The following is a 137,571-nucleotide window of genomic DNA, read 5'->3' on the forward strand; positions in this document are numbered from 1 at the left end:
CTGCACATTTTGCTCCATAATTCCACTTCTATAAGGGCTAGAGATTTGCTTTAAAAATAAATAAATAAATAAATAATGAGCGCTCGGAATCCGGGCAAGCTAATGTACTAACCGAGCACCAGGGGACTTGCTTAAAATTGGGTCATTACCTGGAAATCCAGGGGAGATGGCAACCTTAGTATGTCTATTCCTAGGCAGTTTACATAAAAGCGGGGGGGGGGGGGGGCTAGTAGAATTCAAACAATTACAACGGTTGGAACAGCAGAGCAGTAAACATTTCACAAGAGACTGAAACAGAACAAGAACATTATAAAGCTGAGGAAACCAAAAGGTTCCTGGCCTGACGCCAAAAAGGGAAGTGTGAACAAAAGTTGACAATGACTTATTGAAAAACATGTTGCTCTCTTTGTTGTGGTAGATCCTCTGTAGATTGCATGGAAAATAGATGAGACATATTGTTGTACATAGCTGTGCATATATGTCCTACTAAAATTTCCACTACATTTGTGTATACTAATACTTGGGATGACAACTTATACAAGATTGTTTAACTTTTGAGAATTATGCATACATGCTGCAGTATTTGGAGGCTGTGATAGAGTTATCCATAGGCTGGGTTCACACATAACAGCTAACCAGAGTTAATCTTGGCCTAGATTTCAATTTGTAACTCCAAATCGCGCCACAGGCATTTATCAAACCGTGGCCCTCCGAACTCTAGTTGCAGGAGAGGACAGCACCTCCCTGCTGCTTGGCCGCCAAGGCAGCTCCCAGCAAGTTCCACAGCCTGGCTCTGGGTGAAGCATCACCACATCTGCTGATCAGATGTGATTGGCCATGATCTCTGGGTATATGTGTCCTTCACGCTTGGTTAACTCTGGCTTGACCACCCAGCCTCCTTGCACTGATGACAGCTTAACCCTTTCCTTCTCCTTGTGCCAATGACAGCTTAACCATTTCCGAGTACAGGGATCTGTACTGTAAAATGAGGTACATTGGTACAAAAAGCCCAACTTCAAGTATACACGGATGGGATCTGAGCTGTTGGTGACTGACCGGAAGATGGATCTTGGGGTCGTGGTGGACAGCTCATTGAAAGTGACTCAATGTGTGGCAGCTGTGAAAAAGGCCAATTCCATGCTAGGGATCATTACGAAGGGGATTAGAAATAAATCTGCTATGATTATAATGCCCTTATACAAAACGATGATGTGGCCACACCTGGAGTACTGCGTACAATTCTGGTCACCACATCTAACGAAGGACATTGTAGAACTGGAAAAGGTGCAGAAGAGGTCAGCCAAGATGATCAGGGGCCTAGAACACCTTCCTTATGAGGCAAGACTAGAACACCTGGGGCTGTTTAGTTTAGAAAAATGTCGACTGCGGGGAGACATAATAGAGGTCTATAAAATCATGCATGGTGTGGAGAAAGTGAATAGAGAGAAATTTTTCTCCCTCTTACATAACACTAGAACCAGGGGTCATCCCATGAAATTGATTGCCATGAAATTTAGAACCAACAAATGGAGGTACTTTTTCACACAACGCATAATCAACTTGTGGAATTCTCTGCCACAAGATGTGGTGACAGCCAACAACCTTGATGGCTTTTAGAGGGGTTTAGATAATTTCATGGAAGAGAGGTCTATCAATGGCTACTAGTTGGAGGACTATAGGCCACCTCCAGCCTCAAAGGCAGGATGCCTCTGAATACCAGTTGCAGGGGAGTAACAACAGGAAAGAAGGCATTCCCTCAACTCCTGCCTGTAGGCTCCCAGGGGCATATGGTGGGCCACTGTGTGAAACAGGATGCAGGACTAGATGGGCCTTGGACCTAATCTAACAGGGCTGTTCTTATGTTATGTTTATGTTCTCCAGATATGCCACCTTGGTCTTGAGGGAACAAACTTTTCCCCTGAGAGCCAGGAGCTCCTTGCACCGACCACACACCCATGACTTCTGCCCATGGAGCAAATAACCATACAAGCAGCACTTTGTGCAATACACTGGGAAGTGCCCCCTCTCCTGCTGGCTTTCTATCTTCATAACTGGTTTTGTTGGCTTTTCACAGTATTTGGAGATAGTTTATTAGCAAGTTAGGTCTTAGCTGTATTGGTGCTATTTAAATGTCCAAACTTCTTTTATCAAGAATATGAAGGAGAAGGAGGGAGTAGTACTTACCCTCTCTTCTCACTGGGCTCCTTGTGATCAAACGGACTTGTTCAAGGCTCCCCCGCACACTTCCCACTAAACTCCCGCAAAACTCCAATGCCCTGTTTGCTATCCCTGTTGACTATGCTCTCGGGCCTTCACCCTTGTATTCAAGACCAGCAGACAAACTGACTATGCTCAGGAATGTGACCCCTCCCACAAGCTGAGGCACTCACCTGGAGTGAGTCTCCCACTCAGGCTACTCTTCCGTCAAAGACACAAACACTTCTCTCCAGCCAGAAAACAAACCCTAGAAAATCTCCAGCCCTAACAGACTTAGTTACTCCTTCCCCTCTTATTTTCTTGGTGATTGGTGATGCAATGCTCCTGGTCTCTGGCAGTGTGTTCCACCGGTAATTTAACTTGGCCAGGTCATTTCATGGTGGGGGCATCTGGGCCGCACTTGAGGGCCTTTCCCCCACTTCCCCACAACCCTGGGGTGTCTGGTGGAGAGGGACTGGTGGCGGGGACAAGCCCTTGGCTTGGACATGGGTGGAAGCCTGCTGCCCCAACATGCCAAGAGGGCTGGATGAACCGGACCCTGAAGGTTGACCTGCATGGGGAGGGATCTAAGGGGAGTATCAGGTGGGGACAGTACCCGGCTCGCTTGTGGTGCCCTTGATGTGGCTTGTGATTGGCCCAGGGACATGTGGGCTGGTGCATTTTCATGGGGGGGGAGGAACAACCACTCCTGTTGTGGGGTGGAAGCAGGTGGAAGCGGTCTGGGCAGGTAGATCCCTGGCATCAGCATCTGCTGCTGGTACAGCAGCTGCTGGGGGACAAAGGCTGGCAACTTGTCTATAAGCCATTCCATGGAGATAGCCATATGTTTGAGGTACCCCGTGTAGTGCTCAAACTGCCTCTGCAGCCTCATCTGAGTGCTCAAGAATGGCCACCACCTCTTTGAAGGTGTTCTCGTGGGCACACACAGCACGGTCCATGGCCTCTTTGAAGACCCACAGTTCCATATCCCGCCTTTCCCCACTCTCACGTCCAATTCACTCAGCACCACATGGGTTGCCTGGGAGGTCTCTGTATGCTATGCAACCAGGTCTTTTGCCAGCTGCAGCCAGTCTATGCACCTCCAGTTTCACAGCTGGGCCATGTGCTCTACATTTGTCATGGGCCTGCGTGGGGTTGGCTCCTCCAGCTGCTGGGGATCAGTGGGCAGGGCTGGCTCAGCTGGCTGTTGCAGCGGCAGAAGGGGTTGGGCAGGGTCTTCCACCCCTGAAGCTCTGCAAAGAGGGGGCATAGCGAGACAGAGCATTTATAGAGTAAGGGTCCCACAAACAGCCACTTTCCACCACCCCACCACAGCAAACCAGCAGTAGCACTTTATGCCTATCACTGCCTAACACTGACACCACCTCTATCACCACCTAACACCCACACCCATATCACCCTTCTCACAACCCAAACACTATGAACAACACACTTCCCCACCCATCCCCCAGCACACACACCCTAGGCACTGTGCCAATGCAGTAAGACTTTTTGCTCACCTGGTTGATCCGGGACCAAGACCCCTTGGTCCTCATGGGCTCCCGCACCTTTAGCTGCCACCCCACAACCTGCTCTGAAAACCAGGTCCACAGAGAGTTCATCAAGAAGGCCCTGGCCACGGGGACTCCCAAGTCCTGCCCCCTCTGGCAGCCCACATCCCAGCAAGGCCACCTCAGTCTCATCTTCAAAGAGTTCCTTTGAGTAAAGCTGTTGCAGGTTCTCAAGGTCTTGCAGTTCATCAATTTGGGTTGTGGCAATGGTATCCTCTTCTCCATATTGCAGGGCGTATGTGCCCATTTGGATTAAGTGCCCACTGGCACCCACGAACCATACTTGGACAGATTCATTGCTCCTGGCATCCCCAGAGGTCTTCCCCACACCCCTGCCGGCTGTTGGGCACAAGCCAGTTTCCTAAAGGGCTAGTTGTCCAAATGGGCCAGAGGAGCACCCACTCCTCCATGGCCTCAGTGAATGTGGCGGTGAAGCAGGACAGGGAGGTCTCCATGGTTGTTGCCACTGGCCCACCAAGCTGTCCAGAGGTGGATCAGAGTCCCACTCAAGACACAGCCTGATTTTGCCCTGTCCCAAAGTTACAGGTGGGTGCCTCGCTTGCGAGAGCCAGGAAAGTGGTGCAGGGCACATGGGGGAGAATAGCTGTGGCCTCTGTGGTTGCAGAGGAGCTGCAGCACTCTGCTGTGGGCCACCCACCTATCCCCATGCCACTCACACCTCACACCAATCCACCTGTGTTTCTAGATGCACTGCCGCCTGCTTGGCTTCGGTGGTGAGACGTGCTGGCACAGCCGCTACCGTCTCCTCGCCATAGACTGTCCCCACCCTGAAATATCCGAGGAATCCAAGGGGGTCCCTATTCCCCCTTGACAATGACTTGTGGCTAGGAGTAGTATGAGGGTGGTGTCTCTAAACTTCCAAGCATGTGTCACTGTTGCCAAGCAGAACGGGTCAGAGAGGGGAAGATTTCAGGGGTGGGGCTTGTTCTATGCAAGGCAGATGGTGAAAGCTGTGGCATGCGTAGAGGAGCTGAGTCCCTGGGCAGGTCTACACCACTGCCTCGATGGTTGCGGTTTAGAAAAGGCACGAAACTGCTGTTATAGCTGCGTTCAGAGTTGAATGTAATGCTTCAGCGGCCAAACCGCAGGCAGTGAACCTTAGAGATAACCAAAGGTACAATTTGGAGTTTGCCAAAACAAACTGGATGTCGCCAGAACCCAGAACCACGGTTTCACACGTTCGAACATACTGGAGTTACAACCTCAGCCACTTTTAACTGTGGTTAGCCGTTATGTCTGAACCTGGCCATGGTGTTTTATGCTTGTATTGGCTACCTACTGGATTTGTGTTATATTAGCTAAACCTTGGCTTCTACGCTAGTGTATTAATGAGTCTTTTCCTTATTTAAGAATATTCCAAAGTGCTACATAGCCTCCAACATTTCAGGGATGGAAATAGGGACATGTTTGTAACTTTTCTGTTAGTATACAAGGATCACTTCATGAGCCACACTCCCTCCATAATTACACATTGGGCAGCATTATGACTAGTAGTTCATGAGATTCTCTTCAATCCCCCTTCTCTCTGCTGTCCTTTGGCCCCCCAAAATATCTGCTCCTGAGGTTCCCCCAACCCTCAGGAACATATTTTCAGGCAGGACCATTCTTAGCGAAGGCCAACCACACTGGAAGAGGCCCTGCACCAGCAGGTGGGTACTTTGGATGGGGAGGGGAAGGTCTTGCCAGCCCCTCCCACGCTCTACTGTTGCCCCCTACTGCCCCTCCATGGCCTGGTGCCGCTGCTGGTACAGCTGCTTGTACCTAGCTGGGAACAGGAAGTTCCCTGTTCTCAGTATCCTGTGGGGGGGTTGGCTGTTGAGTGTCCAGTAGCACTCAATAGCTTGAGTGGCGTGGCTGTCTCTGTGTGATGGCACCAGGTCGCCGTCTAAAGTGCCTGCTTGCTACCTGACTTGTTGTTCTGGGGCCTTGTGCTCCTCCCTACTCCCTGTCCCTGCTGGGAATTTCTGAGTGGGACATAGTTGGCCATTGGGCTTGTCTCCCTCCAGGAAGGTAAAGCAAAAACTCCAACCCGTGCTATGCATGTTTTTGTGTGTGAGAGTAATTTGTTCCCTTTGCTTACACCATGAACCATATGTGTGAAAGAAGTAATCTCAGTTTGTGTGCATGTGTTTCTTTTGTGTGCGTGTGTGTGTGTGCGAGAGAATTTTTCACTTTAAGAGGTAAGAAAAAATGCTCTAACAAAATGGATCTGTTTTTGGTTTTCTTCTTGAGGATTCTAAACACTGCATATAGCTCTAATCTGGTCTGGGGGGTGGGTTCTCTCCCCCCCCCTTAAAGTGTTTATATGCTGCTTTTTTTTTTTAAGCAACAAAGCTCTCAAAATGGCTTAAATAGCAATGTGATAAAATGGTTTTCTCAACATGTTTCCCCTTATAGTCATGACTATTTTATTTTGCTCTGTGCTTTTAACAGTAATTCACATATCAATAACTTAATTATTGTATTTTTAATAAGTTTGTAATGGACTAAAATGCTGTGAGCATTTCTGCAGTGCTACACAGATCTTCTTGATGCCCATTAAAAGACTGTTTCAAAGGGGGAAAGGAAAATAAAACACCACCTTTGGTGGGTTGAAGTGGATTGAAGAAGAGCTGGGGGTGGGGGAGGAAGCTGTGGCTTGATATTCTTGTCTGTTTATTTATTTTTATTTAACAAAAATGGTAAACAAAGAATTTCAGTGCATTATTGTTCAAATTTTGCTGAATCATCCCATTTTTTCTTGCTTATGGTAATGGTATTTCTGCTTTTGTGGCAGAAGCACTTGTATGCTTCACAAAGTTTGTTTTACTATCAGTTTAAAGATAGGAACAACTATCATATCTGTGTTTTTTGTCCAATATATTCAACTAGTAAGTGAGGCCTGTGGTTTGGGCCAAGTCATTTTGCATAGATTGCACAGATAGAGAACTTAAATATAGATAATAGGTTTTATTAAAAATTAGTGTACTTGGAAAAGGGAAGTAAAAGAACCGTTTGAAAATCGTAGGATTAAACTTCAAATGTTTTTCATTTTATTTAATAATGACTATATATGGTAAATGTGAATATGAGAAAGAACTGCTTCTTTGTGGCATAATGTGGTCTGGGAATTACCAATATGATTGAGTGGTGTACATCTGTTGAGAACAATGACAGTAAAAATCTGCTAGTTATCTTGAGAATTTTTTCTTTAAAAATACAAGCAAAATGTTATTTAAACCTTCCCCCTAGCATATTCTGGTGTAAAAGTGTAAAGTAGTTCATTCAGCTAATTTCAGTGGCAGGATTGTTCATGCTACATTTGGTATCTATAGGTCACTGGGAAACATGACTGCATTTTCCACGAGTTATACAAAATATATAATGGATTGTTTAACTATAACCTTCAGTGGCCACCATCCAACTTTGAGTTAAGTGTTGGGAATCAAAGTGTCTTCCTTCAAATGAGATTTTTATTGCAAGAGAATTCAATTTTGGAAATCAAGTTTGGAATACAACTGTGTTAAATTGAATATATGTGCATTTGTGTTTTAAATATCAGGCATATTAGATTGAAATGTTAAGGAGCCCCCGCACATGCTGATTCGCCCTCAGCCCTGTGCCCCACTAGGGACAGCCCTATTTTCAGGGGGCACAGGAACTGCAGAGGGAAATTGACCCTAATGTGAGCAGAATGTCTTCCATTCATGGAATTACTAGCCAGGATACTGTCCATTGTTTATTATGTATTTATTTGTTTAAAATATTTATACTCCATTCCTCCAACACACTACTGCTTGGGGAGGCTCACAACATATGTAAAATTGTTACAAGGTAAAATCAGACTAATAACATTAACCAAATTAAGCTAAAAAGTTAAAGATCCAAGCTAAAACCACAAGCAGAATTACAGATACTGAAATTTCAAATTAAACGTTACTTTAAAAAACTAAACGCAAAGAATTGTAAACACTAAAGAACCTACCAGATATAAGCAACAGGTGAAACATTAAAAAGCCTCTTTTAAAAGATGTTTTAGTTGGTTTTTTTTAAAAAAAACACTGAGGGAGGGAGCATGGCAAAGCTCTACAAGGAGAGCGCTCCAGAACCAAGGGGCCACAACCGAAAAGGCACTGTCCCTGCCAAGCAGATCTCTGTCAGTGGCAGGGCCATGAGCAAGATCTGAAATGATGAGCGCAGGGCCCTGGCAGGTTCATATGGGCGAATGTGCTCCAACAGATACCCTGGCCCCAAGCCATGTAGAGCTTTAAAGGTCAAGACCAGCTCCTTGAATCTAGCTCAGAAGCGGACCGGTAACCAATGAAGCTGCCGTAGGATGGGTGTGATACTCGTAAAGTAACTTGAACCCACAAGCATCCTTTTGGAAGCTTTCTGCACCATCTGAAGCTTCTGAACCATCTTCAAGGGCAGCCTCACATAGAGCGCATTGCAGTAGTCCAATCTGGATGTTACCAAAGCATGAGTGACTGAGGTCAGGTCCGACTTCTCCAAGTAGGGTCACAGCTAGCGTACCAGCCGTAGCTGGTAAAAGACACTTCTGCACACCGCCGCCACCTGAGCCTCCAAGGACAGCATCGGGTCCAGAAACACCCTCCCAAACTGTGGACTTTGTCTTTCAGAGGGAGTGTGACACGGTCCAAGACCAGATTTACCTCACTCCTCATATGATCACTTTTACCAACCTAAAGGACATCTGTCTTATCTGGATTAAGTTTCAGCTTGTTTGCCCCCATCCAGTCCAGAACAGCCTCCAAACCCTGGTTCAGAGCATCCACTGCCTCCATGGTGTCTGTTGACTTAAAAGATAGGTAGAGCTGGGTGTCATAGCATATTGATGGTACTGCAGCCCCACCTACAGATGACCTCTCTCAGAGGTTTCTTGTAGATGTTAAACTACTACTAGATCCCTGTGGCACTCCATAGGTCAAAGGCCAGGGGGTGGAGCAGGCACCCCCAAGCACCACCTTCTGAAGATGAACCTCAAGGTAGGAGTGGAACCACCGTTTAACCATGCCCCCAAGTTCCAACCCAGAGAGACATCCCAGAAAGATACCATAGGAAAATAGGAAGCTGCCATAGTCAGACCATAGGTCCATTTAGCTCAGTATTGTCTACACAGACTGGCAGTGGCTTCTCCAAGTTGCAGGCAGCAATCTCTCTCTTGGAGATGCCAGGGAGGGAACTGGGAACCTTCTGCTCTTCCCAGAGCAGCTCCACCCCCTAAGGGGAATATCTTACAGTGCTCACACATAAAATCTCCCATTCATATGCAACCAGGGTAGACCCTGCTTAGCTAAGGGGACAAGTCATGTTTGCTACGATAAAACCAGCTCTCCTCTGAGAGGTCCAGGAGAATAAATAGAGTCACACTCCCTCTGTCTATCTCCCAGCGTAAGTCATCCACCAGGGTGACCAAGGCAGTTTCCATCCCATATCCAGGTTGGAAGCCAGACTGGAAAGGATCTGAGTAATCAGATTCATCCAGGGCAGCCTGAAGCCGAGATGCCACCACGCTCTCCAACACCTTGCCCAAGAAGGAGAGGTTAGAAACTGGTCAAAAGTTATTGAGGTCATCTGGGTCCAATGAGGTCTCTTAACTGCCCGCTCTATAATGCATTCGTTTATGCCATAACAGTTTGTCCTCAGGTGACTTTAATGCCAAATGGGCAACTGTTCTTTTAGTAGCAATACACCAGAAAAACAGAATTATCTTACAACACACACACACACACACACACACACACACACACACACACACACACACACCACAACATCTGCAGTGTATGAAATTTCAGGCTGTGTGCGGTGTGGTGCCTTAGTGTTCATGCGTGTGCATTCTCTTTCATGTGTGACTCACACAAATGACATATGAACAAGACATTTCCTGAAATGCAAAAATGGGGGGGAAATAGGGGTAGTAATTTTACCAGGGACAGGACACCTGAAACTCCATGCTAACTGGTCAAGGAGACACCTTTCAGGTGATGGTTTATATAACTTCCCACCACAAGGAATATTCCAAACCGTCTCATAGCACACCTGTATGCCTTGACACTAAATTGAGAACATTCTTCTTCAGTAAGAGTGCTGGTAAAAGCACACTTTTAGATTATGAGCCCTTTGGGGACAGGGATCCATCTTATTTATTATTTCTCTGTGTAAAATGCCCTGAGCCATTTTTGGAAGGGCGGTATAGAAATGAATGAATGAATGAATGAATGAATGAATAAAGGGAGAAAAGTATAAATACTCTGTTTTGGATTCTCTTGGATCTCTCAGCGGCTTTTGATACCATCAACCATGGTATCCTTCTGGGTCATCTCTCCAGGTTGGGACTTGGTGGCTCTGCTCCTACCTAGAGGGTCATACTCAGAAGGTAGTGCTGGGGGATGCTTGCTCTATCCCTTAGCCTTTTGGCCTATGGAGTGCCACAGGGATCTATTCTGTCCCCTATGCTGTTTAACATCTACAGGAAACCTCTGGGAGAGGGCAGTTGCGACCCTACTTGGAGAAGTCGGACCTGACCTCAGTCACTCATGCTTTGGTAACATCCAGATTGGATTACTGCAATGCGCTCTTTGTGGGGCTGCCCTTGAAGATGCTTCAGAAGCTTTAGTTGGGCCAGAACACCGCTGCAAGGATGCATGTGGGTAGGGATGTGCGGACCAATCTGGCAGCCGGGGGTTCATGGTCGAACCGAATGACCCTCCCGGTTCTGTTGGAACAGAACTGGACTGCCAGGTCCGGTCCGGCAGATTTACGAACTTTTTTTAAAAAATATATATTTAAGTCAATTAAGTACCAGTAGCCCCTTCGGGGGGCTTGCTGAAGCCATGGGTGTGTGTGTTCCACGCGGGTTCCCTCTCCCCCCACCGGCCTTCGTCATCACCACCGTGGCCTGGTAAGTAATGCCTTTTTGGCCCTTTCGGGCCTCTGTAAGATCGAGCGGCCATTTTGGTGGCCGCCACACATGAGCAAATGCCCTCTCGCAGAGGGCATGTGCAGTGGCTGCTCGATCTTATGGAGGCCCAAAAGGGCCGAAAAGGCAGTACTTACCCGGCCGCGGCAGTGATGACGAAGGCCGGCGGGGGGGGGGGGGAGAGGGAACCGGCACGGACACACACGCGGACACACACACACACACACACACACACACACACACACACACACCCACCGCGGCTTCAGCAAGCCCCCCAAAGGGGCTACAGGTATTTAATTGACTTAATAAAAAAAAAAATTCACAGACAAGTCCGGGACCGGACCGGCGGGGGGGTTCGATGGGGGGCCGGGCCGGATCAAACTGGCCTGGTTCCGTTTGAAGCCAGTCTAGCCTCGAACCAAACCAGGCCAGATGGTTCCATGCACACCCCTACTTGTGGGCGCAAGTTGCTTCATGAGTATCACAACCAGCCTGTGGTAGCTTCATTGGTTACCTGCCCGCTTCCAGGCTAGATTCAAGGTGCTGATCTTGACATTTAAGCTCTACATGGCTGGGGTACCTGTCAGACTGCATTTGCCCATATGAACATCCCAGTACCCTCTGCTCATCATCTCAGGCTCTACTCATGGTCCCTCAACTAACAGAGATTCGGTTGGTGGGGATCAGAAACAGGGCCTTTTCTATTGTGGCCCATCGGCTGTGGAGCACCCTCCCCAAAGAGCTCCGCCATGCTCACACCCTCCATGTTTTTAAAAAACAATTACATCTTTTTAAGAGGCTTTTAAATGTTTTATACAATACAAAACAATGAATATTTATATGCCGCTTTTCAACTAAATTTTCCAAAGTGGTTTACAGAGAGAGAGAGAGAGAGAGAGAGAGAGAGAGAGAGAGAGAGGCTCCCTATCCCCAAAGGGCTCACAATCTGAAAAGAAACATAAGGCAGACACTAGCAACAGCAACTGGAGGGATGCTGTGCTGGGGATGGATAGGGCCAGTTGCTCTCCCCTTGATAAATAAAGAGAATCACCACTTTTAAAAGATGCCTCTTTGCTCATTTAGCAAGGGTTATCTGCAGCTCATATCTGGCAGGTTCATTAGTTTTTATCGTTCTCAGTTTTTAGCTTTTAAAATAACTTAATTTGAAACTTTAAAAAAAACCAACCACTGTTTTAAATGTAGTTTTAGCCTGGTATTTTAAATTAACTTGTTTAACTTGTATAGCCATTGGCTAATTGGCACTTTGTTGAAATAGTGCCAAAACAGGATATTGCTATGCAGCCATCCTTGCACCATCATTTCACTCCCTCCCCTCCCCCCCTTCTGCCTCAGTATCACTTTCATGATCTAACTGCACGAGTTAAGCATGAACTGGGAAACATGAAGCATGCTCCAGCTTCAGCTGAAGTACTTTCAGCACTCAGATCTCAAAACAGTTAGGACATAACTGGGTACCACTGCATTTGAAGCAACAACTAACATCAAAAGTTCAGCACTGCAGGTCTTGTGGGAGACTGAGTTCATAGATTAAAAAGACTGTCTTGAAATACTGAGAACAGGATAAAGCAAATGTTAGTTCTTTGATGAGCCCTTAGCTTGCCCAACAACATTTCCTGTTGACATCTTCCCAGATGCCACCTAGACTAAGGTTCAGACAAAGTTTAGACATTCGGAGAAAAAATAGGGTGCTGAATCTGAGAGGTAAATAATGTCTCATTAAGACCAGAAATGCCCCCCCCCAGTGATATGACCACCCCTAAAAAAGCCATCATTGGATCTGGCCAATGTAAACAATTGGCCAGCATCTAACCTTCCCTTTCTGGGAAGATGATTTTGGGGAGATGAGTGGTGGCCTCTAAACTCTAGGTAGGCCTAAATTAAAAAACAAAACAAAACAAAAAACCTGTCTATCTGTCTATCTATCTATCTATCATTCTCTTAAACATATCCGTTGCTAATCCCATGTATGACAGCTCTTGTGAGAGTTCGCCAGCCAGATAGTGATGGGGACAAATGGGCTGGCTTCAGGGGAGAAACCGTCAACAGGGGTGGACGGGAGAGAAACGAGCAATGGGGCAGGCAGTTGCCAGAGAAACTGGTGGGGGGTGGCCAGCAAGTAAGTGGGTAGGTGGAGAAACTGGCAATGGGGGCGGGCGGGTGGGACAGCGATGGGGGCAGGCAGGCCAGACGTCAGGAAAGAAAGTGGTGGTGGCGAGCAGGAAGAAAATGGTGGTGGTGGTGGTGGGGAGAAGCTGGCAATGGGGTGGGTGGATGGCCAGTTGCCAGCTGGTGGGGGAAGAAAACGGAGACTGCAGCAAACTAGAGGCACAGATGCTCTGCTCCTGGCCCAGCTAGTATGTATGTATGTATATAAAAGGCTAAGGACATACATGACAAGCTCCACCCACATAGTGCATTACCAATCAGAGGTAAGAGAGCAGAAGAACTGTGGTTATTGGGCAGTGGAGATTCCATATGCAGATAGGGAGGAGGAGCCTGTAATAGTTAAGGTCAGTTGAAATGCAACTGTTACTGGTTGGAAGATGTGCTTAATTGTAAAGGAGAGAAGCATCTGTCTATCTATAAGGATAGTGGGCAAGGGTCTATGAAGAAAGGGATCATGAGGGAGGAAAGAACCCCTTCAGGAGAAGGAGACTGCCACTGTACCAATTAGATGAGGAAACAAGATCAGTTAACTCAGGAAGCCAGGGTGGGGGAAGGGAAGGGGCAAAAGACAGAGGGGGAGAGCAAGCAGAGGAGAAAGAAAAAGAAGGGAGGAAAACAGAGAAATAAGAAAGGGTGAGGGACGGGCCCGGGCCTGTCAGCAACCTGAGGAGAACGAGCAGCCATGGCGGTGGCAGCAGCAAGGAAGGGCCCAGTCAACCACCGCCGCTGCTGCTGCTCGGGGCTACCAAGACCATTGGCAGAGGCAGGCAGGCAAGGAACAGGCCCAGGCCTGTCAGTTTCCTGAGGGGAATGAGCAGCTATGGTGGTGGCAGTGAGGAAGGGCCTGGTCAATCTCTGCTGCTGCTCCTGCGGGGAGGAGCAGCAGGGCTCAGGTGAGGATGGAGAGGTCTCTGGGGGGATAGGGGGCTGCGGCGTGGACGATCAGCGCAGGCAATGCTGCAGCCACAACCAGAAGTGAGGGGGATGGAGTAACAGGATGGAGGAGCAACCATGAGGGGGAGGGGGATGGAAGTAACAGGATGGAAGAGGTGGAGCAGCAGCAGCACAGTAGGAATGTGCACCAAACCGGCTAGCCTGGTTCAGTTCGAGGCCGGACCAGACTTGAACCCCAACGGGTCAGTTTGATCCTGCACTCCTTCGAACCCACCCTGTTTGGTCCAGTCCGGGGGTGTGTTTCGCAATCATGATTTAAAAAAAAGTTAAACCTTTTACTCCCCTCAGGGGAGTTCCTGGAGACGGAAGGGGGGTTCGTGGATGTCCCACCTCCCGCCACTGGCCTTCGAAATGACCCCCTTGGCCGGTTCTGCCACTCTTCAGCCCGTTTTCGGCCTTCACTCGGTGGCCTGGCAGCCATTATGGAGGCCATGCACCTGCGCACATAGCCTCTGTGCGGGCCATGTGGGCAGGCGCACTGCATGGCCTCCAAAATGGCCACTTGGCCGCCGGGTGAAGGAAGAAAACCGGCCGAAGAGTGGCTGAACCAGCCATTTCGAAGGCCAGTGGGGGAAGGGGGAACCTCTGTGGACACCCCCTCCTCCATTTCCAGGAACTCCCGTGAGGGGAGTAAAAGTTTTTTTAAAAAGCTATTTATTTATTTTTAACAAAATCAAGATCACAACCCCCTGAACATTTGAGGGTGTTCAGTCCTGGGTCAGACCAAATGGGGTGGTTTGGTTCAATCCTGGTTGAACTGAACTGGTTCAACATCAAACACGTTCTACGTCGAACCTGTTTGCACACCCCTAGAGCACAGCTCAATTAAGAGTGGAGAGATCTCTGAGGTGAGGGGTCTGTGGCCAGGGGTGAGAGGAGAAATCAAGTACTTGGGCACAGATGTTCTGCATACGTTAAGCTAGTATTGATTATTTGGATCCATTTCCGTCTGGCTTCAGACCTGGCTACAGAACAGAAATTCCCTTGCTTGTCCCTTGGTGTGTGGTATGCACTGAAAGACAGATGAAGGGAACGTGACCAGGGACAGTCTACTAATGAGTGGGTGAGACAGGTGTCTCAGATGGCAATTGGCAGAGAAGACAATTGCTTCTACCAATAAGCTGCCTCACCTGGCTTGCTGCCCATCCCGACTTTATCCACAGGCACTGCCACCCTTCTACTTCTACCACTCTCCTCCATAATCCCTTCTCAAAGGGCATGGAAAGGGGACAGCAGAAAGTGTCTTTGCATCACTCCATGTCACTCTGTGTAGTTGGGGGCCACACTACCACCACCAAAAGAAATGAGGGGAGCAGAGGGACAGTATCAGGGTGGGGGGCAGAAATCTGCATACTAAAGTTGAGGAATTTGGGAGAAAGGAGATAGCTATGTGGTACACTCTGCAGTGGTAGGACCAGTGGCTCATCACACTGCTTCAGAGACCATGGGGAGGCTGGGCCACACCTTGAGTGCAGCAGTGTTCTAATTTTTTCATCTGTGTGTGGAATGAGTTTTGTTCTGGGCAGCAGTATCAAAACAGTGTGTGCACACATGTTCAATTCAATCTGAGCAGGATCTAAAATTAACTGAGCCAACATCAAAAACTTGTAAGCATGAGCACACACCTTAGAAGAAACACTGGAGTGCAGTCGTGTTTATTCTCTTGGACCTTAGTGGTTTCTGATACTATCTACCATAGCATCCTTCTGGATCATTTTCTGAGTGGCTCCAGTCCTTCCTGGTGGACTGTACCCAGGCTGCGTTTCTGGGGATCTTACCTCTGCCTCAAAGCCTTTAGGCTTACAGGTTACTACAGATGTTTAGCTCTAGTCCATCATGCTTTTTAGTATCTATATGCAATCACTAGAAGAGATCCAGAGATTTGGGTCATGGCATTGGCAGTATACAGGTAACACCCAGCTCTACTTCTTTATTTTCATCAGCTAGTCCCACGGAGGTGGTGAAAATTCTGAACCAGTGTATGAAGTTAGTTCTCATCTGGATGAGGGTGATCAAGCTGAAACTTAATCCAGGCAAGACTGAGGCACAATTAGTTGGAAATTCTTTTAATTTGGATGGCCACTTATAACCAGTTATTGGATAGGGTTGCACTTCCCATGAAGATACAGGTGTGCAATCTATAGATGTGCCTGGGGTCTGGTGATATTCTGGGAACCCTAGGTGATGCTATTTGCCAGGAGGGGCTTTTATCAAACTCAACTAATCTGCCAGCTATAGCCCTATCCAGAGGGATCATATCTAGTTTTAGTTAACCTTGTACTGTTTTTCAGACAGACCTACTATAATGCATTTTACAAGGGACTGTCCCTTCAAATGATTCAGAAACTTCCAGTTAATTTAAAACTGCCCGATTAATGACAGGTGTGAGGTGCTTCAAGCACATCACAGAAGGCCCGAACAAAATACTCTATAGTTTTAACTACTTTATACAACATAAAATCTTGAACATGTGAGCAGTTAATATAGTTTTATTTATCGAGCTGTTACGTACCCTTGACCAAATTTACTCGACATACCAGACACACATCTACAACATGGCTTGTAGATAGCTGGCTGTCATTTGTTAAGAATGTTTACACATTGTAAGGTCTGCATGATATATGGGAGTGTTCCAACTTTAAACACTTTCTTAAGAGCTAGAACTAGGCAGCAAAATCCTAGAACATATTTTACAGAATATATTTTACAGGAAATTTTTGCCATGGAACTCTAAAGAATAGGTATGACATTTCAAGTAGCAGGTTATAAATAGTGCATGAGTGTAGGTATTTTCATCCATCAGCTGCATATTTCAGGAGAAAGTGATCTGCCTATGGAATTATGTCTCCCAGCTGAGCTGCATTTTTAAAGGATAGATGAAGCAGTCTCATTGAAGTCACTGGGAATACTCATGAAGCAAGAGGCATATTTGCATGTTTAAATATTTGTGAAATTTGAGATAGTCAAATCTATTTCCATATAATCTTGACTGCACAGGCTAGGCAGAGGTAGGCACTGTGAACACCCCCTTCAAATACAGGAGCCACCTCTTAGCCAGCTTGGTCTTCATAAAGTCCTGAGCCCAATACAGCAAATTAATATTTCATACTGGTTCTGTTTAATGTCTCCAGACCCAACCTCTAGAACACAATCATTTCATTTGACAAAGTGAAATAACCTGAAGGCATGTGTGGGATTGTGTATTTCCTGCATGTACAGCAATCAGTTTATTGTGAATTGACTTATTATTCAAGCACGGATCCCTAGATTTAGTTTATTTGGAAACACGTATTTGATTATCCCATATTTTATGCATGTTGGAACAATTGCAGTTATGTAAATTTACTCATGACTAGTCCTATTGACTTCAGTGTCCTACTGGGCTAGGTGCATTTCCATATGCATCCAACTTGCACCTTAACAATGCATCGGATAGCCAGAATAAACCTTCCTGGCAGTAGAAGTCCTGACTGGGAAGTGGAACACTAATCAGCATTAGGAAATGGGCATAGATGGAAAATTATATGCAGGAAGCTAGTTCAGAGACAAGCTGTGCAAACAAAAAAAGCTGGCTGAGCAGGGCCAACATGGATGGTTCAGCTCTGCCTGCACCACGGTGTCTGGAACAGCCCAGTTCCACGGCAACTTAAAATGGCACAATCACAGTTGTGTGATGCTATATCACATAACTGCTCCATTTTAAGTTGCAGCAGAACAACATTGTTCTGCAACACTATGGTTGGTGTTTTAGGACACTCACAGCAGTGCAGGCAGCCGTGAGCCATTGCTGAGAACTCAGAAAAAGTTTCTCTTCACACAAGAAGTATTCTCAAGCAGCATCTTACAGGACCTGGCTTGCTCCTTTCAGCATGCAAGCTCAAGTCAAGCCACTGAGGGCCTAAGAGGAGTACCCACCTCTGGTGGGTGAAGGCTGAAAAGATGAACTGGAACAAAACATGGGCTTAGGGATGGGGGGGTTAATCTTTTCTCAGTTTGATTGCGGGAAGGGGAGAAGGAGCAGCAAGAAAAAAACATAGCCAAGTGGCACAGGTCCTAGACCAGTCTATAGCTTGCCCAGCTGTGTGTGACTAAATCAACCTATTCTCTTGCATGTTTAGTAGATTCAGATAGGTGCAATTATGAATTAGTGGACAACTATTATCAGTATTCTCTGCTTATTTGAAGCAGCTTAATCACCTGCCCATTTAGACATGCTTTGCCAATGTACTGGAAACAAAGTCATTCCTTTGCCGACTTAAAATTATGTGATGTAACTTATGTCACAACAATGTTCTATGAAAATGTGACTGTCAAAGACTTCAAAGACAATTCAGAGAGCAAGTGTAGATGGCCAATAGAGGAAAAGGAACACAAATAAAAAAGACAGACATTAGCTTTACAATTAGAAGGAGAAACCCAAAGCAATAGACAAGAACGCAGAAAAATTTGAGAGTACAGATGTCATGACATTTATTAAGAGGCATGCTACAACTAGAGTTGTTAGAAAAAGAGTTAAGTATAGATACTCAAGTAATAATCAGCAAATACACAAAACTTAAAAGGAAATGGAACATACGGCAGTGTACAGAAGTTCAAATTAACCATGCACTACGCAGTTAGAAAATAGGTTTCTTTAATATTTCAACTTCTTTGCATTTATAACATCAAGTCATCTCAACAACATGGAATCCTTTCCCCCCTCCAATGCCACAAGCTGCTTAAATGAAAGCTGGTACTGTTGCTTATCAAAATATACAAGACAATTCCTTTTTTTTTTTTTTAATATAAAAACCATTTTATACTTGTTCCCAAAAACCATTTTTGCCAGGTAAAAAATGTTGTTACAAATATTTACAGCATTTTCTTGTGTTAGATGAATATTTTTACAAACTTAAAAAGGGACTTATGAACACATGAAAAATTAAGGAATGTGACTCTTGTAATCGTGCTCCTTTTTATCTGAATACAGTACTAAGTAGTCCATTAGCCCCTTGCCTTATGCCATTACATTTGGTTCACATTTTTTAAGATCTCATTACCCATCAAGAAGTCTATTTGCCAACAAAATTAGCATAAAAGGCCACTTTACACTGAGTCTTTCAAGAAAAATAGCTTGAGAGAGAGAAAAATCGGCTAGATGTCTCAGTATAACCAGGGCAGACAATCTTTGGTCATTGCAATGAGGTGACAATCTGATGCAACAATTTGCTTGGTCAGCAATCATTTTAGAGCGTGTGGGATGAAGTATTTTCAGAAACAGGAGAATGAGTTGGGAAAAGAACCAATACGTGGGTAGAGAGATGAATCTAAGTACATAGGTAGATTTTCACTATCGCCCCAATACTGCACATAGATCCAAGAACTGAAAGTTCTGCCAAAGCAGGCACCCTTAATTTATTATGGAGGATCTCTAGATATACAAGGATCCTTATTATTTCTCCAGTTACAGGCTAATGTGGCAGTCACAAGCCAGCAGCCTAGGAGTTTAATTTGGATTCCTGCATGATGCAGCATGATTCATGTTACAATAGTAGAAGGCAAAGGGATAACAAACCCAAATGAAACAGTTAACTAACTGCACATATGGACAGTTCATGGGTCATTTGGTTTTCACTATATAAATACACATTTTCTTGAAAAGAAAGAGTATTGATTCTAAAGACTGAAAGAGATAGTAAAACAAGTACACAAGTCTACTGAAGGCACATAAACTTTGGTCCCACTTTGTTTTCTTTGTAAAAACCCTGAAATTAAATTTGTAGAAGTTTTCAATTTCTTCAAATAATTACTAATTGTTAAGATTTGCTTTAAAAAGAACAGTCTCGTATATAACATACAGATCTTTGCAAAGACAATTAGGAATTAGTTTGCTTCAAGAAAATCTCTGTGCAATGTGAACAGTTTCAGCACAACTGTTTAAATCTGGCAGTTTTGTTCTAAGTTACCAGTTCACAAGAATGTAAAGGCAAACAAAAATGGCTTTAATGCAATTAATTACTCAGCCTCTCTCCTTTGAAAAATAGCAGTACATACTACATGTAACAGGATGAAGACTGCAAGGACAAATGCTTGTTATTCCCAGAAAGCACACTATAATATTTGATTTCTCCCTTAGGTCATATATTTGTGTAGTGGGGAGATAGGCTGGTTCATTGAAGAATTCACATGCTATGCTATATTTTACAGCACACAATCTCTCAGTCGGGTGGGGGCGGGGGGAGAAAGCTGCCAGATAGACAACTCAAGGCTACATTTGGATTTTTAGGCACAAAGAGCCCTCAAGGTATCTTCCAAGCACAGTAATAGTGCAAATGGTGAGAGACAAAAGGCAACCATGTTTGGGAAAGGCTTAATATGAACATTTGAAGTTCTGTAACTGTAAAAATGTAGGGCTGAAAGCTTTAGTTAATTAATGGTATATGGTTTTAATTACAGATTATAAATTGCCCCTCAATTATCAGTGGGCTGATTGCAAGACATAGGGATTTCTGAAAGACCTGAAGCTATGACAGGTCATGAAAATGCACTTTGTCCTTCTTGAACTAGTTCTGAAAGACAGACAAGATTACCTTTTCCTTCCAGTTTGTATCCAAAGCTAGCAGCAGTTTGCTTTTCAGGGTGAGCACTGACAGTCTCTAGCATTAACAATCACAGGCAACTGGAGATTACCCAGCTGAAATCAGTGCCAATACTGTTTTTAAACCTAGGACTTTCACAAAACTGAGGAGTCTTACACTGGTTTATTACTGGAGCCATTTGGCTCTGGTGTGTCCTGTAATTTTAAGATGTTATGTATTCCTCAATTTCATTAGAAGGCATTTCCTTCTTATAATTAGTAGAAGCTTTTTATTTATTAAATTGCAAATTCTCATTTAAGAGATAATGTTCCCTTCCTTCAATATACTAAAAAGGCACCTTCTGAGGCACTGCAATATGTAAGTGTGTTTAAATTTGATTCAAAGTTAGTATTTTATTAACTGGCTACAGTCTCAAATAACCTTGACTGATTTTTTGATCACCTGGTAAAGCTTGTGATTGAAAAGTCTGATGTGCAAGAGTTTGCGACTTGAACAGAACTCTTTTCCAAAGCAATTGCAAGGACCACAAAGATTTAAACTCATCCACTTTGAGGACAAAGGCTGAGAAGAGAGAGGTTTCCATTGATAAAATGCCAGCAAAGATCAAGCCACCTGGAACATGTGTTATTCTACACCAGAGTGCTTGTCAAGGAGATTGTGTGTGTGTGTGTGTGTGTGTGTGTGTGTGTGTGTGTGTGTGTGTGTGTAGAAAAGGATGGTATCTAATAATCACATCCTTTTGAGCACCTTAATTTTGCAAGATGCTCACTGCAAGTCTAAAGGGTGAGGAATCTTGATGATAGTGTTCTGCAGCAAAGGAATAAGAAAAAGCGGGGGGAAGTCAACTTCATCATAATCTCAATTAAAAGGGCTGCCTTCTAAGCATGGGAATAATTTTCTTCCAAGGATAGGGGAAAATCAGGCGTACTATTGCTGTTGATGGAACTTACATTTTAAAAATACAAAGTGTACTGCCATTTCTCACATTTGCATTTCATGGAAAACTCTGTGAAATAAAAATCAACCCCAAAACACACACACACACACACACACACACACACACACACCAACCAAGATGATTTACACAGAAGATAATTCTGACAAGACTACACAATATATGAGTATATATGAATCTGAATTTAAGTTTTTAAAAATGTGTGCAAGTATATAAACTGTATGCCCTACAACTGACTGTAAGCAGACTAAGAAATGACATTTTCTAGGGACTATGTAAAGCTGTTTCATGTGTTAAGCTGACCATTCCTCCATTAACATTACAAAATTGCATTTTTTAGATTAAGTAAATAAATTAAATGTTTGCAATGTGCATTAGTATACACATATTTTCACACAAAACACACACACACACACACACACACACACCCCAACCTCATCCTTTATATTATACATGCTAATGTTCATCCCTCAGCCCCCCCTTGCTTCACACTTACATTCAGCTCCAATAATGTTGTATGCCCCCACCCTCTTGTAGCAGCATTAAACCCATCAGAGTGATAAGTTTAAAGGTAACTTACAGTGCAATCCTATACATGTTTCCTCAAAAGCAAATTCCACTGAGCTCTGGGACACTTACTCCCTTGTAAGAGTGCTTAGGATTGCCCCGTTAATAAAAGACAATATACTGGCGATGATATATGCATTCTCCCCTACTCCAGACAAGATTTTAAGACCTCTTTACTGTGTAGGAAAAACATAAGATGTTACAAACTTGAGCAAACACGTTTCAATGTTAAAACATTGTTGTCAATACTCTATCTCAAACAGCTGAAAATTCTTGAGATTAAATACAGCAACTGAAACTAAATAACCAGACCAAGAATAGGGGAGAGGAGGAGATGACTCTACAGAAAAAAATTAATGCTCTTATATAGACCAATAAATTTCATTGTACTCTTAGATTGATCTATAGGGCATTTATAACAATTCCTTCTAACTGATTCTTAGAAGACTTAAGTTTGTAAGATCTTTGTTTTTATTTGTTTACATGAAAGAGGTCTTAAAATCTTGACTGTTAGTAAAGTTGTGGTTAGGTGGAGGCATAATCATCAGGATTCCAACAATAAACTATTTAATTCATGCCTAACTAGGTGTTATCCTGTATATGCTTACTTGGAGCCATTCAATGGAATGAAAGGCGACACATTTAGGATCAAGTGCCATACTGGAATTAGGCACTTTAATTGCATTGCTAAACTGAGGGAAGATACAATAGGGTTTTAAATATATATATATGCGCTCTCGCGCTCTCTCTCTCGCGCTCTCTCTCTCTCTCTCTCTCACACACACACACACGGACACTTATTTTCTAATAGCTGTGAAGCCACGGAGAACTGTGAAATTTGGGTCAGTTATTAATGGACACTAACATAGCTTTTACACACACATTTATGTGCTGCCAAAACAAAATGCACACATTTTAATAAAGTGTCCAAAGATTTCCCATCATGAACAGCTGACTATCTTCCATAAATATAGCTACATAAAATTTAAGGCAGCAATAGTGTCTCACTGCCTATCCTTTCATGCTACAGTGACATTACCAAGAAGCCTGCATCTCAAGGAGAAATTACCATTTTTGAAAGGAGGTATGAGCTCCTAATGCTATGGAATTATTTCTGCCAAACTACAGCTGGTATTCACAGAACAACTTTGACTTGCTAAAAATCCCCAAGACAAATAAGCACTACAAGCCATTACACTCCATTTTGTTTCTTGAGTCCGAATCCATCTTCAAAACAATTTAAGGATTAGACACCCTTATACTTGAGGAATACCTTACAATGAAAAAATTCAGTAGACATAACATCTTGAGACACCTCTAAAAACATTGTATTACAATCATAGAAATAACTTGTGTATACCTATATTTCACAAAAAATAGTAAGAATTGCATCTCATCTTGCTCTCCAAACCGGAGTGAACATTCAGTATTGAAGTTATGATGCTTATGAAGGAAAGCAAGTCCACATTTAGTACAAGCCCAGTACTGTTGGGTAAAAAGGAATCCTGAGACAAAATATTCTCAGAGCCAATGGCTCAACAGGTTAGATACCATCCAGAAACAAGAGAACATTCTTTAAAGCCCAACAGTGATGTCACTCAACTGCAACCCTCAAAATTTTCTGAAGAGGCTTATAGGACATGCATCAAGTTATCTTCAGTCCCACCTCTCCATCCCTGTACCAGAGCACCAAAATTCTGATTTGACTATTACTTATTAAAAACATTTTTAGATCACCAAACATTTAAAAACTAAGACAGAAAAAAATCTCACCAAGCCACAATACAGTTTAAGATACTTCGGATAAGACTCTAAACTACTGTATCATTATAAGCACATAATAAGGCACATAAGAAATTAAGTAAATACACAGTAATTCTGATTTAAGTATTAGAGATTATAGTGGTACAAAAAAACCCTTGAGGTTTAATTTTATATTTTTAAACAAGACCTTACCAAAAATAACCTTTCTAAAAAGTTGTCAAACCATATGACAGACCTGAATTTTTTCCTTAAGAGTGTAAACATTTTTTTCTGAAAGAAATGTTAAAAAAATCTTGAAATCAGGACACATTTCTTCTTTCATTTTCTCCAAATCTCATTACACATCATTCCATAGTGATACAAGCTAATAGCCTGTCATATCATGATTTACAGTCTCATTATCACCACATGAAGAGAATTAAATTTTGTCAATTTTACAATTTATTTGGATTTTATTATTCTACTCTATGGAGAAAGGCACTGCCTTTCCTATAATATTTTCAACAGGTGCTGATTAAAAAAGTTAGTTCATCAATGAAAATTAAAAACAGAACATTCTACATAATGTTTAAAGCCATTCACTAGCTCTATTCTGAAAACATTCATTTGATAAAAGTTTTACTGGGACACAGAAATGTTATGCAACCGTTTTGGAATAAGAACTAAAAATTATGTTCCTGAAATCATTAAAAAAAGGGGTCTTCTACTGAAAATGATTTCTTATTAAATACTATAGAAGAATATTTTGTGAAGGACTATTAGAAATTTGAAACAGAAAAAGATATGGAAAGATCATCCCTTGATTCATTACTGTGTATAGAAATACACATGAAGATGAACTTTGACAAGTTTCATTGTTTAAGGATGCAACGTCGGTTTTAGCTACTCCAGTCTCTGTCTGAAGATTTTACCAGTAACTGTATGTAGGCTAAGGAAAAGGTCACATTAGTGTCAGATTGTAGATTTGGAGAAGGAAACTCTGAGGTGATGGTTTTCTCCAAGGTCATGATTATGAAGCTCAATAAGAGCCTGGATTGCTTCTTCCACAGAGCCCAACTGGATGAGAGCCATTTTGCGATCTTTCCTAAAAAAAAGTGAACAGAACTCAGGTAAACTCAATCACATCTTGACAGTTCTTCACTTCTCAAAATCTCTATGGAGGCATGCTCAAGACAGTGTCTGGATAACCAGTGAAACAAGAATTCAAAATAACTACAAAACACAGGAAGATTGGTATAGTACCATCCTATAATTTGTACGACAATGTTTTGGTCTTTTATCCTGCCCACATCTCAAAAGAGAACATGCTAGGAAGCTCAGTTACAAACTGGAAGATCTCCAAGCAAGATCTACTACCCTTCCTTCCATGTCAGTCTGATAATGTTTTGCTTACTGCAAAATGATGTTCTGCTAAAGGCTTCCAGCTTCCACAGGAAAGGAGGTTCTCAAGGATAAGGACATGTTTATGATTTTCAAATTGGCTATATTATTACAAAAAGAACAACATTACTACGTGTCCCTAAAGGGTTCATAATTTAAAGTTTCACTCAGTTATTTGATTCCTAATTTCCTATCCATACATTTGAAATTGATTAGTTCCTTGTATAGTTTTACTAAGTTACTGTAGAAACTTACGGAAAGAATTTGAAGGCTTTCACATTACATCCAGTACCAGCAAAAAGATTCTTCAGGTCATCAACTGTGATAGAAGGTCTGTAACAGACAAATAAGTTAGCTAGTTATCCTGATCTAAACAGCACTCATTTCGACTTCCATTTTAAAGCTTTACACGTTACAAAGTCCCAGAATTCCAAACAAGAGACTCCAAAATGCTCTGAGCAATTAAGAGGTGCATTATATCAGTAGTTTGTATTTGAGGGTGTCATTTTAAAACCATTGGTATGAGGAGACATTTTTCCAGGGTACTCAAAAACTGTGGTACTTTTGATGGCTGTAACACATTTTAGAAGCACTTTTTAAACCAAAGGGATTCTGTAGCTTGCAAGCAAAAACTAGGCCTGTGCATGATGAAAAATATCAGATCCGATCAGATCAGTATTGGAACTGGATTTCGGGATCCTTGAAAATATGGATATGCTAATGGTTATCCAATTTGTGACTGGAAATCTGATTTAAAAATCGGGGGAAATCCCTATAGATATCTATGGAGAAAGAGAAAAATAAAGAGTAATTGGAAATGGCTGGGCAGAGTGCTCTGAATGTTGGCAGAGCGCTCTGAAATTTGATAAGGTGTTCTTGTGCAACACTTCAAACTTACAAGTAGTTCTGGTAAGAATGGATCGGCCTACTTTCCTTTCACTATAATCTTGGTGTAGTGGTTAGAGTGCTGGACTAGGACCAAGGAGACCTGAGTTCAAATCCCCATTCAGCCATGATACTTGCTGGGTGACTCTGATACAGTCACTTCTCTCTTAGCCTAACCTTCTTCACAGGGTTGTTGTGAGGAGAAACGTAAGAATGTAGTACACCACTCTGGGCTCTTTGGAGGAAAAGTGGGATATAAATGTAAACAACAACAACCTGTAAACAACAACAAATGTAAACAACAACACCTTCACAAATTAGCTTCACAAGCTGCTAACTCGAGACACAGACACAGACACACAGAAAGCTGGTTAATCTCATAAGCTTGCTTTCCTGGAAATCAATGCATGGATTCATTTACTTAAAATTCAATGCCTAGAATCCTGTCATCCTGAACTACGCATGTGCCAAATTTCAGAGCTCTCTGCCCAGCCATTCCAAATCCCCCCCAACCTTTCCCACAGATGTCTATGGGGAGTTTAAAAAAAGGATAATGGCTTTGCAAGGTGTTCCTGAGCAAGCGGTTCATTTTGTCAAACCAAAAAGGCATTCTTACACAACACCGTAACTAACTTGCTTTGGGGAATGATAATCCCAGTTGCTGCTATTTGAAGAGAGGCTGTTCCATGCTCTGGAACACAGGTAAATGCATGGGTAGGCGGGCAGATAGCAGAAGAAGGCAGCCATTTTTCAAACAGCCATTAAAAAAAAAAAATTGCTCTGCTCTAAGATGCCGATACCATTTTGTATTTCCAACACCATTTTGTCTTCTGATTTTTTTTCAATATTAGGATAGTGATTCTGATCATTCCAATCTGATATAGGCTTCTAAATATCAGATAGGAATTATTTCCGATATATCTGACATTGTTACGATATATCCAACTGCACAGGCCAAGCAAAAACAATTCTGACATGCAAGCATCTACAGCTTTTCCTGACAAAGCAGCTTATGCACCTTTAGTGGAAGTTGCTTTTCAAATGGAAATTCCCATCCCTTTTGCAAATTACCTCTCTAAATCAGAACCACGGTCTAAGTTATCATAATAAAACATAAATAGTGCTGCACAGCAATTTCTAATTGTTTATGCAGAAGATTTCTAACACTTTCTGAGCAGCACTCAGACATACTGTGTTGTCATACCTCTGGTATCAGGTTATGTCTGGATACTCACGGAATGTTGGAGAGATGAAGAGTGGCAGATGGTGGGAAGATATTTTGGAAGTTCTTTGAACCAGGTTTCTTAAAGCGATGCAAAGGGCTATTACTATAGTCCTTGGTCAGACCTTGGTCCTCCTGCCCCTCACGAGGAAGCTGCACTGTCTGATGCTTTGAGAGTGTTACACGAAGCACCTTCTCATAAAGTTTTTGTCCATTTAAGTGATTCATGGCTAAAATATTCACAACAAGAAATGGAGAAAACAAATGGAAGAGCTCCTCTATTAAATTGATCTCCAAAAATATCTATTTCAATCATTCTCTCTCTCTCCCCATTGTATTTTGCATATTTCAGAAGTTTCAGGTTTTCAAAATATTTGGCTTCATGAAAGTATGAGAATAAGTATTTGTTATACCATAGCAAATTCTAGCATATGTATTTTGACGAAAATGTTTCCTCCTATAATCTTTCTGTATAGGACTCCTCCAAAAAAATCTGGTACTCATTTAGCTCAGCTCACATTCAGCAATTAATGTTCTTATGTTACCAACACACAAATAATGTTCTCTGGTTATTACTTAATTGAATGTATTAAGCAATACATTCAATTCAGTTTTAATCAAATGAAAATTACAACCTGCTGTAAAGTTAGACTGTAGAAAAGAGTTAAATCAGCAGAGGAACATAGTTCACATCACATAAAAGCTGGAGTTTGCTGGTATTTTTGAAAAAACATACCTTAAGTAAGATTAAATGTTGCTTACCTGTAACTGGGGTTCTTCTGGCAGTCATCTGTCCATTCACATGACTGGGCTTCGCGTTCCAATGAAGGCAGGATCATAGCTTAGAAGAGGGAACTCTTCTAAGCTCCCTCATCCCTCATGGGCTCTGCTCCCCTTCTGCCTAGCACCACATGACCAACCTTCACCTCAGTTTAGGAGTCTACCACAGCCAATTGCTCTGCAGTGGGGAGGCTGGGTGGGCATGTGAATGGACAGATTACCACCAGAAGAACCCCAGTTACAGGTAAGCAAACTGACATTCTTCTGAGTGGTCTCTGTGCTTCACATGATCGAGTGCATCACAAGCTATATCATCAGTGGTGGGTCTCAGAGCATATGTAGGAAGAGATGCACCAGACGAGGAGAGGATTATCCAAAAATTGATTGGCGCACTCCAAAGACTGCATCCCTTCTTGCTCGCACATCCAGGGCATAGTGGCAAATGAAAGATCGGTGAGGCCGAGGTTGCCACTTGGCAAACAGATTCCAGGAAGAGTTTTCTCTCTCCAAGGCAGAGGACGTGGCTAATGCTCTGGTTGAATGTGCCTTGATCTTTTGAGGTAGCACATGCCCGGCTAGTTCGTAGGCTAATTTTATCATGCATACGATCCAGGCTGCGATTGATTGGGAGGAAGCCTGACTGCCTCTATTTGGCTCCCATTATGACACGAATACAGACTTGGGTTCTCTGAAAGAAGACATACTGCTGATGCAGAAGACTCGGCATCCAAGGTATGCCAGCGGCATTCTTCCTCAGAGGTCGGGTTCAGGAAGAAGACCAGGAGAGAGTAGGGGTGTGCCTGAACTGGTTCAGAGGCCATGCTGGAGGCCTCCGAACCGGTCCGGATCCGAGCCAGTCTGGCGGTTCGGCACGGAGGAGAATTGTACCTTTAAGGGCAGCGGTGGGGGGGGGATAGTACTCCCCCCCGCCGCTCTTGCCCCTCCGACGCTTTTTTTTGGGTAAAGTTTCTGGGGCGGCACCGTTCCTCCCTGCCGCCCCTGCCCCCGTCAGCCTGTCAGAGCCTCAGTAAGTAGCACGCATGCGCCCGTTCCAGCGTGCATGCACACCCGCTGTTGCCACTGCGCGCGCGCTCCGCATACATCACACGTTGACGTGTGACGTATGCGGAGCGCGCGTGCGTGGTGGCGGGTGTGCACGCGCACCGGAACAGGCTCATGCATGCTACTTACTGAGGCTCTGGCAGGCTAACGACGGGAGCAGGGGTGGCAGGGAGAAACGCTGCTGCCCCAGAAACTTTACAGAAAAACACAGCGCCGGAGGGGGAAGAGCGGCGAGGGGGGGGGGGAGAGCGGCAGGGGGGGAAGTACTACCCCCCCGCCCTTAAAGGTACAACCCCCCCGTGCCAAACCGGACCGGTTCGGAGACCATGCACATCCCTAGGAGAGAGATGTTTTGAGATCTATGAAAAATGGAAACGATCTTAGGGGAAAAGGTGATATCTGTTCAGATATCCAGTTGGAATATCAGGTAAGGAGGGTAGCACTCAAAGCCCTCAATTCACCCACTCTCCTAGTGGAGGGCATAGCCACCAGGAACACCTGTCTTAAGTGTAAGCAGACGGAGATTGCATGTGGCTAAAGGCTCAAAATGGTTTGTTCATGAGGGCATTCAATACTAAAGGTAAGTCCCAAGGGGTGACCCAGAAATGGTGTCCGGGTGAAGATTGGAGAGACCATTCAGAAAACATTCAACTTTAGACATGCAGAAAATAGAGACAGGATCCTGTTGATGCCAGTGAGCCACAACAGCTGCCAAGTGTACTTTAATGGAAGCCAGCAGGTAAGAAAATATCAATGGCAGAGAGGTTGTTGCAGGATCCCCTCTGTGAAGTCTTTCAACTTAAGAACTAAATCTATTTCAGATTTAGCCTTTTAAGAGGCAATGGTGGAAGGTTTTCTCACAACAGAGTTAACTGTCAGGAGCTCTGATGGCCAGAAGGACAAATTTGCCATGCCACTAGCTGTAGTTGTGAGATGTCCAGGTGAAGTAGCTTGCCCTGTTGCTGTGACAGGAGAACTGGGTGGTAGGAAAGGCGAATCAAGGTCCTGCGGGACAGGCAAAAGAGGTTGGGGAACAAGGGGCGCCATGGCCACCACAGAATCACAATAATACAGAGAGCTTTGTCCTGTTGTATATCTTTTGCAGGATTCAAGAAAGGAGCAGAATCAGTGGAAACAGGTAAGTACAATAAGTGCTCCAGCGCCTTGTGAAATTGTTGCCCAGGGAGCCAGGACCCAGACTGGCTTGAGAACAGAACTGAGGGCACTGGCAATTTTCTAGAATTGCAGAAAGGTCTATGGTGGATCAATGCCACAAATGGACAATCTGCCATAGGTCTGATGACCTATGCCATTCATGAAGCTGCCATTCATGAGATAAAAGGTGGGTCCTGCTGAGAGTCTGCTACGACTTTTTTTTGGGGGGGGGGCCTGTATATGGATAGCAGAGAGGTAGATTAATAGCCTAGTCTCCAATACTGAGGGTCAGCTGTAGGAGTGAGAGTTCCAGTCCCCTCACCCGACTGTTGATATACGCTTTGGCCATGGTATTGTCTGTCAGGATCTGAACCGTCAGGCCAGAGATACGCAAGCAAAAGCCTTTCAAGGCCTTGAAAATGGACAGAAGTTCTAAGAAGTTTATATGGTGTGAGTTTTCGGACAGGGTCCAGAGACAGGGAGTGGTCGCAATGGGCTACCCAGCCCAATCTGGATGCATCAGTTGTGATCCATATTTGAGGGTCTGAGCAGGTGAATAGGGTGGATCTGGTCAAGTTCTGCACAGAGTTCCACTATCTGATACTGTCCAGTACCCTTCGAGGTATGCAAAGGCACATGTTTTGAGATGGCATTGTGGGTTGAAGGAATCCAAGAACCACTGTTGGAGGGACCACATTCTCAGGTGATTGAAGGGGAGAATGGAGATTGTGGAGGCCATGAGGCCAGCAGCCATTGAATGTGCCCTGCTGAGTGGTGTTGCAATGCACGAGTGGACAAAGCCATTTCCTGCCATTTCTTGGTAGGAAAATGGACTGTACAAAAGAATCGGAAATAGTTCAGAGAAACTTTACCCTGTGTGTAGGGGTCAATTTGGATTTTTGCCAATTCATTTTGAGTCCTAAGCTTTGCAGGAGAGCGGTGGTGGTGGACAGGTGAAGCTGCAGGTCCTGTTTTGATTGAGCTCCAATGAGCCAATTTAGAAAGGGGAATATTTGAATCCCCCTTTCCTGCAAGTGGGCCACCACCACACATTTTGTGTAGACTCTCGGTGCCATGGAGAGACCAAATGATAGCGCTCTGAACTGGAACTTGTGGGACCCTGTCTGAAAACAGAAGAATTAGTTGTGCTGTGGCCAAATGGAAATAAGATAGTATGCATCCTTGAGATCTAGGGAAGCCAACCACATGTCTGCGGACAGGAGCACAATGATGGATACAGTCAGTATGCAAAAACATTTGTACATGACAAAGGCATTCAAGTCTTTAAGGTCCATAATGGGGTGAAGTCCTGCGTCCCTTTCGGGGTGGTAAAGTAAGTTGAGAAGAAACAGTTGCAAAGGTGGTCTGGTACATATAGGTTCTATTGCCCCCCTTTGAAGCAGGATTTCTCTCTTGTCCCAAAGGGTTGGATTTGTGGGAGTGATTTGGAGCCTGGAATTTGGTGGATGTTTGAAAAATTATATGGCATAGCTGAGGCGAATTATGTCATGTACCCAATTGTCTGTCATAATTTCTTCATGTTCAGATAGGGTGTTAATCTGGTCCCAACGGTTCAGGAGTCATTCACGCTTGTGTTAGGGAGCAGCCTTACCCGTGAGTTGGGCTGACTTGTTGGAAAAGAAAGGTCTTTTATATGGTGTGGTTCTTTGCTGCTGAAAGCAATGATCAGATTGGGTCTGCGACAGGCTAGAAGACACAGCGTGATATGGCTTAAATTGTTTAGTGTAAAGTGAGGTAGCAGAAGAGGAGATCTGGTCTTGTGGTATCAAGCATGACTTGTTCCCTTAGCTAAGCAAGGTCCACCCTTGTTGCATATGAATGGGAGACTACAAGTGCGAGCACTGCAAGATATTCCCCTCAGGGGAAGGAGCCACTCTGGGAAGAGCATCTAGGTTCCAAGTTCCCTCCCTGGCATCTCCAAGATAGGGCTGAGAGAGATTGCTGCCTGCAACCTTGGAGAAGCCATTGCCAGTCTGAGAAGACAATACTGAGCTAAATAGACCAATGGTCTGACTCAGTATATGGCAGCTTCCTATGTTCCTAAGGTTCACAGAACGAGCCGTATTATGCAATTTCTGGATCCATTCCATGGTTTCATCTGTCTTGGTTCCAAATAAAGCTTGACCATCAAAAGGGAGATTTTTGACCAAAGGAGAAGTTACCAAAGGTCCTGGTCTCTGGGGCCAGGTTGGAAGAGCATAGCCAAGCATGGTGGTGCAAGGTGATGAGTTGGCCACGGTTCTGGCTGAACAATCAGTAGAATGCCTGGCAGTATGAAATTGTTTGTTCAACTTGAAGGCTTCTTTTTTGTAAGCTGAGGCTGTGTCATGCTTGTCCAATGGCAAGGAATCCAGGAGTGGGGACAGCTTTTCCCATAGCAAATGGCTGCACCTTGTCATGCAGGCTTGGTAGTTAGCAATCTGGAGCAAAGTGGAGAGGTGACATGGCATGAAGTCGCCTGCCAATGGAGTTAAGCTTTCCTCCTTTTCTAGCGATAGGGGTAGACAGTGCTCTATGTTGAGACCTCTTCTGAGCAGTCTCAACAATGGAGTTTGGAGTTGGGTGTCTGCAGAAAAGGACAGTCGTCCAGCTGCACCTTATAGAAATGTTCTATCTTTTTGGAAATTGCAGGGACTGAGGAAGGTTTTTCCCAGCAGCTTCAAGCAATTTCTAAAAGAGCTGGGTCCATAGACAAGGTCACGGAATGATGAGCATCATTATCAATTAGATAAGAGATAGGGTTAGATGACTGTTTGACCAGTTTCCCAGCATGTAGTTTCAAAGAGGTTGCCATTCTGGTGACTTGTGTCCAAAAGGATTGGACCCAAGTCACCAAAATCAACGGAGATGGTAGCTTTGGGTCTTCTAGCCAGTCTGATAGGGCAACATCTGGTGTCCCAGGGTTCTCTGCTTCACTGCCTAGGTTGTATTCCAAATCTGTAGGAACTTGTCTGGGAGGACAGGGTCCACAGGAACTAGGAGGAGGAGGGCAGGGCTGAAGAACTGGCACTTGTGAAGGAGCAGGCAGTGGAGATGGTGTAGTTGAAGGATAAGGGCAAGTAGGTGGAGCAGACAAACGTTAGATATTTTGTCTGGGGGCAGACGTTGCAGTTAAGGAGTGCTGGCGAACCCTGGTATAGGAGTGAGAAGGTGGAAGAGATCTGTGGCGATGAGAGTAGTATCTCCTTCAGGGGGGTCGTGCCTGGCCATATCGCGGAAAAAGAGACCTAGTGTGGGGGTTAGGAGAGTACGTTCCATAATAATGATCCCTGTAGTCAGCATGCTTGTAAAAACTGGAACTGGTGTCTTGGTGCAGTTCAAGGTGCCCAGAGTTTGGGGTGGGGTGGTGAAAATAGTAGCCTATCGCTGTGCCTGACAGAATATGGAGAAAAGGCATAGTAATCCCCATAGGACAAACTGTATGAGGGAGAATGCATGCTCTAGGACCTGGCAGAGTAGAGCAGGAAGAGGATCTATTTACAGCAGAGAAACAGGGCTCTGACTCCGCCTCAGAATCCGATAAATGTGTGGGTTCCATCTGCACAGGAATGTGCTAATTCGGAATATAGGGGCTAGGCACCTTAGCAAGTGGCAACTCCATGTGCTTCATCTTGTGTTGCTCCTTCCTCAATCAGGACCGACAGAAGTTGAGCAGTCGTAGTTGGGGCACTGCCAGTAGCAGCACAGACAAACTCTGTTTTGCCACAGCCTGAGCGGGGTGTGAGGTAGGACCTTTTCTTCTTTGGGGCCACATTAGGCTCTTGTGCAAGGGAGCTCTTTTTTCTTTGGCCTTTGCGCTAGAGGCAGGGAATTCCCAGAGGAGGTGGAGTGCCCTCAGATGGTTGGGTCTGTCATAGCTGGTCCCAAGAGAGTCTGAACTGAATAGCCCAAGATAGCTGCCAACATGGGAGTCGCAGGCTGGGTTGGCTGCTGCTAGGGGGACTCAGAGGATATGTCAACGTCCAAGGCCCTTGTATGCGGGGCAGAAGAAGTAGAATTAGTAGAGGCCATAATGGATTAGTAGAAGAACACTTTCTCCCATAGACTTGCAGTCTGGAGGCTCTGTTTCGGCAGGCTTGTCTAGTGAAGCGCTGACAATGGACACAGATTTGAAAAAGACAAGTCTCCCCCAAGCAGAATAAGCAAAGTTGGTAGCCATCTGAAGAGGGAACTTTTTAAACTGTATATACAGAAGAGGCAGGAAGAATACACCAAAAATAAATGTAGAAGACGGAAAGAAAAGGCTCTCCCCCAGGGAAGAGTGCACCGACCAGTCAGATAAGTTGACTTCTCAGTGGACAACGAAAAACTGAGGTGGTGAAGGTTGGTCATGTGGTACTAGGCAGAAGGGGGCGGCGCCTATGAAGGATGAGAAAGCTTGGAAGAGTTCCCAATACTGTCTTCAGTGAAGCCCAATTGTGTGAAGGAGAGTGACTACTCAGAATAATATTTTACTACAGAGAAGTGTGGCACCTTGTTAAGAATGAGCAGTACCACAATTTATATAATGGATAAAGTGATTCTGTGAAAACAGAGTAATTATATTTTGACATTAATACCTAGCTGGGCTTGGGTTGCATCTGCCATCTGAACTAAGGCATTTTCCTTCTTATTAAACATGATTTTCACACGATGGACATCACCATAAACACCTGTAAAAGTTAAAATTAAAAAAAAAAAGCTATTTATGCACATAGATAATTTCTCATGTACTCGAGTATCTTGTCTCTTTCATGCTATGAATAATTTCCAAGAGAATATATTTAAAATTAATAAGTTGGTATAGCTTGTTTAAAAGTAGTAAGCTGATACTGTCTGTTTGAAAAGAGCCTCACATTATACAAATGTTCTGTGAGGGAGATTAGTATATGCAACTTCCATATGAACACACAGACCTGGAGTTTGTTTCATGCTCAGCAAACAATACTGAATCTGTATCTAAAGTAGTGATTTACAATGGCCCTGTGATTACTTGAGTTACGTATCATATGTATTTGATGCAGGGCCAGATGATGACATATTAAGGCCCTAAGCTATGCCAAGCTTAGAAGGCTTGGCAGCCTTACAAAAAACAATCATTCTAACAAAAAAGACAATGAAAGTAGAAATAAAACTTTATTTTTAACTTGGCAAAGATTCAATGAAGAACTAATAATCTAAAAAGAACAGTTATCTTGCAATAAGCCTATTTGGATTAGAAATACCTTTAAATGAAAATACATTAAGTAATACTTGAGATTTAGTGGGGGTTTTTAAATTCAGAAGCCCCTCATAATGCAAGACCCTCAGCTGTAGCTTGCTTAGCCTAAATCCAGCACTGACTTGATTGCCAGTCTCTGCATAATACATCTGAGGGAATGTTTGAAGATTTCTGTGTGCAGATAACTGCCTTGAGGCAAATTGCTCTAAGGCTTCCTATATAAAGCCACATGGAGAAGACTTCTCGAGAATTAAAGTGGCAATATGTTTTTAGAAATACAGACAAATGCAGTTTGTATCACATTTTGAAGAAACCCTCAGATGTTAACTTCATTACTTTAATTTCAGTTTGTACACAAACCAACTTACCAAACAGAATAAAGAGCCCATCTGGTGTGATTGCCTGCATAAGGTAAGATAAGATTTTTTACAAACCATAATACAAGAAAAACTAACTGAATTATCTTATGGTTGCCAGGGAGCCACAACAAGTGACTGGAACATTAGTAACTAGAGAACAATTTTGTTTTTGAGTCCGAAGCCCTGTTTTCTTTTTGACAATAATACATTATATAATTCACAGTAAGTAACTTCAGATTTTTCATTGACAGTATCTATCTATATACTTATTTCTCCAATCTATCTATATACTTATTTCTCCAATCTATCTATATACTTATTTATCCAAGACGAGCTGGTTCTAATGCGTGGTGGAAATCTCGCAAGTGAGGCGGAAATCCAGCGAGAGCGCTGGACAGAGCTCTCACACATGCAATTGGTGATGGCGGCAGCAACCAGTTTGAGCAGGCAGTGGAGCTGCGCAGCAGGCAGGAGGCAGTTGGCCGGCCGAAGGACCTCTGCGATTGAGGGAGCTGCCGGACTGAGGGGGCTTTGGTGCTTGAGGGTGGAGGTGACCAGTTGCAGGGAACAGTTTTGGCGGGCTGTGCACCTGTGCAGGCAGCAGGAATTGGTGGGGCGGGCTGCGCACGCCGGTGAGTGAGGGAGCTGGTGGCAGGGAGCGAGGAGGTTTCGGCACTTGAAGGAGCAGGACGAGCAGAAATGCACGACTGGCCAATGGAGGTTGCTACCGGACCCACGCAGGAAAAGACAGTTGCTTTTGAAAAGAGACCGATGGTGGGTGGACATAAGCGAGGGGAGGAAAGCGAGGGTGGAGGAGGGAAAACACTACGGAGTGTGAAGGTTGAGGTGGGGGAGAACAAGCTGGGGCTGAAGGGGGAGAGATACAGGGGCAGTTATGGAGGCCGAGATGAACGGGCAAGCAGCAGGTGGGTGGGCTGCATGGCCACAGCTGCCAGGTGAGTGGATGGTGGGGGGGACACAAACAGGTAAGCAGCGAGGGAGGGGATGAGCAAGCGAAGTCTCCAGAGGGGAGGCCAAAGGCTGAATACACTACCACACAAATGCGCTGTGTGGGGTCAGTTAGTTGGTTACTATTCAACCCCAGCACAGATTCTGGTTGAGTGCAGTGAGTAGGGGTGTGCAATTTGGATTTTTGGATCTGAATTGAAACACCCCTGATTTGTTTTTGGGCACGAATCTGACCCATCCAAATCACCCCAGATTCAATTTGGATCCAAATTAATCTGAATTGATTTGGATTTTTTTAAAAAAGTGTCCCAAGGCCTAAAGAGTGGGGTGGGGTGGTAGTGCCTAATGGGTGGAGGCTACCACCCAAATTGCAGAGGGATTGGGCAAAGGGCTGATTTTTGGTGAATTGTTGAATTTTACACATCTTTAAGGTTTTTCACCATAAGGTATAATGGAGGTGTATCACTTCACATCGGGGGGAAAGGGTTGGCCTAGTGCAGTGTGGGGTTGGGGGATAGTGCCCAAGGGGGACAAAGAAGCTACCAGAATTTTTTTCAAAGGATTTGGGCAGAGGGCTGCTTTTTGGTGATTTGTTGAAGTTTACGCATCTTTAAGGTTTTTCTCCTTAGGGAATCATGTAGGTTTCATCAGCCCCATAACTGCACTTGGGGGGTGCTGGGGTGGCCCAGAGTGAGTGGTGGTGTAGTGGTGCCAACCACCCCCATGGGTTTTAACCCATGGGATACAGGGTTGTTGTTTCTGAGGTGTTCTGAGTGTGGATTCTCTGATAGCAAATGAGCGTGGATTCATGGTTTGTATTGAAAATCTCATTTGCTACCAGAGAATTGGTAGCAATACTCCCTTTGCCCAATTTCTCTGCAATTTGAGTGGTAGCCTCTACCCATTAGGCACTTAACTTAAACTAAGTAATACCCCACTGCCTTGCGGATGGAAGTATAGTGTAGTTGGCACATGGCAGTTGACAGTTGGCACTGTCGAAAAGACAGTCAAAATGAATAGAAGGAATGAAGGTGTGTAATGAATCCTCATAAGGATTCATTGAGTGAAAGTTATTATATATCAAAGAATCCAAACACTTGAAAAATAGTGACCACACATTTTGCTCCATAATTCCACTTCTATGAGGGCTAGAGCTTAGCTTTTTTAAAAAAATTAAAGCTGGGAATCTGGGGGAATTAATAGGAGGGATCCGAAACTTGAATCGATTTGAATCAAATCAGGCACGATTCGATTTGTACCCGAATCTAGCCAATGGACCACAGGGGTTATTTGTTTTGTCTCCCAATCACCCAAATCAGCTAGATTCAGGTACAAATCTATTTGTACCTGAATCAATTTGCACATCCCTAGCTGTGAGTTAAACTCTATGCTTGTGTTATAATATATATATTAGCCTTACATCAGGATTGAGATTGCTAACAAGCAAAACAGAATTTCCAGGCATTCCAGTAACTCCTGGGATAGCCACTCGCCCAGTCATGGTAGAGGTGGTGATTGCAAGAGGACCAAGTGCACTAGGAACAGCTGGGACTGACAGACCTGAAAGAGTCAAAACAGTTTCATGAATACATTTGAGAAGACTTACCTGGCAGCTCAATTTTTATATTTTAAATAGTAAACTAAACACTGAACACTACAATAAATTTGTTTTCATAAATAAAAAAGGCTTTGCAATTTTGCTTCTTCACTGTGTGTTCTACACACACACAAACACACACACACACACACACTCTACATTAACATGCTCTGCCCACTGTGAAAATACAAATACAATCAAATTTGTTGTTACAAGATTGGGATGAGACAGAAATCTAAGTTAAAAGAGCAGCACAAAATTAGGCATTAAACATACAAACATAAGGACTTGCCTGCTTGGGGAAAGCCAATGGCAGGAGCAAAACCAGCAGCTCCAGCATATGGTGAGGAGATGATACCTGGAGTGCCTATAAAGGGAAATAAATTAACTGAGATTACAAGAGAAATTCCTAGAGCAAGACTTGAATTCCTAGAAGGTCTTCACGTAAGATGTGTCAGCCTGGCACTTATTTCAGGGATTAGATATGATCATACAGTATTCCTGGTATCCTTAATCCATATGTGCCTATGATCATTAGCCATCCAGGCAACCATGGGATCAATACTATCTGCACAGTCTGAATGACTTGGATCACTGTCAGAGTAGGGAGTAAAGACCTTTTAGAGAAAATGCACTTCTCTCTGGTAGAAATTGCACTAAATTGCAAGTACAAGAACCAGCTATGCTTATGAGCCCTTAGTTTTCCAATACAAAGCCCCCAAAATAGCATTAATAGGTAATGATTAGGATTTCTTTTAATTGTAGATCATTTTACATCATGCTAATGTTTTTCTCTAAGTAATATGTTTGAAATTGTGATGAGAAGAGGAAACACATTTTGTTATTTTCATCTATCTATACATTTTACCTGATTAATCTGGAGAAAGGAAACAAGCATCCAACTTGGAAATTTGAAATGTAAGTGATAAGTGCTTAGTGCTGTGTGTGTATCTATATCTATTATTCTCTGTTCAGAAACAGAGAAACTATTGGGGTACTTTCCTAACACTCAGATTTCTGTATCAGTCCTATAACTGCATTCAGTAACATAACCAATACGTAGAGGAACAAGAATAATTTTTGTAACTTTTATAGTTTTCAAGGAAATATGCTTTAAAGTTAGCCTAGCAACAGTAAAGACTGAAAACACACCTTATAGACCGATACAATCATGACATCACTTTCCTGTTCTCTGGGGCACAGATTCTGCAGCTTATTCTGCTGGCTAGCTTTACTCTGCTCTCTTCTTCTAAATTTGCTGCCAACTAACCATGGCCCACTTAGGGTGGTGGCCAAAGTGGCACCAGCCAGGGGCACCATCATGTTCCCTCTAAAGTGCACAGCCTCTAGCCTCCCCACCTCCGGCTCCCACACAGCCTGGACTTGCCCCCAAGGCTGCCTTTTCTCTGCCACTGCTGCGTTGGCTCTTGAAATAGTCTCTCATGAAAGCAAGAGAACCAATTCTCCCTCTCTGGTTGAGGCAAGAGCAAGATCCCTCCTCCTCCTCCCATTTGTGCTCTCACTTCCGTCCAAACCCTTCCCATCCTATCTCTTTCCTCCTCCCCCGCCATCTCCATCAGCAAAACCGCTGACTGGATGAGCTGCCACTGGGGGGGGGGGGAGGCCACCATGTGATGACACTGCGTCCAATTCACAGGGTGCAGGGCAGCCAATCAGAGCTGAAGTTCGGAGATGAGAGGCATCACCTCCCGCTGTTGCTCTGCTGCCACCGCTGCCATCAGAGAAGCGAAGTGGGGGAAAGGGTTGTTGCTGGGGGGGAGAGATGGGGAAGGCCCGCTGAGGATGGGCTCGCAGCAGGCCACCAGAAGCACTTCTGAGGCACTTGGCTGGGGAAGAAAGATCTTGGGGGGGGGCACCTCCCCAGCACCACCCGGGGCGGGAATGAGTGCCACTGCAACTAACAGGCTCCCAAATAATTAAGATGAGCAAACTACTTGGCAGGTGGGAGGTGCAGGATACTTCCAACTTTGTTAACAACTAATGAGGAGGTTGCAGCTCTGATTTGGGTGGGATACTGCTGGGCGGGGGGAAATGAGGAACTCGTTCTCTGGTACTGCAGGCCTTTGGTGTACAAAGTGGCTACAGCTCTGATTTGGGGGGATGGATACGGATACTGAAGGTATATGAACCCTGATCTTCCACCACCCCTGCCAAGAAAGATTCCATCTGCCTTGGAATCCCTGATCTTTTAAGGGAGGGCACTCTGCAGTTAACAGTAATGCAAGAAACAAGTTCATGGTGGAAGGAAAGGAAAAAAACCTACCAATGGTCCCAACACATGTGCAGAGTGCCTTTTTGTTTCTTTCACCATTAACTGCAGAACGGTCCTCCCTCCATACACCCAGGATTACAGAGCAGGGATTCCAAGGCAGATGGCATCTTTCTTGATGTGAGCGGTGGTAGCTGTGGGGTGGTATCTCTGCCTTAAATGATGCCACAGATCGGCCTGATACCTCTTGAGCTGAAGTACCATAAGATCACCCCCCGACACACAAACAAATAAAAAACACTGTACTCTCTCCACACTTCTTAGCTTGCCCCCTCCTGTTCTGCTCCTATCTGCAGCTTCTTGGCCCTCCCACCTCAGGGTCTGTCTTCTCCCGTTAGGAACATGGGAGAGACTCAGGAAACACAGCTTCCATGCTTTGCTTTCTGCTCCCCCACAGTCCAATCTCACCCCCAGAATCACTGGAGACAGCAGTAGAGAAAAAGTTCCTCACCTCCCTCAAGTATCACCCCAATTCAGAGCTGTAGTTGCCTCATACACCAAAGGCCTGCAGTATTAGAGAAAGAGTACCTCAGCGGTGTTTCCTCTAAGGCGTGTGCATATGCGCATGCTCACAAGTTTTTGGATGTCTGCTCAATTAATTTTAGATCCTGCTCAGGTTGACTCAGGAAGGCCCCACTCTGAATGCATGTGCGCACACACTGCTTTGATACTGCCACCCAGAACAAAACTCATTCCGCACACAGATGAAAATAATTAGAGAACACTGTTCCTCAGCGCCCCTGGCCCCAGCAGTGTCCTGCCCAAATCAGAGCCTTAACCTCTTCATTGGCTGTTAGCAATGCTGGAAGAATCCCTCACCTCCACCCCAGCCATAGTTTGCTCACCTTAATAATTTTGAGGCCTGTTAGTAGGAAACAACAAAGAAGGCAGAGAAAACCCAGCAGAAAAAGCTGCAATATCTCTGTCCCAGAGAAGAACAGGAAAGTGATGCCATAATCACATCAGCCAAGGGGTACATTTTCAGCCTCTTTTCAGGATTGCAGTTTTCAGCTAACTTTAAAGTACTTTTTAAGGAAAACTGTAACAGCTAAAGCACTGGTTCTGTTTTCTATAGGTATTATATGAGTAAGTTGAAAAAACACTGAATTCTAAAATTTAGGGGAAATCCCCATTGTGATACAAGAGAACTCACGGGGATTCCATTCCTCACCCACTGCTGCAAGTAACGGAGCCGCTTACTGTGACGTGTTCCATAGGGTCTGTATGTGGCCAAGACTCCCCCCGCAAAACTGAAAAATCACAGAAGTCAAAAGTCCATTTTTGTAAGGAAAGGATCCACAATATGGCTCCCTGGAGACAAAATGGTGGGAGGAAGTGACCTCCGTAGTCACTTCTGGCCCTATATGAACCACAGATATGTGGGTTTTAATCAGTGTTCTCTCTAATTATTTTCATCTATGTGCGGAATGAGTTTTGTTCTGAGTGGCAATATCAACACAGTGTGTGAGCATTTGAATTCAGAATGGGGCCTTCTTGATTCAACTTGAGTGCGATCTAAAATTAACTGAGCAGACACCAAAGACTTGTGCACACGCATGCTTTTGAAGGAACTTCAGGTTGCTTACCTGTAACTGGTGTTCTTTTGGTGGTCATCTATCCAGTAACACATATGGGCTTCTTACTCAAGTGAAGAAACATTCAGAAAACCCCACAAGGTGTTATGTGTGTGTACGTGTAAGTGTGTTTGTGTGTGTGTGGCTAGATAGATAGATAGATAGATAGATAGATAGATAGATAGATAGGTAGATAGATGGTATTAGGCTCCACCCCTCCCTACTCCTAGGTCATGTGCTCCCCACCCTCCTCCTCAGTTCTGAAATCCACCGTTACATAGCTCTGCAGAGGAGATGGATGGGAGGGTGTGTGACTCGACAGATGACCACCCGAAGAACCCCAGTTACTGGTAAACGACTTGAAGTTCTTTTGAGTGGTCTCTGAGTGGTCTCTTGAGATGGGTGCATCTCAAGCTGCCATCAACACTGGAGGAGGGCAGTGCTGTAGCCCAGATCACTTATATTTAAGGACTAGAACTCATAGCTCAGTGCGCCAGGCTGACGCCTGTGTCTCTGCCAGCAACTCCACTGAGAGATTCCCCGTTGCAAGGATTTGCTGAACTCTGAGTGAAATGATTAACTCCTAAGAAACAAGTCAAATTGTCTGGACTTTGCTCTTGAGGTAATGGCTTTGGGAAAGCTGGAAGCCAATCCTGAATTTCCTCTGGCAGAATATTTACAATGTTTTGCCTTAATCAGATGCACTGATTACTAGTCTCACACATATATCCTCTTGCTTTTACTTTGGAATGTTTTATAATTACACACTAGGTAGATTTACGCAAGAAGTGATTTAATTCCTGTTTCACACACAGATAGATAAAGTTTATTATGGTCATAGATCAGTTAATCTTTACATTTTACAAAATATTTGATTAAGTAATGCAGGCTTTACGAAGCTTACATACAGTAAAACAAAATTTGGCCACATTAACACTCATCCCAGGTTTAAAATTGGACAGCAGATACTCCAAGTAATAAAGATCGGTGTGGCCCGGACAATTCTTTAGCAAAGGTAAAATAAACTTAGAACAACTATCCCTATAAAATTCACAATAAAGAATTACATGAGCAGTGGTCTCTATTTCACCTGCACCACAGGGACAAAGGCGCGCCGCATAAGGTACCTGCTTGTATTTTCCCTCCAAGACCGCAGTAGGAAGTACATTGAGGTGGGCCAGGGTTAATACTCTTCTAAATTTAGATACTAGAATGTTATCTAAATAATCCGTGGGTTTAAGATTAATACCTTGAGGGCCTATATATAGCCCTCTTGTCACGGCGTGCAGATTGCTCTTGTAGCTCTATATCTAGAGCTTGTTATACACAACACAGAGCTTAGGCTCTGCCTTCTTAACACCTTTGACTTTTAACACTCTTTGAGGCAAAGAGACCAGAAGTCTGTGGACTAGAGAGGATGCCCATCTGCAAAGCTCAGAAATGCAGATTGTTTTAAGAACACAAGAATACAATGTTTCCTGATAACACTGACTGACACTACACAGGAGACGGGCCTCATCTCCTCAGCCTTCCTCTGACAAACAGACATTGTCATGAGCAATTAAGACTTTGAGATTCTGGAAGGATGCCATTATCTTGAGAAAACTCTACCTTTAGATCAAAGGATGAATGACTATAAGAACTCAGCTCTCTGGGAAGAGCTTCAGCAATTGTTGCCTAACAAGCAAGACTTGCTCATGTGCGTACCCCAAGGCCTGCTGTCTAGTTGCGCTAGCAGAGGCCCTTGGCTTGCAGACAAGAGACTGCTTGGTGATTCTTGCCGCAGGGAGAGGAATCAGGGGTCATCTCTGTCTGTGAACTCCAGCACCAGTTCTTCATCTGAAGCCTTGCCTGCAACGCTCCCCAGAAATGGACACTAGCCTCGCTCACATCCATTTGGCCATGACAAGATCCAGTAATTTCTCTCTCTCAAGAACCAGCCTTGCCTCCAACTTCCCTCCCTTTCACTAAACCCTGGCACTCTATGATTACCCCTCCCAAGCAACTCCCTCCCCTCTCTCCTTTCCAGTTACTGTATCTTGTGCTAGTTAGATTAATTACTGAGAACACACATGCAACACATGTGATAGTTAGGATTTTGTACACTATGAATGGAAACGTGATTGAATTACTTGATTTATTTGACTAGCATTCTTGCCTGTGTGACCAGTTTGCCTTAATAAAGCCCATTGAACTTTATGAGAGGATGGGGTCTTCTTCCTCCCTTCAAATCCAGATCATACAAGGCTGCCTTAACGAAGAACTAAGTTAATGTTTGGCTAGAGTGAACAAGCCTCATTCTCATTGCTAGCTCCGGAGCATATACAGAGTGCAAATCAGGTTTGGCTCACAACAGCAGCAGAGCCCAGAAACCTGGAAGATAAAACTGAAACAATGTCATTAATAAGGTCTAAACTTGAACAGAGAGAACCATAGCAAATAACTTCAATTAACTCTATTTGAAATTTTAAAAAAACTGTTACAAAGGCAACAACGAACTTTTCATTGGAACAGAGCCTGCAAAACTGACTTCCCAAAAGCAGAATCGTCACAAGCTCTAGCATCCAGTGCATAATGTCTTATAAAGGATGTCAGTGATTACTATGTTGCAGCCTGGCAGATGGAGTCTAACGGCAGACCCCTATCAATTGCTGCTGAGGTGGCAACAGTCCTGGTGGAATGTGCCTTGAGTTTAGCCAGAGGTACCAAGCCAGCAACTTGGTAAGCCAGTTTGATAGTCTGCACTATCCATGCCAAAATAGACTGAGCCGACATTCTTTGTCCTCTACGTGGCGATCCGTATGTCACAAACAGCACCTTAGATGATCTGAAGGATGCCATCCGTTGAATATAAAAGGCCAAAACCCTTCTAACATCCAGAGCATGCCACCTGCACTCATTCTCTGATGTCGGGTTCGGGGGGGGAAACCAGGAACAAAATGTTCTGTGACCTGTGGAAATTTGACACAACTTTAGGGAAAAGGAGATATCTACCCTGAGAACTCTCTCCTTTTGGAAAGTCAAATACGGTGGATGGGACCGTAGACCCCTGAGTTTTTCTACTCTACAGGCCGAAGTAATGGCAACTAGAACAATAGTCTTAAGCATCAGTAACCAAAGGTTGCAAGTGGCCATCGGTTCAAAAGGTTTACCTGTGAAGGCTGACAGGACGTGGTAGATCCCATGCTGGAGCTACAGGCAACATGTCCAGATGGAGATAAGCCAAACCCTTCAGGAATTGCTTGACCACTTGACCATAAATTGCTTGACCATAAAGCGAACAGTGATGGAGGGGGTTTCCAGAAAGTAGCTATGGCAGCCAGATGGACCTTAATTGATGACGGAGACAGGCCGACCTCTTTAGTTGCAGGAGGTGTGACAAAATAAAGTGGATCAAGACCCTGGAGGAATCAGGAACCTGTAAGACTTGGGCGAACTGTGTGAATTGTCTCCACTTCGCCCTATAAGAGGTCATGGTAAAGGGCTTCCTACTCACCTCCAGGACCTCCTTCAACTCTGCGAACAAGACATTTGGATCCGCCATGCTGTCAGGCATAGCCTGTGCACATCTGGGTGTAGAATCTTCCCCTTCTGCTGCAAAAGCAACACTGAGAATAGGGGGAGGGAGGGAAGAGTCCCTTGGACAGGTGCAGTAGGCGAGGAAACCAGTGGCAAAGTGACAACCATTGAGTCAGAAGTACGCAGCTCACCTCGTTTTCCACTTTCCTAGAAGTGGGAGGAACTGATGATGGCTTCTCCCAAAATCTCTGCGCAATCTCCAGTAGAGCTTGGTTCATCAGCAGTGCTACTAACTTCTGAGAGTCCCGCTCAATAACATCAAAGAAAGGGTTAGACAACATTATTGTCTCCTCTTGGAGTTATAACCCAATGGCCATACTTGAGAAGAGAAAGATTTTAGGTCCTCTGAACAAGGCGCAGGTTTTGCATCCTTCACCAGATCTTGGTGTGTTGACCCTGAAGCACCCTCTTGAGAAGAGGCAGTATCTGAATCTTCTGAACTAGAATCTGAATCTGTGGACGCCAACGTTTTTTTCTGGTGGTACAAGTGTAACATTTTCAATAGGTGGCACCGGGATAGCTTTTTTTACAGGTGTGGCAGGGAGGTCAGGGTGTATAGGTTCCAATATTGTTTATGGTTGGGGTGGTCCCAATGGGAGTTTCTGTGGAGGTACACAAAGTGTAGTGTCAATTTCCACAGGAGCCAAACTACACAAAACATCCCATTGTCCCGTCAGAGACAACAGTGCTGTGGCAGGTGGAAATAGCGCCCAGATCCCAGAGTCGGCCTGGTTTGTCCTCCAAACAAATGCCATGTTAGGGAGCGGTGTCCTGGGGAGCTCTGACCCAGCATATCAGTGGGCAGGGATATTTTTCCCAGCACCGATGGCACACAATGCTTGGTTTTTGCAGCTGCCTTTGTCAACTGCATGCCAGGTGCCTGCTGCTCTGATCCTGAACAGGCCTTTTGCGCATGCGTGGCCTCTGAGGGATTCGAGTTCTTTGGAGCCCGATCGGGCTTCAGAGCTGCTGCCTTCTTTTTTGGCTGGGGCGTCGCAGCCTCCAGTGGTTTAGACTTCTTCTTTTGCCACTTCATTTGTTGGGCTGTTGTCCTGGTGTCAGGACCTGAATCTGGGATTGCACTGTTGGAGTTGCCCCCACCCCAGAGGGTGGCACAGCAGACACTAGGCCCAATTGTCCATGAGGTGGTAAACACCGGAACTGGTGCCAAGATATTTATGGAGGCAAAGGGAGCCAGTGGCAGAGTCCCAGGCCCTCCCTGTGGGACAGCATCCTCATCTGATGTTCCATCTATGCTCCCTAGAGCCGCAGTGGAGACAACTGGATTCTCCATGATAGCAGGGGCTGAAAGGATGTGCTCCCAGAGAGACAGCCCAAGTCTTGAGGCCCTGTTTCTCCTCGCCTGTTGGGTGAAACTCTGGCCATGCACACAAGTGGAGACAAAACGAGCTTCCCCCAGACAGAAAAAGCAAAGATTGTTGCTGTCAGAAGAAGGGATATTAGACAGGCACTCAGAGCAACATTTAAATGTCACTTTGCTGGCCATACAATTTTGGCGGAGGAAAACCTTCCCTGTCCCCTGAAGGGAAAGAAAAATTGGGGGAGGAAAGAAATAGCACGGTATAAAAGATCCACAACTTAAAGAGAAGTTAAGGAGAGAATAAAATGTAACTAAAAATTTCTTGGAATCTTTCAGAAAGCTAGCAAGGTTCCTCAAGGTGATTCTTCTTCAGCAGATGAAAAAACTGAAAAGAAGGGTGTGGAGCACAAGACCTAGGAATAGGGCTGGGGGTGGAGCCTAATACCAGAGAGAGAGAGAGAGAGAGAGAAGTTTGTCAGGTATTCCGAATGTTTCTTCGCATGAGCGCGAAAGCACATCTGTGTGGTGGACAGAGACCACTCAGAAGAACACTGGTTTTAATCCTGCAGATACTGAAAACTGGTGTCAACAAGACACCCTGTGGATATGCAGAACCGCAAATAGAAGATCCATGAATAATGAGGTGCTCCTGTACTTTTGAAATTAGTGGTAATTGCCATAAACACCTGCAACTTGTCTTTCTAACTGAATAAACTCAATACCTTCCTACACATCTTTAATCACAATATGGCAATTACACAAATATTGCAACAGAAATATCACTACATATTTTACATTGATAATAAATACACTGGTAACTTATGAAGCTAGTATTGGCAATAAAGGTATAATTTAATCACAATTCGGATTTGCAGAACAACTTGCTGTATAAGCAGCAAATAACAATGAGCTTATTCAGCCAGATGGGGCCTGCATGAATACCATATCAAATATAATACAGCTATTTTCACCTAGAAGTGCTAAAGTTCTAGCATGCAACATGCAGAACTCTTTGCTACGTACCACTAGGTACCCTAGTGAACCCACTCTACTCTGGAATTCAAGCTCAACTATTTGGGGTCAGAAAAGGCATTGATTTACTCAAGTTTAACACTGAACTTAATCCCATTTTGCTACATACTACACTTCTGTGAGCAAAAATGTTTACATTTGGAGTACACCCTGCTCACAAGAAGTAAGACTGCAGTGTTTTGTGAGTTTCCTCCGACATTATATAACTTCTGCCAATACGCTATTCATGTGAGCCTCTCAAGTACAGAAGTGTTACATTAAGTGACTTATCAAATGGCCCATATCCTGGAGGAAAACCTGAAAAAGCTACAAAGCTAGAACTAATTCTGCAACTTAAACAGGTTATAAGCATCCTCATTCTGCTTTAGCTCTGGGGGTTGCCCAGTACCAGCCCTACTCCGTTTAAACCAGATCTTTTTACATCCTGACTGATAGAAATCAGTTTGAGACTGGGCCCATTTGCAAGATGGTGGTGGTATCTTAAGGAGGCTGATGGAGTCTCTCTAGGCTGACACAATTGTGTACATGGTGTTGCCCTAGAGAAATCTTACTAGCTGGCTCTAGGGTGCATTACTAAGTTAAAAAGACAAAATCTCTTATACAGAAGAAAAATGTCCTCCTGGCACCAACATGAGAAGTTTACCCTGATGCATATGACCGAACTTGTCACTGACCACTCAGCGAGTTCTCATTCTTTTGTTCATGATATTCAAAACACAATTCTGTTACTTGCAGCCAAGTTTTAGTGCAGGGTATACTTCTGATAGCTTTGATATGTTCCGAAAATGTTCACTTGAAACATAGAAAGCTTTTTAAAAGTAATGTTTATATCAGCTCACCTTACAGCAGCACAATTTTTATAATACAGTAGGACCTCATTATTCGCGGAACCGCTATTCATGGTTCTGCATATCCATGGGGTGTATAATAGAAATACGTTACCAGTGTCTGCAGATATGACAGGGTTAAAACCCACCTATCTACAGTTCCTCCCCACCTTAAGTGGCACAGCGAGGAAATGCTTGACTAACAAACAGAAGGTTCCTGGTTCGAAGCCCCGCTGCTACTATATAGAGCTGCAGCGATATAGGAAGATGCTGAAAGGCATCATCTCATACTATGCGGGAGGAAGCAATGGTAAACCCCTCCTGTATTCTAACAAAGAAAACCACAGGGCTTTGTCGGTGCCAGGAGTCAAAATCGACAGCACACTTTACCTTTACGGTTCCCTTGAGACCTGGAAGTGACTGTAGAGGTCACTTCTGCCGCCATTTTGTCTGCAGGAGCCCAGGAGGAGCCATTTTGTGGCTCACTTCTTTTGAAAAATGGAATTTTTCACCCTTTGTGGGGCATTCCTGGACATATGGAGATGCCGTGGAGCATGCCAAAGTAAGGGGTTTTTGCTGTTTTTTCACCATTTCCCCTCCAGCCTGGAACCTAACCACCCTCCATTCCCCATAATAACATCTTGTTACTTGCGGCAGTGGGTGAGAAATGGAACCCCCACGAGTAACGAGGTTCTCCTGTACTATTCAAAACGATTTCCCATAAATGACAAATTTTGCATCTATACAATACTTCACATTTCAATTAAGTGCGCAATAAGAAAAAAATTAAATCTGAGTAGCCCAGTGCTGAGACACAAAAGTAAGTTGCACCATCCTTTATCTACTAAATAAAATATCTTACCAAAAGCAGTTGCCATAGTGGGATCAAGGGAAGGCTGCCCATCACCTGAAGGAAGGTCCAGACGAGTAAAGTCTCTGCTTTTATCATTGTTGTATTTTACATTAAGGCTTGTTAGCTTGGAGGAGTCAATACGAAGAGTGCAGCAAGCATTGTAAATATTTTGACCATCAAGAGCCTTTGAGAGGACAGAAAAGTTGACAACAAATTATGAAATCCTAATGTGTAAAAAGTTTCAGAATAACTGATATATGAAAGTCAGAGTACTTGGAACAGCCATGAACATTAAACAATTCTGCTCACCTCAGCATGACAAGCATCCCATTGCCCTCTGGCAGAGGTGACAAGACAAGCCCCACCTTGGAACAGAGGAGAGGATTGGGGAGAAGTCCTTGCAACTTCTCTCCAGCTTGAAGATGCTAGGACAATCCTCAAATTAGACAGAGACCAGGGAATTTTCCCTGATTTTGCACAGAAATGCACTAAGGCTGTAATCCTAGGCATGCTTACCTGGGAGTAAGTCCCACCGAATACAGTGGGAGTTACCTTCAAGTAAACATGCATAAGATTGTGCTGAAGGGGAGGAGACATCATGAATTTTGGCTCAACTATCAAGGTCAACCAAAGTTTGTGGAACATTGACCTTGAACAGGATTTGATTAGAATGCAAGGGGCAAGCAAAGTAAACACTATCTTTGTCATTCCCTATGTCCTTCTAAACACATTGTTTAATATATGCTGAAGTGTACTGTGTCAGCGTATATTACTGTCTCATTCCTTGAACTTCAAACAAGATAAATATCCAAATGAATAAAAAGTATATTTGTGTAATGTGCATTTGTTTTTGTCTTCCATAGCCCATGCTTATGGATTAGTAAATTCATCATCATCTTTGTTAGCTGCCCCCATAACATATTTTTCTCTGGTATAGTAGTATTACTGTAATGCTATTCTAATTAAAGGTCTTAGCTCAGTTATCAACAAAGAGCAAAAGGTTAAACAGACATCTTATTCAGGTTGCAAAGGAAAACCATTCTGCAACTGCTTTGCTGTTCATAAGGTGTCTTTACAACAATGTCCAATACAGATACTCTTATACTAACTTTGAATTATTTTAAGTCCTTTGAACATTTTTTGAACCTATAAGAGAATTCTGAAGTTACTACAAAGGATAGTCTTGTGTAGCAATCAATGCACTGACATACCACAGACCTGTGGTTGTACTGGCATAGTCTATCCACTCAAATGATGTAACAAAACATCAGAAAATTGAGATATATTTAAATCCAAGTCATATCCAGCAAATATCCAGCAAACATCCAGCATGATGCTCAAATTCAAACACACATCAGATACACAACTGTGCACTTACCATTTTGGCATAATGTGCATTCATTGGATCAGCATATTGAAGCAAGGCCTGAAACTGATTGTTCTTTGTGAAAGTGATAATCTTCAAGACTGTCCCAAACTTTGAGAAGATCTAAATGAAAAGATCAGCCAGTCAATTCACACTTCAATGCTTTTCAGGAAATATGAACACAAGGCTGCCTTATTCCACATCAGACTACTGTCCATCTAGCTCAGTATTGTCTACACTGCTTGGCAACAGCTCTTTAGGGTTTTCATACAGGAGTCTTCCCAGTCCCACTGAAGATGCTAAGGATTTATCTTGAAATCTTTTGAATACAAAGCATATATTCTATCACTGAGATATAGCATTTCCTGAAAAACCATTTTTTAAACTATTAGCCGACCCCACACAGAGCATCTGTGCACTCTCTGGGGCCGGCGGTTACCTCTCCCCCCCTTCAGCCCCAGTCTCCGCTTCCGGGCTCAGCCACCTCTCCTCCCCACCATCACTTCTGGCCCCCACTTTCTTTTCCCCCTCCTGGACCTTGCCTCTGCGGCTGGGCCCGCTGCCGCCATGGCAACCAATCCTCCTGGGTGCACCTCAGCCAATCAGGTACGTCCGCCACCCAGCCAATCAGCTGGGCGCTGGGACACACATTCCAAGGCACACCCAGGAGAATTATATATATAGATATTGATATACAAAATGCTAGTTTCTCAACTTGTAGGTTTAGAGACCTTGGCTATTGTGTTGAATTTACACCTCGATATTCTAACAAAATAATCAAACAAGAGTTCTTTAAATGTTAAAGACAACATAGCAATGCTTTACTACTAGTGCTATCATGAAGTAGTTACTATTTCTACTTATGATGTAAGTAATAAAGTGTTTCCTATTAGAGAGTAAATATTTACATATATAAAGCTAGAGAGTATTTACATATATAAAGCTAGAGAATACAACAGTACAGAAAATATTTAAATGTATGGAAATATCCCAAACTTAGAATAAGCTCATATATGATCTTACAAAGATAATAATTCCTAATTTCAATCTAATTTATTTTTAGATTGTGAGCCCTTTGGGGGCAGGGATCCATTTTATTTATTTATTATTTCTATGTGTAAACCGCCCTGAGCCATTTTTTTTGAAGGGTGGAATAGAAATCGAATGAATAGAATTCATTCATTCAATTTAAATTTGAATGGAATGAATGAATGGAATGAATGAATGAATGAATAAATAAATAAATAAATTCCAGTTTTGTTATTCTTCCTTTCAGTTATACACTATCAACCTAAGCCAGCTTGAGGGGGAGAAGGGGAAGCGGTGCAGCTGGGCAAAGACAGTTTGTATCATGAAAAAGTTGTTTGAATTTTAATTGTTCTCCAGGATTTGCATTCATGTACATAACAATGTTCCCTGTAAGGCATGCACATGTGCATGCGCTCACACATTTTTTTACGTCGGTTCAGTCAATTTTAGATTTTGCTGAGGTTGACTCAGGAAAGCCCCACTCTGAATTCATACGTGCGCACACTGCCTTGATACTTCTGCCCAGAACAAAATTCATTCTGCACACCGATGAAAAAAATTAAGAGAACACACTGGTGCATAAGTGACTACTAGATAATCTTTACCATCCGTCTCTTTGGCAAGGGGAGATTCTCCAGTACAGAACAGATGAGTAGCTTACTACTACGCAAGATTGCTACTGAATTGTTGTGCTGGAGGGGGAAGTACTGGGGGAACTGTTTGCTATCTTCTTTTTCTGTTCCATTAAAGAGAGACCTCAGACTATGTAAAAAGAGTAGTCTAAAATTTTTGAGTGAGTTTCTCACCTGGTATAGCACTTCTAGGGTTACAGGGTAGAAGAGATTTTCAACTATAATTCGAAGAACAGAACTGTGACCAGGAGGTAGTCCACCCTCAGAAGCTGGAACACCTGTAAGAGCCAAGCCTCCAGACTGCACAGCATTCACTGCTTGTAATGCTGCTTGAGCTCTCTGAGGGAGAGAATCAAAATGACAATAGAAGCTAGTCTTATAATACTATAGACACATGTGTAGGATACATAACTTACATACAAGTTATGCCATAGGCCATTTTAACCTTTATACTTTCAAAAATCAATAGGATCTAAGGTCTTATACTGGCTTTTTCTGCATTGCATCCAATATTTACAATGCTCACATGCAGAATGCATTGGTAAAGGTTACCAACTTTTCAATCTGTTGCATTTCAAGATAAAGAAATAGTTTAAATAGCAAGCAAGTTTTTTGAGCAATTTAGTATCTAATTGTTAAAACAGAAATGAAAGTGAATCTGTTATTCTAAAACACTCAATCTCACTCCATTTAAAACAAAAAACAAAAAACAGCATGCTCCTTCAGATGCTACAGCACAAATATATAACCATCAAAGGTTCCCATGAACAAGAACTGCGAAAGCAATTTGAAAGACACCCACACCCAATGTAGCCTATGTTGGAGTACAGAAGCAGCTACCTCCTAGAAGTTGCTATGATGCATCCGCCTCTATTGCTCTTAATGCTGTTATCTGCCTTGAGCATCATTATCTGCCTTGAGCATCCTCTCTACTGGGAGGAAACCACCAAAGTCCTGACTTTCTTCCCAAGTATGGTCATCTACCCCTTTGAGATGCAAAAGCTCTTTTAAACAGCTCTACAATATTAGTTCTCACTTGAATGAATCAGCACATTATGATTATTAGTTCAGGATGCAAATAAAAAACAAGACTTTGTTATCTGTATGCAGTTATTATATATTCAGATTCCTTTGTGTAAAGCTGTATTTAACTTAATACAGCTGTATTTAACTGCCCTAAAGGAAAGGAAAGATTGTGCCATTGAGTCGGTGTCAACTCCTGGCGTCCACAGAGCCATGTGGCTGTCTTGGTAGAATATAGGAGAGGTTTACCATTGCCTCCTTCTGCGCTGTATGAGATTATGCCTTTCATCACCTTCCTATATCGCTGCTGCCCAATATAGGTGTTTCCCATAGTCTGGGAAACATACCAGTGGGGATTCGAACTGACAGCCTCTTGCTCCCTAGGTAATTTGCTTGTGCCCTAGCTCTTGGAAATTTGGAGCTTTTCTGTACTACTGCTGAACATTCTGCCATTCTCTTGTCCAGAGCCAAGACAATAAACTGAGGGATAAACTACAAGTTACCTTAAGTTCATGAGTGGGACTCATATGTTTAGCTTTTATAACAGAGATCAGCCACAGGGAGATGGGTGATTTGGTCTGAGATTGTGGGGCAATGATGTTTTAAAGCCTTTTGACCCCACCATAGTGTGATCTAGATCAAGTCCCACCCCTCAAACAAGTTTTTGACCCAGAAGGAAAACTCCCTTTTTTTCAAAGGAAGTTTTTCTTCTAGGTCAAATAGTAGCTGGATGCAGGGGGGAGAAGAGGAATATAGCTCAGAAACACAGTGAGGCGAAGGTAGAAATCCTCTTTCCTGCACAGATTGCCATAATAGTAGTCAAAATTTTGTTATTTTCATTCATCAGGAAATGAGATGATATGAGAGTACTTGAAATTGGGTTTTTCTTAACAGTATGCAGGTAACTCATCTTAGAAATCAGTTCCTCAAATGTTTAAAAGACCGTACAATGGTTCTAGATATAACCCTCTGCATCTTGAATCTTATTTAATTTTGCTTTTACTATTGCTGCTCAATCTCCCTTGATATAGGAATATCCAGAGACCTTTATGAGCATCAGTGTGATCTAGATTCATGTTCTTTTCTTTCTATTTTATGATTTTGTTTTAAAACATATCTCCTAGGTAATTCTGAAAGGTATGTTCTTAAGAGCACATTCTCAGTAACACTGGACACAGAATCGTTATGCCTAAACTGTTAATATCTTGAGTATGGACTCTTGGACAATAAAGGATTCTAAAAGAAAGTAAAGTGACCATACAAAACTGAACTTAGCCCACTCTGCTGAAAAATAATCCAACGATCCAAGTTTTTTTTATAGTCAGAAAAGGGAAGGAAGGGTGACAAAAGCCTTCTTTCTAAAACAGGCCTGCTCAACTTAGGCCCCCCAGCTGTTTTTGGACTACAACCCCCATAATCCCCAGCCACAGTGGACAATAGTCAGGGATTATGGGAGTTATAGACCAACATCTGAAGGAACACTGAAGTTGAGCAGCCCTGTTCTAAAAGCTCGGGTTCTGGCCATCTGGCATTTTTAGCCTCACAGATAGTTTTCAGGGAGTAGCAACAAAGAACAAAAAATGTCGAGTAATAGCAGGGAGTTCTGTGCTCCAAATGTATAAAGTGACAGTGCAGTTGAAACTCTGTATCCACCCATGAGTAATGCTAGATATAATTTACAACAGCAGAAGGTGAACTATCCAATCAAATGTCTGTGATCCCCCTCCAAATTCCAGGACAAGTACAGTAACTCATAATGTACTTTGTACAACTGTGATATTTCAACATGCAACTACAAGGAAGAAAGTGGAGAGGGAAAGATGATGTGCTATCAACTGGTTCAGCACAACATATCATCCTCTGTAAAGTGCGAACCCAATCCCCTCAAGGAGCATACATGGCTGAGTTGAAACTGATTGGAATTGTATCAGAAAGGATGCAGCCAAATTAGCTGACCACTAAGTATTTGGTTGATGTGTGCTTGGAAATAAATCTAGTATGGCTGCTGACTGGATAGTGAAAGTGAACATAATCACCCACTGTATTCACTCCCAGTGGGATGGGACTAAGCCTTTGGCATATTGTGCTGGAATGAACATACTATACATTTTCTGGATTTTGTAGAAATTGGGTTCGGAACAGAGTTGCAGTCCCACTAGCAAGTAGCTGAGCCTTTTTCTTGCAAACTGTCCAGCACGTGTGTGCTCGGAGCCTTCTTTCAAGTAGGAGGACACACACACTAGCTTCCTGTGCATGTAGTCTGTCTCAGGGTTTTGGCCTGGTCAAGAACCACCCAGAGACTAAAGTTTGGGGCGGTATACAAATTTGATAAATAAAATAAATAAATTTGATAAATAAGAACAGTCAAGCTAGATAATTTGCTACAGAGGAGTAAAACGAGCAGTGCAAGGAGAAGAGTGGATACTTTTGATTTTGCATTGAAATATTACAGTTGTACAAAGTACATTATGAGTTACTGCACTTGTCCTGGAATTTGGAGGGGGATCACAGACATCTGATTGGATAGTTCACCTTCTGCTGTTGTAAGTTATATCTAGCATTCCTCACGGGTGGATACAGAATTTCAACTGCACTGTCACTTTATACATTTGGAGCACAGAACTCCTTGCTATTGCTTGACGGCTTATGAAAATAGGATGTTTTAAGTAGCTCGGCAATCTTTCCAACACATTAATAAACGTCATATATTTTTCTGCGAAGTAGCATACTTACAGCCTGATTGGGTAGATTGTCAGTCTTAAGTTCTCTGTGATTGGAATACTGAATATAAACAGGCTGGCTGCGGAGGTGAGGAGTAACAGGAGTGTAGTAGTTCACCATAGTAACAGCAGCTTCTTCTGAAGCCATTTCTAGGAAAGCCTAGAATTAACATAAATAGAATTTTGTTTGTAAAACCACTTCTACTAAAAATTAAACTATGCTGATGCAATTGGCCATAATGCATCTATTTACAAGAGGGAAACACTACATTTACTTAAAAGAATCAGTTTTTAGTTTATAATTGTTACAGCTTGAATCCTGCTCCCCTAATAGAACTGCCTCCATCCTGCTTCTGTAGACTTCTGCATCCTCTAAATCCACTCCCAAGAGTTGCAGAACTTTCTGAAACAAGATGGCATGTAGTACAGGAGGATGAACCAAGGAGGACTGCTTCCCCTGCAGAGACTGAAGTAGCTTCCATTCCCACAAGAGCAACTTAGGCTCCAAACCAATGTATATTGTAACACAGAAGTCCTGGCCACATCACAATTCTGCTATGCCAGATACAATACCATCATCAGATGCTGATGGCATGCCATCACTTAGGAGAGCGGGACATTTATAAGATTTGTAACCCAAGATAAAGTTGTGTATTTTTCACTTAACATACCTTCCCAAAATGCACGATACAATCATACCCAATGAGGGTATTACAGAAAGATAGATGAACGCAGTTTTTTAAAAGCTAAGTAATTTCGTAGGCTTAAATAGTATTGTATGTACGATTTTGCAAAGATTTACACTTTGATATAGTACCAGTCAGTATCCTTTGTGCCTAGTGATGCACTTTCATAACTTTTAACCTGCCATCAAAGAGTGTGTACACACACACACACACACACACACACACACACACACACACACACTTACTTTAACACTAGCACAAGCTATTCAACTTGTCAAGAACTCCAAGAGAGATGCCACTGGATGCAAGCAAATTGGAAGCAAGAGAGAACTTTTGGAAACATGCACTTACACACTAGCCAGGAGTCCTCAACCTCAAGGAGAGCATCTGATATTTCAGCAGCAGCAGCCAATCCTAGGTTGCTGAACACTAAGTCACAAGCAATCCATAACTGTCACTGCAGATACTAATACCTGGCCTATAACTTCAGAGCTTCTGAAGCATCTTACCCATTATAGTTCTGTTTTATTATTTAATAGTATAATAAGTTTATACTATTATTTCTGATTAAGAGCACCCTTCCAGAATCCAGAAGATACTTGTATGCTGATTGTAGCTTTAAAAATCATTTCCCTTTCCCCCCTCAGAGTCTTGGCACAGGCTGAGACACAGAAAAAAGCTAAACTGGAATGAATTATCTGGAAAACTTCCTCGAACCATGAAGTTTTGCACTAGCTTGTGAACAGCTAACTTCTAATGAAAACTCCCTTGTTTACCTGCCACAGCTGGCATAATACAATAGCTTTTTAACATTTAGTCAGGAATACAAACTTCATAAGACAATTGGTTGTTTAGCAGCGGTTGTTAAACCGAGAAAAACCCATGTTCCTATTCCTTTAGACCTCTCCCGCCCTTAATCTGAGAATGGAAGGAACTTTGGAGCATTTCACTAGACTGTAGTACCTTGTATGATCATTAGAGCAAGTATTTTATGCAGAGGTTAGGCTCCTCCTGCCCATGTGTATTCCAAATAGCATTCAGTATACTCCACAAATAGATAATACCTTTAAAATAAACTGGTGGAATTTGCTACATTTAAAGAGGGTTTCACACAGTTCACTGTATACCAGAGATCTTGCATATCACATAAGTCACCTTTTCTTCTCTCTTGGATATTGCAAAATGTATACATACCTGGCTTTTCCCCTTCAACATCAAGAGATTGGTTACTCGGCCAAAAGGTAGTCCTAGAGAAATGACTTCTGCTTCAGTGACATCATTTGGAATTTTACGAAGATGAAGAACTCGAGAAGGGGAACAGGGAGATCTGTCGCCTTTAAATTTCTTGTTATTCCCATTAGCTAAAATATGAAGATATAATTCTGCAGAAAACACTATAGTCCAGCACAATCAAAATGTATTTCTTACCAGTGTTCCCTCTAACAGGAATTCCCAGATATTATTGACTACAACTCCCATAATCTCCAAGCAAAAGCCTCTGCAGCTGGGGATTCTGGGAGTTGTAATCAACAACATCTGGAAATCCCTCTTAGAGGGAACAGTGTTTCTTACCAGAATCACAGAATCAAAATGCCTGCAGTATAACTAGCACTTTGTTTATTTATTCAATTTCTTCGAGTTATAACAAGGAGAAATTCAAGCAATTTAATTCCAGAATTACATAAATTGATGCCGATTTCCTCAATCCGTACTGTTTATTTCAATCCCAGAACATGAGTTTCCTTTCAACGCAAGTCATTCTAGAAGATCATAACAGCCAGGAATTAGTGATGTGCACGGAACCACGGAGCTGCAGTCCGGCACTGGGGTGGGGGTTCCTTTAAGGGCGGGAGGAGGGTGTACTTATCCCTCCCGCCACTTTCCCCCCTCCGGCGCACCTTTTTTCGTTAGCAATTGGGGCAGCAAGATACCTCCCTGCCGCCCCTTCCCCCGCTGGGCTGCAAAAGGCTTCAGGAAGCCTTTTGCACCTGTGTGGCCGCCTGTGTGGCCGCGTGCACGCGCAGAAGGCTTCCTGAAGCCTTTTGCAGCCGAGCAGGGGAAGGGGAGGCAGGGAGGAATCCTGCCGCCCCAACTGCTAACTAAAAAAGGCACACCGGAGGGGGGAAAGCAGCGGGAGGGGTAAGTACACCCTCCCCCCGCCCTTAAAGGAACCCCCATCCCAGTCCGGCCGAACCCCGAACCGCCCATGACCATGACCAAGCCTTCAGTACTATTGTCACAGGGTTGTTGTGAGGAGAAACTCAAGTATGTAGTACACCGCTCTGGGCTCCTTGGAGGGAGCGGGATATAAATGTAAAATAATAATAATAATAATAATAGTCACTCTACCCAGCAAGGAAAATTGCCAAGCAAAACCAAGTGGGTTTGAGTCTACTCCATGGAGGTAAGTTACACGTGCTCATCACAAGCAGCACAATCCTATGGTGAGTTCCCAGGCTGTTTGGGAAGTAGCAGGTTACTATGCATGTCAATACTGTGGTGGATGACAAATGTAGCACCTGAGGATGACAAACTGGGAGAGAGAGAAGACTCTCTCCTGTTTCAACCCACTGAAAGCTTTTGAAGTCCCCACATTTTAAGTGGTTTTGCTAGACCTTTGGAAACCTCCTTCCCCAAAAACAATGTGAAATTCTCAAACTGACGTAGTCCCTGGAACAGTTTGTTCTTAAATGCCCTTGACTTACGAATAAGTCCTCAAAAGCAATTAGTTCATAATACAATTAGTTCATAATACATATCTACCACAGGAGACTAGGCAGATAGAAAAATGTGTTCTTAATCATACCTGTAGCAGGAGTAGAATTGCTCATGGTAAAAGGCCCGTAAGCGATTCCAGAAGGAAGAAGCTCATCAGATCCACGCTGAAAAAGCCATAAAAACAAATGTTAAAATGTCTGTAACTCACTTTGATACCTACAAAGTATTATTTCAACTTTTTATTGACATAAAATGTGAAAGTTTTAGTTGGAGTACAAGACCTATTTTCTGTTTTCACAGAGAAGAAATTGTCTTTGTTTCAAGCTAGCCTTCGCATGTCAGAAATCATAAGAATATAAGAACAGCCCTGCTGGATCAGGCCCAAGGCCCATCTAGTCCAACATCCTGTTTCACACAGTGGCCCACCAGATGTCACTGGAAGCCACAGGCAGGAGTTGAGGGCATGTCCTCTCCCCTGCTGTTACTCCACTGCAACTGGTACTCAGAGGCATCCTGCCTTTGAGGCTGGAGGTGTCCTATAGCCCTCCGACTAGTAGCCGTTGATAGCTCTCCTCCATGAAGTCATCCAAACCCCTCTTAAAGCCATCCAAGTTGTTGGCTGTCACCACATCTTGTGGCAAAGAATTCCACAAGTTGATTATGCGTAGTATGAAAAAGTACTTCCGTTTGTTGGTCCTAAATTTCCCGGCAATCAATTTCATGGGATGACCCCTGGTTCTAGTGTTATGTGGGTAGGGATGTGCACGGACCAGTCTGGAGCCCATTCTAAGGGCCTCTGGACCAGTCCGGCACTGGGGAGGGTGGATCGTTAAGGGCGGGGGAGGGTGTACTTACCCCTCCAGCACTCCCCATTTTGTAAGCGTTTGGGGTGGCAGGGTAACTTCCTGCCACCCCTACCCCCGTTCCTCATCAAATAGCTTCAAAAGCCTCACTGTGTGTGCCATTTGGTGCTGGAGGGGGGAAAGCAGCAGGAGGGATAAGTACACCCTCCCCCGCTCTTAAAGATCCACTCTCCCCAGTGCCAGACCATGGAGGTGTGGTTCCATGCACACTATATGTGAGAGGGAGAAGAATTTCTCTCTATCCACTTTCTCCACACCATGCATGGTTTTATAGACCTCTACCATGTCTCCCCGCAGTCGTCTTTTTTCTAAACTAAATAGCCCCAGGTGTTGTAGCCTTGCCTCATAAGAAAGGTGCTCTAGGCCCCTGATCATCTTGGTTGCCCTCTTCTGCACTTTTCCAGTTCTACAATGTCCTTTTTTAGATGTGGTGACCAGAACTGTACACAGTATTCCAGGTGTGGCCGCACCATAGTTTTGTATAAGGGCATTATAATAATAGCAGTTTAATTTTCAATCCCCTTCCTAATGATCCCTAGCATGGAATTGGCCTTTTTCACAGCTGCCGCACATTGAGTCGACACTTTCAATGAGCTGTCCACCACAACCCCAAGATCCCTCTCCTGGTCAGTCACCGACAGCTCAGCTCTTATCAGTGTATACTTGAGGTTGGGAGCTTTCGTCCCAATGTGCGTCACTTTACACTTCCCAACATTGAAACGCATTTGCCATTTTGTCACCCACTCACCCAGTTTAGAGAGATCCTTTTGGAGCTCCTCACAGTCTGTTTTGTATTTCACTACCTTAAAGAGTTTGGTGTCATCTGCAAATTTGGCCACCTCACTGCTTACCCCTACTTCTAGATCATTTATGAATAAATTAAAAAGCACTGGTCCCAGTACAGATCCCTGGAGGCCCCCACTTCCTACTTCCCTCCATTGTGAAAACCCTCCATTTATACCTACCCTCTATTTCCTGTCCTTCAACCAGTTAGCAATCCACACAGACAAAACTCTCTCTTTCTTGCCACCATTAAATATACAAGTCACCACATAGAACTTGACTTCAGAGTCCGCATGATCTTGCCAAGCAGTCTCATACTTCTTTACAAGAACAAAAATCCTATAGAATGCACAATCACCACCACAACTTTCTAGGATTTCCCTGCCAGAAGCAAATGTATTGCAGGATGTGTCCCCATCCTTTCCATCAACTCTAACAGAAGTTCAAAAAAAATCACCAATAGAATACAATACTTGCTGACAAAACAAGTTACAGTGACTAAACTGACACTAATCCACTGACTCAGAATGCTATTCTGCTCAGGACTCACCCAGACAGGTTCAAAGATGAAGCAAGAATCCCGCCTCAATCCAGATAATGATCACCCCCATTTCTGAGTGTTTTGATCCTATCACCACCCCAATGAGGTCACTGAGCACAACAGAGTTCAACCTGATCTCTGCACACCACCTCTCCTTCACTTATCTTTCTTATGGTTCCAGCCATGACAGGAGGAGAATGGAGAGATATTTCTCCCTTTCTGTTGCTTGGCATGGAGTAATCACAATCTGACAGATGCAAGAAGAGCCGGGAATTGTAGTAGGCAGCAGCACTACTGAGCTACTGGAAATAGAATTCCCAGTCCCTACACCTACCTGAGTCTGGCACATGGTGGTGACTTCACACCAGGAATGGTGTGAAGCAGAAATTTCTCTCCATTCTCCTGCTACTGGAGCAATTTATTCATTATATCTATCCATCCATCCATCCATCTATCTCAGTGTCATCTTTATATATATTTCTCTTAGGCATAGCTGTTGCTAATCCCAAGTGTGGCAGCTCTCGTGAGAGTTCGCAAGCAGCTGCTGGATAGTGACGGGGACAGGCAGGAGAGAAGAAAATGGTGGCGGCAGTAGCTGACCGGGAAACAAAACGGCAGTGGGCAGGTGGGGGAAGTAGCAGCTGGCAGGCAGGGAGGGGAAGCAAATGGTGGGATGGCAGCGTGGACGGCTAACTAGAGGTGCAGATGCTCTGCGGCCGGTTCAACTAGTTTTATTTATTTGTCTCTGCTTGTCTCAGTATTGCAACCTGGCTGGAGTTTTTATTTCCACCCTTTTGAGTGCTGATACCTAACATCTGCCTGCACTTATTGTACCAGCTTGTCCCAGGTGTCTCTTGTGAGAGTGGCGGCACAGGGGCTATTTAAGGAAGGGCTGTGCTGGCTGATGCAGCCAGCCAGCCTGTAGGCGGCCACCAAAGGGGGCCAACCTTTGGGGCTCGGAGTGGGACTGAGGGCAGGGGGGGATTATATTGCGGGGGAGGGGGTGGAGGATCTGGGTTATTGGTTGTTGGTCTTTTATTTTTATTGTGTTGGTCCAGGCCTTTTTGAAGGTATGTGTTTGAGCTCTCTTGAGTAGGGTGGTGCAGCGGGTGCATCCGGCAGTTCTAGGGCAGATATTACTGTAGTGGTGGGGAATAGAAGAATTGGTGCTGGCTATTACAGGGGAAAGGAAACCAGTAATTTAGTAACTTTTTCCACTTCCAACTGTCTTGTCAACTCTCAGGCCTCGGGGAGCAGCTCCAATTACCCACAGAGTCTGGCCTTGCTCCTCTGCAACGCCAAGTCAGTTCAGAAAAAGACAGCAATTGTACATGATTTGATCATAGATGAGGGAGCTGACCAGGCATGTAAAACTGAGACCTGGCAGGGGGAGGCAACTGGTCCAGTGTGGGCTCAGCTTCTCCCACCAGGCTACTCTGATGTGGAGCAGGCCAGGGGAAGGAGGGGTAGGGTGGGGTGGAGTGGCTGTGGTCCTTAAGACTACCATCTCCCTTACCAGGGCCCCTGCGAGACAATTAACTTATACTGAGTGTGTATTTTTGAGGCTGGGTACTAGGAATAGATTAGAGATTCTGTTGGTGTACTGTCTACACCGCTGCCCAACTTAGTCCCTGAGCCGATAGAGCTGGTCACAGAGAGTTGGTGTTGGAGTCTCTTAGACTTTGGTGCTGCAAGACTTCAATATCAACTTTGGGGCTGGCTTGTCTGCTGCGGCTCAGGAGTTTATAGAAGCCATGACAAGTATGGACCTATTCCAATTAGTTTCTGAACCAACTTGTGTTGCTGGCCACACACTTGATTTAGTCTCTTGTTTAGGAGTATAACTGGGGTTTCGATCTAGTGGTTATATAGGGGAGTTTCGATCTGGTGGTTTCCCCATTGTCATGGACGGACCACTACTCCCTTTTTAAGGTTGGTTTCACAGCCAACATCCACACCTGCAGTGGTGGTGGACCTATTAGAATGGTCCATCCAAAAAGGCTGCTGGACCCAGTAGGATTCCAAAAAGCCTTGGAGAATTTGGAAGTTTGTGCAGCCAATGATTCTGTCGATGCCCTGGTGGGAACTTGGAATAGGCAACTCACCAGGGCAGTAGACATGATTGCTCCCAAGCTTCCCTACCAACCTGCTTCTAAAATGGCCCCTTGGTATACTGAGGAGTTGCGGTGGCTGAAGCGGCTGGGTAGGCGACTGGAATTTAAGTGGAGGAGAACTCGGCTCAAATCTGACAGAACACAGCACAGGACCCATTTGATGGCTTATGTGGTAGTGGTATGTGCAACAAAAAAGAGATTATGGTCTGCGTGCATTGCATCTGTGGGTTCGCGTTCAGCAGAGCTATCCCAGGTTGTGAGTTTGATTTTGCTCCTTCTGCTTTAAACCAGTCTCTGGGAAACATTCTGCTGTGACACTTTTAATGGGTTCATTGTGGACAAATTTCCTGTACTCCCAGAGCCAGCATAGTGTAGTGGACTAGGACCGGGGAAACCAGAGTTCAAATCCCCATTCAGCCATGATACTTGCTGGGTGACTCTGAGCCAGTCACTTCTCTCTCAGTCTAACCTACTTCACAAGGTTGTTGTGAGGAGAAACTTACGTATGTAGTACACTGCTCTGGGCTCCTTGGAGGAAGAGTGGGATATAAAATGTAAATGTAAAATGTATTCAGGCTGACTTGGACTCCACTATTTTGCAGGGTCTATGAAGGAGGTGTCCAACAATCCCTCTTGCAGAATTAGATTGGATAAGTTTCAATCGGTGACTCCTGAAGATGAGGACAAGCTGCTTGGGGTGGTGCAGCCTATCACTTGTACTCTGGATCCTTGCCCAATTTGGCTGCTTCTATCTAGCAGAGAGAGGTGACCTGGTTAATATCATAAATGCATCGCTGTGGGAGGGTAGGGTGCCTCCTTGTTTAAAGGAAACAATGGTTAGACCACTTCTTAGGAAGCCTTCCCTGGACCCCATAGAGGTGGATAGTTATAGGCCTGTCTCCCATGGTTGGGCAAGGTGATTGAGAGGGTGGTGGCCAACCACCTCCAGGCCGTTTTGAAGGGAACTGAATATCTAGACACATTTCAAACTGGCTTTAGAGCAGGCTATGGGGTTGAGTCTGCCTTGGTTGGCCTGATGGATGACCTTTACTGGGGAATGGACAGAGGGATCTGCTGGTTCTTTTGGATGTTTCAGCAGCGTTCGATACCATCAACCATGATATCATTCTGGATCACCTGGGGGAGTTGGGGATAGGAGGCACTGCTTTGCAATTGTTCTGCTCCTATCTTTCGGCCAGATTCCAGATGGTGGAGCTTGGTGACAGTTGCTCTTCAAAATCATTGCAAAGCAGTACCTCCTATCCTCAACTCCCCCAGGCAATTCAGAAGGAGACCATGGTAGATGGTACTGAACGCTGCTGAGAGATCCAAAAGAACCAGCAGTCACATTCCCTGTCGATTCCCTGGTACAGGTCACCCATCAGGCCGACCAAGGCAGACTCAACTTCATAGCCTGCTTTAAAGCCAGTCTGAAATGCATCTAGGTAATTGGTTTCCTCCAAAACTGCCTGGAGCTGGTTAGCCACCACTCTATCAGTCACCTTGCCCAATCATGGGAGATTTGAGATAGGCCTATAACTATCCATTACAGAGGGATCTAGGTAAGGCTTCTTAAGAAGTGGTCTAATCATAGCCTTCTTCAAACAAGGAGGCATCCTGCCCTCCCTCAGTGAAAGTGGTAGGCCGCACAGCCTCAAGCAGCTTGTCCATGACCTCAGGCATCACAGCTTGAAACTGATCCAATCTAATACTGCAAGAGGAATTTGCTGGACAGCCCCTTCATAGGCTTTGCAGAAATAGTGGAGTCCAAGTCAGCCCAAATACAGGAGATTTTGTCCACAGAGAACACATTAAAAGCATCACAGCAGAACAAGGTCTCTGGGGACTGGTTTGAAATGGAAGGAGCCTGAATCAAACTCCCCACAACCTGGGACAGCTCTAATGAACGCGAACGTGCAGAAGCAATGTGTGCAGACCAGAACTGGTTTTTTGCCACATGCACTTCCTCTGCATCAACCTTCAAATGGGCTCTATGCTGTGTCCTGTCAATTTTGAGCTGAGTCCTCCTCCACTTGCACTCCAGTTGCTGCTTCAGACCCCATAACTCCTCTGTATACCAAGGGGCCACTTTTAAAGCAGAACAGAAGGGAGCGATCATGTCTACTGCCCTGGTGAATTCCCTATTCCAGGTTCCCACCAGGCCATCAACAGAATCACTGGCAGGACCATCATCAAAACCCTCCAAGACTTTTTGGAATCCTACTGGGTCAAGCAGCTGACTCAGGCAGACCATGGTGGAGCCCTTGGCTCTGATGCAAATAAAACTCAGCTAAGAAGTTGACTTGGACAGGGTTGTTTTTTTTTAAGTTCCCAAATAAAAAGGCTTTAAGTATGCCATACTGCCTGAACTTTTGGTTCAGTATCTCACATAACATGGAAGGCAGAGCACAACCACCTTCTTATAAACAACACATTTTATTGTAATGTTGTGCTGGGAACAGTGACATATTTGTCTAAGGCACATAAAATATCTTATTAAAAACATTAAATATTGGTTATGTGCGCTTAAGTGCTGAAACACCATGTAATTTCATGTGGTTTTATAGGAATATGAGTTCTATACAACTCATTGTGACTCTACCATCTCCATCTCCACCTCCACCCAAAACAAGCAGAAGTGCCTTGTCCTCACATAAAATCTTTTGATCTAATCCTTTGAGTTGTTTAGCATTTACCATAACAAATCCCATCAAACCTGTAACTAAGTGAAAATGAGGATTTACTGGAAAAACTAGTTAAACAACAACCAAGTCATTCCAGCATCAATATTTTGGGTATGGAAAGCTCTTCAAACTATGAAAAACAAAATGGCAGGTTAAGTGAAGTAATTTAGTCTGGCAGTCATACAATATAGCAATAGTTTCAGCATAACCACAAAATTGCCTGATGTTCAAAAAGTATACACCTCTTTTCAACGACGAAAAGAAAACACTTAGGTACTATAAACCGATGCAATCCATATTGCTCCCTATAATGATGATGCCTGTATCCGACACAATAACTTATAGCTGGAACAACACAGAGTCTAGCAAAGATATTTCAAACATTACATGGCAAGCCTCTCATTTTCATTAAGTAGATTCATATATGCAAAGGTGGGATTTCCAAAAAAGTTCTGTAGCAAGAGTAATTTCCACCAGCCATCAGCTTACATAGTCCCTCCTACTACACTGTAAGAGCTCTGTTTCTGTGCAATTGAATTTATGGCCTAATGTGAAGCTACATGTATGTTACAGTTCAAGTAAAATATTTTGACCAATGGGGAATATGAAAAAAAACTAGCTTAACCCACACAGAGCATCTGCGCATGAGTACTTGATTGCTCCCCTCACCCCCAGCCACAGACCCCTCACCTCAGAGATCTTTCCACCCTCATCTGAGCCATGTTCCTACTCCTTCTTCCTCCCATTGCTTCCATTCCCCTCGACCCTCTTGGTCACTCCTGCATCCTGTTGCTTCATCTCCCTCACTCCTCTTGGTTGTGGGTGCGGCGTTGCAGGTGCCTACTGCCAAGCTGCAGCCCCCTAACCCCGGAGACCTCTCCAACCTCACCCAAGCCCTGCTCCCCCCACCTCGCAGGAGCAGCAGCAGTGGTTGACCAGGCCCTTCCTTGCCGCCACCGCCGTGATGGCCTGGGCCCATCCCTTGCCTGCGCCAATGGTCTTGGTAGATTTGTATAATTTTATAAAAATTAGAGGGAACACTGTATCCAATCCATAAAGCCATTCTCTTGTTTCTATATCCAGGATTATTAAAACACTCTTGTGACAGACTTTTGGAATGTAACAATTCCAAACCAAATTCTGCCCAACCAGATTGCTCACTAAAACAGAGTTCAGGGAGACAACATTGAGGCATTTCCAAGAGTTTCTTACAATACATTAAAACATACTTTATGGGTCTAGCTTTGACTGAAGGAAGCCCAGTTTCAGTTTTAAGGAAGGTGGCTGGGGTCCAAAGAGATAATGAAAAAAAACACTGCAGAAACTCATTTTGACAGATCTCCAGCTCTTATAAAACATTTGATTTTTGCCCCCAGATTTCAATCCCATATAGAATTTGGGCAATAAATTTCCCAACCAAGACTTTTACTGCTGGGGACACTAATCTGCCTCCCTTAGAATAATAGAACTTCAAAATAGCTCTAGTCATCTTCAGAACTGTCAATTTTATATTTTGTAACTGTGTTTTCCATGTGCCTGACTCATCTAAATAGATACCTAGATATTTGAAAATGTGTTTAGGATTCTCTTCAGCCCAACCTTAGTGAGAGAGAAAACCACCGTATCAGCAGCATACATTAAAACAGCCATCTTTCTACTCTGCACAGAGGAGAAAATTCCAAACAGGTCAATTCAGTGACAAGATGGCTTATATAGAAATTAAATAAAAATGGGCTAGCCAATAGCCTTGGTTAACTCCTCAAGTGTCTGTATTTCATCTGAAAGTGTCCCCTTATGACTAACTCTCTTATTTTAGTGTCACTATATAGTTCCTGTATCAACAGGAGTAATCTCTTGTCAATATTAGTTTGAGCAAGTTTGTCCCAAGGATAAATCTATAAAAGCTGCATACAATTTTTTGGAAAGCCAATTTGTATACTTCTGTATTAAAATGGAGTAACTAAAATGTGGTCTATTGTGCTATGCCCTTTTCTAAACCCAGCCTGTTCTTGGCAAAGAATGGAATTTTCTTCTCCCCACTCTACTAACTTCTGGAGGAGAACGTGACTATAGATTTTTGAACGAACATCCAATAAACTGATAGGACAATAGAAGGATCTGACCATCTCCCTTACTTAGAGAAAAATTATGCAGTTTCCAATCTTCTGGAATTATACCATTCTCATTAAAATAAGTAAATAGTGTGGACAACAGGGGTGCCCACCATCTTAAATGTTTCAGGGGGCAACTTATCTTATCCCGGTGCTTTATGAATAAACAGATAATTGATCTAGGTGCTTCCTGTATTGTCACAAGAGACCATAGTGGACATAATGCACTATGAAATATTACAATTACTTGTAATACTGGGGGCACTGCCAAAAATGTTAGCAAAATAGCCATGCCAAGTATTGGCAGGGATTTGGGCTTCCAGAACAAAATTCCTTTCCTTTAGTCCTGTAGAGATTATTTCCCAGAATTTAGCTTCTCTTTTTTCTTTAACTGCAAGACCCAACTCCTTCATGTATAAAGATAATTTTGTTTTCTATCTAAGAAATTTCTTATATGCAGTTCGTTAGGCAGCCAATGTACTTAATCCTATTTCATATTTGGAAAGTCTAACCCTTCTGATAAGTTGTCATGCAGGGAGACTAACCGGAAGCCAGAAAAGGATTCTATCAATTTTTGGCCTTGTGTGTTAAACAACTTATTCTGTGAGGTCCTAATAAGCAGGAAAATATTTCTGTCCTCCATATATAAAGAATTTTCATCAGAGCCAATATGAGCATTGAAGTCACCAGAGACGACAATGCTCACTTCTGGAAACATTTGATACAGTGTTCCAATGCCTCAGTTAAATCCTTCCAAAGTTTCTATGAATACTGTGATGAATTGTTTGGAGAAATATACAAGTTTAAGTAGACCAAGGGTCCAAATCTGGTTACTCTCATCAACAATGCTAGAATAGATTTCTAGAGATGCTAATCACCCTGACCTCCAAATTACGTTTTACCAAAAGTAATATGGATCAGGCCTCCATTGGCCCTTCTTTTCCAACAAGGTTTAACTACAGGGGAATTAAATGAAATAAACCCCTATAGGTGGTATTATTTCTTGTTTACACAGTCAGACAGGTGTTATTGACTGGTTTGTTTTATCCAGACATCAAGTCCTTCCCAAGGACCTGGGATGCCAGAATTTTATTGTCAATTGTTCTAGATATCGTCACAGAATATAGGCTGTTCCCAGTAAAGCTGCTTTTTGTAATTGGCTGATGGTGATTTCTGTGGCCCCTATGGTGTTGAGGTGCTCTTCAAGGTCTTTTGGAACTGCACCCAGGGCGCCAATGACCACAGGGATTATTTGGGTCTTTTTCTGCCACAGCCTTTCAATTTCAATTTGTAGATCTTTGTATTTGGTGATTTTTTCTATTTCTTTTTCTTCTATTCTGCTATCACCTGGTATTGCTATGTCGATTATTTTCACTTGTTTTTCTTTCTTCTCGACTACAGTTATATCTGGTGTATTGTGTGGCAGATGTTTGTCTGTTTGTAGTCGGAAGTCCCATAATATTTTTACATCTTCATTTTCTTCAACTTTTTCAATTTATGGTCCCACCAATGTTTGGCTACAGGTAGCTTGTATTTTTTGCAGATGTTCCAGTGTATCATCCCTGCTACTTTGTCATGCCTTTGTTTGTAGTCAGTCTGTGCGATCTTTTTACAAGAGCTGATTAGGTGATCCACTGTTTCATCTGCTTCTTTACAAAGGTGGCACTTGCTGTTTGTGGTGGATTTTTCGACGTTTGCTCTTAGTCATTTGTTCTTAGTGCCTGTTCTTGTGCAGCCAGTATTAAACCCTCTGTTTCTTTCTTCAAGTTGCCATTCTTAAGCCATTGCCAGGTCTTGGTGGTGTCTGATTTTCCACTTATATTGTGCAAATATTGACCATGCAGTGGCTTCTTTTTCCATTTTTCTGCTCGGTTCTTGACTTGTTCTTTCTTGTAGGCCTGCTTTGTTTCATTGGTGTTGAATAGTTTCGCATTATTGACCATTTGAAGTGCATCTTCTTCACTGTCCTTGATATATTCTTCAAGGCCTCTTTTCTTCTCCTCTACTGTTTGATGGACTTGAAGCATTCCTTTTCCACCTGAGCTGCGAGGGAGGTATAGCCTATCAACATCACTGCGGGGTTGCAGAGCATGATTGATGGTCATTATTTTCCTGGTCTTACGATCTAGCGTCTCTAGCTCTGCCTGGGTCCAGTCTATTATTCCTGCAGTGTATCTGATAACAGGTATAGCCCAGGTGTTTATGGCTTGTATGGTGTTCCCGCCATTGAGTTTGGACTTGAGGATTTTTCTAACTCTCCTGATATATTTACTTCCAATTTTACTTTTAACTTCAGTGTGTGCAATGTTATCAGCCTGGAGAATGCCCAAGTATTTGTAATGTTCTTTCTCTTCCAGGTTCTTGATGTTGCTTCCATTGGGCAGTTCTATTCCTTCTGTTTTTATTTTCCCTCTGTTCATTATTAATGCAGCACACTTGTCTAGTCCAAACTCCATTGCTATATCGCTACTGAATATACGGACAGTGTTCAGCAGTGATTCGATTTCTGACTGGGACTTTCCATACAACTTCAGATCGTCCATGTACAGCAGATGGTTGATTTTACTGGATGTTTTAGATGTTTGGTATCCGAGGCCTGTTTTGTTTAGTATTTGTGAAAGTGGGGTCATGGCGATTACAAACAACAGAGGGGATAGTGAGTCCCCTTGGAAAATGCCTCTTCTAATGCTAACCTGTCCAAGTGTCTCGCCATTGATTGTTAACTGTGTACTCCACATGCTCATTGCTTTTTTTATAAATATCTGAATGTTTTTGCTGACACCAGTTGTTTCTAAACATTTGAGTATCCATGTGTGAGGCAATGAATCGAAGGCTTTCTTGTAGTCAATCCATGCAACACTTAGATTGGTTTTTCTTCTCTTCTTTATTTATTATTATTATTATTATTAATTCAATTTCTATACCGCCCTTCCAAAAGTGACTCAGGGCGGTTTACACAGAGAAATAATAAATAAATAAGATGGCTCCCTGTCCCCAAAGGGCTCACATTCTAAAAAGAAACACAAGATAGGCACCAGCAACAGTCACTGGAGATACTGTGCAGGGGATAGATAGGGCCAGTTACTCTCCCCCTGCTAAATAAAGAGAATCATCACAGTAAAAGGTGCCTCTTTGCCCAGTTAGCAGGGGATGAATCTGTATCTTCCCTCAACCAAGTTTCTTGAAGACCAATAATAAAGGAATGCAAGAATTTTCCAAAATCTGAATCCAGGATTTTATTAGATCATCCTGCAATACTCCATGACAAAATATTGAAGGAATGGGAATCTCCAGAACTATCTAGTCAAGGGAAACACACAGGCTGATACCCACAATAGAATGGGTTAGGCCTCTGTCTCAGCCCATTTCCTCTACCCCATGACTGTCCTGTATTTCTCTGAAGTGTTCCTGCCTGTCTCTCAACTTCTAAATTCATCTGAACGGGCTGTGGATATATCTGTTCTTTTACTAAAAGGATGCGGGAATCAGTATCTTTCCTTAATTAAAATATTGTTATGTGACAAATGGAGGGAGATCTGTCATATTTCCCAATTCACAAAAATTCCTCTTAACATGTCTTTATTTATATACATATTTTATCTGTTTGCAAGATTTGAGTATGTCAAGGGACAATTATAAGTTGAATTAAATCTCTGGATATTTAGGGGATTTCCTCATTTAAAATATATACTTTTATCTTTGAACTGATGTGAGATTCCAAAAGCCATGTCTGTGGTCTATATTGGGGGGAAACAGCTCTACAATCACCCGAGAGCTCCTGGGATTAGCAGGATAAACAAAAACATTTCAGATCTCCTTTATCATCTCAAGTTTCCCCAACCTTGGCCAATATGTCTCTCTGGACTTCAGTTCTGGTTCTCCATGAGCCATTTATCCTTTTCAGTAGCCAATTAAATATAGAAATGCAAAGAGGAGAGCCTGCTGGAGGGTCAGTTTTCTCCCATACAATTTCAGACTCCTGATCTTCATAACTTTGTGTTAGCTCCTCCTTAAAGGATTCCCCCTTCCCCTACCAATCCTATCATAGAGGGTTTTATTATCTTCATCTAGGGAGGATTCATGCTACTCATCTGTTGCAATCAATCAGGTCAGGGTTTGAAAATGTCAGATCTACACTATTTAAGGAATTACTTGAAACTATATCCTTGGCTATTGACTCATGCTGATTCTTATGCATCTCCCAATCTGTGATTTCATTTAATTGCCCCCTTGGTATTTGTAGGTTAAGAGTTGGACTATCAGCATGTTCATGTCCAAGGTCCAAAGGGAAATTATCAAAGGTCTTAGTAGAGAGGGAAACTGTAAGTATACCTGCTTCAATAAATTTTAGCATCATCTTCATATTGGCATTGAGACTTGACATATCCTTTCCTAATTAATCCAATCTGTTAAATATCTTCTCATATAGACCTGTGCTGAGAGAAAGCACTGAATCTGAAGAAGCTTAAACATATTTGTAAACTTTTCATTGTTAACAGGTAGAGAAGTATCCATAGGACGATGCAATTGTTTTGGAGGTGGAATAGTTTGAGATATACCAGATTGATTCAAAATACCTGAGAGCATTAAATTCATTTCAAAAAAATCTGGGTCCACTGATCAATTGCTTATGTGCTCATCACTCTGAGGAGCTGCCAAGCATCCCTGTTGTCTGGCACAATCTTGGCTGATCAGTTGAGGATAGTTAAGATGAGTTACAGTTCCTAGATTTTATATTTTTTCCTATTTTCCAGAGGTAAACCAAAATCTAATATACATTTCTGTTCAAGTGGAGCCCTTGCCTTTACTTTCATTTTTGAATTTTCCCACTGCAAAAATAGTAGCTGCCTCAGTTTTCATGCTCAGACAGGCTGGGGAGAAAAATGGCAATGCTGAATGACACTGGTACCTTTTAGAAGGCTTTGCCTTGGAGGAAACCCTACCCCTTTATGCAGATGTTGGCTCTTCCAAATGAGAGCCTGCCAAAATGTCCCCAGCCTAAGAATTATCTATGGGGAGGGAGAAGGAAGGCTGACATGGATGGAAGTGTCATCTCCTTCTCCAGTATGGAGAGCAGAATAAGAAGGAAGCTGAAGGAGGATGTTTTTCACTGATGCAGGCAAAAAGGCTGAAGGTCTGAGTCATGGGAGCAGGAGCTTCCACCTATACTACTTGGTTGGAGCAAGACAGGAAATAAACTGGAAATCTGGCTCCCATTGCCTGCTGGGTAAGGGTGATAGACTGATTACCTGTTTTAACCTATCTAAAGCTAATCTGTCTATTGGTGGAACAGTAGGAGAGCACAACTCATAATAAGGGAAGGCTGCTTCCTACACTGAAATCAAATTATGGACCTTAGCTTAAATTTAGTTTAAAGGAGCAAGCCTACAGTACAAAACTTCATTTGTACTATCTTTTACATTTTCATGGCAGCCTCAGTTAAACACACAGATGAAGTCAAATATTTACACATTGAAATGCTAAAGGCTTGCATGGATGGTAAATAAACAAATATAGAAGTGATTACCAGAAATCTTTTCCATTAAAATAAAAATGCAGAATAGATCATTGGGTGGTGAATTCAACCCCAAAGAAAGCAGAAAGCGTAAGGTTCAAGTTTCCCCGCACCAGGATACAGAAACTTACTCTTCTGTCATGGTGAGTTTCTACTAAGTTTTATATCAACATACTTGACCAATCTTATTCATTTACACCAAAATTCCAGCATCAGAAGTCAATGTCAGACACCCCTTGAAAGTGCTGCAATACCTGTTTAGACTGGTATTTATGACTCAGGGGTCAAGTCAAGAAGGAGTTTTGGTGAATGAGTGTGTAATTTTCCTAACTACCTCCAGCCTACAGTATGGAATAGGTCAGAGTCCTACATACAAAATTAGCAGGAAAAGCCATTTTACCAGCTTGAGCTGTGGCCCAACAAACTACTCTTAAGGGATTGAGACTCTCCAGGGCAGCTAACTACAAGACTTCACCACACATTTTAATACAGTTAATTTCCCTCTAACTGTTTTATTGGCATAATTGTATTATGTTAGTCAACTTGATAAACCCTTGAATTGAAAGGCAGAATGTGTTAAAACATTTCTCTCTGGTATAATGTACAGGAGTCAAAATTTTCCCAATTTCAGTTGTACAACCATTAATAAAAAAGCTTAACAACTTAAGCTACAATTAAGTATATCACCAAGCAGTCTTTTGCTTTAAATAATCTAAGACCAGTGCATTCAATATCAGAAGACAAAATATACATGCCTTAATGTGGTGCTGTTTAAACAAAGTGCATATGAATTTTTTTTTAAGCAACTGGTAGGCAAGTACTTTGTTGCTGGGCTCTTATTCTCCCCTGCCATGTTTCCATCCCCATTAACTACCTAGTAACACCACAAACAGTGACTGATTTTTGAGAGCATTTGGTGCAGTGTACTCAAGTGGCAAGCTAAATAGTACAGTAACCTCAAATATGTATGTGTTGGGGTATATAGATATTACCATACAATTCATGTTAGGCCAGAAAGCCTGGAATATACAGGTACAAGTATTTAATACAAGAATAAGTGAGAAGTTCATTTCAGCCGTCATATGATCATGTTCTTTTAAGTAACAAAATGTTGAAAGCTTTACTCAATGAATAGTGTACAGGAAATAAATATGACAAGTAAGATCTAACACACTTAATTTTAAGTGTTCTTATCTCCAGGTTGAGGACCTATCAGAACACTGTCAGGGGGTTCTTGTTATAAAGTGCTTCTCCAAAACACACACACACGGCTTGTTACAGTAGGAAGTGGCATGGTGCAATTGCTAACTTCATAGTTTCTCCCTGCTAAGTGGGCAAAGTGGTGGCTCTCATATTTGGCAGGCGGAGAGCAACTGTCCCTATCCAGTCTGACAAAGTCCCTTTCACTGGCTGCTTGTGTTTCTTTTAAGATTGCAAGCCCCTTTGGGATACAGGGAACAATCTTTTCACTATGCCAACTTTTTCAGTCAATCAATCATCTTTATTATGGACATAGACCAGCATAAAATACAGGGGGTAATTATACAGTGCAAATTATGATGCATAATGATATGTTAAAGAAATATTAAATTGCGTTTAAATGCAGAAAAGGGCATAACAGCATCAAATGGCATACAATATATAAAGGTATAAAGGGCATAAAAAGATTAAAAAGCGTAATTGCATAAAGGCCTAAGTGATAAATACAGCAAGACTATAGAATTTTATATATAAAAAGCACAAAGCTATAGTGTAAAGAAGTAGGAGGAGCATAAGTCTTTCAGATGGTGTGCTGTGTTGGATGAATGCATTGCAGCACGCAGGAGCCAGCAGAAGGTAAGACTAGGGTTCCTTGGACACACCACTTACCAGTGGATTTTAGATGGTGCCGCACAGAACCTGGCAACGCTATATGTAATAGGCTTAGAGTCAGAAAGCAACATAGAGACACAGATATGACTCGAATGTCCTGGGCACTTACATAGCAATGGGTGGATAAAGAATGAGCAAATGTCTCTGTAATACAAACAGTGAAGTAGGACATGCTCAGTTGTTTCAATCTGCCCGGAGTCGCAGGGGCACTGCTGCTCTGTGAGTGGGATATTTCTGAAACTACCTTCAAGCACAGCTGAGGGGATGGCGTGACAATGTGCCAAGGTGAATGCCTTCCTATGTTTTGGGACTTCCAACTGAGTAAAGATATGATGCCAGGGAGGATAAATATGTAAGACCTTCACTGATGAGAAAATTCGGGACCCTGCTTAAATTGATTTGGTGCTCTATGTCCATTGCACACTGTTTGGTAGATGCTTTGGCCTGATCATAGCCCATATTAAGTAGAATCAAGGGGGAAAGGCCCAAGGACGCTATTTTTGTCTCAGTTGACCATTTCCATTGACCATCACATAAGGTTATGGGAGCAAGACCAACAGGCCAATGGGATGAAAGAATCGTCTCAGCCAATAGCTGAGAATGGCAACCCACACTCCAGCCTCCACTTTGATCAGGCCTGCCCCAAGCACAGGGTAGCATCGGAGACAACTTGGAGGAATGCCTACAGGAATTTAGATCACATGCATTCCAGCGGGGTGAAGCTGGACCCAGTTATGTACCATAAAGAAGCTGGGCTAGTGGTTTGGCAATTAACAGGTCAAGTGCCACGGGTACATATTTCCTCCTCTCGTATGCAAGAATTTGATTATAGCAGAGAAGCTCCTCTGGGCATTTTGAACCACGTGTATTCACGTGAATGCTTCGGGGGCATTCCTAGAGCTACCAGAGTGAAAAACTACCCCAGTATTTAAAGAATGGGACCTGCTCAATCACATGTCCATCTTTCCCAAAGAGTGAATTTTGGGCCTTTTGGCGAAGACCATGGTTTTAGTTTTATGATAGTTAATTTCCAATAGGTCCTCCTTACAGTACTGTGTTAGGGCCCTCGGTGCCCTAACAAATGCTTGGCATTTTCTAGGGCTGAAGGGGGTCCATGAAAGGATTACTACATCATCTGTATATAGCAGTGCATCTCCCAGCATGTTTAGGGGTGGGGGTGAAAACCCAGGTTAAGCTGGCCCACCATTGCATTAATGTAGAAATTGAATATGAGTGGGGCCAGTATGCATCCTTGCTTGACACCCTTCTGGGTTGAGACTAGTCTTGAAAGGTGGTCTTGGGGGTTGTACCTTAAGTGATATGTCTACATGCGGGTGCGAATTAAATATAGCAGACGCCAGTCAATGGAGGAGGCTTCCAACTTCTCCCACAGTTTGACTCGAGAGACAGAATCAAATGCTGCTTTGAGATCAATAAAGGCAGCATAAAAGGAGGTTACATTGCAGGAGGAGTATTTCCCGAAGAGGTGCTGAAGAACTAAGCATTGGTCGATGGTACCAGCTTGTTCCCTGAAACCAGCTTGTTCCTCTGCAAGGAGATTTTCTTGTTCTAACTAGTCCTTAAGTTTCCCATGTAGATGTCTCATGTAAAGGTTACTGACTGTTTTGAGCAAACTATGGGTCCAGTAGTAGGCAGGTCATCCTTTCTGCTCTTTTTGAATATGGGGACAATTGCTATCCCACATCCTTGGGGATTCAGCCATGCAAATCGATATGGATGAAGAACAAAGCCAAAATAGGGGTCCACCAGTCCAGATGATTTTTAAATGCCTCTGGCGGAATAAGATCCTCCCCTGGGGCCGTCCCCAGTCTAAGTTGGGCAACAAGGCTCTTAATCTCAGATGTTGACACTGGTGCCCACACAGGCGTATCCTCAATGACAAATGCAGAGCTGCCACACACTGCAGTGGGGTCCTTGTAGAGCTTGTGAAAGTAATTCTCCCAAATCCCTGTGGCAGTCCATATGGCTGAGACCATTGCTAGTAGAATACGTCGTGAGTCACCAGAACATAGCTGAGTCCTTGGATCTGATGGCCTGGATAAGGTACATCCAGTTATCTTTCATAGTGTCTCTTTTCTTATGTGCCAGCAAAGGTTTGTACTGTCTTTTCTGTTGAAGGAGGTTCTGTATAGCAAAAAGACAAGAACTGGATTTATAGACTTGGTAGATGGAGGAAAGGCCTTTTTTGGTATTGACACAGTTCTTGTCAAACCACAACTTGGAACTGATGTGGCACTGAAGGGGTGCAGTTCTTACAAGTTAGGTACTGTTTAAGTTCCTGGACTAAGGTCTTGTAGGCAGTGTTCCCTCTAACAGAGATTCCCACATGTTGTTGACTACAACTCCCATCATCCCCAAGCACAAGCCACTACAGCTGGGAATTCTGTGAGTTGTAGTCAGCAACATTTGGGAATCCCTGTTAGAGGGAACACTGGTTCCCTTTAAGGACTCCAAGGGCTTGCTGGAGGGATCAGCTGTTATCAGAGATAAATGGATACACTGAAAGTGTTCTGGGGCAAGTAGTTTGCTCATCACTTGGTCAAGCTGCCCATTTAGTGCAGCAATGTGTCTTTTCAAGAGTAGATATGGGGGGTTGATAGTGGTTCTCAATATGGGACTGGAGAATGAAAGACTTTAGCTGGAGCAAGATTGGAAGATCACTATCAGATTCAGATTCCCTGAAACAATAAATTAGTTGATAAAGCTCATTCGGGAGCCAAATAGGTGAACTCACCAGGATGGCCATTTTCAGATAAACCATTTAGGATGAAAAGGCTAAGCCTGGAGGTTGTTTGACCCAAGCAGAAACCCACATAGTTAGATCTCAGGTCCTTTGAAAGGCAGGTAAGAGGGAGCCCGCCTACCTCAGAATTGGGTGGGTAGGACTACTGTTGAGTATATAGGGTGTGATCATTGGGACCCAGCCTTGCGTTGCAATCACCTCCCATCACCACATATACATTAGGAATAGAAAGGAGGTAGTCAGCTATGTAGTTTTCCAGTTCAGCTCACGTGAGATATAGGCAGTGAAGGAAGGATCTGCAGCAGATGCTACCCACCCAGCCACATTCCACGATAAAAGAGTCACCTAAGTGTCATTGAGAATGCAAACATTTTGTTAAACAAAAGCAGAAATTGTTTAGCATCAATTTAGTATGTTTTGACACATTTAACAACAAACTATATAGAGCGCCTCTTTGTTATGACCTGTGGTTACAACAATAAAGTTATGACTGACTGACTATAGAGTGCCCCATGTTAATTTTACATGCAGAATAAATATTTCATAAGTGTTCCTAATAGTCACATATCTCCGAACTGAAATATCAAGAGGGGAAAAGTCAAAGCACATTTACTGGGCTTCAAAAGTTACATTTAAACAAATCCAAAGCTTCATGTAGAACTTATTTTTATTTTATAAACGTTTGAACACACAATAGCATTTTATATAATACTTCACAGATTGCATATTGGGTCAACCTGGAATTCTGGTGTGCCAAGCATTTTATATCCCTTTTATGTGCAGATGTTAAGCACAGATGCTATTCTGCAATCTTAGGGCAACTGAGAGTTTCAATAACCATTTATTTAGCTTTATATATTGCCTTTCATACTAACTCAATGCAATCTACAAAAAGGAGCAAATAAAAATAATTAAAGCAATAAATAAAATACACACAAGCTGTCAACCATAAACAGACTAGCAATATCAGTATTAGGGATATTTACGAAAGCGGTCACTTTAACTGGAGGAAGGCAGGTCTTGCCTACCCCTTCGTTGCTCCTCTGCCAATGTCTGGATTAAGCAGAGGGTCTATCTGTTTGAAAAAGTCGTGCTGCTTCTGCTACATTAGTTCCCTGTTCCCAGCAACCTTTGGGCAGCATCTAGAAGGAAATGGCGCATGTGCAGATGCTATCTTGAGTGGTCTAAATGGTGTTGCAAACCACACAAGATGGCATCCACACATGCTCAGATGCTATTTCCGTCCAGACGCTGCTGGGAACAGGGAAATGATGCAGCTGGAGCAGTGTGGCTTTTTCAGACAGCCCGGCTGCTTAATACAAACAGCTCCACGCTGGAGTGGTGGTGGATGAAGAAGGAGGAGCAGGTAAGACCTGCCTTCCTCCAGTTGAAGAGAGCAGCTTAACCCCACCAAAACTATTCGGCTGGGGCAGCTTGAAACAAATCAGCACCTTGAAATAGAGGTGCCAAAACGCTTCAAGCACATCCCTGAACAAAGTACTTGTCATACAGCCCATTAAGGATCAAAAGCTTCAGCAAAAAGAATGGTATGCATGTGCCTATGATAGGCAGGGAGGGATGGTAGGGAGTGAACTTCTCCAGGGAGGACATTCCAAAGTCTGGAAGCAACAACTGGGAGGGCCCTCTCCTGCATGCATGCCAACAGAGCCTCTCTCAGTGTCTGCATATAAAGCACAGTACCTTGAGATGATCTTGTCTGGCAGGCAGAAAAATCTGGGGAAAGTCCTTCAAATATCTAGCACACAAACTATTAAGGGCTTTAAAGGTAATACTCAGTATCTTGAATTGAACCCAGAAACGATAGCCCGTGTAGGTCTTTCAAAATGGGAGTAATATGCTTCCTATTGGGCAGCTGCAGATAAAACTAAAGCTGCTGCATTTTGTACTAGCTGAAGTTTCGAGATATTCAAAGACAGCCCATGTAGGGTACATGACAATAATCCAAACACTATGTAACTAAGACATGGTTAACTATGGCCAAATTCAAGAAAGGGGTGAAGTAGAGCTGTGCAAAAGCACTCCTGGCCACAAACGCTACCTGAACATCAAAGAGCAAAAGGTACATCCAGAAAAACTTTAAAGCTACAATCCTGCTCCTTCAGGAGAGCAGCTGCATTGAATCTCCTCACCATGATTAGCCATTCTACTGACCAACAGAATCTAAATCTTGTCTGGATTAACTCTCCATTCGCTAGCCCACATCAAGCCCATCTCTTCCTCCAAATCCTGGTCGAAGTGGGTTTATATACTACCCTTCCTAAAGTGGCTCAGGGCAGTTTACATTAAAATCAAATATAAAAGTTAAAATCAGAAGACATTTAAACCAGATTAAAACTCCTTAAAATTAAGATGCTATTTACTGTTTTAGAATCAGAAGACAACGTGAGACAAAGCTGGGTGTCATCTGTATATTGATGATGCTCAGTCCAAATATCCAGACAACTTCTCCCAACAGTTGTGTATGGATATTGAACAGCCTGGGGAACAAGGTGGAAACCAGCATGACCCATAAGCCAATGATCAAGGAACTGAACAGTACACCAAGGAACTGCTGAACACCAACCAAAGCAGTTAAACACAATCATGCACAGTAGTGTTCTTGCTCCAAAAAAGAAAAATCTGTTCAGGCAGACTTACTAACCACTTACTAACCAGTAAGTGGCTAGAAATCATAGTAAATAATTATAATATCAAGGAACTCAACCACTATATTTCAATCTGTGATGACTCTATATAAATAAATAATAGCAAAAGCTGAATGGTGCTATTTCACACAAGCAGATTTTTAAAAATATTACATGCTTTTTAAGCAGCATGTAACAAATATTATGTTTCATTAATTTCAGAACTAACCAACCAACATAATTGCAAAAGGTGACAGTTGTATATTGCAAGCTAAGAAAAATAGTTACCAGAACTGGTACTGACATATACTTAATCACAGTGAGTGAGACATGGCAATGGTCTTCAGAGTCTATTAACTGAACTTCTAATGCCAACACAATAATAACCTGGCACAGATTACATGCCACTATATACATCAAAAACTAATTTACAGAAATTCAAAAACAAACAAAGATGAACAGTTCTTATGAGCTTTAATTTAAACTAGCTGGGCCGGGCACAGAGCATCGGCGCCTCCAGCCGGCCCACCCATCACCATTTTCCTTTCCCCCCACCCAGGCTTTCTAGCCAGCCACTTCTCACCCCCCGCCCCACACACACACTTTCTCTCGGGCCAAGCAGCCCGCTTCTTGCCCTCACCACACGGTTTCTGGCTGCTCATGCCCGCTGTCGCCTTCTCCTCCCGGCACCTGGCCCGCCAGTGCCTCCTGCTCCCACTGGCTGGGTTGGACCGGCCTGCCCACCGCCGTCTTCTCCTCCCGGCAGCTGGGCCGCTCGCCACAACCGCCTCCTGTTCCTGCCGGCATCCCTATTTTGCCCCCGTCCACGTTGCTAATCCTATCTGGCAGCTGCTCGCAAACTCTCATGAGCGCTGCCACATATGTGATTAGTGATGGGTACACCTGGGAGAAATATATAGATGTTGTGCACAATCTGGTGAGAATCCATTTTCCTTCAGAGACAACTGAATATTCTGTGGTAAAGTTTGTGAGCAAGCTGTGATTATTCTAGCCAAAGTTTTAGTTTGCAGTACTACTACAAGAGACAGTTATACCAGCAAGAGGAAAAATACAAAAATTGGTGCAGGGGTGACTGCAGCAGCTCAGCATGGCTCACTCCTGCTGTCTTCTGCCCAGGGCAACAAGCAATCCTTAGACAGAGCAAAAAGTGCACTGAAAAATGACAAGGATGGAATGATGCATCTCCTTTCTAGTTCTTACCCTTACGGTGGAAGTCAAGAAGCTGGATATTGCTTGTTGGAGACTCATGGCCCCTTTGCCCCTGCTAACTGGGCAAAGAGGCCCTTTTTACCGTGGTGATTCTCTTTATTTAGCAGGGGGAGAGTAACTGGCCCTATCCACCCCCAGCACAGTACTTCCAGTGACTGTTGCTGGTGTCTATCTTGTGTTTCTTTTTAGAATGTGTTCCCTTTGGGGACAGGGAGCCATCTTATTTATTTATTATTTCTCTGTGTAAACCGCCCTGAGCCATTTTTGGAAGGGCGGTATAGAAATTGAATTAATAATTAAATAATAATAATAATAATAATAATGGCACTTTTCAAAAAGTGTGCTAAAATTAAACATATAAAGTAAAAGATTCCACAACACATGTCTGGATTTCTTCTGACAGGTAGTTCCTAGCATGAACAGTGTAAGGACAGTAAATCAGAAGAAATGTGGTCCTCAAGATAAAGAGGCACACAGACAAGATATTGGAAATGTACTTAAATCTGTTAATGCCATGGTAAGGATATCTAGCAAAGAAAATCAGTTCCTCAGAATCCTTTAATCATGAGGGGGAGAGTCCACTCATCTTTCCTATTCCCAGCAGGGGACAGCTGCAGGAATTTAAGAACAGTAACACAGAGGACAAATGACACCTGCCTCCAAAGGATGGAGCCAACAAAGCACTCAACTCCTAGACCCATTCTTCCCAAAACAAAAATATTGGCAATTGACACAGAAAAGGAGAATAAATGTTGTTGTGCTATTTTCCTCAAACTAGTTAAAGCAAAAATTCTGCTTCACAGAAGAATCATGAATTGGCACACTGCTTCCTCAAATTGTGCTTAAACTGGTGCAAATGCACTAATTCTCAATGACATTCTGTTCCTGAAGACTGGTCCATATGAGGGTAGGGATGCAGCCAATAATGGAATGGAAACAAAAACAGGGGGGAAAAGTTTGATCAAGAGAGCCAAGAGTTGACCAGTGAAGTTCCTCTTACGATAACTTCTGAGGAATGGTATGGTGAAGGAGCACCTTCACAAAAAATCACTCTGTCAAGGAAGAACAGATGGATCTCTAACTTAAGCACAATATTTAAGCTTTTCTTAAAATGTCCATACTGTTGATGGAAGAGACTTTCAAAGATGGCATTCTTAATGTTTGTAAACTGAGAAATGAAACACGGTATTATGACATACATGCTGGCAACTGTGGTCCTTATCTTCATGCAACAGATGCACAATTTATCTATCCATCTATCATATTTATATACGACATGATATCTCAATATCAAATCCGCATGCATTAATAGTTTCTTGTAAAGTATAATCACTGGCCAGCAGAAATATTTGGAGATTGGTCCACCACAAATGGTCATTACTGACATACTGAATGACATCAAACAGTATAGAAATATCAGATACAAATCCTCATTATGGTAATAAAAAGCTATCACAGGAAACTTCGATAAATTACTTCTTGACAATTGCAATAATGTATTTGCTGGTGGATCGTCTTTTTCTTCATGTCAGCAAAGAGATGTAAAATTTCTGGAAAATTTGAAGTCATGAGAAACACACACATTTCCCCCTCTGGTTTTTGTTTTGTTTTGTTGCGGGGGGGGGGGGGGAGAAGAGCAGCAGAACTCTTTTTTTGTTGTGTATGTGAGCCCAAGTTCAGATCTCAGTTTATTTTGCAACTCTGGCTAATATAAGTCAGGATTGCTTGGCTCAGATGCAACAAAGTGATCTGGCTTCCTCACCAGAATTGGAAATAGAATTATTTCAAGTTTCACACATGGGGTGAGAGGTTTCAAGTATGCACTCCAAGATTCAAAGACATTGCACAAAGCCAGAATTTACTCTTGCCTCCATGTTACATCTGAACCAGCCCAATTATTCACACACTTAATAGGGATAAGCACCTGAAAAAAGTTAATTACAACTTTGGAATTGGCAGAATTCCTTAATATTATATTTGTATCCATTCATTATGCTGCAGCATTCTATTAAAAAAAATAGATTTTGGAAAAATGCTAATTTTGGAGGAAAGTGTTCCAGATACTGATGGAAATTTTTTCTGCAGAAAAATATTGGAACATTTTCTGCTCCACAACACAAGTCTGCTTATCAACAGTAAGGTATGCCAAGCAATGGGTTATACATGTGACACTGGCACAGGTAGGGGCATAGGAGACCCATGTTCGGGCTGCCAGTCCCTCTGGCAGCAAAAAAAAACCCTTCTCTCACTGCTGCATGTGCAGGGCACCCCTTTTCTCCCCATTGTGTGTGTAGCGGTGGCAGCAGCCCTGACAGTGCAGCTTGGGGTACTGGACTGCCCTGCCCCTGCTGCTCAGCTGAGCAGCATGGGCAGGGCAGCCTACTATCCCAGGCTGCAGTGTTAAGGCCACCACCATGCAGTCAGGAGAGAGAAACATTGGTTCTTATCATGAAGGGTTCTTTTTCCCAGGGACTGTGTGGGTTGTATTTCAGGCATGCTCAGAACAGACAGGAAGTAGTTTTGATTTCTGGTGGCATCCACCGCCAGAGGATGCCACTCACCCGTTCCTTGACTTTGATTGCAAAGAGCGCTTATCAGTAACAATATAATCTAGAGAGGTGTAAAGGCTATGAGTACAAGGTTAACTATAGAATAGTACATAAGAAAGGTAACAGACAGGACGGGGATGAAGGAAGGTTGTCTTATCAGTGAATACCCCGAGAGCCGTGATTGCCCCAGGTGATGCTCTACCGTCCCTTGTGCTAAACATCCAACTATGTACATCCGAGGGTGGGCCGGATGGACTACTATCCCTGGGGAAAAGAACCCTTCACGGTAAGAACCAATATTACTTTCCCCACATAGATCATAGTCCATCCTAAAGTGTGGGACATACCCAAGCTGTATCTGTTGGGAGGGAACGGATGTCCCTAAACCACTTGTTGAAGGACCGTGAGGCTGAAGGCGGCCTGTGTGGTCTCAAAGGAGGATATTTTATAGTGCTTAATAAAGCGGGTAGCCGAGGACCATGTGGCCGCCTTGCATATATCTGTGAGAGGCCTGCGTGCAGAGGTGGTGGCTGAGGTGACACACTACAGGTGGAATGGGCCATAATGTTGCCAGGAACTAGGAGATTAGAGGCTTGGTAGGCAAGGATAATGCAATTACGAAGCCAGGACCAACTTGGAGACCAGGGAGCCTAGCGATGAAGGCTGGAAGGAGATGGAGCTACTCGGGGTCTGGGTGTAGCATTGGACCTTGGGATAGAAGATCTGGTCATGCAGGAAGAAAGAGGGGTGGACGAGTGGCTAGGAAGGTCAGATCCAAGAAACACGGCTGATGTGGCCAGCGTGGAGCTATCAAGATGAGCTCCACTCTTTCCAGAAATATCTTTATCATCACCCTGGGTATGATGGTTGTTGGTGGGAAGGCATAGAGGAGACCTGGGAGACCAGGTGGAGGTAAGAGTGTCCACTACTTCTGCTTCTCTGTCTTGGAAGCAGGAGAAAAAGCGAGGGAGGCAGTGGCTGTGTGGGGATGCGAATAAGTTTACCTATGGGGGTCTCAAAATCAAGACGAGGTGTAGGAAGACATCATGGTGGAGGGACCACTCTGCCGGGTCTACCGCCTGTCGACTGAACCAATCTGCTTGGATGTTGTTCCCTCCCTGGAGATGCTCTGCTGATATGGACTCTATGTGGATCTCCACCCATTGAAACAGAAGGTCCGTGTCCTTCATGAGTGACTTGGACCTTGTGCCCCCTTGATCGTTTATGTGCGATTTTGTGGTTACATTGTCACTCTGGATAAGGACATGCTGACCTGTGATTAAGGAGAGAAAATGCATCAGCACCAGGCGTACCACTCATAGTTCCAACCAATTGATGTTGTGAGAGATGCCTCTACCTAAGACCAGAGGCCTTGGGTAATCTGGTTGGAGAAGTGGGCGTCCCAGCCAGTTAGGCTGGCATCTGTCATGACTACAACTCTTTGTGGATCTGAGAAAGGGATGCCTCTGGCTGTTGCTGGCAACATCTAACATTTGGAGGATTGTTTTACCTTTTTTGGAAGAGGAATTCTCATGTGGGTGCATGTTATTGCATCTTGTCATGGGAGGATCAGCCATCAAAGAAGACAGGAGTGCCACCTTGCTCAGGGAGTGCAGTCGAGACAAGCAATTATGGTTCCCAGGGACAGGAGCATAACGTCTGCTGAGTGAAGGTGAAGCAGAAGAGAGGCCAACAACTTTTCCCTCCTCCCTGGTGAAAGTGAGACCAAGGCTTGACTGGTATCTAAGAGCGTGCGCAGATGTTGGATGACCTTGGACGGTCAGAGGTGACTCTTTGTCTTGTTGATCAGGAAGCCATGTTGAGACAGACACTGGGTGGTGGTGTCGAGGACTTGTTGGGCCTTGTGGATAGAGGAAGATCAGATGAGTACATTGTCCAGGAAGGGACTAAGGTGGGTGCTTGAAAGGTGACAGCCCAAAGGGAAGGGCACGATACTGGTAATGTTGGGTGTCGTGACAGAAACAGAGGAATTTCCTGTGGGATGGGTGGTTAGGTATGTGTAAGAATTAATTAATTAATTAGAACTTTTATACCACCCTTCCAAAAGGCTCAGGGCGGATTACATTAAATATGCTTCCAACAGGTCTATTGATGAAAAGTAGTCACCCTGGCGGACCGATGCTTTGATGCTTTTGCGATTCCATCCTGAACTTGTGTTTGTTGACGTATCTGTTCAGGCGTTTCAGGTCTAGGACCACTCTCCACGAGCCGTCATTCTTGGGGACTGTGGAGGCAGAATATTGGAAATGTATTTTTTCATTTTGGTTAAAAATATATTACCTCCAACTGGGTCTTGCTTACATTAATTGATACCTTTAATTCTATGTGGAAACGATTGGTTAGAACAAAATCTCAATTTTATGAGATCTCGCTTGACGTGCTAAGCAGCTTGGGTTATGACTCTGCTATGAAGCTCATCAAGCAACAAATATTGGATGTTGAGTTACAACTTGAAGTAGCTAAAATTCCAAAGGGTGTGTATCTCGGAGATCAGATTTTTAGCTCTAACCCTGCTGCATACCTAAGAAATATTACACTTCCTAAATTCAGACGTGCTCTATTGCTAGCGAGATTAAACATGCTTCCATCGGCAGTGCTTTATGGGAGGTTTAATGGGGTCCCTTATTCTTCCCGGATTTGCCCGTGTGGCTCAGGCGCTGTGGAGACCACTGACCATGTTATTTTATATTGTGACCTCCACAAGGATATTCATATAAATCTTATTTTACCTTGGCTGAAGACATATCCTGGACATCCAGATGAATTCTATCTAAATGTCTTATTGTCTAATTTTAATTATAAGTTTACTAATTCAGTGGCTAAATACTGTTATATTGTGTGTAAACGCCGCTCTCTTGTTTAAGAGTCTGTTTCTGGTCAATGACTGAAATAAAGTGACTGTCTGACTGAATTGAATTAACTCTTTCACCCAAAGTATAGAGGCACAAGTGAAAACCGAATTAGCGATAGCCGCTCCAATGATGGTAGTTGTCACCTTGTGGGCTTTCTTGAGAAGACTTATTATGTTTCTTGTCTTTGGTGGTTTTAAGCTGTTCTTGGCCTTCAGGGTTGAGTACAGAGTTCGAGACCAGTTCAACCAATGGTGTATCTTTCATCAGGAAAGAGAGAAGGGATTGAATCTCTTGTGGTACGGCATACATCTTCCTAGGGCATGCTCCCACGGATCTGGAAGACACAGGTGCTTGCCATTCTGCCAGTATCACAAACATAGACGAGAAGGGGAGGCCTGGCCTAGGGGTTGAGGAGGTGGGAAAAACCTCTTGGTCTAATGAGGAGGGATTCTGGGTAGAACCTGCTTCAGAACTTTGCTTTAGCCAGGAGAACTTCAAAGTCCTGCTGCTGGGAACAGACGAGGGGATAGGGAGGTCTGGATTGGGTTCTCCTCATCAGAAAGCTGTCCCTCTTTGTTTGGTGGGTCTGGGTCCAAGTGGTGATCAGATGAGGAGAATGACGACGTATGCAATGCTGGTGCCACTGGTCAATCCGGTTGTACTGGGACTGTACACGTGAGGAGGGGGAGAAAAAGGAGAGGGAAGGGCGGAAGAGGAGGTTGCTCCTACAGAGGGGGTCGAGGCTGTGGGGACCTTGACCCTGAAACCTTTTCTTTTTTGTTCCTGGCACCTGTGCCTAGGAACCAATTTGCCCCGCTCCCACTGAGGAATAGCTTCGCGTCTGGGTCTGGAATCCAGAAAGCTCTCTTTTTTCCCTTAGAGGCCTGGTGGGAGCCTGGGGTAAAATAGAAAGGGGGGCAGGGAGGGGGTTAAGTGGAGGACGGGAAGCAGGCTGGAGAAAGGATAGAATGACATTGTTTTACTATAAAATTCCTTAAGCCACTCTGCCACATCTACAGGAATGACTGGAGATGGGGTGGCTTGCAATCTTGGCTGCTCCCTAGACAGAGGCTGAGGGAGATCCCTCCTGCTTGGAATCAAAATCTGAGGGCAAAGAAGGTAAAAGAGGTACCTGCTCCATCAATATTGGTGCCAGAGCAACAGGTAAAGGCACTGGCTGGATTGGGTCCTGGTCAGTCAGCTCCCTCATTTGGATGCAGCGGTGGCAGTTCATGTTTGTTGGCTGGTGTTGGAGCCAGGAGAAAAGGAGCAGCTGGTTGTTCTTCCCTGAGAGGAAGAAGCGGCTTTGTTGGCAGAGGAGACGCCATCTCGAAAGGGCTGAGTTGGGCAGGAGATCAGGCTGTGTATTGTCTACTGGTAGGAATGAAGTTGGAGAGGCACTTTTGATTTCGGGCAGACCCCGCAGGCCGTGTAAGCCCAGCTCCATCTCTCCAGTTAGGCACCTTGGTTTTTGCTGGGCGCATACCACTTGCACCAACAGCCGCACGCTAAACCAAAGGGGGGATGGCAATACAGGCTGTTTTCTGAGCTTTGGGGGCTTGATCTTCTCCTTAAAGTGTTAGTTTTCTTTAAATATTTTTTGGCCAGCACGGGTCCCACTGCCGGAGTCCCAATCATGGTGGAGGCGACCAGGGCGAAGCTGTTAGGGGAGCCGACTCAGCAGAAGCCAAGGGCTCTCTGTGTTTAGAAAAAAACGTGCTCCTGCTTTCTGAAAGGGCACCCTCCAAGAGGAAACTCTGGGGCATGTCCGCAGTTTGGGTCAGGTCCATGGGGGAGGACCTTGGGGGAGGGAGAAAGCAATACAATGAACTTTTAGAAGAAACCCAATTGAGTCTGAATTAAACTGAAAAAGCTAATTTAGATATAAATTTTTGTTTCCAAAATGCCACGGCTCCTTTCCCATCCTCACAAACTGGGAGGGGGAGGGGGGAGGAAAATAGGGGGAAGATAGAAAAAAATCTCAATTAATCTGAAGAAAAACGCTGAGCCCTCTGGATGAAGTTGCTGCCCTGAGCAAGACAGGAAAGCAACTGGTGAGTGGAGCCCTCTAGTGCCAGATGCTACCAGAAATCAAAACTACTTCCTGTCTGCTGTGAGCATGCCTGAAATACAACCCACACTCTAGGATGGACTCTGGGGGAGGGGAAAGGGTACCCTGCACACACAGCAGGGAGAGAAGAGGCATGGAGGACTGCTTCTGGGAGGGCTGCTGCCTGTATAATTACAGCTCCACCCCTGATCAGGGGCGTAACAAGGCTGGAGTGGGCCCAGAGACAAAATTTTAAAATGGGCCCCTCGCTGATGCACACACACACTTCACAATATATAGTCATGTGACTTGCCTCTGAGGGGCCCCTCGAGGCGTGGGGGCCCCCAGGCAGCCGCCTCCCCTTGCCTAATGGTAGTTACGCCCCTTCCCCTGATATGGGATCAAAAGGAAAAATGCTCTCTTCCATTAATCTTATTTCCCAACATTACCACAAGCATACAGTTAGCCTGCTACTTTGACAGGTCATCAGTTTAAACATATTTTGTACAAGCTTCATAAAGATTTCTTCTGAACACAGTTAGGCATTCCTCCCTGCAAATTCTTAAGTGGAAAACAGACTTGTTTGACTTCTTTTACAGTAAGTGACAAAAGTTGTAGGAAGCAAGACACAAGTGGATACAAGAACAGATGGCTGAGAAACACAGTAACATTTGAGTGAACAGGGAACTCTTCAGAGTGACAATCTTGTTGGCAAATTTGTGTCAGATTCATAGATTTTTATTTTCCACTATAAACAAGTTTATGTGGTGCAGTAGTCAAAGGGTTGGAATTCAACGAGGGAACCCCATTCTCAAAAGTCCTGTTCACCTATGAAGCCTTGGGTACATTGTTCAGCATACAGGACTGTTGTGAAGCCAGTAACACTGCTCTGAGGGGCAGAAAACAAATGCAAATTACAGACTCATTAAAAAAGAAACTAACTCAAACTTTCTCAATCTGAGAAACTCAGGCTTAAAACTGAGGCAAGACAGCCTCCGAAAGCATAAAAACGATGAGAAAAACATTGCAGAAGCTAAATAATGTGTGAGAGTTAGTCTTACATAAAGAGTTCTACTTCATGATGCCAAATTACCTAAATGAGATAGCAACAAGTTTCACCAACACAACTGCCCCATTCCACACTGGTTCAACGAGTTTGATCAGCAATCTCCCTAGAAACAGGGCTGTTAGTTTAACAGAAAGAGCAGCTGTTTTAGTCTGCTGGCTCAGTGGCACAGCTAGTATGCAGCTAGTTCCATTGTCTCATGTATCAATAATTGAAGCTCCCTGCTAGATCAGTAACAAGATACTGTAGGCCTAACAAAAGGCACACAAGACTGTAATTAAAGAGCCAGTGGAAACTGTGTTTATAATGGAAGGAAAGGCTTCAGAATCTATAAGAACTATGAAGAATAATAAAATCAAGAAGATAGCAACACACATAAACTCAAAACTCTTTATCAGGATAATGTCAATCACAAAGATCTTAGAATTTTTTTCTCAATGAGTTAGAGGGGAGAAAGAAAATGGTGCAATAGTTTGACTTGGAAAAACGAAGCACTTTTGTTTACAAGGTTCTCAAACCACATATACCTATATTTTCAGGGGATAGTTGCATGCATCCTAATCCACTCAGCCTAGTGCTTTGTTTTCCAGGAAAACTCAACATTGTGCTACAGTGACTAAATGTTCAGCCCCATCTGTTTCGGTTCTAGTGTAGACGCCAGAAAAAGGCAGGAGAACAAAAGCATAGATTTTTATTTTATTTTTAGTTACCATCAATGACCTGTAACAAAAGCATAGGTTACAGTTGTGCATTTGCTCCTTCTCTGTTTTGCATGGACTTAAAATGCAGTAAGCATCTTCAAGGAGCTAGGAAGTGGATGAAAATACTATTTTGGCTAGAAATACATCTCAAAAATAGAACTGGTTACTGACTGTCTGATAGTATAATAAATTGGAAAAGTTCTAGAGAATAATCCACAGTAGATAGGCCAAATGAACTAATTTGATCCATAACCATTTCATCCATAAGCAAAATCTAAAAAATGTGTGCGCATGAGGTCACATGATATGCCCCATCTATGTTTCAATTCATAATCTGAATTGTTGATTTTTATTAATCAATCTGAACCATTCTTGGACTCGAATTATGCACACAAAGGGTCACAGAGAACCTTGGTTAAATTTAACTACATTTTACAAAATAAACAGAACATCACTGTAGTCAACCACCAATCATAGCTAGTTTCTCTTAACCATATTTGTACATGGCTTGCTTCTTTCTTCGCCTCCCATGAAGGGTTCGTATGTAATCCCAGACTGCTTTGCTTGGCCCTTCCCTGCTCCTGATAAGCCCTTGCCCTGTCACCCACTTTTCAATAATTGGTCCCAACTACAAAGGGGGCAAGCTCACCTGGGATGAGCAAATTCAGGCTCTTGATAAAAACCTGAACTTTAGAATTTATCTATTTCCTTCATCATCTTATTCTTAATCAAGGCTGTCAACAGATTAATTTAATTGGTGCAAAGGCAAACATTTAATTGGTTTCTGTATTATCAGAACACTGATATAGGTATCTGTGAGATACTGAAGAGTTGCCAGGTAACAAAGTTTAACAAGTACCTTTTATTAGAAGCAAATGCCATCTTTTTTTTAATTCAGCTTACAGCAGACAGCAGAATAAAGCAGTCTCAAAAAAATCGAGTTTGCCTTTAACTCAAAGCCCTAGGAATTTAAGATTTCTCTCTCCAATTAGTCAGCTAAAGCAGTAGTCGATTAACCAACTATTCCAAATAAAACCAAACCAAATTATAACTTTAATATTTATAAGAAATCAAAGTGTCACACAGAACATTTGAACTCAATCCCACAGCAACATCATCTCCCATAGCAGATCCCCCAATAAGAAATATTATAAAGAGGCAAGAGCTCCTTTCCCAAGTGAACTTGTTTTGCTGACTTCAAAGCTTGAGACATGTGAATGCACTACTTGCAATCCCACTCAAACTTTGATCTAAAAATATGTATGATGGAGTCATACACTCAGAATTGTTACCTCCTGATTAAATTATTTCATCAGTTAAATCAATCGTATTAGAAACTAGTGTGATCCGCAATGGACAATGAAATTACAATGCTACTCTGAAATGACAAACAACTACTGTACTTACATTACATAGCAGCATAGGTACACATGATTCCTTGGGAACAAACAAAGCTCATGATTAAGACCTGCTCTATCAGACAAATTAACGAATCAATGCTGTAACGAATCAATGCTGCAGGAATAAATGAGGAACACACAAATGTTAGGGAATGTTTGCTTTAAAGTGGCTTATCTGAATAAGGCATGTAATGCCCAAGGAACAGGGATTACAACAAAAATTTTGCTGGACAATTGGTTAGACCTAAGAGTTCCAGGAAAGGAAGAAGGCATCATGGCAATATTGAACAAACTTCAAAAAATGTATGGTAATCATGAACACAGATGACAAAGCTTTAAATATACAACAGGTATCTGGAAAATGCTTGTTCAATGGACTGAAAATGTCTCTGCTAATTATGCCTCTGTCTCACTTGGAAGGGTACAATGTTCAAGGCAGGCAGAGCAATATATTCAGGATTCTATTGACAAAAATAATCCTTCAACATCAGAAATACTCAGCAGTGTTCTAAGTAACTTGGAAACATATTAGGGATTCAGCTCACACAATACAGTTCAACAGGTATCCCATGAGTACCTCATTTGATTTCCCCTTTTGATATGAGGAACTTAACCTCTGCTATGTTAATAGTTGCAGACTGCTTCCCAAATAAATGTAGAGAGCAAGCCAGCAAAAGCAAACCAACCGAGCTGAAGAGAAACAAAGGCACTGGAAAGATTCACTTTCTGAGCGTGTCAAGGGTGCCTCCCGATGCCTGTGAGTTCTCCAGAGAAAAAGCAATAGAGCAGAGATTCACTGAGGAAGGCTCTTTACCTAAAGCACCTTGTTTTGTGGGTACTATGTTGGGTCATTTCTTGTCTTCAAAGATGGATAACTCAAACCCACACCAACAAAAGAAAATCATGTTCCATGCAACATTATCTTGGCACAAAACACCCCTCACCCCAGTACATACAATCCTGATTATGTTTATAAGGGGAGCAATGCCTCTAGTTATTAAAAACAAATTTTAAATTAGAAAAAACCCTACACCCTTGAATGGTCATACCTTTCAGCTGCACCTGCATATAACCTATTCTGTTTATTATAAAACCAAGATTACCGTATAGATAACTGAAAAGATACAATATGAAAAGCAAAGATCTTCGGAAGCCTTCATCCGAGTGCCCCTGCCTAAGAAGGTGAGGTGGGTGGCTACCAGGGAGAGGGCCTTTTTGGTGGTTTCACCCCATTTATGTAATAGCCTCCCCAGTGAAGTTTGCCTGGCTTCATCACTTTGTTCTTTTAGACGCCCGGTAAAGAGCTTTTTGTTCACCCAGGCCTTTTAAATTCTGGTTTTCAGAACTGATCTGATTTTTAACTAATTTTAAAATGAATTTTTAAGCTGCTTTGTACTATATTTTGTATTTTGGCCTTTTTTGTCTATGATTTAATGTGTTATGTATTTTTATTATATGTTTTAATCCTGAGTTGTGAGCTGCCCAGAGAACAATTTATGGGGCAGCTAACAAAGGTTATTATTTTTATTATAGGTATCCATTAGTAGTTCAGTTACACTAATGATTCAACTTAATAAAAAATCAACTAGTCAATTCCTGTATAGATGATATGCAGCATATCTTCCTTTTGAACTGAATTCAGTTTTGTCTTTGGATCTTAACGCTATATAAAGTACAACCAATGACATGGATAGTGAAATGTGGTTTGAATTATGCCTTTTAAACTTTGAAGTCCAAAATCAGTCTTCTGCTAAAAAAGCTATAAATTATTTTTTTTAAAACCTGCCTTTTTAGACAGTTATATGCAATTATCAATGATTTGCATGAAATGTAAATATTCTGTCTATTTCAACAAATGCTGATTGGTATTCTAAATGACATAATACTGGGGCACAATAATCTCTTTCACCAAGGTGGCATCTGGGGTTCATACCATTTTCCTGGAAAGATCTATAAAATTCAAAAGCTCTGACCTCACAACTGGTGATGATACAGTACATCTCATTGTTGATGGCCATCTCAACCAAACTACAGTTTATGCAATAAATATTTTACCAATTGCCTAGATATGGAGGTGCTGATCAACATTCAGACTAATCCTCTGCTGACATACCAGTGCTTTCTGGGGTGTGTGTGTGTGTGGGGGGGGTCTTCAGCCATTTCCTCTTCCCTCTATTGTTGCCTATACATCCCAGAACTATATGCCTGAGGACTGGGGGACCTTCAGAAAAATTGTTTCGAGATGCACAGGAGGAGCTGACGGAAGAGGAAATCACTAAAAATCCCTCCACCTCACACACAACGGAAATGCCTGATGTAGAGCAGGGGTTCTCAACGTTGGGTTGCCAGATGTTATTGGACCTCAACTCCCATAATCCCCAGCCCCAGTGGCCTTTGGTTGGGGATTAGGGGAGTTGAAGTCCAATAACATCTGGGGACCCAACATTGAGAATCCCTGAGTAGAGGAGGGATAGTCAATATCAGCCACTGTTCTTAGAATCTGAAGAGCACAGAGTAGTTAGGGGGCTTCAGGAGTACTGAAGTTCAGAGACTTCTACAGATTATTAGTCACTCAACCTTGACAATGGATTTGTGACTGTCTTTGTTAATACAGAGTGCTTGAGACTGGGATGCACCATTTCAGATGTTAATTACTTTTTAAGAACAGAAATCTCAGACACAGCAGCATCATTTGTGACATATGTCTAAGATCTGAAGAGGACAAAGTAGACATTCAACCCATTTAGTATTTTATGGCTGCTTTTCTCCTTTGGCATGTATATGGTTCCTTTTTTTAAAAAAAAAGTTATTGTTTTAGCTTTCAGTATACAAACTATCTTCTAATCCAGCTTTACAACTGTGAACTGTAAGAACAGTTCAGGTTCATTTCATTGGAGGGGAGGGATAGTTTGAAATGGAGCAACATCACAAGGGAAAAATGATGTGAATGAATATAAATGTGTTAGAGAAATAATAAAAGAGTGGGGATAACAAGTGCATACGAAAGGACAGAAAAAGATGCCTACCTTTAAACCGACTGCTATAAGATCTGTAACAACACTGTGTGAAAAAATGGAGAAAATGGAAAAGTTAGAAAGGTAGTTATTGCACAGGCAATGGTAAATAAAGCTAAAGAAAGAAAAAATATCAGAAAAATGTAATGAGTTATGGAGCGATTTTGCAAAAGAAATGGAACCATTTAGTAACAGTATGAGAAAGGAGAAGTTTAGTAGTATAGAGCACTATACAACTTAAAATGAATAGAAATATCAATTAGACATCCATCATAAAACTTCCTGCCCTTAACCTGCCAAACACAAAATTGATGAAATTTCTGCTGCTTAAAAAATACCACATCTGTGTTCACATAAATAGTTTCAAAAAAGCAAGTTACTTCTACAGCCAAGTTATAATTTCTGGGGTTTTTTTCTGCATTTTACACAACTTTGTATCCACACTGTCTCTTGAAGGATGAACAAGTTCAGTGAAGTCATGAACATTATCCTACTTCTATCATACTTTTAAGGTCCTAACTGTCCATATGTTGGTTACTATTACCCAACAGTTGCATCCTACAGAGAGGAAGCAATCATCTTTACAGCAGGAAGAAGTCACTGAGAAACAACTCAAGTCCTTTATGGAGAATGTTCTTATGAACAAAAAAAGCACAACCACAGCCTTCTCAAAGGAAGAAAATATACTCCTGGGCATCCAACCCAAATATCTCAATAATTATAAAGAAACTGAAAGAGCATGTTAAAGCAAGAAGCATAACTAAAGTAATGATCATTATGTAGGTATGATAGTTTCATTAAGTTAATCTACCTAGAGGTGAACCTACCAACTAATCAATTACTTGTTCTCTTCCTAAGATCAACAGTATTTAACAACTTCAGTACAGACCTCTCAAGCAGAGAGAGTGTTTTTTCTTATTTGTGTGCCTCAGAACTGACAAGGAACCACATGCCATGGACGTAAATCAATTTCAAACCACATTTTAAGGAATTTATTTAATGTATAGTATTTAAGCATGTAGGTTCATATATTCTGGATTTCCTGAGCATGTGTCCCACCACACTGTTTCCTTACCATCAAATTAAAATCACAGTACTTTGCTCTCAGTGACTAGCAAACAGCTTTTGAGTACCTGAAAATAGGCATCTCGAAAATAGAAGGGATCCTGAAGCAGGACCAAACTTTCCAACCCTTGCACATTGTACTGTTGAAAAAAATAAATCCAAGTCCCCTACATGTCATCTTCAAGGTACCATCAAGGAAGCCATAAAAGGGAAGAAGACTTCCTTCCAAAATTGGATGGCCTGTCCAAATGATGAGAACAGAAAGGAACAAAAACTCTTGCAAAAGAAATGCAAGGTGACAATAAGGGAGGTGAAAAGAGAGTTTGAGGAACATTTAGCTAAAAGAATGAAGGGGAATAACAAAAACTACTTGAAATACATCAGAAGCAGAAAACCTGCCAGGGAGGCGGTTGGACCATTAGACAATGAGGAAGTGAAAGGGATTAAGGAGGATATGGAGGTTGCAGAGAAGCCCAATGAGTTCTTTGTGTCCGTCTCCACGGCAGAGGATACTGAGCATATACCTGTTCGTGAACCAGGCTTTTTAGGGATGGAGGCTAAATAACTGAGTCAGATAGAAGTGACAAGAGATGATGTTCTAAACTGTCTGGAAAAACTGAAAACTAACAAATCGCCAGGGCAGGATGGCATCCATCCAAGACTCCTCAAAGAACTCAAATGTGAAATTTCCAACCTCGTTGCTAAAATATATAACTTATGCTTGCAATCAGGCTCTGTACCAGAGGCCTGGAAAATAGCAAATGTAACATCAATTTTCAAAAAGGGATTCGGGATGATCCAGGAAATTACAGGCCAGAAAGCTTAACGTCCGTAATCATTAATGTGCTTAAAATTTACCCTGACCCACACACACCAAGTTATAGTTGGTTCCGGCCCACTGGGGTATTTGAGTTGTGCACCCCTGCTCATTAGAATACTGACTCCAACATGGATAGAACAGACACTTTCCTCTGGCTCATAAATCACACCATAAGTTGAAGTGACACACCACTACTTAAAGCCAAAGAAGCAGCAGCTTGTTCCCAGCCGCTGCTCAAGGCAACTTTCAATTTACTACCCTGTCCTCTACATGGGCCCATCGGTGACCCCACCCCACACTGTCTTGCTGACCCCCACCCACGCCCGCCCAACTCAGCACTCCTGGGCTGGAAGCCCAGTGCAGCTCCTTCTCCCTCACTCACTTCTTCCCAGGCAGTGTGAAGCCCTCTGCTCCAGCCAGCAGTGTTTTATGCCAGACATTCTCCCTCTTCCCTCCAGTGAGCTTTCCCACTTTTATCCTCCACTTCAGGAGAAGACAAAGCACAGAGGTTTTTAGCTGGAGGGGAACAAGAAAGAGCATGCATGTGACATCGCCAGCTAGCACACCTAGGGCAACATGAGAGACCAGCCAATGCTGGATGCCCTTGCCCGATGCAATCTCTCTCTCTCTGGTCCTGGCTTCCTTCAGCTACAAACGTCCTTTGTTTCCTCATGAAAAGGAGAGAAATGAGACAGAAGAGTCAGCTACTGTCTTCCCTCTAAGGTGCATGACTGGGGGTGTGCGCAAACAAAATCCCAGGGCCACACACACACTGGGGGGCGCGCGCGCACACACACACACACACACACACACACACACACACACACAGCTGTACTTAGCAGCAACGCACTCTCACTGTGCTGCTGCTAGTACTGCCTTTTTCTGTCCCTCCCCACAGTCACCTTTCCTCTGCCACACTAGCTCTTGCCATGACCAGAGCAGGGAAATCGGTTCTCTCGTACAAGCGAGATAACCAATTCTCCTGCTCTGGCAATGGCAAGATACCTATTTAAAATGGAGAAAGGTGCATGTGCACCTTGATAATAGCATCAGGGAGCATACATGCTATCGCCAATTCTAATAGGCTCTTGCCCAAACCCTGGAGGAGCTCCTTCCTCCAGTTCTTTCTCAAGCCTCAGATCCTTCCTTACCCCTGCCCCACCACTCCTTCCTTTTTTACTTTTTCAAGCTGTGTGGCTGGTGGCATGAAGGTGAAGGGGTTACGGTAAACAGAACCTTCTCCCCACCACAAGCTGCTTCGTCCCTTTCCCCCAGTCACGCTGAGCAGAGCCAAGCCACTCCTTCCTCGCCCCCTCACTGTGTGGCATGCCAATGACATGCCTGGAAGGGGAGATGAATTGAACCTGCCTTCACTGCTGGTAAGCTGCTCCTTTCTTCCCCAGCCCCTGCTGCATGTGAGGAGGAAGAGTGAGAGAAAGAGGGAGGCTTTCTCCAGGCAAGAAATGGAGTGTTGGGGAGGAGAAAGAAAGAAGGTGGCTGGAGGTGCCTGCCTTCTCCACAGGAGTGAATTTGAATGAGTGGAGGGAGAGTAAGGGGGCGGGGGAAGGCGTTCTACTTTTCTTTGACATTCTGTTTTGGAGTTGAAGCATAGCTCAACCCAGACTGCATTTTGCAGTTTCTGGTTAAATCTGACAATTGTTGTACTGTGTCCACTGTTAAAGCTACTGCAGACAGTGAAGGGTGCAAAGTTGTCCCCCCAGCTCCATGTCCCCATATTGGGAGTTGACAATTTCCCAGGAGGAAAGGTACAAAGCTTGCTGTGATAAAAGATGTGTAGGTGGGTTTTCTGTTCTACAAGCACGATTCCCCAAGAATTAACCCAGCAGATATGGTTCTGCCAAGACAGGTCAAGAAACCAATCATCACCATATCAAGACACTACTTTCAGAAAAGTTCAGACAGAATAAATTTTATCTTCATGGAATTTAAAGAGCTTGGCTTCAACCCAAAAGCTAGCACACTTAGTTTGGCACTATAAAACTATACATCCAATTTTATTAATAGATTTTATATTATAATTTTATCAATAGAATAGAATTGTAAAATACATTTATTTCCGTCCATGTGCGCGCTGTATTTATAGTGGCACATAATAATACATATGTGCCACTATAATACATATGGCACATAATAATACATATGTACGCACACTGCCTTGATACTGCCACCCAGAACCAACTTCATTCCGCTCACTGATGAACAAAATTAGAGGCAACACTGGTCAGCTGACACAGCAGGAGTCCAGCTGCCACTGATATCAGAGCGAGATTACACGGGTAAAGTGCAGCCAGCATCCATAGCAATCAGTTTATCTTGCTACTGTAGCTGTGCCAGCTGACTCTCTCTCTCTCTCTCTGTCACTCCCCTCCAGCTACAAACTTCTGTTTGTTTACTCCCCAAATAGAGAAGACAGAGGCAGGTTAGCATAAAACACTACTGACTGGCATATAAGACTGCACCTTGCCTGGGAAGAAGTGAGGGAAGAAGGACGTTGACTCAGTTCTGGGCTTCCAACTCAGGAGCACTGAATTGGGCAGCTGCAGGCAGGGCTAGAGGGAGGGAATCACAGAGGTGGCAGCCACAACAAAAAAATAGGAAGCAGACTGGCGGTAGCAGGTAAGTGAGGTGTTACTGGGTGGGGGCGGTCAAAGAGGGGGCCCTTGCACTCAACACCTCTTGGCGTACTTGCCTCACAAGGCCATCACCTCACCTACCCAAAGATTAAAACGTGGCTTACTGAAATGTTATTTGATAATAGTCAAGGGATCATCTTCCCAAGTCTGTACAAGTCATAGATCCATGTGAGATTAAAATTACTGAAGAGTAGCTTCCCCTTTGCCCTTTCTTCCCTTTTGTCTTTAAGATTACAACCAATTTTTGCAAGGGCTCAATTCTTTTACCAATATCAAGCTTACCTTATATGCTAAATTAACCTTCCCATGACTGCTTGTGTATTAATATGTAGATAAACAAATGATAGGTCAGGATAAAATGCAATATCAGATTGCAAGTATGTGTGTACACAACTGGGCTGCACAACTTTGATGCTCCTACAGATGTTGGACTACAACTTCCATAATCCATGAATACTAGCCACTGTGGCTGGCGATGGGAGTAGTAGTTCAACAACAGCTTGAGAGCTGAAGTTGGGCAGCCCTGGTGTACAACTTATGAAGATATGCCAGATCTAATAAACTAGAAATAAAATTACTGTGTTGTCAGAGGATTGTCTTTTGAATGAAACAGTTACAAGTTTAACGAAAAACAAGACCATTGCAATGTAGTACCAGGCATTGTTCTTAAACTAAAGTTGTTAAGACTCAAATTTGATTGAAAACGAATGTCTATTCCAGAGCTGACAATACAGAGTGCAGTACTTGGGCAATTGCAACACCAGATGTAGCTCCACATGTGATATTACAACACTTTTCTAATTTGGTCTTCATTAGCACAAGCACCATGCCTTAATAGGTGAGGACCAATAATAACAAAGAAAATATATCTGAACACTGCAGAAGTCTTAAAAGAGAAAACCAAAACACTTAGATTAAAAACCATAACCAAAGAACATTAACAATATTCACTAAGTAGTGATGTGCCCGGACCGGTCCGGAGGCTATTCTATAAGCCTCTGGACCGGTCCGGACATGGGGTGGTTCGGTTCGGAAAGATTGGGGTGGGGGTTTCCATTAAGGGCGGGGGGAGGGTTTACTCACCCCTCCCGTGCTTTCCACCTTTGGCACCGTATTAACTTTAGAAATTGTGGAGCCAAGCGGGGAAACGGGCGGTAGGAAGGTATCCTGCTGCCCGATTTCTAACCAGAGCAGCCAAGCGGGGAGAAAGGGGCGGCAGGGAGGTATTCTGCCACCCAATTTCTAAAGTAAACACGGTGCCAAAGGTGGAAAGCGCGGGAGGGGTGAGTAAACCCTCCCCCCCACCGTTAATGGATCCCCCCACCCCAGTGCCAGACCGCAGCTCCGCGGTTCCGTGCACACCCCTATCACTAAGCTCAGGCAGACTTAATACTAACCAAGGTTGCAAACAGTGCTTTGCTAACTATGTTTAAAAAGTGTACACATTACAAAAGCCACAGTTAGCTCCAAAACCGAAAGGGAACAGACAATGCTCATATATGTGCTCAGGGAGGAAGAGCCCACAGGTTTGTAGGGTATAGCATAGTGGATACCAGGAGAATGTCTGAAGTACAAGTGAAATAAGTCTTGTCCTCATAAATTCTTACAACCCCAGATATTATACTATTCACTAGAAACAGATTTCAAAATTTGTCCCAAGAATGGTAATTAAGATCTACTTAACAGCAGCCACAGCACCAATCCATCCAGCAGCTTTAAGCAGCCACCACATGCCCAATGGTCAGAAGTCAGCTTCTACCAGTGTGCGTGTGTTTAGCACTAGAGCAATAGTCCTGGCAAACTGCAAACTGACAGGATCCCTTTCATCTGTATAATCTAGTTCTTTAACAAAATCCATTTATGTATTGATTTGATGCAATAACATATTTTCTAACTGAATTCAACATATAACAAAACAGCATTTTGGTACTTACTAACTACATCCACTAATTCCATAACCTTTCAGGACATTTTTTAGATGCCTGGGAAAGTTCAGTATTATACATTTAATTCTGGGCTACAAGGATCCTACTTTAGTACTACAAAAGACGGCTAATGATTTGGTAACACTACAGAGAAATAACACAAACATTTTAAATCCTGGGTTATAGCAGAACAGGTTTGTCACTATTCTTGTGACACATTATTATAGATTTTGATTGGTAGTCATTTTCCAGATATGAATTTTAATATTAAGAAGTGTTCTCTGATTGTGCAGTTGTGAGTTTCTCACTACATCTGGCTCCCTGAAGCTGTTAGCTTCCCAATGTAAAAATTCCTCACACCGCCAGACCTAAACATCTTCATTTAGGAAAAAGTACATGCTGCTCTTTGACTAACCTGAAGCAGTCATCATCACTCTATTTGCCACAGGTGAGTAGGGGAGAAACTCAACCTGGAAAGACATGCACTAGGAATATCTAGATGTAGTCTGTTTGAGGCATTAAGAACTATTTTATTGCCCTTTAAGTGTGTTTAAAATGTGTTAAATTGCCTATTCAAGTTGAAATCAAGTTAAGTTAATCTGCAACTGGAAACCAGAGCCCCATTTCTGAATCTATCCGTTCAAGGAGCTGTAGTCCAGCCCACACAATTTTGGGTTAATACTGTGTGACAATTTACACAGCAATCAAAGAGAGAGGGGAGCAGAAAGACGACTCCTCACTTTGTCTGGCAAATCGCCTTGGCAGGCCAGATACAGTCTTCTAGGCATATGTAAGTTTGGATTGGGAGCAGACATGGTCCAACATTGCTCAACTGCCAACTTTGGACGCGGTTGGAGATATTCCCATTCCAAACTTGGGAAGTTGATTTTGGTTCAGACTTCTCCAACCCCGTTCAGGAAAAATCAGAACATTCCAAGGCTTCAAATGGCAGCAGGAGACTGCTCTCTTTTTCCCAACGACCTTAGCGGAGGGGGGCATCTTCTGCCATCACCACCCCTCACTCACTCACTCACACACACTTCTAGACCATTTTTTAAAACTTTCAATTATGAAAATAAAGCAGTCAATTCCCCCCCCCATAAGATTCCCTGATGTTACATCACTTCCCTGGGATTCTCTGATGTTTCATTACTTTTCTTCCACAATTCTCAGTGTACTTTTGTATACTTTTCTTCCACAGTTCTCAGTGAATACTGTTTTTAAAATTCAATGATTTTATAAATTTAAACACAATGGATGGCTTAATTCAGTTTTAATTAACTACTCAGAGTCCCGCCATCTGTACCTACTTGCAGTACAGCCCCCTTTTTAGTGGTTTTTTCCAGCTATTTTTTGAACTTTCCCCATAGACATATATGGCAATTTTTGCCAGGGGGGAAGAGGTTTTGACCCTGATTCTGACATTCTGAAGGTTCCAAAGGACCTGGAACCAACAGCTTTAGGATCAAACCTGATATTTGCAGGTCTATGGCCTACAGGCTCTTCACATTTTCTGTCCTTGCTGGGGGGGAGTCATATCACCAGCTATAAAGCCAAATGGAACACCCACCTTTTAAAAAAAAATCTTAGTTACATTGAATACTTTAAAACCTGAATTTCTCTGGTATTTTGAGACTGATCATCTAGATCAGTGAATGGAAGATTAAAGGTAAAGTGTGTCATCAAGTCAATTCCGACTCTGGGCACCCACAGAGCCCTGTGGTTTTCTTTGGTAGAATACAGGAGGGGTTTACCATTGCCTCCTCCTGTGCAGTATGAGATGGTGCCTTTCAGCATCTTCTTATATTGCTGCTGTTCGATGTAGTAGCAGCGGAGATCTGAATGACTGTTATTTTGTGTTAATTATTGGTTCAACAATTACAGAAGTAGCTTTAAATACACACCCTACCATACAACAGCTCAAAAGTCAGGGTTGTGCAGAGGTCAGAATGTTGGATTTGGACAAGGGACTAAAATTTAGCTATCCAATCAGTCATGAAGCTCACAATGTGGTCATCTAAGAGTCTCTTCTGCCACTCCTCTCAGGGCAGCTGAGATTAAAGTGGGAAAAGCCCATGTAGGCTATCTTGAGCTCCTTCGGAAGAAAGGTGGAATATAATAAAAACCATATTACACTTCCTCTGCTTACAGTTTTACTGCATTATTTTGAGTTTCCTACATCTGCCAATATCAATGGACCAATTCTATGAATTATATGCAAGTTCATTCAAGCTACACTAACTTCCCACTCGCCTCAGAAGCCATACACAACCACCAATCGCAGGGGAGGGGAAGGAGAACTGGCAAACATGTTAAGAAAATATATTTATTGAGGTTATAAACTATCTTGGCATTTATGGACAAAAAAGTTTGCAAATAAAGGCAATAAAGTGATCTAATTATCCGAAACTCTAAGAGTTTTGACCACACGAAACCAAATACAAATAAGGGGACTTGAGTTTCATTGTCAACTCGGTCTAGTACCTTATGTCATTTTCCTATGACATTTCCCATGTACCAACATGGGCACAAGGATATACATCCATTGTATTTAATCCAGGGGAAAGCAGGTGAAAGCTGGGGGAAAGGGGACAAAAAATAGAAAATATTTAAATTTTCCTCCTGTGACTAAACAAACAGGAGAGGTAAAATTTTGATACATTCTTTTCATCCTGCAAAATCACTCCTTTATCAGCAATTTGGGTGACAAAAATGGGGCATTAGGAATGCCCCCAACACACATTCAGGCAACACTGTGCCCAATACATATTCAAGCAGTGAACATGCATGTGTGTGTGTGTGAGCATGCACGCGCGCGTGCGTACGCACACACTATCCAGCATTTGCGCAGTAACAGCACTCCAGGGCTGTGAAGAGCTAACTCCAGTTTGCCAGGCCTTTGGCACCTTTTAAAAAATCTGCTAACAATGATGTCATCGTGCAACCAGACCACATTATCCAACCAAACTTGTATTGTCATAGGCCAAGGGTAGAACACCTTCAAATCTACATGACCTTTATGATCTACCCCAATATTATCTTTGTTGTTACAGAGTCTACTGTAGGTTGTAAAGCCAGCCAATGAGTGCAGTTACTTCTCCATTCAATGTTTGGTGGGAATTTGCTTTTCCTATAAATTAGAAAGAAACATTGGTTTTACCTGTGAAGGGTTCTTTTTCGCCGTAATCAGAGTACCATAGGGTTGTGTACCCATCATGCCTCAGGAACAGACAAGAAGTTATCACAGCAGAACTTTTGGTTAGCAGTTGGAGGAGCCCCAAAGCCCCAGTTCTGGACTGTTGCGCAGAAGTGGAAAGGAAAGTAGAGCGAGCTATAGGAGGAAAAATTGTTACTGGAGAGAAAAGTACACTTGTAGCAAGTAATGAAGACAACCGGGAGGACTGGAAGCTAGAAACGCCATGCTTGTTGGCTAACTCGCCCCAAAACGGAGCTACCAAGCAGTGTTCCCTCTAAGGTGTGCACACTTGCATGCGCACACACATTTTTTCATGTCTGCTCAGTTAATTTTAGATCCCGCTCAGGTTGAATCAGGAAGTACCAATCTGAATGCATGTGCGCACAAACTGTCTTGACACTGCCACTCAGAACAAAGTTCCTTCCACACACAGAATAATTGAGGACTGTGAAAAGTAGAGTTGCGTTTGAAAACAATCAGTGTTGTATGACAAATGGAAATGGTTTGATCATGGCTGCAATGCTAGGGGAGAATGGATAGCTAGAATTGGACCCTATAAAGACAGAGCAAGTCTAACAAAAGGGTGCCATCACAATGTAATGACTAGTGCATCTGAATATAAAGGCAATCCCTGAGCATGAGAACGGGCACCTAATTGAAGACTTTAGGGTACAGCCCTGAGTATAGGCTGTGTCCATAGTGTGACTGTGTGCTGAAGCTGTGAGGCCTACCTTTCGTAAGAGAGAGGAGTCGTCACAGTTTCCCCTATAGTTGATTCACAGTGATGTTTGTGGTCCGTTGGGAGAAAACAGAGGTTTTAGTCGGCACCTACTCATAGTAACTGATTAAACAAGATTTACTTATGTTTATATTCTGCGAGAGAATAGTCCAGTGTTTCCGAAGTCACAAGAGGCACTCGTCAGAACAAAATTTTTTGAAGACAAGGTAGGTGATTACATGTCAAGTGACATGGAATTTTCTTTTTTTGGAAGGAACCAGGGATTGCACCTGAGACTACGCCGCCATACATACTCAATAGAACCATACACATTCGATAGCATAGGAATCACTTTTACTAGAAATGGCCAGATGCATGTTGCAAGGTACAGGTGTGGCAAGTAAATTTGGGGAGAAGCAGTAATGACTACCAGCTAATTTACAAAACCAATTGCTAACCAAAGCAGTGGAAAAGACACCATCTGAACTGAGGTTTGGAGAGAAGCCTAGCCTACAGAATGCCAGAGCATTTGGATGTGAAATACATGTATATGCATTATAAGAAAAGAGAAACAAGCTGGATTGTAAAAGAAAAGAATACACTGTGATTATGTACTGGGAAAAGAAGGATACAGAATCCTACAATGATGAAACTGGTGTTATGGATATTTGCTCTGTTTACTTTTAAGAGAGACAAGAGCCAACCAAGCAGAGGCACCAGAAGTTGGGCCAAAGATCCAGATGGGTGAGGGAGTAGGTGAGTGGAGACTCATACACCTCATGGCAGCCAGGAAAACTGAGACAGAACCAAAACCAGATTCTAAAGGTGGAGTCTGAATGAGAAGTGAGGCATTCAAAGAGGTCCAACAAGGCGGACTCCACCAGTAGGACTCTCACCGATGACCCAGAGTGAAGAGTTACAGGAAACCTGTAAGTGGCGAGATGCTGAACAAATTTTGATGCCCAAAGCTGAGAAATGGGAGAAGCTGTAGAAGAAGAAATTGAATTCCTGCAAAAGAAACATAACATGAATACTTGTGGGACTATTTGTCATAAAAAAACTGTAGGGTGCAAGTGTGCCTTCAACATCAAACTAGATGCAGAAGGGAATTTATGGCGCCACAAAGCAATGGCTAGAAGCCAAAAGATACTCTCAAACACATGGTAAGACTATGATGAGAGATTTGTACCAGTCGTGAAACACACTTCCATCAGGACACCACTCAGCATAGCAGTAGCTGGAAGGCTGCACGGCAACCATTTTGGGCGTAAGACTGCCTTCCTATGAGGAGAAATTGAGGAAAAGATGTTTATGCAGCAACCACCAGGCTTCGAAGGGCCTGGAAAGAAGAAGCTTGTGTGTAAGCTTCAAAAGAGTGTCTATAGCTAGAGCAAGCTGTTAGCACATGGAATGAAAAACTAACCCCAACTGTTGCTCAAGGAGTGGTTCACACAAGGGCACACTGACCCCTGCCTATACAGAAGATTCAGAGACAATAAATGGACCTACATCCTGATTTATTTTAATGACTAGATAATTGCAGGCAAGGAAAGGCAAAACCACCATGAGGTTGTACAGCACTTTATTTTTTATTTATTCTTTTATTTTTTACATTTTATAACCTGCTCATCCTCCAAGAAGCCCAGAGCAGTGTACTACATACTTAAATTCCTCCTCACAACAATCCTGTGAAGTAGGTTAGGCTGAGAGAGAAGTGTCCGGCCCAGAGTCACCCAGCAAGTATCATGGCTGAATGGGGATTTGAACTTGGGTCTCCCCAGTCCTAGTCCAGCACTCTAACCACTACACGCTGGCTCACCACTTGACAAGGAAGTAGAGGTGAGGGAATCCTGAAACATTTCCTCCTATTTTAGCATTCAAACAGCAAGAGGAAGGGCTAGGACATTCCTTCTCAGCCAGAAGCAGAAAACCAAGGAACTTCAATAACAACCAGGGTTGTCAGATGCCAATCAATTTGGTACACCAAAGGATACAAATCTCCTGAAGATGAAGACAGTGAACATTTGTCTGCCAGCCACCAATGTAGAAGGGCAATTGGCAAACCTTGTTATATATAACCTCAGGGGAAGGCCAAAAATTGCTGCAGCAGTGGACATCTTAAGGAAAAAAGGTAAGTGCACCAATCAAGAAAGACTTGACAAGATTCAAAAGGCTGAGGAGATATCTGAATGGTACTGCATTCTACACATTGGATATTCCAGTAAGCCGCAACCCCAGACTCGTGGGATAGAAGGGCACAGATTGGGCTGAAGACAACACTGATCATGGGACTATCAGTGGACATTTGCGTATCAATGGAGACGGAGCCCTAAGTTGGACTAGACGGAAGTAGGCACCTATTGCACTCTCAACCACCAAAGCAGAGTACATATCAGACAGTGAAGCATGCCAGGAAGCTGTATGGATACACAAGGAATTGACAGTCATTGGAATTGAAGAACCGAGCCTACTGGAATGTTTGAAGAAAAACAAGTTGTATGCAGTTCTCACTTATAGAAAAAGGAAGTATCGAACAAAGCACATAGATGGAAAACACCAATACGTTCGAGTTGCATCAGAGAAAGGAGTAGTCAAGTAGAAGTACTGCTGCATTGAAGAGGTGGTGTCAGATGGATTGACCAAACCACAGCCACGCTATTGGTTGCAGATGCTTCACGAGAGTACGTGATGGGCGATTAAAGATGTTGGGGATCAGTCCCAGGTGTGCTGAACCATGCACCAATCACCCCCAATGACCACTAGGGCATTGGGGTTAGGAGATATAGTGTCTTTTCTTCTCTCATTTATCTCTGCCACTATGACCGTTCTATTGTATAAAGTGTACTCAGGAGCTTCTTGGGGGTGACCTCCTTCGTCCTCTAACCAGAAGGCCTCTAGCTCTTTCTCTGAGCACCATGCTGCCATAGGTCTCTTCATGACCAAAATGTAGCCAGGAGATAGACAGGTCTTTTCCTACCATCAATTACTTCTGAATAAAGTATATTAGCTTAACCTTACCTGAATCTCCATGCTAAACAGTTGTAAGCTGTGTTCCCTGAGTCACTGAGAACTTCTGCTGTAATGGGAGGATGGTAGCTTCTGACATACACAGGAATAGAAGAGACAACCCCCAACCAGGGTATGAGTAATTTCAACTAGTATGGAGAATATCCTACAGCAGACAGCCCTCATGCAAAGTCGCCCATTCAAATGCAGACCATGGCAGATTCTGCTTAATTTTTTTAAACTGTTGTTACTATTATTATTATCTACCTGTGTCCAGCCCCTGGTTGTTAGATGGGGCTTCTAGGTTGGATATCGCACAATTTGTCCTCATAGCCGTAACAGAGAGAACCTTGAGTCTGTCACTCGGAAGCAGCGCTTAGAAGGAGACATTGGGGGGGGCGAGCTCTACCTGGGAGATCTCTCAGTCTACTGAATAGTGATCAAACAGCATGTTAGGTTGGATAGGAAGAGGGATATCCGGCTGGGCCGGGGGTGGGTGGGTGTTGCCTCATGGAGGAAGGTATCGAGAGGGCGCTCCTCTGTGGAGAAGGAGAAAGAGTGCGCGGAGCAATCTCAAAGTAAAAACAGCCCCGTTCAGGCAAGGGAATTGCCCTGCATACTGGGCTGGAGATAGGGGGAGGGCATAAAACGGGGGAGGGGGTCAGAAGGGACCCTAGTACCTTTCGGGCAGTTCTCTTCTGGGCAGTAGGGGGGTGCTGAGGGGAGGGAAGGCAAAAAGTATATAGAATACCTTCACAATAAAAGTCCCTAAGTACTTTAGCTGCATCATCCGAGAGAGGATGATTGGCTTCAGAGTTAATCCACAGCTCTGCATTACTCACAGTTCCTAGCATTTAAAAGGATCCCAGTGGTGGAGGAAGAGGAGGGCAGATTATTTAGCTGTCATCATTGCATCGGAGAACTTGGCGTTGCTGGCTGGGCTGCAGTGGGAAGCGGTGGAACTGGTTCCCCACCACCACCAAAAAAAATACCAGACTTCAACATCACAAGTGAGGAAATGACGCCTCAGCACTTCCATTTTAGAACCATTGTGAGAGGATGGTATGCAGCATGCCTGATGCTGAAAGAAGACTACCTGTACAAGCCTGTACAAGGTAACAAATCTCCAGGGCCAGACAGCATCCATCCAAAGGTTCTTTGAACTCAAATGTGAAATTGCCGACCTCCTTGCTAAAATATATAACTTATCCTTACAATCAAGCTTTATGCCAGAGGCCTGGAAAGTAGCAAATGTAACACCGATTTTCAAAAAGGGATTCAGGGGCAATCTGGGAAATTACAGGCCGGTTAGCTTAATGTCTGTTCCAGGCAAATTGATAGAAAGCATTCTCAAGGATAAAATTGTAGAGCACATAGAAGAACAGGCCCTGTTGGGGGAGAACCAGCATGGCTTCCACAAAGGTAAATCTTGACTCACCAAACTTTTGGAGTTCTTTGGGAGTGTCAACAAGTGTGTGGATCAAAATGATCCAGTTGACATAGTATACCTGGACTTCCAAAAAGCTTTCGACAAAGCTCCTCATCAAAGACTCCTGAGGAAACTTAACAGTCATGGGATAAGGGAACAAGTACATATGTGGATTGCTAACTGGTTGAAAGACAGGAAACAGAGGGTAGGTATAAATGGAGAGTTTATACAATGGAGGGAAGTAAGAAGTGGGATCCCCCAGGGATCTGTACTGGGACCAGTACTTTTTAATTTAGGCATAAATGATCTAGATGCAGATGCAAGCAGCGAGGTGGCCAAATTTGCAGATGATACCAAACTTTTTAGGGCAGTGAAATCCAAAATGGATTGTGAGGAGCTCCAAAAGGATCTCTCCAAATTGGGTGAGTGGGTGACAAAATGGCAAATGCGTTTCAATGTTGGGAAGTGTAAAGTGATGCACATAGGGACGAAAAACCTCAACTTCAAGTATATACTGATGGAATCTGAGCTGTCGGTGGCTGACCAGGAGAGGGAACTTAGGGTCGTGGTAGATAGCTCATTGAAAATGTCTACTCAATGTGCGGCAGCTGTGAAAAAGGCCAATTCCATGCTAGGGATCATTAGCAAGGGGATTGAAAATAAAACTGCTAATATTATAATACCCTTATATAAAACTATGGTGCGGCCACACCTGGAGTACTGTGTACAACTGTGGACACCACATCTAAAAAAGCACATCATAAAAGTGGAAAAGGTACAGAAGAGGGCAACCAAGATTATTAGGGGCCTAGAGCACCTTCCTTATGAGGCAAGGCTACAACACCTGGTCCTTTTAGTTTAGAAAAAGACAACTGCGGGGAGACATGATAGAGGTCTACAAAATCATGCATGATATGGAGAAAGTGGATAGAGAGAAATTCTTCTCCCTCTCACATAACACTAGAACCAGGCGACATCCCATGAAACTGATTGCCATGAAATTTAGGACCAACCAATTGAAGTAATTTTTCACACAACACATAATTAACTTGTTGAATTCTCTACCACAAGATGTATGGCTAGATGGCTTTAAGAGGGGTTTGGATAACTTCATGGAGGAGAGGTCTATCAAGGGCTACTAATCGGACAGCTATAGGTCACCTCCAGCCTCAGAGGTAGGATGCCTCTGAGTACCAGTTGCAGGGGAGTAACGGCAGGAGAAAGGGCATGCCCTCAACTCCTGCCTGTAGGCTCCCAGGAGCATCTGGTTGGCCACTGTGTGAAACAGGATGCTGGACTAGATGGGCCATGGGCCTGAACCAGAAGGGCTGCTGTTTATGTTTTTATGTAAGCCAGCATTAACTCCGACACACTAACATTTTTCTTCTTCTTTGATTTAGCTGGAGGTAGCGCCAGGTCTTGGACCAAGTGTTTGGTCTCTCTCCTTGCCTTTTTGTCGGGCTGAATTGTGGGCTCAGCAGATGCAGTAGCAGCGGGGCCGAAAAGAAGACGCACCCTCAAAACTGGGAAAGCAGGGCAGCTCCGTATTCTTTCAGTTGGGCTTGAGTTTGAGCCATTAGTGGGGCATCCTAAAGGGGGAGGCTCTGATAATGAGCCAGTGGGGGCTTCTGCTGTTTGCATAGGAACCATGAAAACTCAAAGGGGATGCCCAAATAAAATTACGGGAAGAATGCAAATCGAATATCCAAAGGTCGAATTAGGAACAAAATGGAGTGTTTGGAATTTGATAAAAGTAAAATAAACAGGCCTGAAATGGGCATTCAATTTGAAGAGCTCTCTCTGTGTGCTGTTCTCTGAAGCAAGACAGGAAAGGAACTGGGGCATTGGGGCTCACCTACTGCTAACCACAAGTTTTGCTGTGATAACTTCCTGTGTGTTCCTGAGGCATGATGGGTACACAACCCTTTGGTAAACGAGAAGCTCCGATTAATGGCAGAGAATGTACTTTTTGGAAATCAATGCTTATAAAATCAATTTGTAACATTTAAAGGAAATCTGATTTAGAATATATCCTATAAACCATGGCTGCCCCTCCAATGTCTTGTAGCTCAGTAGCCATCTATACTTGCAATATGACTTTTTTCAAAAAGTCTAATGGTATGGAACATTACCATAATGTATGTATACTAAGCGAGTTTGGATATGGGTAACCAACATTATAGAACAGTCTGGCCTCATTTGGTAATAACTGTGAAGAGACTTATCTCCACCTTGATCAGTAGTCACTATTTGTTACAAATATTTCCAGGGAAATTTGCCAACATAATCAATAAATAATTCTATCCAAGTAATCAAAATACATGGCTGCCAGACCATTTTAAAGTTTGAAATTTAGTAATAATAGCAGGTTGGGTAGAGCAAAATCGAGTTTGCAATGTGTAGGATATATGTTTTGAATTACTATAGCAATGGTTGACTTGTATAGTTAATGAATCGCGCAGATTGATGAGCGGGAAGTCTACATTTACTTAATTAGATGTAACGGGATTGTTAAGATATTGTAAAAACCAATAAAAAATTTTAAAAGAAAAAAAAGTTCATTGGAAAACATTTTTCCTACTTTTGGGGTCAGGAGGTTCACCACAAACATCTCAATCTGATCTCATTTTAAGTTGGGTGGGAGTCAGGACTCAAAAAAATCTATTTATTATTTTAAAACAGATTATTAAGACCTGTCTGTTCTAGATGGGGTTACACTCCCCACAAAAGAACAGGTATGTAGCTTGAGAGTGCTCTTGGATCCAAAACACTCTCTGGATTCTCAAGCTGAGACAGTGGCCAAGAGTGTTTTAGATCCGTTTTGGACTATACATCAGCTATGTCCATTTCTGGAGAAACACAACCTTAGAACAGTGGCACATATGCTAGTAACCTCCAGGGTTGACTACTGTAAGGCACTGCCTTTGTACATAGTCTGGAAACAACAACTGGTACAGAATGCAATAGCCAGACTGGTCTCTGGGACAACCCAAAGAAACCATATAATACCAACTTTAAAAGAACTACACTGGCTGTTGATATGTTTCCAAGCAAAATACAAAGTGCTGGTGATGCCCTATAAAGGTTTCAATAGGTTAGGTCCAGGGTACTTGAGAGTACTTCCTTTGTCATGAACCCTGCTTCTTATTAAGATTATCTGGGGAGGTCTGGTTATGATCGCCACAAGCAAATTTGGTAGTGACTTGGGACCAGGCCTTTTCTATGACTGCCCCAGTGCTTTGGAATGCACTTCCTGTCACAATAAGAGTTTATCCATCTCAGGCAGCTGCTAAGAAATCCCTTAAGACACACACCTGTTTTCTCAGACTTTTAATTAAAGTAGTTTAAAAATATTTTAATTTCCCCCCCTGCTTTTATGAATGCTGTATTTTTAAATCATGTACACCACCTAGGGATACACATATCAGGTGGTCTATAAATATGATAAATACATCTATGATAGAACAAGAAAAATACCAATCTATATAGATATTTCTGTCAGTTGTACTAAAGAGTCCTTAAACCTAAGTGTCTGTTGATAAACTACTTTAATTATACTCTCTACATAACTGTACTCTGGTGTGAGTGAATGCGAGTTGCATTGTGTAATAAAGTATCTAGAATGCATATCTTTAGGATTTTAATAGATGCTAGGTATTTGGATGTTGTGCAACAGTTCACTTTGATTCTAATTCACCTGTATGGCTAAAGAGAATATTCTCCAAGTAAATTACAGGAAAAATATATAGCACATGTTCACAGGATTAGATGAACAGTACTGTTCAAGTGGTCTAAGAACTGAATCACTGCAGTCTTCATAAGATAAATTTTATTTTATGCAGGCACACACAATATAGAACACATTTAATTTTTAAAAAGATATACATAAAACTACTTAATTGGGTGCATTCTGTAGCTGTCAGAAAAACACACACACACGTTAAAATTATTCGCTGCAACAATGAACAATTTTTCTGACAGATCTGTACCTCTGGAACTAGTTTCTTACTACTTCAAACTTATGTAGCATTCAGGACTGCAAAACCAATTCCTATGCTCTGGCCCAGTACAGAGGTTCTCAAACTTGGGTCCCCAGATGTTGCTGGCCTACAACTTCCATCGTCCCCATCTACAATGGCCATTGTAGCTGAGGATGATAGGAGTTGTAGGCAACAATAACTGGGGACCCAAGTTTGAGAACTTCTAAACCGGGCTGGCCCATTTAAAGGTGATTATAACAGCATGAAGTGGGGGTGTCAATATCCATACTAACAATACAATGACAGAACGTTTTCTGCCATGCTAGGGGATAGGGCAAATTTCAATGTCACCCACCCCCACCCCGCTTTCCCTCTGCAGTTGCCTGTGCCTCTCAAAAATGTATCCAAGTGTTTTCCCCCAGAGACATATTTTCAGGAGGTATGGGCAGCAGGGGGGGAGGTTAACAAAAATATATGTTTTCTGTGTATGTATAAAGCACTTCTACCAGCACAGCATTAGTATGGCAGCTGAAATTTACCACCAATACGTTTAGGCTGCTACCATAGGAATGTTTACTAGGAGCATGCTCTAATGAATTATCTGGACTTATTTTCAAGTATGCATACAGTTGGACTGCTAATGTACTAACATGGCCACAAGCCAGATGTGTACATCAGGCCTACTCAACTTATGCCCCCCAGCTGTTTTTGGACTACAACTACCATAATTCCCAGCATAGTGGCCAATAGCCAGGGATTATGCAAGCTGTAGTCTAACATCTGCAGGAGGGCCAAAGCTGAGCAGCCTTGTTGCACATGAATGTCTCATAGGTTGCCCCATTCCCAAGCTGGTTTTAACTTGGCAATCTGATTTTTAAACCTGATGTGGGGTGGAGGGAATTTGGCTCAAGGGTGGTTTTAGTTTTGTTTTTAAGGCAAATTCTCCAGTGCTTGGACACGAACTGATCTTCTCAATTATACCAAAAGCCACTTTATGAGGGTGTTTAGTATTATTCCCATTTTAGAGATGGGCATCTAAGCAAAACTGGTAGCTCTAGATATACACCAATTCCATACCTAAACTGCGATTTCAACTTAGCCAGAAGATAAACTCCTCCACATGGTAACTGCTGTATACCCTATTTGACACAAGTCATTATGTACAATACAGAACAAACCCCACCCCCACAAGATACTTATTGGAATCCCAAGAACCTCAACTTCCCTTTTACCAGAAGTGTTGCTAGCCCACATATCTGAAGGAAGACTGCCCAAAAGGCTCAGAAAAAATGCAGCAAATAGATGTAAACTATGTAACCTTTTTACATTTCATGGGTTTTGGGAACACACACACACACACACACACACACACACACACACACTTTGAAGATTTGAGCTCACCAATATCACATTCACAAGTTGGAATGCTTAACTGACAAAAAGATGCAACATTACTCAAGATAATGGGGTTTTCTTGAAACTAATATATGACATACACTCAAAACATGGTGTTAATGATGCATCTACAATACAGGCAAAGTTTACCACTGAAACAGCTCACTCTAAGTTTTCTGAGATGACTTGCTGAGCTTAACTACCCATGATACAACATGACACATCAGCTTTCTGCAAAAGGTCTGTTAAGGTAACTTGAAATAATTTTTGAATAGAACAATCTCAGTATGGCATGTCTATTTGCAATTTGCTGAAGATCTCTATATTCAAACTGGAAGTTTAAATTAATATTTTATTAAAATTAAGCCAATCACTTGCCTTAGTAAATCTGAAGCCAGTTAGCAAGTTTATATAGTTTCGTTTCAATCAGGTTCTATTTCTAAATTGTTTGGGTCGCATCCAGACCTTCAGTAGAGTGGTCTCCCAATGGCAGAAGATCCTTCCATGGGTCGAAGGAGAATTTTACTCGCATTAGGAGTCAGACCTCTTGCATGAGCACAACTCTGATCACAGAAGCAACTCCTGTTGATGGAGCACTGATCTGCTAACGTCCTGATATTTAAAATGTCATGTTTCACATATCATTGTTTGAAAGCCTTACTATCAGAGTTCTCAAATATAATTAGAAGGCAAACATCAGGTTATTATTTTAATTTGACTTACTCCCCCACCCCCACCCTCTTGCTTGGATTTTTTAAAAGACTGTGAGCCCTGTTGGGACAGAATTATTAATTCTAAGGAATGCTGTAAGCCACTGAGTCTTTCAGGAAGAGCAGGATATAAATATAGCAAATAAATAAATGTTGCTTGCCTGCCTGCCTATCTAAGAGCTGCTTTCTGAAGCAAGCAGATATGATTAGTGACCCAGTCTAGTTGGTTTAGGAAATCCATAACGTTGTAACCCTGCAATAGGAGCCTTAGGTTGCAATCCTACACACACTTAACTGGGAGTAATTCCCACTGAATACAAGTGGAATTTCTTTCAGACTAAGCAGGCTGCATGTGACTCAGAGTGGATATCCAAAAACTTCCATAAATCTGTCATCTTTTTAGAAAAGCCCACTTTCTATAACTTCATTTGTGCTGGAGGTTCTCATCATGCAAGGTTTCTTTTTCTTTCTCTCTTTGAACTACTATAAACTCTGTGATATACAGTTTTTTAAAAAAATAGTATTCTAGAGCCAACCATTACAATTACTACCAAAAAAAAAAAAATTCATGAAGGACAATGGCTACTAGTCTTGATGGCTACCTCCAGATTCAGAAGCAGGATGCCTCTGAGTTGCAGGGGAATAACAGCAGAAAAAGGGGCATGCTTTCATCTACTTGAGGGTTAGGGTTCCTAGACACTTCTAGTGGGCCACTATGGGAAACAGGATGCTGGACTAGACAGGCCTTGGGCTCGACTAGGCATCACTGTGCTTAGGTTTTAAAAATCTGTAGAATTTGTACTTAATTTCAGCTTTGAGAACTGAAAAGAACTTATGTAGTCACCTAGAGAACTTGTTTAGTCACCTAACCTTGTTTAGATAATATGCTTGACATTCTCTTTTCTCCCTCTTTAGTTCTTGCTCTATTGAAGATCAGGGCAATCAATTTCTGAAATCAAATTGTAATACTGAGACATACAACTAGTACAAGTTAGTTGGACCTCCTTCTTTCAGTGAAACAATGCAGGCATATTTTAATTTATTCCATTTCTACATCACCCTATCTTGTAGCCCTGGGCAGTTTAGGTGGCATATGAATTTCATAGAATTCTTCAAGGTAAATCAAAGCTTTAAATTCTAATGTCTTTTTCACACATTACCATTATGCTATCAATGTATATTCTTAGTTCTCATAACAATTCTTTTAAAAATTCATAAATCTTAAGTTGACCAAGAAACTTGAATTGATTTAAGCAATGCCAAATTGATATCATTTGCATTGCTTACACCTATTAAACATGACCTATGCAATATTCTACATGAAATGTATAATTTTTAATGTGAAGCAGCTAGTTATACGAAACTCACTCAGTTATATGAAACAACCCGATTTGAGACTTTCTCAAACATATACTTGAACCAGGCAAAACATTTATACTTAAACCCAGCTTGCAGCTATATATCTGTGGTTTTAAAAGGCAGAAAAAACTACTACTGTCTCAGAAAATCAGACCAAGGTATCTGAGCTGTCTTATCTGAACTCTGTTTCACTAAATAAATCCAGCCAACTCTTCATTTGTGCTCTAGAAAAATATTCTGATTGCACTCGTACAGAGAATCAACACTCATATTTGTAGCTAGGTATTCCCTTGAGACACTACCAATCAATATAGACCAGTTTCAATAATATTCCTGTACCATTCTGCGTTAAGGAATCAACCTTCAGATCTACAGAATCTGAAGCTTTCACAGCTTACCAATAATAATGGAACACATATACTGAATTAATTCTCAAAAAATCAATACAGGAAAAAGCCTTCAATTTATAAAACAAACAGTGTTGAAGCTGTACCAAAAGGTATGTAGGATGTAGAGGTATTTTCCAGCAGTTATTTAAAAAGTGTGAAGAGCCCATCCCTGCTGCCAGAAACACAGGGTCTGGTTTCATGATGCTGTGAGAGGAGAGTTCCAATTAATTAGTTAATAGACTTCACCAGTACAAAGTCAAGATTACAGTTACAACCTTCTCCAGTTGTTGCTTAGGTTAGCGCTGCACAAGACAGAAGGCTAGTATCCCCTTAAAGATAGGAACACCTTGAAAAATAAGAAGTTACGCTAGGTTTTTAGAAACGTATTCTTGGACGCGTCTGCAAGCGCTAACTTAAGGCGGCGCTCTCCGTTTCCGGGTTCTGTTCCTCTTAATGTGCGAAGAGCCCTGGTGCGCTCCGACAACAACTCCCTCCCTGTGGGAGTCTCCCATCCTCGAGGCCACCCCCACCCCCGGGCCTCAATGAGGAAGAACTCCAGCGGCCTGTGGCTGGCTGCGGCTGGACGCCCTCCTCCCCCACAACCGCCTCGTTTACCAACGCAACTCAGCCCCCCCCCCACCACCCTTTAATGCGCACATACTGCTTTTCATCTCTTGGCCAACAAAACCCCGAAAGAAGTTACCACGCTTTCATTTACTGACCTCCCGGCAGCAACTCATGGCCAAGCCAGCCGCACCCCCACACCTGACAAGCAGCCACAGCAGAGCGCAAAAAAAGGGGGGGGCAATTAAAAAGAGGAGGAGGAGGAGGAGAGGAGCGACCGATCTTCCTCCGCGGCGCGCAGCCTCGCTCCCTTATTGTCGCAACCAAAGAAAGAGGAAGAGAAAGCGAGGAAGGGAAGAAGAGAAATCTGTTGCTCTTTCGGGAGTGTCGTCCCCCCCCCTTTTCTTTTCTTTTCTTTTCTTTTCTTGAAAAGACACGAAGGCCAGGGAGGAAGAAGAAGAAAACACGAGAGATCGGAAATCCGGGAGCAGCAGCAACAGCCCGGCGAGACTTTGCCGAGAGCGCGTAATAATACGCCAGAAGTTTAAAACTAGCTCCTAGCCTGGGCCAGCCATACCTGGGGAGAAAGTTGAGAGTCCTCTTTCTCCCCCTCCCCCCTCAATCAGGTTTAACGGGGCCGGGGAAGCTTGTTTTTGCCTTTGCATCCCCAGGAAGCCTCTCCTGCTGCAAACTCCACATGACCCTCCCCTCCCCCGGAAAGGTTGGGGGACGGGGTGGGTGGGGGCAAGAATACAGGGGGAGAGAGGATCCGGCTGGGGTGGTGCCGGTGGGGGCTCCGTGGAAGAACCGAGCTCCGACCTACCCACCACGTGCCCCTCCCCAAATTCTTCCTCGTCGCTTCACCTACCTCACTCCTCCATCCCTGCCCCACCTACTTGTTATCTGTCCACTCACTCACTCACCTACCTACCTGCGCCAGTTCTGCGTTCCAGCACCTTGTCCCCCCTCCCTTCACACCTGGCCTCAACCCCCCCCCCCAGCCAACTGTGCTTCTGCTCGTCTCCTCCCTTTTCTTCTCCCCCGCGCGGATGTGTCTCCCCCAAAGCCGCAGAAGCTGCTGGCAGCGCGCGGGGTGGCCCCGTGAGATGGAGGAGGGGGACTCCTTCCTCCTTTTCCTCCTCCTCCTCGGCAGGCAAACGGAGCCCGCCGTTCCCAAGGGCCGGGGCGAGACAGGTACTTACCCATCCATGGCACAGACAGGAGGAAGGAAGCGGCGAGGGACGGGACAGGACTGAGGGGGAGGGAAGGGAAAGGGAGCGGAGCAGCCGCCTCACAGAAGGAAAAACGAGAAAGGATGGGCGGAGGGGAGGGAAGGAAGGGCGGAGCTGCTGGCGACGCGCATGCGCGGCAGCTGTTCTGGGCTATGCCCTGCCCCGCCGCCTCTGTTGCCTTTTCCCCCGCCAGGGCTTGGGGACACACCCAAGCGTCAGCTGGGGAAGGGAGGACGCAAGCGAGAAAGGTGCGCGTGCGTTCCCTTGACTTCCCTTCGAACTGCAACAGTCGCTGCCTGGCTAGGAGGCGTGCGCGTGAATTCACATGCAAATGAGCGCGCGTTGCTTCCCGGGAGACCTCTGTGCGCGAGCCCTCAGCAGCAATAACAGCAGGCAGCAGCTGTTGCTCGCGGGCTGTGGGGGCGTGTTGCTTTTCCTTTCTGACTCGCTGCTCGCTTTTCTTCTCGGTGGTTTTGTTGGCTTGAAAGCGGCCGGCAGGAAGAGCCGTCATGAATGATGACAGAATATACAAGACGCTATTAGTTAGTACCATGCTTTTTAGTTGAGGTTTAAAACTGTTCTGAAAGTTTTTCAACTATTTTTGTTGCATGTATTAACTGATTTAGAGCAGTTTTAACTTTGTTTTTTTCACAGAGAATTAAAACGAATGTATTTAATAACGTTAATAATACATAATATAAAGCGTTTCTCTTTCTTAATAGAGACTGAAAAATCTTGTCTATCGAGTCTTTAGCATAGAAGAGAGAAAGCGGGGTGTGTCCTAAGAGCTGAATTGATTGTTATCAAGCTTTTGTGAAGATCCTGCCAATGCCATTGGAATGCATAGCTTACTAAATTACTTTCTAATGACCCTAGGATTGGAACTACATTGGCTGAATCCAGCACATTTATGCATAGTTGGACCCATTTATTTCAGTGGGTTCATTCAAGCATGCTATCACTGTGCTGACATGTTGGTCTCCTGTAAAGATCCCCACCCCGGATGTATTGGACAGAGATAAATTGGGAGATAAAAGTTGCCAAAAGCTTAATTTTAAGTTTTGGCCTACCTTGCCCTATCTCTGTGTCTCCATGGGAATGCTCTATATGTAATATATTGGGGGGAATTATGGAATTGCACAATGTGCCAGGGCACACTGGTTTGATTTCAGATAAATTCTAGTGCACAGCAAGAAATTAAATAATGAAAGGTTGTGAGCACTGTTCCCTCTAAGGTCTGTGCATGTGCATGAGCTCACACATTTTCTGATGTCCGCTCAGGTAATTTCAGATCCCACTCAGGCTGAATCAGGAAGGCTCCGTTCTGAATGCACGTGTGCACACACTGCCTTGAGACTGTAGCAGAATTCCCTAGCCCGGGTTCAGAGTGCGAGAATTGACACCAGCGATTTGAGAGTAAACAGATTTATTGCCAGGCAATTGATCTCAGTGGAATCGCTCCCAACCTGAGATAAAGATTACATTCCAGGTTCAATTCTTATACTCATCTTAATTACATTCAGTGGATACAATCTTCATTGGTTAGCATCATTTATCCGTCATATTACAATTATTATAATCATGCTCATATTACAATTGGCAACATTCCTCTATTACAATTAAGCCTTTCTTCTTCTACATATAGATAAGCAAACTATCTACTCTTCCTCCAGACGTGCCCTTGAAAATGTTAGTTTACACGCTTGGCTAGCTGGAGATATCAGAGAGCGAGAGGCCTCTCGTTGGCATCCCATCCAGACCAGTTAATTTATGACCTTAACAACTTGCAATTAGCAACAAGGCAGCTTATAGACCCTATTAACCATTTCTTGACCAGCGCAAACCTGAGTTTCTGCCTCAAGACTGCCACCCAGAACAAAACTCATTCCACACACAGAAAAAAATTAGAGAGAACTTTGGTTCTGAGGTGTGTCTTCTTCCAATCAGCCTCTTGTGAGGGCTGGTAATTTTGCATTTGATGGAGTGATTGAATCATCTGTGTGAGCTGCTATCCAGGCCTGCAGTTTTCTTTCAATCAGAAATTGTTTTCAGAGCAGCAACTCATACATCTCCTACAACTTTTTAAAAGGCAGTCAAGACGCATTTGTTCACCCAGGCTTTTAGTTAGACATTGTTTTAATTGCATTTTTAATAGTTTTAACATTTTAAATTTTAAATTGTTATGTTTTAACCTTTTTATTTGTTTTTATTGTTTTGTTGTAAACCACCCTGAGATTTGCATTTTGGGTGGTATACAAATGTGTTAAATAAAATAAATATAAATAAATTATAAATACAGAGTTATAGCAGATGATCTTCTAGATACCACCAGACAAAATGAGTATTCAGAGTATTAAAAAGTTGCATACTGTATGTCCATTTTAGATTTCCACTCCAGTGGTTTCCCCACCAAGTGCTTGGTGAGTCTACTAACTAGATTTCCCCTTGGACAGAGGTGGGGTGGTTTTTGCTAGCGTTACAGAACTGATAGGGTTAGAAACCGAAAGTTCACATTTCATCATTTTACTTAGACTTCTAGTTTTTTATGTTAGGGAGCTTGGAGGGGAGATGTCTTTCTCTACCCCAGTTGCAGCAAAAGTGCACAGGTAAGGAGAGCACTGCAAATTAATATTGTCTGGAGATGTAGTAAAAGTTCTAAATAAAGTAGCTTATCTAGGAAATCCATCAGGGAGATAGCTAAGGCCTATGTGCCTTGCTGCTAGCTACACACAGGAAGAGGGGAAGGGAGAAGACGGAAGTCTCTCTCTGCCAGTGAGAGAATGAAACCTAACAAAGGGGAAGTAGGCTAGAGAAAGCACAGGAGATTCCCTTGCTCACTATCTCTGCCCCAGTGGTCAATAAGGTGGTGTAGTGGTTAGAGCCAGCGTGGTGTAGTGGTTAGAGTGCTGGACTAGGACCGGGGAGACCCGAGTTCAAATCCCCATTCAGCCATGATACTAGCTGGGTGACTCTGGGTCAGTCACTTCTCTCTCAGCCTAACCTACGTCACAGGGTTGTTGTGAGGAGAAACCTAAGTATGTAGTACACCGCTCTGGGCTCCTTGAAGGAAGAGCAGAATATACAATGTAAAATAATAATAATAATAATTAATAATAGGGTTGCTGGTGCTAAGACTCAATGCAATCAAGAGCTGTATCTTCAACATTTTGTGTTTTCAATTCTGTAACATGAGAAGTCAGGTAACCCACTCTACCTGTGGTCAAGAGGAAATCTAATTACTGGTTGTATCAGTCTTTTCCCCACAGAAATGGCAGAGGTTAAGACAAAAATGCAGAATAGCAAAAGGGAAGCTCTCAAAAACTTCACAGGTACAGCAAGCCACTCTTCTCACACTTGCCCTCTACATATTCAGTCAGCACATACACCAGAGTGGGATAGTGTTGACTAGCCTGCTGCCCCTGTGACCATCAGACCCACTATCTGCCTTTCACATGTTGAGTGCAAAGTAAGCACAGGCCCTACATGAACAAAGCTCAGACCTGCACAACATAAGACCAGGGGCCAGACTCATCCCTCGGGCATTTTTGCTGGCCGCCAGGTAGGAATATTCTGCAGAACAACAGGAACCATGAAGAGCTCTTGGTTTATCCCACTGATGAGCAGCAATGGCTCAATGCAGTTGGCCAGTTGAGACCAGGGCACTTTCCAAATTAGACCATGCAGTTGTATCTCGGAAGTGTGCTTTCACATTTCCTGTGACACCACAGTCTCTATGCAGACAGCGGGGTGCCATTCGCATTTCCAATGCTTTGTTTTGAATTTAATTGCTGTGATATAGAGCTAGGATGTTGTATATCCGGTGTTAAAAAGTTGCTGTTTTTTCGGGTTGTTCGTTTCCGTGAGACTGCTCCCCCTGCTCTTTCATTTCGAATGAAGCTTGCCTGAATGGAGGCATTTTGCTGCTCTTGAGCAGCTAGTCTGGAAAGCACCCAGATGAGATGCATTTGGCAGCAATGGACTGACAAGTGAGTGAACCAGCTGCTACTGCTTGAGGAGGAGCAGCAATCACAGAAGTGGTCTGGAACAGCAGTAATGATGGCAGCATCAGGCAGGCACAGGCAGAGTGCACCCAGAAAGGCAGAGGGTCACTCTTGCAGTAGGTTTCCTCTGCTCTGAGGGGGACCATCTGCTGTCCTCTCCAGAAACTGTCTTACACACTATCCTATGTGGAATATAGGATAATATGTCCCACATTTTACCCCATAAGTCTTACTCCCAAGCCTAGGATTGCAGCTTGAAAGTAACAGCACTTTATGGAGAAGAGGGACTTGGCATTTGTTTGGGGCTGGCATACACTCCAGGTGTCCCACTGACTGATCAGGGACAGGGCCTATTTTCTGGTCACTATCTTTGGTTAAAATTGTGGGTCCCATAATGGGCAGGAAAGAGCCACAAGTAACTAATAATTGCTTTAAGTAATGTTATTAGTTTTAATCAGATATGTAGGGCCCCCAGCCACGCCCCCAGCATCTGACATACCATTTCTGAGCAGCTTAGCCCAGTGCCGGCTTCCCAGCCTGTCCAGGAACACATCTCCCTGCCTTTTTAAGCCGAGAGAGCTGCTCCCAACCACGCTGCAAATGCGGTGCTAGCTGAGAATTTGCTGAGAAATGGGGTGTGCGGCCCTGTTTGCAAGGAAAACTTTGCCCCCTGAGTCTGACGTGTGATGCAGTGGACATGGTTGGAGTGTGAGGCATGGCCCCTGAGGGGCGCGGCCCAGGTTCTTTGAACCCGTTCATGCACTGGTGGCTCCACTCCTGGTTTTAATGTAATAATGTGCTGGAAATTGACCTCAGCCCCTGCACACCAAGACCATCAGGGCTGTATGTCTGTGGGACCAGAACATGTGAGTGGGGGCCTGGGCCACCATTCCCAATCACAAGCAGAGGCCCTACAAACATTCAACTGTGTGTGGTGTAGAATCTATTCATATGTTGTACCCAATGCATGGGAGTGAGCCCACCAACTGCTTGCTGGTCATGGGGTAAGGAGTGCAAGCATAATGCTACTTTCCTCCAGGGGTTAAGGGAGGAGAGAATAAGATAAGAGCTGTTTGCATAATTTCACTCAATTCGCCTTCTGAGCACATGCAATGCAATCCTATGCCTTTTTACACACTAAATTCAGTGACTGACATCCTGACTAATACTAGCATACATCACTAGTCCCCATGCTTCTGAAGTGCAGGAGCTTTTGTGCAAGAGCGTGGAAGTGCTCTGTTACAACTGAACACATCCCTGAGGTCAAGGATGTGTTTTCTCTGTAACTAAGTACTCTAGAGTATGGGGAGAGCTCCAAGAAATAGTTGTGCTCTTGCACAAGAGCGCCTGCACTTCAGAAGCACAGGGGCTAGTGCTGCATGCGTGCTATTACTGAGAGCATGCGTGCAGCAGACTATCGACCAGCAGAACTTATTCTGTAGTACGTGAGACTAGGACTGCAACCTTTGAGAGATGCAAGGATGGTGGACCAGGGATCACACCAGGTCCAAGGCTCAACTGAGTGAGACCTTTAAACATTCATGGGCCGAGGACACCCAACTAGGGTTGCAATATTGTGACTTTCCAAATCCAGGTGCCTAATTTGCATATTATGTAAATTAGCTTGAAAATAATTTTTGAGCAGAATAGTCACTGCACATTTTGTTCCATAACTCCGCTTCTACAAGGGAAGCTGAGCTTTTTTTCCCCTTTCTTTTTTAAATTTTAGAATATTACTTGGAACCAATAAGACAAGGATTGAAGAATAGAACAATATCGGACCTCTGAAAAGTATAAGCATGCATATGTATTCAGTACTTGGTTTGGGCCCCTTTTGCAGCAATTACTGCCTCAATGCGGCGTGGCATGGATGCTATCAGCCTGTGGCACTGATGAGGTATTATGGAAGACCAGGATGCTTCATTAGCGGCCTTCAGCAATTCTGCATTGTTTGGTCTCATGTCTCTCATCCTTCTCTTGGCAATGCCCCATAGATTCTCTATGGGGTCAGGTCAGGCGAGTTTGCTGGCCAATCAAGCACAGTACACTGTATACTTTTCAGAGGTCCGATATTGTTCTATTCTTCAATCCTTGTCTTATTGGTTCCATGTAATATTCTAATTTTCTGAGATTGTGGATTTCGGGTTTTCATGAGCTGTACGCCATGATCATCACAATTATAACAAATTAAGGCTTGACTTATCTCGCTTTGCATGTAATGCGTCTGTCTCATATATCAGTTTCACCTTTTAATTTGCATTACTGAAATTAATGGACTTTTGCATGATATTCTAATTTTCCGAGTTTCACCTGTATATTGAAACAAGCCGGGAGTTGCTGCTTGGGTAACTCTGGTGTGTGTGGCTCTTTAAACTGTAGAAAGGGGAGGGATGAGCAGCCTGGAGTGCACATGCTCAAAGGAGTTTTATTTGTTTTACAGTTGTAGTTTCATTTTTTGCACATATTGGTGGAGTTGCAGCCCTGTTTCCTGAGAGATAATCTACTGAGAGAGAGGAATATTCTCTTGTAGGAGAGCTATTTTAAACCTTGAACAGCTTTACTGTGAGGTGGGTAGGGGGCTCAAAGGGGCACTTTAATACCATGCAAAGGGGCACTTTAAAAACACGTTTATTTCAATAAAGAAGTATTGTGATACAGATATTTTAATATGAAGTAATTATCTTAGGCAATTTAGCACTAATGTAAAAATGTCCAGAACTCTGAAAGACATTTTATCACAAAATCCCACTGGCATACATACATCTCTGATAGACTTATAAACTAGCAAATTAAAACTGGCTTATTTACTAATTGTTGTAAACCACCCAGATACTTGTGTTTTAAAATATACAAATGTGTCAAATAAATAAATAAATAAAACTCACATAGCTTCTGGGGACTGTAAATTTAGCAGCAACAATGGCTCCCACGCTTCCTGGGATCAGTCTCTCCTTGCTTTGGCTTGTTCCCTTCCTGCATTCAATAGGCTACCCTATTGACTTATGCAAGTGCACATAAAGAACCCTAGGATTTGTTCTTAGGAGATGAGAGGAGATTCTCACGATCTGGCAAAAGTGGGCTAAGGGAGCCTAGCCCGCTTTTGCCCATTCATTTTTGCCCACAGGAGCTGCGCGGCTCCCAGCAGCAAACCCTCCTAATTCCCCCTCCCCTTAGATGAGGTTAGCAGAGCGAGTGCTCTGCTAACCCCTTCTATTTGATCATATATTGCTGCGGCGTGCCTCCATACCATGGCAACATATGAGGAGATCTCCGCCAGGAGGTTGAAGCACTGGGGGTCTCTCCAGGATGCCCTACATGCTTGCGTGGGGCATCCTGGAAAATCCGGGGGCCACGCGGCCCCCAATCCCCGCAGCCCCCGCTGGCTCCGTGATGGAGCTCGCAGTCATGTGGGCGGCTGATAAGGCCGCCCAGGGCCGCAATTGTAATCGTCTGCAGGGAAAGCGGGCTAAGCCGTTAAAACTAGTTAAAAGTTAACAGCTAAAAACTTTAACTAAAGTTAAAAGTTAGCCATTTTTTTAAAAAAAGTTAACTTCTAAAAAAAAGTTAAACTAAAAAAAGTTTAACTTAAAAAGTTAACTAAAAGTTTAAAAAAGCCGTGGCTACTCACGATTTAAAAAACCGGGTTTGTGGAGCGCTCTCTTTAGGGGAAGGCTACTTGAGCAGGTTACCCGCTCAAGAACCACGGGGCTCGCAGCCAAGCCCAGTGGTTCTCACAATTGCAGATAATCCGATAGCCCGATTTTCTGCAATCGTGTGGATAGCCTCTCTGTCAAATCTAATACTCAAAGCACTGTGCTGGCACAAGTCTCATTCACAAGGGACAAGTGAAGAGCTCTGGCAACTAGGTTTGTTTTATCTTTAATCAGCCTCCTTCACACAGGCTGCATGCACCATTTTTTCTTTTCTGAGAGAGAGAGAGAGAGAGATGCTCATGACATAAATACCTAACTACATTGACTTAAGTGGGACCATTCTAAATGAGAATGTCAAAGCCAGAGTAGGTGACCATACCTGAATCTAGAATGGGAATGTGTGTGCGCTCCAGCCCAGAGTCCCTGAGGTTAGCAGCTAGAGCTGGAAAACCTGAAGGCTGAAGTGCAGCAACTGCAGCACTGAAAAGCAGTACTACTCCGTGGCCAAGGTCTTCAGATTTATATCAGACTTGCTAGTCCATATCAGACTTCATAGTACCTGTCAGTTGCCAGGATTAATATTGTCCTTTCCCCTGTCTAAGCAGCTGTAAATGCCCTATTCATTTGTACGGTTGTTGCATGTGCTTATAAAAGCTTTGCCACCAACTTGCAATACATCACATCAGGCTAACATAGAGTAACCTAATTTAAGCCAATCTTCTAAATGTGTCACAAACACAAAACAAACATTAAAATGTGTCACAGATTACACTTGAAGATATATGCAGTTAGGGAATTAAGTATTAGAAGACATTATAGAAAACATGTACCTACTTTATCAATGGGAAACCTTGAGATTGAGTGTGTCTAGCATTAAGGACAATCTGTTAATCCATAATAATGGGAAACCAAATCTCATACAAAGCAGATCACTCCAGGAAATTAACCAGTTTAGTCAAAGGCTATAAAATCATGTGAATCCATGGCAGAAAATTCAGAGCCTATGCAAAGCAGAGCACTCAAGGAAGTGAGCTAATCTAGCTAGAGACTATACATTTTCATAATATGAGTCATTATCATCTGGTGAAGGAATTAAGCATCCAGAAAATATTTACCTATTGCATACATGTGGGCACACACACGTGTGTGTGTATCTACACAAAAATAGACATAACCTTTTACCATCCAATTTCCCTCTCCTCTCCACCTGTGCTGGCTGTTGCCACCATCTACTTATCCATTATATTCTATCTCATTTTCTGCCTTGGCCTGGGGAACCCCCTCTCAGGCAAAGTTGGAGCCAACTGGCCAATGTGGCTGCAAGGCTGGTGGTAGTGACTGTATCAAGTTAATTGAAAGTAGAGCTAGTCAGTCAGCCCACTGTGGCACAGCTTCTCTTCATCACATCCTGCTTGTTGTTGCATCCCCCTTCCACTATGGTGGAAATGGAATTAGAGCAAGTGAGGAAGGAGACATCTCCCACTGCTGTTTGCAAAGGGAGGGAGCAGGGATTCAGGAGGCCCAGGGGTACTGGAGCTATTGTATTTCTTTTGCTAGTGGTGCCACTCACTTGAATACACCAGGTTGCCATTGCTGCCTCTCCCCAACCCCGAATAAGCATGTGTTCATTCTGCACACAATGCACAGAAAGCAAAAACCCAATTTTTAACAGTTCCAGAAAGTCACATGGGAAGGAAACATGAACTTTGCCTTTTACAAGTGGTGCTAGAAAGGGAGGAGCCAGTAGCATTGTGGCTGGTTGGCAACCTTCGTTCAGCATTAGGTCATGAATTTTCCAGTACAAGCTCCGAAATCACTCCTAAAGAGAAACAGAGATGTGGAATGGACCGTAAAGGGATACAGAGAAACCAATGCTACAAGAGGTGCATTCAGAGCAATTGTTCCAGTTTACTCAGACAAGGAAGCCTAACCAGGCAGGCACTTCGCAGAGGAAGGACAAGTGTGTTATTGTTTGTCCATGACATCACATGATCTCTCAAATTAATAACTATCTATCTATCTATCTATTAGGGAGTTGAAGGAATTTCAAATTAATTTATTAAAAATCGATGCTGAATGGATACACTGGCAGTGCTGTTGTTGATGAACTGCATTTCAAGGACATACAATCTATGGCTGCTGCCCCCAATAGAAAGGAAAGGAGTGTAGTTCAGAAGAGGCTAGTTCTGAAGCATATTTCTACTGCACTAGAAATGTTATTCTCTAGTCCTTAGGAACAACGAATGAAGTGCTCTTCCACAAATTTCCACAAACATGTGTGGATCTACATTTATGTTCCTTAATCTAAAACACTGGTGATGAGCACTCCATCAAAGCTCATTGTTAATAATATAAATTTAAAATAAGCGATCATTTTGTTCTCGTCCCGTAGGTGGGCCCCTTCTCTCGTAACTGGGCTTTTAAAATCAGCACAAGAAATATAATTCATTTCTGTATCCTTAAAAATATCTCCCTTAGAGGTTTTGCTAAGTAAAGACCCTGCATTTTATGAGAGGGCACAGATGTTTCCTATTACAAGCTAAATTTAAAGTCTAACTTTAAATACTATGGAGGATATTTCTATATTTGGTATATAAAAAGAAGTAGGCCAGTCATACTGTAGTCTATGCTGTCCTCCTAGAAAACCAGATTGACCTCTATTTCCTTTTGCTGCTCAGAGCCTGTAGGAACCATTACATTATTTAAGGGCTACAAGAAAAGACAAGAAAACACTAGAGCTTTGATTGGGTTAGAGACCTTGTTGCGTGTTGACATAGGTAGGAAATAGTAGGGGGCGGGAGAGAAAACGATCACTCTGGGATAAAAGTAAAGTAAAGGTAAAGTGTGCCATCGAGTCAGTGTCGACTCCTGGCAAGCACAGAGCCCTGTGGTTTTCTTTGGTAGAATAGAGGAGGGGTTTACCATTGCCTCCTCCTGCACTGTATGAGATGATGCCTTTCAGCATCTTCCTATATCGCTGCTGCCTGATATAGGTACCAGTGGGGATTTGAACTGGCAACCTCTGGCTTGATAATCAAGTCATTTCCCTGCTGTGCCATTAGGTGGCAGGGTAAAAGTAGGTTGGCAGAAACCCCTTATGTACCTGAAAGTCCAATATTTCAGAATTTTAACCTACCATTAGATTCCTTAAACTGCCTACTGTGATTCCAGAGTGTTTCTTAATTTAATATTTCGATTTGACAACCATTCATAAAAATACAGTTATGGAGGAAAGTTGAGAATTGATAAAATAAGTAATTCTGAGACCAATAAAGATATCCATAATTAGCCTCCATGGCTGATGCACAAAGAGCAATCAAACTTGAGTGCCCATATATTCTGTTCTATTATTTTCTTGATTCTACAGCCCAGTGGTTTCTTTGTAATTTGCTTAAAGCCATTATGATGCAGTAATTTGTTCCATGTAGATCCTTTAATCATACACCAATTAAAATGTAAAACTTGGATCCAAGGTCAGCATAACTACTTCCACAGCGAACTCTGAACTTGTGTTTCTCAAAAAGCAGCATGCCACAAGACAAACCTCTTGAAATAGAGGGAAGCTTTTAAAGTAGTTTATGACAGGAAAGGTGGGTCTGGCATTGACAAAGGGGGAAAAACCCTCTAAAATTCCACTGGGTACTCACAAGCTCTTGGGCTTTCTAAAGTAGTTGTTTGGAACAGGATCTCACATGAAATCAGCAGGCTAATTGCCCATTTAGCAACATATGCCGTGGAGGGTGGGGAGGGAAACCATTGGAGAAGTTTGATGCCTAAGGTTAGGACATTTTAAATGCCCAAGCACTAGGTAATATAAAATGGTGTGCCTCTTGCTCTGCATGGTCAGAGGGGTAGTTTTAATTCTGTGGCCAGAGCGGGGATCTGCCTTCATCTGGTTCTGGGTTTCCCAGAGGCATTGCTAATAATAACAATGGCCTATCACCAGCTTTTCCTTTATTGTAATAAGGTTACAGTATATAGACATAATCAGGAATGATAATAATACATGTAAAAATAACTAAAAGGAAAAGAAAGAAAGAAAAATCCTTAAAACAGTTTAACATAATAGGATACAAGCAATGCAGGAGAGAAAAAGAAGGGATTAAAAAAACAAAAAAACCACCTTCTTCAAGGATATTTGACTTGTGTTTCAAAGCATAAACAGTTCATTGAAGTTCAACCGAATCGCTAATTCCTCTTCCTTACCTTGGCAATTAAAAAAACCCCAGTTCAAATGCAAAGAACACATCAGTAATCCAAAGTTGTCATTCAGGAGTAAACTTGTCATTCCAGTGTTATAATCCTTTTGGCAACACCTCAAGCACGAAGAATCCACAGTTCTTGATGTAGTGCTAAATTCCATATGCTGGGAATGTACTCCAACAAAACATAAACATCTTTAATGGATTCCATTTCTTTTGAATGGAAAATTTATGAAACAGTCTTGAATAACGGTAAAATCTTGTGGAGAATTTCAATTTTTCCTAGGGCAGATAGTAAGAACTAATGATTTCAAAACTGCAAGCAGACAACTGCTGTATTTGCATGCAACACAGCTGCAGTTAAACAGGATTGGAGCAGAGGTTGGATTTCTTTTATATCCAAATGTATGGAACCTCTGTGCTGTCCAAAAAGCTACCCGAGGTTTCCCTCCCAAAACTCCAATTTAAACACTCGGGTTTTAGTTTGGGGTCATTGCATCCAAACACTGAACTGTAGGCCAGAGGTGTTCTTACACCTGGACTTTCAGGCCTCAGTCCAGGGCCTCCACAGCCCCTGAGGACCCCCAAATCCTTTTTAGTCTATTCTGGGTGGTGTGGCAAAAAATGTGTTAAAATACTGTTTGTATGGGTGGAAGAGGGCCCTCCCAAAGCCTTTAGGTCCAGGCTCCAAAATTACCTAGGTGCACCTCTGCTGGAGGCAGCCTTGCCTTCTCCGGGGCTGGAGTTGAGGGAAGGAAGCTCCTCCCTCTCTTAATTCCTATTAGCTGCCGCGGCTGTCCTTCATGCAAAGGAGTAACCATGCAGCCAGTTCCCTCTCCTCTCTGCTGTCTCCCTAACTGCCGCTCGGGTCCTAGCGGTTACATCCAAATTCAGATGAGTTAGCACATGGGGGGTGGGGGGGACGACACCACAGGTCCCTTGGACTCTTGGTTCCGCATTACGCATGAATGCGGCCAATATTTTTTGTTTGCTTCTCTGTTTTAGAGTTGAAAATGGTATTGTAGATTAATAATTTCCTATGGAGTATAGGGATGTGCAAGGTCCAGCGTTCGGCCGGTTTGGCAGCGGGGGGTAACTTTAAGGAGCAGGGAGGGTGCCCTCATCCCACCCCGGCGCTTTCCTCCTACCAGTGCTGTCACCAAAATCACTGGTGCGAGGTGCGCCCCGGTCAGCATCGTACTCTTAAGTGGCCGGTGTGCGTGTGATCCCTAATGGAGTACACACTCAAATGTTTGTCCTTCTACTGCCTCTGGCCAAAAAGGTTTTACAGGTGTTTAGAGCACTTTGAATGCCAGTGCGCAGAGACAATGGAGGAATGGTAAGTGTATACACCACAGACAATGCTGCCTGTTTCATGCCAGCTTCAAATATTTGAAAAACAGGTTATCTCAAACTCAGTATGGCTGATTTAGGAAACTTCATGCCAGGGATGTGCACAGAAGGCGGAGGAGATACCTTTAAGGGCAGGGAGGGTACTCTTACCCCCTCACCGCATTTCTCCCACCCGCAAGGAATGTTAAAAGAGTCCAGCAGGGTGGCAACATACCTCCCTGCTGCCCCGTTGCCTCGTTGAACCAGAAGTGACTGGAAGAACCCAACACACACACGCCCGATGTTCGCACATGTGGCTGGTACTTCCGGTCACTTCCAGTCTGACGAGACAATTGGCTAGCAGGGAGATACACTACTGCCCTGCTGGACCCTTTTTAATGTGCAGCGCTGGCGGGAGAAACGTGGCGGGAGGGGTAAAAGCACCCTTCCCTGCCCTTAAAGGTATCCACCCCACCTTTGACCCGTCCGAACCGCCAGTCATACGAACCTGTTCGGAAGCCCATAAAAGGGGCCTCCAAACCAGTTCGTGCACATCCCTACTTCACACTACTGGTCATTTGGGTGCAAACAGGTGAGGAAGGTATCATAGCCAAGTACTCTTCTTCCTGTGAATTTTCTCCTGGAGTGAAATTTTGTCCTGGAGCCAGAACAATCTATCAACATGGATGCAAGCTAAACAAAGACTGAAAGTTGAGGCAAATGGCCAATTTTTAAAAAAGAAATAATGTTTCCTGTCTACCTCCTGCCTGCATTTGCTATCTTGCATCAACAACAAATTCTCATTAATGGTTCCATTGGAATGTGGGGCGTGTAATGGGCAGAATTTACACTTTCTACTCCCTGCACTGGCTGCTACTGGCAACAAACCTCTGCCTATGCCACTATTATGATGAAATACACTGTTGTCAGACTTGCTTTAATCCGATTCTTTCTTTGTATTTCCTATGCTACTGCTGCCTGGCTGAAAGCCCCCTGTTTAATATATGGCCATTCCTTCCTAATAGCTTATATTTTTCATAATTTAATTTCATTCAGGACCATTAAAGTCTGAACCCATGTAATGCTGCTTTTCACCACTGAGAAAAAAGTATATCTAGCCTCATAGCATCCCATAAATTTGATTAGTGGGCTCACCCTAGCATGCCATTCAAAGGACAAGAAGTCAAATTATGCTAGTTTCTGTCTAGCCCAAATGTCTAAAAGACTTTGTATCCACATCCTCAAGGGCTGTGTTCAAACCAACCACCCTACAGAATTTACCTTCTGGGCTGAGACTAAAATGATTGTCATTGACTATGTAATTGTCTCTGGGAACCTACTCCATTTCGCAGACCACTTTGAGGACAGGCCTCAGTTCAACAGCGACCATTTTCCAGTCATCCTATGCCTAAAAAAACTTTTACTCGGCAGCTCCATGCAGAGGCTCTTTACTAACCTCACATCCTACCAGTGGGAAGAGCCTGCCTCATCAAATGGTCCATTCAACTGGTAGGGATATGCATGGGCCAGTTCAGCGCCTCTTTTGGGAAGTACCAGACCAGCTCAGGCACCTGCAGCTGAACTAGTTTGGTGGGGCAGGGAGTAGTAAACTTAAGAAGCAGGGAAGCAGGTCCTTACCTGCTCCACTGCTGCCTGGCTGCTTTTCTGGGCACGGTGCTTGTGCTAGCAAAGGCCGTGCATGGCTGCAGTAGCGATGAGCCCGGACCGTTCCAGAGGCCATTCTAAAGGCCTCCGGACCGGTCCAGACATGGGCGGTTCGGGGTTTGGGTGATTGGGGGGGGTTCCTTTAAGAGTGGGGGGAGGGCATACTTACCCCTCCTGCCGCTTTCCCCCTCCAGCGCCCATAGTTCTGTTAATAATTGGGGCAGCAAGATACCTCTCTGCCGCCCCTTCTTACATTTTGCTGCTGCTGCTGCTGGCTATGCTCCAAAAGGCTTCAATAAGCCTGTAGCACACGCGCATGTTGCGCGTGTGCTTCATGTCTCCGTGCATGTATGTATATTGCATCCACTGGTTGGATATGATTTTGACATACATAGTATATAGAACACAAAATGGTATGAGATTTAACACCGTTCTGTATCAGGCACATAATTTTGATATCTTGCCACCTTTATACTCAGTATCATTCTGTCCCTAGTGTTGATTAATTTTATATAGTTTCTGTTCATAGTCTTAATTTTTATCTTATTCTACTCACTGTATTATGTTTTAGGCGTTTTAGGTAATTTTATAGAGATCCCCTATTACCTTGTAGGAATAGATTGTCCTAATTGTTTCTTGTTTATTTTGCTGTTATGCTGGTCATAGACCAAAATAAAAACTTAACTTGACTTGAAAAGAGACACTATGTTTTTGGGTTTTTTAAAAATAATAATAATATTTTTATTTAATAAGAAAAGAAAAGGAAATAACATGATTACATTATCATCTCTTGAACTTCCAAAAGTTACATATAACAATCCAGAATTCCACTTCCATCCTTTGCCAACATTCCCCCTCACATCAGATATTACAGAAAGATATAAGTAATGTGTTAATCAACCCTCAGTATTTTAAAATAACCAAATCTTGGGTGCTGATGTTGACCCTGTGCAAAATTGTAGTTTATGAAAAGTTCCCAGGTTAACACAAATATTTCATCTGAGGTATTCCGTAAATAAGCAGTGATCTTAGCCATCGAGGCATATTCCCATAGTTTTAGTAGCCATTTGTCCAAGGTCAGGGTTACCTGTGATCTCCAATTGGAGCATAGAGAATCCTGGCAGCAGTAATCCTATATAAGGACAACTCTGTTTGTTTAGCAAGTGTATACATTTTAGTCATATTTAACCAAAAAAAGCTCAGGTGAATAGGGAAAGTTTATATTTAAAATTATTATTATTATTATTATTATTTTTAAAATTTGTTGCATCTTAGAGTGAATTTTCCGCCAAAATTGTTGTACTTTGCCACAAGTCCACCACATATGATAGAATGCCCTGCATTATTCTAACATTTCCAGCAGTCTCCCGAATAATTACTGTCCATCTTTCTAATCATCGTGGGCGTAAAGTACCAACGAAAATACATTTTGTACCAATTTTCTCTTAAGGTACTATCTGCTGTAAATTTAATATTCACATTCCATTGATGTTCCCATTGCTGGGTATC

At 43.2% G+C, this 137,571-nt stretch overlaps 1 protein-coding gene across 12 annotated transcripts; it reads right to left on the reverse strand.

Annotated features, from left to right (window-relative positions):
* Window positions 1-18,293: 18,293 nt before the first annotated feature.
* PTBP3 (polypyrimidine tract binding protein 3) lies at window positions 18,294-121,491 on the reverse strand. Of its 12 annotated transcripts, none has more exons than XM_053302612.1 (16): window positions 121,180-121,491; window positions 96,780-96,813; window positions 93,761-93,790; window positions 60,081-60,156; window positions 58,469-58,668; window positions 56,602-56,748; window positions 53,020-53,184; window positions 51,197-51,307; window positions 49,828-50,002; window positions 38,635-38,709; window positions 38,166-38,305; window positions 35,786-35,819; window positions 34,777-34,869; window positions 27,213-27,429; window positions 25,348-25,425; window positions 18,294-24,796 (listed from the first exon to the last, which is right to left on the reverse strand). In XM_053302612.1, the coding sequence occupies exons 1-16, from the start codon at window positions 121,185-121,187 to the stop codon at window positions 24,664-24,666; spliced, it is 1,716 nt and encodes a 571-aa protein (XP_053158587.1). In that variant the 5' UTR covers window positions 121,188-121,491; the 3' UTR covers window positions 18,294-24,663. The 12 variants fall into 12 exon arrangements, with proteins under 12 accessions (XP_053158587.1, XP_053158589.1, XP_053158588.1 ...); XM_053302614.1 differs by having other exon boundaries at window positions 58,469-58,635; window positions 121,180-121,490; XM_053302613.1 differs by lacking the exon at window positions 93,761-93,790.
* Window positions 121,492-137,571: the final 16,080 nt, after the last annotated feature.

This window comes from Hemicordylus capensis, chromosome 2 (genome assembly GCF_027244095.1).
Source record: "Hemicordylus capensis ecotype Gifberg chromosome 2, rHemCap1.1.pri, whole genome shotgun sequence".
In the NCBI taxonomy this organism is placed as follows: domain Eukaryota; kingdom Metazoa; phylum Chordata; class Lepidosauria; order Squamata; family Cordylidae; genus Hemicordylus; species Hemicordylus capensis.

Excerpts from the sequence above, each read along its gene's own strand:
- PTBP3 (XM_053302612.1), bottom strand. Across the intron at positions 58,669-60,080 it reads CAATTCTACTCCTGCTACAG|TGTTTTCTGCAGAATTATAT; the intron begins GTATGATTAAGA and ends GCTGGACTATAG. Across the intron at positions 51,308-53,019 it reads CCCTAGAAGTGCTATACCAG|ATCTTCTCAAAGTTTGGGAC; the intron begins GTGAGAAACTCA and ends CTTTTCATTTAG.